This window comes from Anopheles coluzzii, chromosome 2 (assembly GCF_943734685.1).
Source record: "Anopheles coluzzii chromosome 2, AcolN3, whole genome shotgun sequence".
Lineage (NCBI taxonomy): Eukaryota > Metazoa > Arthropoda > Insecta > Diptera > Culicidae > Anopheles > Anopheles coluzzii.
The window spans coordinates 125,788,655-125,928,124 of NC_064670.1; the positions used below are offsets into that span (position 1 = coordinate 125,788,655).

General features: G+C 42.8%; 14 protein-coding genes across 65 annotated transcripts; 9 read left to right on the forward strand and 5 right to left on the reverse strand.

The window, feature by feature from the left end:
- The first annotated feature begins 5,584 nt into the window (after positions 1-5,584).
- Positions 5,585-8,833, forward strand: LOC120950641 (uncharacterized). The gene is made up of 4 exons (XM_040368857.2): positions 5,585-7,910; positions 7,980-8,055; positions 8,125-8,492; positions 8,699-8,833. Exons 1-4 carry the CDS (start codon positions 7,719-7,721, stop codon positions 8,831-8,833), a joined length of 771 nt encoding a protein of 256 aa, XP_040224791.2. The 5' UTR covers positions 5,585-7,718.
- A 3,086-nt stretch (positions 8,834-11,919) lies between these two features.
- LOC120950640 (beta-1,4-galactosyltransferase galt-1) lies at positions 11,920-14,207 on the forward strand. 3 transcript variants are annotated; one of them, XM_040368854.2, is made up of 7 exons: positions 11,920-12,158; positions 12,233-12,431; positions 12,505-12,607; positions 12,751-12,957; positions 13,030-13,271; positions 13,352-13,753; positions 13,832-14,207. In XM_040368854.2, the coding sequence occupies exons 1-7, from the start codon at positions 11,988-11,990 to the stop codon at positions 14,053-14,055; spliced, it is 1,548 nt and encodes a 515-aa protein (XP_040224788.2). In that variant the 5' UTR covers positions 11,920-11,987; the 3' UTR covers positions 14,056-14,207. The 3 variants fall into 3 exon arrangements, with proteins under 3 accessions (XP_040224788.2, XP_040224790.2, XP_040224789.2); XM_040368856.2 differs by having other exon boundaries at positions 12,523-12,607; XM_040368855.2 differs by having other exon boundaries at positions 11,921-12,158; positions 12,251-12,431.
- Positions 14,076-20,155, reverse strand: LOC120950639 (hornerin). Of its 5 annotated transcripts, none has more exons than XM_040368850.2 (6): positions 19,780-20,155; positions 18,154-18,524; positions 17,666-17,874; positions 17,471-17,567; positions 15,700-16,371; positions 14,076-14,653 (listed from the first exon to the last, which is right to left on the reverse strand). In XM_040368850.2, exons 1-6 carry the CDS (start codon positions 19,786-19,788, stop codon positions 14,407-14,409), a joined length of 1,605 nt encoding a protein of 534 aa, XP_040224784.2. In that variant the 5' UTR covers positions 19,789-20,155; the 3' UTR covers positions 14,076-14,406. The 5 variants fall into 5 exon arrangements, with proteins under 5 accessions (XP_040224784.2, XP_040224785.2, XP_040224783.2 ...); XM_040368851.2 differs by having other exon boundaries at positions 15,700-16,323; positions 17,639-17,874; XM_040368849.2 differs by having other exon boundaries at positions 17,639-17,874.
- A 4,073-nt stretch (positions 20,156-24,228) lies between these two features.
- Positions 24,229-32,886, reverse strand: LOC120953354 (chondroitin sulfate N-acetylgalactosaminyltransferase 1). Of its 3 annotated transcripts, XM_040373210.2 has the most exons (5): positions 31,938-32,886; positions 31,210-31,487; positions 26,197-27,476; positions 25,959-26,107; positions 24,229-25,881 (listed from the first exon to the last, which is right to left on the reverse strand). In XM_040373210.2, exons 3-5 carry the CDS (start codon positions 27,401-27,403, stop codon positions 25,252-25,254), a joined length of 1,986 nt encoding a protein of 661 aa, XP_040229144.2. In that variant the 5' UTR covers positions 27,404-27,476; positions 31,210-31,487; positions 31,938-32,886; the 3' UTR covers positions 24,229-25,251. The 3 variants fall into 3 exon arrangements, with proteins under 3 accessions (XP_040229144.2, XP_049463462.1, XP_040229146.2); XM_049607505.1 differs by having other exon boundaries at positions 31,210-32,886; XM_040373212.2 differs by lacking the exons at positions 31,210-31,487; positions 31,938-32,886 and adding an exon at positions 27,861-27,950.
- Positions 27,861-31,017, forward strand: LOC120953357 (synaptobrevin-1). 7 transcript variants are annotated; one of them, XR_007452171.1, is made up of 5 exons: positions 27,861-27,959; positions 28,487-28,551; positions 28,722-29,044; positions 29,828-30,593; positions 30,677-30,892. XR_007452171.1 is itself a non-coding variant. In XM_040373216.2 (4 exons), the coding sequence occupies exons 2-4, from the start codon at positions 28,520-28,522 to the stop codon at positions 30,763-30,765; spliced, it is 444 nt and encodes a 147-aa protein (XP_040229150.2). In that variant the 5' UTR covers positions 27,861-27,959; positions 28,487-28,519; the 3' UTR covers positions 30,766-31,017. The 7 variants fall into 7 exon arrangements, 6 of the variants coding, with proteins under 6 accessions (XP_040229150.2, XP_040229155.2, XP_040229152.2 ...); XM_040373216.2 differs by lacking the exon at positions 29,828-30,593 and having other exon boundaries at positions 30,677-31,017; XM_040373221.2 differs by lacking the exon at positions 29,828-30,593 and having other exon boundaries at positions 28,755-29,044; positions 30,677-31,017.
- Positions 32,887-33,171: 285 nt separating the features above from the next.
- Positions 33,172-34,985, forward strand: LOC120953356 (adenylate kinase). The gene is made up of 3 exons (XM_040373214.2): positions 33,172-33,303; positions 33,387-33,511; positions 34,072-34,985. Exons 2-3 carry the CDS (start codon positions 33,410-33,412, stop codon positions 34,690-34,692), a joined length of 723 nt encoding a protein of 240 aa, XP_040229148.1. The 5' UTR covers positions 33,172-33,303; positions 33,387-33,409; the 3' UTR covers positions 34,693-34,985.
- Positions 34,986-36,822: 1,837 nt separating this feature from the next.
- LOC120953352 (guanine nucleotide exchange factor DBS) lies at positions 36,823-64,530 on the reverse strand. 12 transcript variants are annotated; one of them, XM_040373209.2, is made up of 19 exons: positions 64,345-64,494; positions 63,530-63,862; positions 61,640-61,684; positions 61,274-61,555; positions 60,599-61,185; positions 60,417-60,532; positions 58,849-59,005; positions 58,453-58,770; positions 58,186-58,395; positions 57,719-57,898; positions 46,927-47,046; positions 46,760-46,855; positions 39,010-39,195; positions 38,743-38,945; positions 38,557-38,671; positions 38,286-38,483; positions 38,007-38,212; positions 37,480-37,907; positions 36,823-37,390 (listed from the first exon to the last, which is right to left on the reverse strand). In XM_040373209.2, the coding sequence occupies exons 2-19, from the start codon at positions 63,714-63,716 to the stop codon at positions 37,284-37,286; spliced, it is 3,741 nt and encodes a 1,246-aa protein (XP_040229143.2). In that variant the 5' UTR covers positions 63,717-63,862; positions 64,345-64,494; the 3' UTR covers positions 36,823-37,283. The 12 variants fall into 12 exon arrangements, with proteins under 12 accessions (XP_040229143.2, XP_040229137.2, XP_040229138.2 ...); XM_040373203.2 differs by having other exon boundaries at positions 61,274-61,684; positions 64,445-64,530; XM_040373204.2 differs by having other exon boundaries at positions 61,274-61,684; positions 64,459-64,512.
- A 300-nt stretch (positions 64,531-64,830) lies between these two features.
- LOC120953575 (uncharacterized) lies at positions 64,831-77,230 on the forward strand. Of its 12 annotated transcripts, none has more exons than XM_040373646.2 (9): positions 64,832-64,999; positions 65,102-65,268; positions 67,057-67,192; positions 67,265-67,729; positions 67,796-67,976; positions 69,910-70,740; positions 71,531-71,882; positions 73,878-74,462; positions 76,828-77,230. In XM_040373646.2, exons 2-9 carry the CDS (start codon positions 65,262-65,264, stop codon positions 76,860-76,862), a joined length of 2,592 nt encoding a protein of 863 aa, XP_040229580.2. In that variant the 5' UTR covers positions 64,832-64,999; positions 65,102-65,261; the 3' UTR covers positions 76,863-77,230. The 12 variants fall into 12 exon arrangements, 11 of the variants coding, with proteins under 11 accessions (XP_040229574.2, XP_049462974.1, XP_040229573.2 ...); XM_040373644.2 differs by lacking the exon at positions 76,828-77,230 and adding an exon at positions 76,375-76,722; XM_040373640.2 differs by lacking the exon at positions 76,828-77,230 and having other exon boundaries at positions 64,831-65,019; positions 73,878-76,220.
- Positions 77,231-78,441: 1,211 nt separating this feature from the next.
- Positions 78,442-82,772, reverse strand: LOC120953577 (E3 ubiquitin-protein ligase ZNF598). The gene is made up of 6 exons (XM_040373650.2): positions 82,171-82,772; positions 81,941-82,086; positions 81,393-81,704; positions 79,606-81,319; positions 79,329-79,526; positions 78,442-79,240 (listed from the first exon to the last, which is right to left on the reverse strand). Exons 1-6 carry the CDS (start codon positions 82,378-82,380, stop codon positions 79,016-79,018), a joined length of 2,805 nt encoding a protein of 934 aa, XP_040229584.2. The 5' UTR covers positions 82,381-82,772; the 3' UTR covers positions 78,442-79,015.
- Positions 82,773-83,341: 569 nt separating this feature from the next.
- LOC120949080 (arfGAP with SH3 domain, ANK repeat and PH domain-containing protein) lies at positions 83,342-91,936 on the forward strand. 6 transcript variants are annotated; one of them, XM_040366071.2, is made up of 16 exons: positions 83,342-83,359; positions 84,686-85,209; positions 85,784-85,856; positions 85,915-86,060; positions 86,153-86,407; positions 86,493-86,578; positions 86,819-87,258; positions 87,329-87,764; positions 87,839-88,019; positions 88,209-88,508; positions 88,595-89,117; positions 89,186-89,632; positions 89,704-89,820; positions 89,887-89,960; positions 90,038-90,274; positions 90,341-91,936. In XM_040366071.2, exons 2-16 carry the CDS (start codon positions 85,084-85,086, stop codon positions 90,539-90,541), a joined length of 3,642 nt encoding a protein of 1,213 aa, XP_040222005.2. In that variant the 5' UTR covers positions 83,342-83,359; positions 84,686-85,083; the 3' UTR covers positions 90,542-91,936. The 6 variants fall into 6 exon arrangements, with proteins under 6 accessions (XP_040222005.2, XP_040222003.2, XP_049462973.1 ...); XM_040366069.2 differs by lacking the exon at positions 83,342-83,359 and adding an exon at positions 83,497-83,617; XM_049607016.1 differs by lacking the exon at positions 83,342-83,359 and adding an exon at positions 83,517-83,753.
- A 691-nt stretch (positions 91,937-92,627) lies between these two features.
- LOC120947578 (cullin-4A) lies at positions 92,628-97,072 on the forward strand. The gene is made up of 7 exons (XM_040363019.2): positions 92,628-93,425; positions 93,556-94,937; positions 95,016-95,243; positions 95,863-95,970; positions 96,035-96,205; positions 96,264-96,416; positions 96,605-97,072. The coding sequence occupies exons 1-7, from the start codon at positions 93,293-93,295 to the stop codon at positions 96,698-96,700; spliced, it is 2,271 nt and encodes a 756-aa protein (XP_040218953.1). The 5' UTR covers positions 92,628-93,292; the 3' UTR covers positions 96,701-97,072.
- Positions 97,073-97,285: 213 nt separating this feature from the next.
- Positions 97,286-100,001, reverse strand: LOC120947579 (mitochondrial intermediate peptidase). Its single transcript, XM_040363021.2, has 3 exons — positions 99,467-100,001; positions 98,874-99,403; positions 97,286-98,809 (listed from the first exon to the last, which is right to left on the reverse strand). The coding sequence occupies exons 1-3, from the start codon at positions 99,593-99,595 to the stop codon at positions 97,378-97,380; spliced, it is 2,091 nt and encodes a 696-aa protein (XP_040218955.2). The 5' UTR covers positions 99,596-100,001; the 3' UTR covers positions 97,286-97,377.
- Positions 100,002-100,506: 505 nt separating this feature from the next.
- Positions 100,507-104,243, forward strand: LOC120947580 (activin receptor type-1). Of its 2 annotated transcripts, XM_040363023.2 has the most exons (10): positions 100,507-100,633; positions 101,159-101,273; positions 101,443-101,478; positions 101,681-101,991; positions 102,059-102,282; positions 102,353-102,567; positions 102,623-102,845; positions 102,916-103,103; positions 103,176-103,401; positions 103,478-104,243. In XM_040363023.2, the coding sequence occupies exons 1-10, from the start codon at positions 100,579-100,581 to the stop codon at positions 103,628-103,630; spliced, it is 1,746 nt and encodes a 581-aa protein (XP_040218957.2). In that variant the 5' UTR covers positions 100,507-100,578; the 3' UTR covers positions 103,631-104,243. The 2 variants fall into 2 exon arrangements, with proteins under 2 accessions (XP_040218957.2, XP_040218959.2); XM_040363025.2 differs by lacking the exon at positions 101,443-101,478.
- Positions 104,244-106,591: 2,348 nt separating this feature from the next.
- On the forward strand, positions 106,592-112,548 carry LOC120951051 (trifunctional nucleotide phosphoesterase protein YfkN). Of its 10 annotated transcripts, none has more exons than XM_040369551.2 (8): positions 106,592-106,808; positions 108,788-108,983; positions 109,426-109,816; positions 109,895-110,160; positions 110,437-110,559; positions 110,631-111,563; positions 111,643-111,738; positions 111,806-112,548. In XM_040369551.2, the coding sequence occupies exons 2-8, from the start codon at positions 108,852-108,854 to the stop codon at positions 111,884-111,886; spliced, it is 2,022 nt and encodes a 673-aa protein (XP_040225485.2). In that variant the 5' UTR covers positions 106,592-106,808; positions 108,788-108,851; the 3' UTR covers positions 111,887-112,548. The 10 variants fall into 10 exon arrangements, with proteins under 10 accessions (XP_040225485.2, XP_040225486.2, XP_040225491.2 ...); XM_040369552.2 differs by having other exon boundaries at positions 108,834-108,983; XM_049605877.1 differs by lacking the exon at positions 106,592-106,808 and adding an exon at positions 106,815-107,735 and having other exon boundaries at positions 108,834-108,983.
- Positions 112,549-139,470: the final 26,922 nt, after the last annotated feature.

Sequence of the window (139,470 nt, forward strand, 5' to 3'; positions counted from 1 at the left end):
CGCTGTGTAACTCAGAAGTTGAGCCTAGGGCCACTGAGAAAGCACGTAGATCGCCGCTGTTGTTTCTGGCATCACTTTCAAGGGTGGTGATGGTGTCATCTGTCGAAGTAGCCATCAATGGCGGTGAGAGGTTTGTAACAACTCGGTACAACGAAGGTGGCATGTAACGGTCCTCATCAAAAGCACGATAAACCTGATGGTCTGTGGTGTTTGAAGTTTTCGAGTTAGCTCCTGTGCTGAGATGGAGCAGCATATTGTTGCCAATTCGCTTCAAAAATGCGACCGATCTATTCCTGGTTTGTTTCTTGCACGTATCACATTTAACATTTTCAAATGCACTATCTTTCGTGGCACTATAACTTTCACTATATTTCTTCTTCCCAATGCTCATGCAGTTGCAAGCTTCCAAGCGTTTTCGAAATGCATTATCTGACTCCGAAGTTATACACAACGGCGAAGGACATTTTAACTTCATATTTAGTGTTATGATTCAAATATTAGTAAAATAAATAACTAAAATCAATTCCGTTCGACATTAACAGAGATACCGAAACAAAACAACACATGTAACGAATAAAAGTGTTACATCCAAGACAGCAAATGACGTACCGTACTGCTCGAAGGCCACACTTTCAATGAAATTGTGGCACAGTTTCTCTGTTTCGTGACACACTGTTGGCGACACTAATTCTTAAACCTAGGATCGTCTCTTCCATGATTGTTGTCTTCAGAGAGTAACGAAGGAGAAGCCCTGGGAAGCAGATTGTTTCCGTTTGTTCATAAGCATAAAACAATGCAGAACACCTAATTGTACACAAGAACGACAAAACTTACTTTCTTTGTTTCTTTTTATCTCCCTCATTTTAATTTCATGTATTTCTGTATATTTCTTCTCTCTCTATCTATCTATCTCTCTCTGTCTCTCTATCTCTCTCTCTCTGTCTCTCTATCTCTCTCTCTTTCTCTCTCTCTTACTGTATTTCACTCTCCTTTTTTGTGATGGATTTTATTCTCTCCGTTTTCTTAGTATTATTGCGCACAGACACCATAACAAAGCTGCTTGATCTGTCCTTCATTTCATAAGATGATACGCATGATCGATCGAGCTTTGGTTTTGAACGAAAGCCGTATTATCAAAAGGCATGTATAAGTAGAAGAAACTGTGATTAAAGAGGAAATGTGTGTACTTCTGATATATAATTCAATGGTACAATTGTTTTAAAATCAAATAACTTCTTATAAAGTAGCGTGGTTTATATTTAAGGAACACGCAAAGGTAATTATTTACCTGACATCACAGTATGTTGAACATGTGAGGCACTGTGAACGACAACAGAGAACTTAAAAACATGTTTAAAAACCAATGAGCTTTCTTTTCAATTGTTTACCTCGAGGTTGATGAAAGATTTTGAAAACGTGAAGATTTTACACCATTATTAGCCCTAGAACCCCTTCTAAACCGCGTTGAATATTGTCGCACAAATGATAAAAGGGTTTCTTGCACACTTTCACTTTCACCAAGGTCACTTCGTTTCGAGGAAGACGTTTTAAACTTATGTAGTTTACAAAATTTCAACATGGTGTTGTTGGTACAAAATGGTTCTGAATGAACGATCTCTTTCCAATCAGTAGCACTGCAATAATGAGACAACTAATAGAAATGGGCGTTAAGTTTCTCGAGCGGTCTTGTTTTCTATCTATTTTTTGTTCGTAGTTGTACGCAACCCATACAAACGTGTTCACGAGTGACCGAACACATCATGTAGAGTATGGGATAACAGGCAAGCATCATATTTAAATGCAAAAATATAGCTTCATCATTACATTGTGAGAAAAATACAGTTACAAATAACATATTCTTCTGATGTTTAATTTTGAATTAAATATAAAATTATACAGATTATTGAATTATATGAGTTACCTCCATAAAAAGGTTGTTGAACTGTTAGATGTAAATCGCGGTGTTCATTATATAATGTAGTTTTTAATTTGGGGTTTTCCAAGTTGAAAAATTCATCTGCACTCATTTTAGTGCTTTAAAAAATAACTGTATTTTTAAGCGTTATGGAATAGCATACGCATAGCATTTGAAACGCCAAAATGTATGCAATACGTAAAACGCGGCGCAATGCCTGTGTCGATCTGTGTTTTGCCATCAGCTGCAAGCTGTTTCGCCTTTGGTATATAGTAATTGTTACGAATCTTTATATGGCCTACGATGCAACACTACAATCAGAGACATTTCTCACACAATATGTTGGCTTAAAAGTTAACACAAGTTAAAAATATGACCAGACGGATGATAAAATACTGACTCGGGTCCGCGTAACACTTTATTTTAGGTTGATTTGTAAATATGTCCCAGCTCCCTGCGATATTTTGTAGTTTGTTACTTACATTGTGGTGATAGTTGGTATCAACTCGATCACATCATTTTAGACTTTAGTTGCTTGAATCATTCTGATGTCATCTTATGCTATGTTTATTTTCTTTACATAGAGACTCGGCAAATAATGGTTTATTTTCTCTGTCATTGTCAGCTGTTGATACTCTGGTAAGTGAATAAAAAAAAATTAACACCGTACAAACTCACATGCACATACGCACACAAAATAATTCAGAGAATCATTTAGCATCACAAACACTTTCTCATTCCAGCAGCTCTAATTTAGTTCAGTTTGCTATATTGGCACTAAGGTTTAGATGAATTAAATTAGTGATAATACGGCTACATAAAAAGATGTTCCAATGCTAGTTTCTCTTTGCATTGTTTGTAATTTGCTATAGGCTGGCGGAACTGCCAAACCGATAGAGCTTAATGTCAGTTCTAGCGTTTGCGCATTACGGTGTTTTCATTTCTTTCATTTACTTTGGCGTCATTATACACATAGACACAGGTTATTTTAACCGATAAAACGTTACGCCGGTTTGTGTGTGTTTATTTAAACATAAAATTGAGCATGCTTATTATTACGTTAGAAACAGTATGATTAATAATTTGAACTGATTGGTCATACTATCTAACCAAAGACACATAATTTAATACACAACATAAACATTGGAATGTGTCGTGAATACATGATTTGAGTGTTTTCAATGTTTTAAATTTAAACTGTTAATGTTTCTCGATTATGACGTTCAAATCAAATTATAGCTTCGAAGAAGAAAAGTGCCTAAAGCTATGCTGTGTATTAATTTATTTAGATTACTACTTTCACCTGGGTTTTAAAGATCAATAAATTTTGTTTTTCTGGGTTTTTTTTATTATTATCTTGCATCCATGTTCCGGTGTTACGGTATATGGCACAGCAAGAATCTTCTTGTTTTGTTCACACTATTTTCTTAAAACTAGTTAACAGATGATAAAATTTTTTATGTCACAACAATTTGTTTGCGCTATACTATATTTTTACGTATGCAGGAAACTGATAATATTATATGATTGTGCCAGGAGAAAGAAATTAACGCTTTGTTGTATTTTGTGATGCTATGGAATGCTATGTTGAACGTATTGGAAATTGATAAACGTAATGATTGCTTGGGCTATTTCGAACGCATGGATGTATAATTTATCACAATTATCGCACAATAAAAGATAAGGAAATATGTATGCCTAAGTAAGTAAACTGAAAAGGTAATGTAATTTAGATCAACTTGAAAGCATAGTACTGAGGCAAGTTTTATTGACCAACATTAGTCCATGAGAATTAGTAACAAGAACCAAAATGAAAACATTTTAAACATTGAAACACTTTCCGTAATTCAGAACTGCAAAATCCAACATTGATAAACATTGTGAAAAGTAACAAAAACAAACGATAAGCACAAATGAAAAAGAAAACAAAAGCAGGTACATCAACACCATCAAAAACAGGCCTTAAACAATGCTGTATGAAGGATAACAAGCAGTGTTGGCTTTGCAATATACTGTATTCAGCAAAACACTACAGCTTTAATAGAGCTAACGGTAACTGAAAGATGTGTAATATTAACATTGAAGAATGTAACAATAATAGAAAACAATAATAAATAACAAAAAATAACAACAAAACAATCTGCGTATCAGATTGTTGCTCAACGATCATAATGTGTCAAATTCACCTTAACATTTTTGTAGAAACCTTTTCTTCAATTATTCTGACTGTATTATAACAAGTGTTATGAAAAACTGTTTTCGAACTGACAGGAACAATAATTGGTTTTTCATTTTTAATGTACTAAAAATGAAAAAGCAAAATGTTCGCTGTAGGTTGATGACACTATCACGCGTAACTCATTGTAATAACACGAAACTTAACAAATTGTTCAGGCACCAAACTTAACGATGCAACAATTAGAAAAAACCAACGAGGAACAAAACAATCTCAAAATAAAATTTAAGTTCAAAAATGGACATGAAGGTCAAAAACACCCTACTCAACTATGCCGCTATACTTTTGTATGAAAATCAAAAGGCACACATTAGCAAACGAAACGTAACAGCAGAACAGACTATTGTTTGTAGTGCGATATAAAAACGGTGAAATGATGCATTTGGGAACTGAAATACCAGTAATGGTTATGTTAATGCTGAATATGAACAGTTTATAATGTACGGAGAGTGTAAATAGCCAACAGCGTGCTTTATATATCCATTGTTCAGCTTCCATGGTTCAGGCTTGAAGATTGTCGTCCTAAGCAGAATCTCTTCATGTTATGATTTCTCTAACATCTTAATCATGGCAGATTCTGTTGTACAGCAGTTGAGCTCAACAATTAGGGTTTTTTTTTTGTTGGAGCTAGCAGTTTACAGTTGATGATGTTGACGTCATAATTACGATTTATCAAAGTCTCTCCAGTCCAATCATAGAAATGTATTCTTCAGAAAAATAGCACTCCATCGATGCAATCAGTGTTATCTTTACTCTCCTTTCAGTGTGATGATCTCCAATTGTAATAGCAGAATGCATCTTCATTTGTGAGTGAATAGCGTAAACGATTCTAAAATTGAAAAAAGGTTCCGTATCGTTATGATTAATTTCAACATATTTTCATTTTAGTAATGTTTATAATAGCAATTTAAAGTTCAATTATGTCTGTGATTTCATGCAATATTGTTTCATGTTACAATCATCCGTGGTTTATGAAAATAAAAAAATAGATATCTAAATTAATTTTTCCAAAGTAAATGCAACGGAAACATGTTTTATAGAAAGCGCGGTTTTAATATCAGGCAACATGGTATGCATTAAAAGTGAACTTGTTTTAGCGATTTTGGTAAGAGCTAAAAACAGATCCGTAATTAGCTCAAATCACGTTTTGGATCGCCTCCTTGACCTAGGAGGCTGGATCAACCGATCGAGAGGCGAGATAGCACTTGAATAAATCGGTCATTTATATCCAAAAGGAGGTTTGATAATATTTCTACTCTGGTTTCTAGACTGGATTTCGTTTTGGAATGGAAAATGCGTCATCTAATAGTCTAATAGACTGCCGAATCACTGACTGACTGATACACTGACTCACGAATCACAGACGCATTTTACAACATCTACATTATCAAACCACAAGTTATAATATAGATAAATAATCCACGCTTACCTCTTCCTTTGTTGTAGCCACAGGTGTTACAAGTTTAGTTGAACAGTTTTTATCACACATTACTGAATGAACAGCAATATTCTAGCAATTGATTTTCAACAACAATGTTTTAGCCAACAACACAGTAATTGAAGCTTTCATTTACAACTTGGAATTACATCACTGCTGTATCACACATTTCGCTTTCTGTTCGAATCCTGGCTCGACCAGGTTTTGCGCCCTGAGTCGAGCCAGTGAAGACTGCGTTGCAAAGTTTGGCACTTTATACGAAAGCAGATCTGCCCGGTTCGATGATACAAACGGTTATGGGTGATGTTTTCTAGGTGTACGGGGTTTATATACGTTTAACTCTACGCAACGCACACCCCTCCACTATCAAATGTGCAGTTATTTCTCCTTGCGATGGTACCGGCATGGGAAAAATGATTTCACACCACCATTATCTTACTACCACCATGGTGCATACGCTCCTTGAAGCCCAGATTTAAGACCCCTGTAAAACTTTTTTCTTTTTTTGTTTTGTGCATCACAACATTGAGAGCATATCACAACGTACCGAAACGTTTTTCTGCATCAAAAGAAAACCAGGTGAGTATTCTATTCATGCGTTCCGTTGCCCTTACCCAATGCCGGGATAAAGAATATGGTAAGGTAAATGTCCTTTTAAGGGAGCTAAGAATCCACGGTGTAGGGCCGAATGATGCGTTACGCAGTTGATTTAGAAGGGGAATAGTCCCGAAGGGTCTTTTTATTTTTGAAAAAATATCATACAAAATCCTGGGAAAACTTTCCCCTACCTTAATTGACACTGTGTCTTCAACTACGACGAATGATAGTACGTACTAGCATATCCTATGTATTAAAGTCATACCCCATATGCTCGATTATAGTACATGGTAGTCAAATTATACCGAATAACAAATATAGAAGAATAAATAATTTATTTTACTTATGTTATTTTACACAGTACTTGCACATTGGTACGTGATTTAGAAACATGAATGTGCTAAAATGGGCTTTGATAGTTACGGGTGTTGCTCTATATTACTTGATATGTAGTGCTAGCAACCCCTCTTATGTGACAGAACGGTACAATCCCGGACTAGTTGAAGCAGTTGGAAGACAATTGAACCATCCGCATTGTCCTTGCTTTCTTCCCTAGTTTTGTGAATATAATGCATAAGGGAACGAAAACCAGTCACGGTAGATGTGTTGGTTTGTGGTGTTATGGGAAAAGGTAAATTTTAAGAAATAGGGGTTGCATACGGACCTCGGCTTGGCCAACTTTTCGGCAATAGTAGGAAGGTAAAAAAACAACGGATTATGCACCCTATAAGAAATCAAAAATGCGCCAAGGGTTTCAGCCATTTCCTAGCTATGCATCTTCTGCACGCCGTTGGAGCGAAAATTGCGTCGCAGCTGAAGTTGAGAAGACACAGAAAGGTAGCAGCCAGCTGTTATAATACTTAAGAAAATCGAAAGCATCTTGTAGCGAAAACAGTACACAAATAGGACGAAAAGGATGTCCTTTTGTGCTGTTCTAGCAGACAATAGAACAAATTGCATTTAAAACCCGTTACAACGGCGCCCAAGATACCGTTTCATCCTCTGTTCTGGCATTGTGATAAGCGCCAGGTGATACCGGTTACACGCAAAATTATCTATTTGCGTGCCATACTGTAAGCGTTGATTGCTATCGATGTGTCCTACCTGTACAACCGACTAATAGCAATAACAAAACTATCACATTATTTCTATACATTGCAGTATTATATAAATGGTTGTGCTTTTATTATTATACACATATAATTAAAATGTGTAAAATCTTGATTTAATTAGAAAGTTTATGTTGCTGTTGACCGATGTGTATGAGTAAACAGAGCATATAAAAAACAAAACCATCGAAATCGATTTCTGCTGCCATTGAAAGGTTTCATTCCAGGCATGACTTGAGCGATACGTCACTTCAGTTGTAAGTTTGACGAACTGTAGGCTAGTTTGGAAGCGAGTGCGCTACGTACATTGTTCTTTAATTATAATACGATAGTTAACTGGAAATTTAATTGCTGTGTGATTGTAACAACGTAAAAAAGTAAAACAGAGTTAAACCATTTGTTTGAACCTAGACGATCGTGAAAATGGCAAAACATACAATTACGTCTTTAGCATTTAAAATAATTATTGGAGTAGCTAGTGTTATGCTTATGCTGCATTATGCACCCATTTCTGAAATACCTAGCATGTATGCAGTAGAGTGCTATCAAAGCTATCATGTATCGCACCACTCCAAATTGTACGATTTTGTGATGATGACAGAAACTGCAAATAAGGTAATTTCAATTTAGTCCAGCCATTGGGCAATTACATTCAATTTTGTATCTTATTTTTGCATGCTGAAGTGGATGAAATTCGTAACTTTCGTCGCTACAGACCACAAACCCATTGGAATCGGCAAAATATATAAGACTGTAATAGGTTTGTAATTTATCTGCTTAAATGTTTATGCTGGTATGCGTTTAAACTTTTTTCCTTCTTATTCTTCAGACACAAATATATTTCTGCTTGCTGTTGTTGAGCACCAGCAAGGTCAATATGCTGCTTTGGAAACGATGAGTAAAGATAGCACACCGCAGTTTCGCATTGAAATACGCTTTACCAGTGATCTTTATGCACCATGTCAAAAACGGCAACAAAGTGATTTCGATTCACGACGTTTAGATCTATTTTCATTGCTGCGCGTCAAACGGTCTGAACCGTATGAAGTTTTAAAGGAAAGTAATTTAAACAACATAACGGCGATGGCAGAACACTGCGTTTCTTTCCAACAGCAAGCTGCTAGCTCTTCAAATAGAATCAATACAAATGGGTTAACATTAAAAATATTGTTGTTACACGACTCATTGCTATTTCAGGTAATTACTGTTTTTTGTTTGAAAATTGCTAATGCTAGTGCGATAGTTTTCCAATCAAAACTATATATTGTGGTAGTTTTTAAAATGACAAGTAGATATCAAAGCAGACATTTGAACGATTTGCAGACTAATAAATTTTATTCATCTTCAAAATCAAGCAGTAAATACCGATTGTCAAAATTATGATTTGGCTTTTTCTTTTTCAGAACACCATCGGAGCGTTGTATCGATACTCTTTGAGACGGCATCTCAGACGGTCCTTGGCTAACCTGGCGTACGTATTACCACACTTAGAGGAGCATGGACGTACCTTATCACCATCTGCATGCTTAAACCACTGACCTTACAAAAAATACACACGTTTTGTGATTTAAATCCATTCTGCAAGTGGATTTTCGGTCGGTCGTTCATATCTTCGAATCATCGGTAGCATGGTTGTGTTGAAAAAACGTTGAAAATAATCAGTAAGTTGCTAAATCAGAAGCAGTAAAAACAATCGAATTAGAACTACCGTCGGATAGAGTAAACCAAATATTCATACCTTCATCATATCAGATAGGTCGAAGCCTCGAACATCTTTTAAAAGCGTGAGTATCATCAAAAGGGAAAGCGGCAACATGATGATCCACCGGTTGTGATCGCTCATTCTCAACTGTGAATTATCGATGTGTAAGCACTACAAACAGGTCACATTTTGCAAAATATCATGGTGTTTTGAAGCTTACGAAAACATCACGCTCTATCGAGTAGTTACATCAATACAAGACACATACAAAACAGATTTAATATCTAATGACTGCAATAATACCGATTTGGTCTAGCTGTTCCATCTGTAGTAGAATTAAAAAAATCGTTCTAAAAACAGGACTAAAGCGTCATCCATTAATTACGTAACATTGCTTCTAGACGACCAACTTACTGCGACAAATTTTCTGCGAGCGCTTTGTGCTAATAACACTTCACAGTGTTAGAACAAAATCAAGGGCAACCGTGATTGTCGCGGGGTTTGTGAAATGTTCACAGAAATGCAGCGCTCGCGTTTCGCGACAAAACAATCGAAGTTAGCCATACTATTGTGCTTAAACGTAGACGGTTTGACAGATGGAAAGTGTCGCCAAAAATTGTCACGGACGATTTTTTGGGTCGTCTATAAGCAGTGTAACATAACAGTTGACAACTATCAAACGCTTAAGAAAACGCTAGGGGAAGGAGGTAAAGTGTTTCAAGCGTACAGCAGTAGGCTTGGCGTTAGAAGTTTTTCAACACGCAATGAGCAACCTACTAAGTATATTCAACATGATACTGGCAATAAATCGTTTTCTATCAAGCGTTTGGTAGCTGTCAGTTGTTATGTTACGCTCCGTGTTATGCTGTGTGGATCCTTGCGGTTACATTTAAAGTTTTACTGTTCAAATAGATATAGAGCGACAACGTCTCGGGCGACAAAAAGTAGCTCAATTAGCTCAAGTAGCTGTTATTCGATGAATTGCGATGCAAAATTTCACTCTGCATGCCGGCTTATACAGGCTTTCAAGACTTTATTCAATACCACGTAGCCGGATAGTCAGTCCTTACTACAGGGGGATGATCTATTCTGGGCTTGAACCCAGGGCGTGTGATTGAGTCGTTCGAGTTGACGACTGTACCACGGGACCCCCCGTACGTAGATCAAAGTAGATCATTTCACGTAGTCAACCTACTTGTTTTTTTGTTTAAAAACAGAAAAAATAAGTTAAAATATGTTCAAATGTAATTTTTTGGGTTTGGCATTAAGCTGGTTCGTAAAAAAAACTGGGTAATTTGATTGATTCGAATGAAGCAGAAATGTCGCGTGAGACAAGTTGCTCTGTTTGTAAAACTTATTGTTGTTGCTCTATGTCTATTTGAACGATTAGGTAGCGGTAATCACTACTGCGGGCGTGCGGGCGTGCGTGCGGAAAAATCAAAACTGTTTGATTCTGACGCATGCGGTTTCAAACTGTCATCCGCTGCGGGTGTCAAATTCCATACATTTTCAGAAAACGCACGCACGCCCGCATCAGCTCATCATGATAGAAGGATCTCAACTGTTGAAGTAGGCATGTATTTTGCATGCTGCATCAAAGAGGCATCACGATATATAGTAGACTATGAGTAAAGTTACGTTAATGTTGTGGATACTTTGGGCCCTGAGCGCAGAGCCTTGCTACTCAGCCCTGTCGCTAAGTGACGGGTGCTGACGTACGCGTTCGGCTCCCTCCGGCTCTACCCGGAAGCGAAGGGCTCGTGCCGTCGATCGCTCTCTTGCACCTGGCCCTTCGACCCGATCGAACATGAGCGCGCTCCCACGTCGTTTTCGTTCAGTGTGTGAAATTAATTTGTGAAATAAAGTAATTTTTAAGTGTATGAGCCGTTATACGTTTCTACTTATATTGACGACACAAAAGATAATGAGTTAGGAAGAAATATAAATTAGATACTGCTATACCTCAGAACGAGAAGGCTTATTTCAATAACTCCAAGACCAACGACCAGTTCACGTTCGAACATTCGCATTAGGAATTTGTTAGAGAGAAAAATAGATCGATAAAAAGGGAGAAAAAGTTATGTTAAAACGATAAAACGATCTCGAAATGCAAGTTCGACATTTACTACGAAGCGGTGGAATAAAAAGACTAATTGTTTGGCTATTTTTTTGGAATTTGTTACAGAGAAAAATAGATCGATAAAAAGGGAGAAAAACCTATGTTAAAACGATGAAACGATCTCGAAATGCAAGTCAGACTAATTTGTTTGGTAACATCTAAAGTAACACAAAAAACCTTTAACGTGTTCGGCACTTATTTTACTGCTTCGATTTCTAACATCGGTACTGTTTGCAGGAGTTTTGGCTGCATTTTCGATCCATAAAATTATAAACAATGATCAACTCTGACGAAAGAATAGCTAATTGCATTAACTCCATTTCCATTCTGGTCGAAACTAATTGGAAAGAAATTTGGATTGCTATTACTTGTTTCCAGCGTTACAGTCAAATCTAGTGCAATTCGAATCGATTGTCGTCGCCTGCGAATCGCATGTGTGCCACTACGATCAAATGTGTGCCTTTGCAATGGAATACATGTGACTGCGATCGTAGCAGTAATGGAATGCAACTTTATTGCGACGATCCTATGGTAAGTTATAAGTCCATCAGTGGTAATCAAATTAATTACATAAAAAATGTTAAACGTCTTCCCCATGTAACAAATCGTAACGTTTGACGACGCCCGCCCCTCTCCTCCCTCCATTAAGCGTTACGTAATTGATGGACGACGCCTAATGCGTTTTGATGTATGCATACCACTCTAACATATTTTGTCGCTCTCTCTCATTATTGTTTGCTTATCAGTAAAAGATAAGGCCATCATACCAATACACAGGTGTCACTCAGGGCGTGGATAGATTGCGACCTTTTGTTGCTCAGTAAGATAATGCGTTCGGATCGTGAATGTTAGTTGCGATACACAGTATTAAATGCGACCCAAAATGGTTCGAGAAATATCGTACGTTTCCATCAAATCTCGTTCTAAACCAGTGATTTTTGTGCAATCGTTAGTATCAAATCGATTTACGCGAAAATATGGCGTATTGTCCCTAATTCTGTTGACAGCCCTCGGGCTGCTTTATTACCGACGAGTTTTGTTTGTAAGTATGCTTAACCACGCTCATCCCGACGAGTGTGTAAGCGATAGATAAAAAAAAAACAAATCAAAACACAGTTCTGTGATGATTTGCAGCAAAAGTACATCCATCAAACACTACCACTGTATCAGCGTTCCGTATCCTTAACGTTTGGAAATGAAAGCTGGTTACAAGGTGAAGATACAGGAGAACGTGATCACTGGCTACCGATTGGTGAACCGAAAAAAAGGTTTAAAATATATTCAGCTTATTTTGATCCCCGGCTTGAGGTGGTTGGTGAGTATCGGTGTGTGGATTGCTCAGCAACCGAACATGACGTTGCTAACAGCGTTTTCTAACCTGCTTTAAGAGTCCTTCCCTACGCCAGATGGATTTCTACCGTTCGGCAGTGTTCGCATCTTTGCAATATTGCCATTTCACGTACGAAAAGGAGACATATTTTGCAATTTCAGGTAGGCTGCATGGTTCATTTACGTGACATGTGCTATCAGTAACAAAATTTCGAAAAAAGGGTTACCTGTGACTAACACGAGTGTATCTAATTTCTTTTTTTTTTTTTTTGATAATAAACGTGATAACACACACACATCAACAGATCAGATAACACCTATGTAGCGCAACATCAAGCAGACCGGGTTGAAGCGGTTCATGAGCATTGGAATATGGAATTTGCCGCCAGTTATGTGATATGCAAACTTGCCGGAAATATTACTAAACGCGAAGCCCGCCTACCGGACGAGGTAGCTTTAAGCTATCTTTCTGAGCCCAGCATGCGGGAAGCAACCAGCTTTGTTCGTATAAAGTAGGGTAATCAATAGCATGGTAAAGTATAACAGCAGGAAAATTGCATTATCAAACCGCTTCGATGTTGCAGATACCCTACCACGGACCGACTTCTCCGATCTGCTCCCACCCGATCATTGGCTGTTTGCGTTGGTCCATTGCATCACGACTTTGCACATGCTCTTCGAGTGGTGGAATTTTTTGAATATTACCAAATGAATGGAGCAGAACGGTTCTACGTGTATAACAAATCGGCTACACCAGAAGTAGACACCGTGTTGCGACACTATCAAGCCGCCGGACTGGTACAGGTTTTGGACTGGCATTTCGAAGGTTGTAGCAAATATGACTACCTATTTAACGAGGAATTTCTCTATAAATGGAAAGTTAACTCCAAGATTTTACGTTCATAGGATACAAGTTCGAGAGCGAGCTGCGCTACGAGGGCATATTTGTGGCCCTAAATGATTGCTTTTATCGTGCTACAATTGCCGGAGGGTTTAAATACACAGCGATAGTCGATTTTGACGAGCTGCTATTTCCGACCAGTGATAATGAAACGCTTCTGGAGTATTTGCAAACAAAAGACCGATACGATGTGCATTCGTTCAACTTCCAAGGTGTGTTTTTCTACGACATCTATTCGCCTGATTTCTCAAAGGTTCCACCGTGGGCAAACAATACTTACCTCTACACACAGGTGCGTAATGTGCGCACGAAAAACCCTCTTTTACATCACAACCGCAGCAAATATGTGCTGAAGGGTCGCAACGTCTTAGAAGCTGGTAATCATTTTGTCTGGAAGGCGGTAAGAGGTAAGAACCATTATGGTTTAAAGAACCCGTTCACAAAATGATTTGAATTAAGCGCGTTTTCATTAAAAATTATTACAGATACTCACGAATATGCCGTACCGGAAAATGAAGGACTTTTGATGCATTATCGCGATGGCAGCCTGGGCTACGACTTTGAAAACGTTGTACTAGATAACCGAGTCCGGGAGCGGTTTGGAGATGCAATATGGCGAAGGGTGAATGCGCAGTGTGCACTTATCTTTCCTGAGACGACTATGTGTCCCCTAGGAGAACACTATACCCGAACTGCATCAGTTCGATAAAACAGCAAATGCATCACAAGTGATTTTTGAGAGCTTTATTTGACTTATAAATTACCTTATGCCTAAAATGCTACGTACTGGAGGACATAGGTGGGCTTAGAAGATCGTTGGTAGTTGGAAATGAAGAAAAACACACCATCCCTGGACAGAGAGACTGTGTCATTGTTCATTTTCTTGCCCTGTGTTTTAGTTTTACCGTGTTATTCCCTCAGCATCCAGCGTAGATAGAAGGATCTGAGAATTCCGAAGATACTACCGTTGGCTTCTGTTGTGCCAAGCAAGCCGTCTTTGCGCGAGGCTGTTGAATTTATTCCGTATCCTGAGTCATTCTATTGCCACCGTTACCAAGCGTTATGCGTTTGGAGTTTTGTTTTCTGACTCGGTACTTTCGACACTTTCAACAATTCCGTCTTTATCCTTTGGTACATCAGATGCAGAGGATCTATTGTCTGATTTGGCACGCGTATCGCTATCGTCGTCAATAGTTCGTTCGGATTCCTGACCCAAGGAAACTCTATTGCTCTGATTGTTATCACGATCCATCAGGTAGCTGGTGTCCCCTAGTGACGCTGGCCGCGGACGTCCACCATAGGCAACGCTAGTAAAGGAGAAAGTAATATTGCTCTGCTTTTAATGGTTAGGAAATAGGGACATCTTTAATTTAGGGGGTGGGGAACTACTAAAGCATCAAGCGATACCATCGCACAGACTCGTATTCTCCATGACCTAATGGCAATGAAAGTGGATACATTACATAGCGTTTCATTTGTATGGAAGCAATCTACGTCGGTTTGATAATTTGGTTTGTCCTGGTACGCAGTTTAAAAGTTTGTTTATCAATTACAATACGCATACGAACTGATTGAAAAATTCAATATATTCATAAAAAAGCATTCGCATGCTCTGCACAATCACTTAAGTGTAATTTACGCTACCAGAGGAAAAGTAGCGTTATCACAAGGAAAGGTGTCTTTCATAGCGTTACCATTTTCTTCCGATATTTCCTTTCTGTTATGCTGCGTTGCTAAATGACAAGCTTATCAGGTGTGGTGGTGCAAGTGTTTAGCCGCTGCCGCAAAAATCTATCATATAGGACTATGTGATTGTGAAACGATGTGCGTGGGTTGTGAAATGCTGTATATACGCTGATTGATAAGATTATGATTTGAAATAGTTTTATAGAAGAGGTAGTGTTATTGCTACAGAACAAACAATATAAATTACTGCTCGTATTTGTTATTGGAAGTAATGGTGTTTGATACCATCAGCTTATACTTGTTATTTATATTTCGATTGTTTGTTGTGTAATTTGTATTGTTTGTGCTAAAATAATAACATAAATTATTGGTTCTTCGAAGTAAATGTGATGATTTAAAGTGCACTGCTTGTTGTTTAATCTTACCTTTTATACTTAAAACATGTTTCAGTTTGCAATTTTACTAACGAAAGTGCATTGAATCAAGAAAATACGAATTGAAGGTGTAATTTTTCCAGCAATACAATAAAACAGTATATGTTATGAGTTTTGCTATTCTGATATTGTATGTTATGGTTAGTTGCATGTAGTTGCTCCAACTGATTCACATCGATCCTGCATTAGTTCCATGCCAAGCGTTTTAACGACCTAAGACAGATACTACATACCTTTGTTGTCGGTGATCTGTTTCTCGACGACTATCGCTACCACGATTGGTCCCGTACTCATGGGCAGTAGCACTACCTCCTCCTCCTCCTCCTCCTGAATATTGTCCTGGAGCGCTATGAGCCTCACCGTAAGATCCATGAGTGTTAATATTTACCCCAACATGGCCACTGCTCACACCATGGCTACCACTGCCGGAGCCCGTAGTTCCGCTACTAGCGTAATGCCAGCTACCAGCAGAATTGGAGGGTCTTTGAGCACCTGCCCCACTACCATAACTTCCTGCACTGGGCCCCGGGGAGTTGTGTCCAGCGTAAGAACTGCCTTGATTTGTGTGGCCGTGAGAAACTGTTTCTGGGTAGCGATTTTTACAACAGTTTTGCGTATAGTCCGATGGCTCATAATCGGGGCGATCCGATCCAGTGTATTGATGTTGATGATGTGCAGGTGCTACTGGACGATAGTTGGCAGAATTCGCATGATCTGCAGGACGTTGATCGTGACCGTTGTGTTGATCTCCGTAGCCTGATTCCGACGCTTGATGTGAGTGGGCATGGTGTGATGCATGTGCAGACAAGGGGGATGAAGGTGATGATAGTGGTGGTTGTGATGGAGAAGATGGACGACTTGCAAAATAATAACCACGTCCAGAATTATCAAAACCAGAAATTCCTCTGAGGGTTGAAGGAGGATGGGTGTCGATAAAAGTATATATTTATACATGTATATTCAATTCAACATCTGCAACCAATGGATGTTAGTGCATCAAATGTTAAGGTGCTATGTTTTTTTATTCTAGAATTTTTCTACACGTTTTTCTAAATATACACAACATATAAATGATTCTATGATTTTATGATTCTATGTATACAACACATATATGTCAACTATAATATTGCTTCTAACGGACCTATCTGTGCAGAAAATTAGTTGCCTCAATATTGAACAACATAATACTAACTTGTTAGCATTCAACCAACTATTCTCATTGCATTTGCTCATAGTTTAACGCTATAGCCTATATACAACGAACACAAATTAACAAGCAGCATAGATTTAGGAATGATGAATGCAAAGAATAGTATTGTGTATTGTACAAATTTAAATGATGCATGATTAAATAAGAACATATTTGTTAGGTGTCCTCGAAAACGTTACATTGATAAATGGGTTGAAACACAGTCTCAATCGTTGACAGTTAATAAAACACGCAATATTAAATGTCTGATTATGTTTCTCAATTTTTCTTGATGTATTCATTGAATTTGCAAACAGAAGGGATAATTTTTAACGGCTCATTTCATCGGAATGGATGAGATTTCGTTACTGTGATTTACATAAAGTTGTCCTAACAATGCTATTGGCTTTTTTTATTGTTTGTAATATGAAAAACTAGTTAGTTAATAAAATTACGCACTGTATTGTAATATTTGTGGTGACATGCCTAAAAAGCAGTGTTGTTTATGCTTAAAACACGTTTAAGCAAAGAACAGGATTTAATGTTGTTAATCGATCTACACGAGAATAAATGTACAGTTTTGAAAATGCGTAACAGAAAAATGCATATATTTACACAAACCACATTCATAAACAAAGAAAATCATAAAGCCAAGTTGACGTTAATGCACTAATAAATAAAGTTCATTGAATTTGGAATTAAGCATGCTGGTTTACAAAGCACAAGTTATTGTAATACCTCGAGTGAAGGTATAAAGCGACTAATAATAATTATAATAATTATAATAAGGATTGTAGCTGTATGTGGGGTAGTACCTGTATGTTTGATCCCAAGGTCGGAAATTCTTCTGGTCGTACTGTCCACCGTAGCTCATACGATCGTCATAGATACCTTGATTGCCATACATTCGATCTGAATGGGAGTGCAAGCACAGAAAATACAATTACTTTTGCATTTCTATTGGATTTCTAAAATGGTATTACCCCTGTTGTTCATTCCAATAGGACTACCTCCACCACGTTGTGTCATGTAGTACTCGTAATGTGGATCAAGATTATCGTATCCGTTGCCACGATAACCATAGCCGCGCATCATTTCCGGATAGTACGGCATTCGACTGACGCCTCCATCATAGTAGCCGGCTCGCATTGCCATGGCTGGGTAACCATACCCATATCCTCGATCATCTGGACGATTCATATAGCGATCATATTCGTATCTGGAAGAAAAATATCACATTCTTGGTTGGTGGTGAACTGGTTAAAATATAAATTGTTGGTTGTGGTCATTCAAAATGGGTCAATACGATTTTATCATCGTTTCAATTGTAAACTTCAGTTATCTTTGTTTAACCATCAGTAAATCAGAAATCTTTACGCACACTAATTCTGTCACTTCACGTCTACAGGTTTGAGGAAAAACTTTTCCGAACATACAAGGTAAAGATGGATGAATGTATCCCAATTAGAACTGCTCACCATTAATCCCTTTAACTTACCCCATATACGGAGACTGTCGATATGATCCCGAGTACGATGCGTGCATTCCTGCACCCCGGTAACGATCATCAAAGCTTTCCGGACGATAGTACCAGTTTCGGTCATCTTCTATTGGACCCATACCACTGTAGTATCCTGTAATACCAGTAGGGCGTCCATAGCTGCGCATATCGCGTTCATATCCTGGTCCACAATTTGAACAGTGTCTTCTTGAGTTGTAGTCATCTCTGGCACTTCGATAAAGGCTACCGAGAGATGTAGTGGGCAATGGTGGCGGAACGTTGATGAGCTTTGCTGACGTTACAGTACTTTCGGCGGCCAGGTTAGCACGTGCTAGGTGCACCACCAGTAGAAATAGTGCTCCAGTAAGCTACCGTTTATGATGGAAAAATGGTGATGAATACATAAGAAAGATCTATTCAAAATTCTACAGCAAATAATTTGGCACTAAAATTATCAATTTAATTCGTATGACCTTCTCGTCATTACAAACCGATCTGTTTTTTGTTGTTTTTTTTTTGTTTTTTTAAATTATACTTAGAGGCAATGAGATATGTCGATGATAAAATAGTCAAATTGGGCAATTGAAAATTAAACTACACCCACATGCAAGCACCCTCGCAGCCATGGGCAAAGTAATATAACGTTTCACTCATTAATGATGTCCAGTCACAATTGACGTATCACCCCACATATGCCCCTAGTGCCCCTGCTAGGTCCACATCCGACCATATGAATCTATGCATGGTTAATAAAGCGTATCATGCGTACACGAGCACGTTTACGTAAGTTTGACAAAAAAACAACGAGCATGTCTCCTCACAGCCTATTTCTACTACATTCTAAACGATCAACGACATGAATGGTCTCGCAGAACATTTGAATGTTAAAGTTGGAATGACAAAGGAAAATGAATTCGTTCCGTTGTTCTGGCGTAAGAGTAGCAGATTTTGTTTGATGTAATATGTAGTGAATAAAATTACGCTATTAAGAGTCCAAAACCTTACAACAAGTGGGTCATTTTTTGTTTTGGTGGGTGAAGGTGAAAAAAATACTGAAAAGGTGAAGTGGATGAGAAGATTCACCATATATGTATGCTATCATATATATAGTTTTGTGTCGACTGTATTACTTTATTGCCATGCAGTTCACTTACGGCTGTTCCGAACTTGCCACGAAAGGAGTCGCAATTTCTCTCTAGTCGTTGTATTGTATGGTATCCCAACATACAGTAGCTTATTTTGAACAATCGGACACTGTCACAAAACGATCCCATGTAAGCTTACAGCAATAATCGTGGAAATTGTATTGAAAATAATAGATTTCACGCTCCATTTACTCTATTACACACCATTCGCGAAATCACAATTGACAAATACGGAAATAATGTCTGTCCTAGTGTAGTGTGGGCTGAATGAAGCACATAAAATCATGGAGACATACTTAAGTACAACTTTGACGTACACTTTAAAACTCTACTCTAATGACAGCGAAACAACGATTTCACATCTCTTATAGTGAGCACGAACAATATATTTACGTTTATATATACATATTCATGTATTACACGTCTCTAGATTAACCTTATTCGTTTTTCAGTTTCGAGAAATACTTCACAAACTTACCTTGAACATGTTGTTGATTTTAGTTGAAAATATTTAAAGTAACGTAGTTTTTGTATCAGTTGGTATCAAATCTTCGCTTGATATTTTTTCAATTTCCACGCGATTCAGTATCATTTGGGAACTATAATTTTCACAAGACCCGTTCACGGACACGCGACTGAATGAATTGCGATGAAACCTAGATGGTGTGGGAATTTTTTGCGAAATACTTCGTCACACAAAACTTGGCTCTTCAAGTACACTAACCGTTCCCAGGTAACATAACGCACAAAACTCAAACACTTCACGCTGACACAGGCACATAACAAAAGTCTGGCTCCACCAAATGTCCGCCACAGCCGACGATCGACAGTGGAATCGAGCAAGAACTTTCCTGGACAAACCATTTTATATAATACCCTCTTAATTTGAGTCCATCATCATCACCCCGCACACTAGTCTGGTGGAAAACCGACGGAAGGGTGGGGGGGTGGGGGATTTTGAAGCAAAAAGCAAACCTTTTTCTCGCGATACACTTTTTAACCCTGTTCCCTATCTACCTTTTGTCACGTTCTCTACCCGACAGTAACACCAGAAGAGAGAAGTGTTTATGTTTTGTTTCATCTCACTGAACAATGCCATTTGTGCCTGAAATGTGTGGTATGTTAGAGACAGAGAGAGAGACACAGAGAGAGAGAGATATGGATAGAGAGGGAGAGATATGTCCACCTTATTTAGCTGGTTTGTGTTATTCCTTATAATTACATTCCAACATACATCACATAAATAGTTGTGGCCATAAGCTAGTAGACCGTAGTCAAAAAATAGTTCTACCCTCTCTGTGTAGCGTGTGTATGAAAATGGTAGAAAAAGAGGAAGAGAAGAAGGATCATTGTGCCAAGTTCACAGACCGCAACTACTAACCCTTGCCGGAATGAGCCGCATATTGCCCTCGAGCATGTAAAATCCAGTCAATGATTATCATTCTCCGATGATCGCAACGCCGTCGTCCAGTCGTACAGTCAAATGCAACGGTGACGACCTCTCCGCGTTCTATCCGGTTGCGCATAGACGCGTGAAAATCAACACGCCACCGCATGGGTTGCGGGTGGAACTGCCGCAGTGTGTTTAGCTTATTGCGGTCATTAGCATTTTCACTTCGTCATATTCGTTTTCCATCGTATTTTGTGGGTGTACTACCGCCACGTCAGGTAATCATCAGGTACGCTGCCTCTGAGAGGGAGCCTCGAAAGCACTGTACAATGTCATCCCCCCGAACCTGTACGAGCAATGTCCGACAGAGGATGTGAAGCCTACCGTGTCACAAACCGTAGTAAACTGCGGTTGTTGAACTACAGTTCAGAAAATCATCTTTTCTTTATCACCATTTACTTAACCAATTCTTGCTTTGTCACATAATAAGAGTCACGCAAAATGTTCGAATATATTTCATGGCATTTTTTTAGCACACAAAATGCAGAGTCTTCCTCATTGCGTAGCATACTAAACATTGATGCGTTCTTTGAACTTAAATAAATTATTTTTACACCGTGATATCGGATGTTGGGTAAATCTGATCCAGATTCATGAATCTGAATGAATATTTGGAATGATTCAATGAATCTGAATCTCGATTGGAAAGATTAATGAATCTCAAACATTCATGAATCTCAAAAGATCTCAAAAGATTTATGAATCTCCAAAGATTCTTGTATGTCGAAAGATTAGTGACTCTGAAGGGATTCATAAGTCTCTAATAATTCATAGAGCTTTAGCTTTTAACTATTCTGCTTCATGGCGTAACTATCTATGTGGTCATGCCAGCCTATACAAGCTTTCGAGACTTCTTGGCAAGTACCACGCAGCCGGATAGTTTGTTTTGCAATGGGGAGACGGTCCATGCTATGGGGAGGCTTGAACCCATGACGGGGATGTTATAGGTAGGATTGGGAAAACTCAATATTTTGAAAATCGTATACTTCTAAAGAATCAAATATCCCTAGAGATATATGAATTTTAATGGATTTGTGAATTTTGTAGATTCATGAATCATTCGAAATTCATGAATCTTCAAAGATTCATGATTCCTTGGAGACTCATAGTTAGAATATTAGAGATACATATTTATTTAGAATATTTATATTCATGAATCTTTTAAAAATTCATGTATCGTTGAAGATTCGACTCGAGAAATCAACGAAAGATTCATGAAACCCAACACTAATGCGCTATGATGTTACTGAAACCACTGGTTTCTAAACACTATATTGTGGAACCCTTTTTATCGATCAGTTGTGCACCATTACACAGCATAATAGTATTTTCAATTGAACTGTTTCACTGTTTAATCCAATTTGATGATTGTAACATTTAATATTTCCAAACATCATGTTGTTGATATTGGACCGGAAGCGTTTGGCTGAAAGCTCATACTGCATCTTCTTCTTCATTGGCACAACAACCGCTGTCGGTCAAGGCCTGCCTCTGTACCCACTTGTGAAGTGAGCTTGGCTTTCAGTGACTTATTGTTACCATAGCAGGATAGTCAGTCCTACGTATGGGGGCACGGTCAATTCGAGGGTTGAACCCATGACGGGCATATTGTTAAGTCGTACGAGTTGACGACTGCACTACCAGACCAGCTCACACTGCATATGTTTCGATTATCCTCTCAAGCAACAAAATCAACATGCTCTCTCGCTCTGTCTGGTTTGATCGTCTGTTGGGTAGAACAAGAGAGCATGTTGATTTTGTTCGTTGGGCTGTTAAATTTTTACGCTCATCGTTACATGAATCCGGATTATTCTATTGAAAAAAATGGTTTAACCTTCTTCCGTAACCATGCGCCTCTCAGGGGTCCATCGAAGCGTTGCGCAAGTCCGTTGACATTTTAACTGCTGGCGGACAAGGAGTCCATGGAGAAAGAGTGCAGGGATGGAGGAGGCGTAGAGAAATTTTGAAATCAGGTTGGTTCTGCTAACGTATCTAAACACATATGTACATACATACATACAGCGAGACGAGCAACGAATATTGTGAAAATAGGTTTTCCACTCTCAACCGGAACTAAATGGATCAATCATCATTGATAACCGCTACGGACGAATCATGCGAGATCATCATCAAAGATGTAACATACATGTGTGTGAGTACCTATGTGGATGTTTGTTAGCATTATGTGCGGCTGCGACAAATTTAGTTCATGATGATGCTCTCTACCATGTTGTGAGGCGAAACAAATCAAAAATGTTAATCTATTTCACTACTCCAATGTACTCATGCCCCAGATTTAAAAAAAAAAACCCAACTGAAATGTTTTAAACATGAAAAAATGAAGGTGTGAAAAGTTACTGCAATTACTACACAAGCACGACAAAAAAAACGTTTTATTTAATTCTCCCTTATCGTGCTTTCTGCATCACTGCCTGTGTGTAATAATCATTCGTCTTGAAATCCCACAATGCTGTTTTCAAGTTCATCCCATTTTCTCCTATCATTCGAAATGATGTTGCGTTTACCTCCCTTCATTCGGTGGCTGTTTGTCTTCGCTCTGAAAACGCTTGTCTCATTTGTCTGATGCTGTCGACGCAGAAACTAAACTCGTCACTTTCAGTACTTCCACTATGCACCATATTTCCCAGAACCTTGAAATCAGGTGACCCCTGCCAGGTGCCTTTAACCTTCGAATCGTGTGTACTTTTGTTGTGAAGGAACAGCCGACCACCCAAATTCTGGCAGCTATGAATTTAATTTGCTTACGGTAGCAGAACGGAAACAAAGCAATTTCAACGTTCCGAATGCTTCCGAAATTTGAATGCCGCTAACTCAACAACGAATAAAAAACGAATTATCAAATGGGTGTTATAAAACTCATCCCTACCTTTAAGCATGTGGGTGTTCACCACATGTCTCATCACTTGTTGTATTGAGTAAGTTAATAGGAATAAAGACTTCCAGATAAAATCCATTCTAGATTAACAAAATTGACTTGTCTCATAGTATTGTAATATTGTGTCAACTAAGTACCCACGAAATGTTTTGTGATATTTGTAAACGAAATTGTAGCGACAGTGAATTATTAATTTTAACCATTTTACCTATGTAGCTAATGTGAAAATGCAAATAATGTGTTTAATAATGGTGTGAAAGCAAAATAGTTCCTTATGTCTGTTTATTTATATCTGGTTATTTATCTTTGGCTTTGTTTTGTGCAGTTATAATTATAAACTGTTTTAGCACTGATAGTTCGCTTACTGTTTTCTTTCATCGCGCAATAAATTACAATCGATTGCATTTTTCTTTTTTGTTGGGAAATTGTTAAACATATCAGAAGGAAAACTAAAGAAGTATGCCGTACTTATGTGGCGGTCTACGCTATTATCGTAAAAATTTGTGGATCGTTGATGTTATGTTTCATAAAGTTTTACGCAACAATTGAATGGTATATACAGTTCGACAGCGGATGTACTATTCTTGTTTATTTCATTTCAATTTTATTTCATCTTTGAACAATTTCCATACCCTATGATATGATTATCGTCACTATCAAAATAAAAGAAAATAGTAAATTAGTAATGTTTATGTGCCCATACTGCCTAACAAACCTCAGGTTTCAAAGGCCTTCATTTGAAATTCAATTTGGAATGAATGCACTGTGGCATGTTTGTTTCTTTACGATTCTATGCTCCTACGGATAATTGTATAACTGTTGTAACGTTAGAACATTTCTTTTGCGCACTATTCAAATTTTCTCACTCACACACAGCATACATCATGTATTCTGGAAAGTCATGAAAAATAAACATAATAGTTAATGCAAATTGTGAGCAGCTACTAGTCTTACTACTTAAAACTAGGTAAAAACTGTTTGGATTTGAACAAGTTATAAGCTATTATTTAATAAGTAATGTGAAATAGCCGTTAGTACTGAATAATCAATTGCGGTTGATACAGCTAAGTAAGTTAACAAAGCAAATATATTTAATCAAGTGTAAATTCTTTTTCATTCTTAACTATCGCACTATTATCTTTCCAGTTATATTTTATGTATGAGTATTTAAATTAACTCATGCATTGCCAAAAATCAATCCAACGACTCATATCAATGTAAACTTCAAAAAAGATTTCGCCTATGACATTTTTATAATTAAAAAAAAACGTTCATTATTAAACAATCCTATCCTCAGCATCCTACTGAATAAAAAACGTCCTTACTGTGTGTGTTATTTATATGCAGCGCTATGTACATAGAACTCAACTGATAATATCCTTTATCGATCGGCATTGTCAGGATTGTACATTTGGCGTGAAATGAATAATCATAATAGATGACACATGTATTGTTCTTTCCGTCCTTTACCATCAGGGATTATACGCAAAATTAATTAAAGTTGTCAAATTCAGAAGAGGATACAAAGGATCATTATCGATGTCATTGCCCCAATGCTAAAATTCCATCCTCCATATGCTCTCCTGATGCTTTGTCATGAACGATCATGTAGCCTTCTTACTGTCGATGCCTTTATTTGGTGTCCAGCTCGAACCGTTCGGAACCATTACACTATCTCTAATGGAATTCGTGGGACTATGAACGAAAGGATTATCCGGATGAGTAAGGTTAGTTTTGGTCGTAGATGACTCTTGGTTTAGTTTGGCACCCTGTGCTAATATGTATTCATTGGCCGCGATATCATCCCGGAAGGCTAGAAATCCTAGTTGTGCGTGTGATGCTTCATTGAGTGCTCGTGACCGAATGCAGGCCCGGTATTGGTCGAGAGTAAGCCGTTGATTTGAGGTGACGGACATCACTGGACCGGTACACACCTTCGGATGCCAAATATGAAAGACTCCAGGATCGGTAGCTCTTATCACTTTTATATGTGATCTCACGTACTTTCGATAAAGCATCACATCCTCTCCACCCCAACCAATGATCTCCTCGTCAAAGCCTCGAACTCGTAAAAAGTCAGAGCGATATTGACAAGTCATACCGTAACCAAAATCCCGCCAAAATCCGGAATCCTTCGAAATGACTAGCTGGTCAGTCTCGGGAGGCACATCTTTGCCCTGTAGTGTGTACACGACATGAGGATTATAGAGACTGAAGACAACTGGATAATAGACCTGAGACGTTTGGAAACACTATAATTAGTTGCCACTCTAAGGACTGACGAATGTTGATGCTAATATGTAATAGTTACCTTTTTATTTGGCTTGGTGTTCCATCTACATCTATCTAGAAACTTGGCGCTAAAAACGATATCTACATCACACATGAATAATAATATGTCGTTGTTTTTATCTGCCTGTGAACTCCACACATTTTCTGCACCCACTCGCAACGCCTTGGCTGTGAAGTAAAAAGTGCACACCAAGCATGATTGGTTTGTCATGAATTGTTATAAATATTCGACTGTTTTCGGCCAGTGTCTAGCTTACCTCTGGAGAACGTTTCATTTAATGCGAGCAGCTTCAAATTAGAGTTCGTAGCTCCGCTGTTTTTCATTCCGATTACTCTACTCATAATTGTACGTGCCTCAGCTAAGCCTTCCTCGCCGAAATACACGACAGTAAGGTGTACACGTTTATCGTGTTTGAGCGCGATCTTTACGTATTTCTCCATAAAGCTTTGAAACGTGCTGGTGCGTCCGGACAAGGGCAGGATAATGTAAATTATTTCCTTTTCTTGGTGTTTTGAATACGCTTCCAGTTGGACTGTCTGCAGTGAGGCAAAGGGTCGCATGACTATAAGCTTCGTAGTACCATGTGATTCGTGATGCTGTGCAATCTGTTGCTGTTGCTGACTGCGATTAGCGGATTCCTTCGTGCGAAAGTACAGCTCGTACTGTGTACCAGTAGTTGGCTCGTTTCGATAAATACCTTCGATAAAGTCGTCCAAAGTGTAACGCTGCGCTGACGAACTTGCATTACGATTGAGCGTCTCCAGCGCCTTATTCAGTGCACTTAGAATATCTTTTCTTTTGTAGCCGATTGGTTTTTCTACCACTCGCTTTCCTAACCCAAGCTCGATTGGATAAACACGGCTAAATGTGAAGTGGTTGAACGGGATTAGTTCGTACTCATTGTTTAGAGGTAAGCCGTGCAGTATTTCGGCTGAACCAACTTGACGTCGTATGAACGCCGTGCAGTCGTGTAACATTTGCGATGTTTGAGGAGCATTAGCAACTATTGCGCTACTATCGTTTGACAAAGAGACTGCTGCCTCAACAACGTTTGGTTGAACCATGCCCATTCCGGCGTTGGTTAGCCCGTTTTTCAACTGCAAGATCTGAAGCTTCAACGCTTTTATTTCAGCGGTCAGTTTCGCTACCTCCTTAAGGTTTTCTTCTTCACGTTGTTGCAGCATTTGCATGTAACCGTTCTGCTGTTGTTCAGCATCTGCTTGGTAATGGTTCTGTTGTAGGGAGAATTCGACAGCCATTGGTGGTAGTTTTCGATCAGAAAGATAGTAGTTTTCAGCATCAGCTTCAGCATCGCTAGCAGACGCGCTAACGATTGATCCATTTTCTTTTACAATTAGTCCTCCCAAGCCGCAGCGAGTTAGTACCATCAGCGAAATTAGCGTGATGGACGATATGAGCAGCAACAGTCTGGCGAACAGCTTGGAACCCAATATGCGCACCATTCTTACAACTCACGTGAAAAATCCGCTATTCATTGGGAAATAGTGTACTACACTTTCACTAACATATTTGAACCTGTTAAAGAAAACAAAATTGGTATACGATTATAGCTGGCTTTACATTTGCCATTGAAGCTATGCTATGCTATGATTTAAACTGCATTTTTTAATTTGAAATGTTCACATTGAAACATATACATGTTGAAATGTTTCAAATTTAGTACATTTGGTACGAACAAAATCGCGCTTCTGATGAGACGTTCGTGTATATTTCAATAAATGACGTTTCATTTAATTAAATGTGAATAAATCAGAGGCACCGAAACAATACAGTTTGAATCATAAAAACAGCACAATAAAACATTATTCAAAATGGTCGAAAAGCTTAAAAATAAACATTCCATCACACCTTTGTGACCACGGTAATCACATGACAAACTGCGCGAAGCTATGATCCTACCTCTCGTACATACACTTCGATTGGGTGTGCGCGTGTGTGAGCTCATCAACTTGTTTTTCAGCGATCCGTGAATTTGTGGATTAACGTTCCTTGTACAAGGTAAAAGCAATAATAACTTATAGGTTAAACGTAATTTTCACTGTTTTTATACAACAAACGTTATGATTCGAGAGTATTCTAAAGAAGCTGTCTAGAAACTGGAAGCTCGTTAAGAGAAAAAAACACCTAGGCCTCGTCATTGTATGACATCGCACAGAAAGACAGGAATGGGTGTGAGTGTGTGTGTGTGCGTGCGTGAGGCAATTTTCATTGGTTGGTAGACAGTACAGCGTTTGTAACATTCATTCCTTCCAGCTATGAATCATTAGCTTTAATAATGATCCGAATGTCTACATACGTTATCGCTGTTAAACATCACAACTGTTGCTCCGATAATAAGAAGTAAAACATTTTTCCCACTTTCTGAGTGTGGTACTAAACTGCAAGTAAATTAAAGTTTATCGGATGTGAAAACATTTTAACGAATTTACTTCAGCTAGTACAAATGATATCTATTATAGCACCATTGCAGACGGCCGAGGACCTTACGTGGCGGATCAGTAACAGATTGTTTGATTATTTTCCAGTTTCCTACTTAACTGCGATACGAAACGTTAACGATGTCGACACCTGAAGCTGGAAACTCAAATGGGTAAGAATGAACATTAACTTTTCGGGTAGTTGTGTTGGGATGTAGGTTTTTCTAAAAACATCTAACGCAGACCGTAACAATAACCGTAGTTTGCAATGCATGGGGTAAAATGTTAGCTAAACTAATCGTTATTCCATTTCGCTGGCTTTCGACCACCTTTGATTAATCAGTTTTCCTAAATTACCGCCTCCGCCTACGGACAGTACGCAGCCGGCTGGAGCCAACGCATCCAACAATGCTACCACCAATCGATTGAAGCAAACGCAGGCCCAGGTCGATGAAGTAGTTGGAATTATGCGTGTTAACGTGGAAAAGGTGTTAGAACGCGACCAAAAACTTTCGGAATTGGATCAGCGGGCCGATGCCCTGCAGCATGGAGCATCGCAATTCGAGCAACAGGCCGGCAAACTCAAGAGAAAACAATGGTGGGCCAACATGAAGATGATGATCATCATGGGTGTGATTGGCGTGGTTCTGCTAATAATTATCATTCGTAAGTTATTTTATCTTCTATGTAAGACTTGTTTCTGGAAATAGGGTGGTTGTATTGTTGATTTCATGTAACAGACCATGGAGGTTGGCGTTGTTGTCTTCTGTATCTTGTGTGCATAGCGGTTCCGAAAAGCTCCAATCATTTTGTACTATTTTCTTATATTTAATGCTTAATTCATAGTCTCGTATTGGCAACGCCTTGCGAATTAGGGTTAAATAATTCGTTTTGGGCTTCTTGAGCACTACTCATATTTTGTGCTGCTTTCTTTTTTTTGACACTTTGTCGCATACAGTTGAAATCGAACTATGGTACAAGATTAAACTAATACGTGCCCTTTTCAACGTATTAAAAAATGCAGCAATACTTAGTGTTGACTGCGGTGTTTATGCGGAGTGCTGTATGCGGTGTTGATCTCGATTGTTGGTAAATGTATTTGCAATAAGATTAAGCAGTACTTTGATTCAGTGGTTAATTCAATAATGTATGAGTTTTGTGTACTTGTTTTTTTCGTTTATCGCTTCCAATCAATGTGACTGACGAATTGTTTTATTGATTTGATCTATAGACTGTAAAAAAAAGTCTAATATATACAACGGGCCTACGCTAAAGATTCGTTATGTTTCTTGATATATAATTACAATATCAACTTCAATGGTTAAACCACTATCTATAACAAAATGCTCAACAGACCCATTATCAATATTCACACTCATCCAATTATAGTTCGTTTTTGTGTTGTTGCCTTTCATCGTCACATCATTTTTTTTTATCTTTTCGTTTCAGTGTCCATCATTTATTAAGAAACATTTTATTTTGCATTATTATATATACTCAGATATTTGTTCTTAAATCGATACATACATCTTTGTTGCAACGGCGAGGTTTGAAAAACATATTTGTGATATATCTTTGTCACACCGTTTAATACTACGCGAGGGTATACTTGAATAGACGTTCCAACAAAGGACTAATACCAGCTTGTTCTACAATTATTTTCTCTTCGTTAACTATCATAGATGAATCCAATGTTGTTTTTAATTTTAACACTAGAGTTATCCAGTAATAGCGTATGTGCAACAAGGACATTTTCACTTTTCAAATGTATATTTAACGTTACATGTTATCTGCTGGAAATTCACGAATGTTTATGATGCAATATATCATAGGTAAATAGACGTATAAAATCCACAAATGTCTATGTTTCATTACAAGTTACAGGCTTATATTTGAAGTATAGAAATGTATATGTATAAAGAAAAACATTGACTGCGATTCGTAAAGATATCACGTGGTTTGGAATATATCTACGCTTTGATGCATTGTTACATTTAAATCGCTATCAGAGATATGTTGTTCATATGAAGCTTCGGAGTTGTGTGTAAGGGAAACGTTCCAATTTGAGTACCAACCATCTTTTTTCGTGTTTTGTTTAAGATTAATTGAATTAAATTCATTTTTTACGTCTATTTGTTGGGATTGAATGTTATTGGAAAAAGGTGATGGTATAAAATATATGCATCATGGATTACATTTCAAAATGAACAGCGAGGTATGCATACAACTGTGTATTAGGTATAGAAAATAAACCTTTTGAATGAACGTATATCTAATACGTTTGATATTCTTCCACAGTTTGGATTGTTCCCAGTGGAGGCTCTTCCAGCTCACCATCAGTTGAAACGACTACAACGGTCAAGGAACAGGTAACGGAGCCGGCATGAATCCAAAGAAAACATACATTTTAGGGGGGGGAATGGTATTCCTATAAATTATCAAGAATTATGAAATTGTGTTGATGCATTTTCTATGAATGAATGGATAACTGTGCCGACTTATTGTTTAATTTTATTCCTTTGTCAACTGTTTAGCTTATTTTTACATTCTACACTAATCTTTTATTGGCATAGTGATTTTAAATGTTTTAATTCACGACAATAAAGACTTATAAAACGGGAATATTGAATATTAACAAAGCAATAAGAAGTATAACAGACATTTCTAATGTTCGATATCACACATAAGGCATTTTATTTCCTACCACTTTGGTGTTATTTATATTGTCAGCTGGTTGGGAAGATTTATTAAGTAGATAATGTAGATCTAACTAACTGAAAATTGATTTAAATAGTTGAAAAAAAAAACTCTGTTTTTTTTTTAACACTCACCTATTAGATTCCCGCCAGCCAGTGTTACAAAGCATGCTTCTAATGAAAACGCTCCACGGTGTAGATTGATTCTCCGCCTCAAAGCGGCAGCTAGCTGTACATAGTTAGAATTGAAAACGTGCTGTTGACTCTTTTACACCACCATCACTCGTACTCTCGTACCCAATGTTGTTAGGAAGCTTGTAAAAATCACTTTACTCTGCATCATTCAATTCATCTCTCTTCCTTTCTCTTGTTTCTCATGCGATACCGCGCATGGAAATTCGGTCCTCTGGATCCTGGCAGTAAAATCCCCAAAATAGTAGCAAAGTTATTCATTCAATCAATATTGTGCTTCGATTTCTCTTAGTTCTCCGAACAAAAAAAAAAACATTCTTTAGCATTGATAATGAGGGAAATGGAAGGTTAAACAAAGCCGTAAACATTTAACTTAGATTAAACATTCGAACTGACATTAGTGTGTCACGAACTATTACACACGGCAAACTTTTCGACAGGATGTCAATTAATTATTCATACTCCAACCACAGTAAAGGTGTCGCTTGCAGTAAGTCACATTTTACACTAACCACTTTATAGAATGAATGAAAACCACAACATTTATGGCTGGTTTTTACGGTTTTGTTGAATACACCATTCATTACTCTACTAGCACGCTAATGTTTTGTTGCATACTTTGTATGCAAACAGTGAAGAAGCATAGGTAACGCATAGGTTAAGTTAACTACCCTAGCAAACAAACAATCCGTTCGTACGGAAGTAAAAACACACAGTTAGATCGAAACGATATTGATGCACAAAACAAGAACCACACTTTGTGAAAAATTGCCAGTAACTAGCGCAAGCAAATGGTGTACCACTTTCTAGTCAGGTTGTTCGTGCTTGGGCCGTTCTCTCGTCCTGTCACAATCACGCAATGCTGGTAATATTTTCATTCAAAAATCGCTTGCGCTTAAGAGAAGGAAGCAATACTCGAGAGAGTTTTAACAGCCATAAGGCTTCCAAAACCAAAAGCAGAGAGAATTTTTGTTAATACTGTAGCATCTATACTCTACGTTGAGAGTTTTTAGACGTTTTACTGCAGGATTTTGACACAGCTAAAGAGCAAATGCAGCAGTTCTGTTGAGAAATATCAGAGTGGTTCATTAATATAACGTACTGCTGCAGCAATCTGAAATAAATATGTGTTGGTAAAACGAATATCAGCTGATACTTGCCTGCAGGAGCATGTAAACAACAGCTGTCGCCTATTTATGCTGAACGCAGGGGAGGGTAATGTTGTGTACCTCCATCAATATGCTATGTTACGTTCAATGTGCGCTTTTACTGCGTATGTGCCTATGCTCCTGATTTATGTATTTTATTGCTATTCCATTTTATTGTGTACCTGAATGTTGCTAAAAGGTATAAGGCACACAAGATTATTTTATTCTTGGGATGTGTAAAGTCGGTATCTTCTCCATTTTATTGTCTTAACGACCTACGCGGTCTACCGGTCTATACAAGCGTTCGAGACTTATTGAGTACCAAGCAGCTGGATAGTCAGCCCTTTCTACGAGCGGACTGTCCATATGAGGCTTGAACCCACGAAAGTCGTTATAAAGTTATTTTTTCGAATGATTGAAAGCAGTACTTACTGTAGTACATGATTACAATCGCATGGTATTCATTTTTAATTCATCATTTCATCCGATAGATAGTGTGTATTTTATGCCTGTATACCTGCAGCAATATTTACACACGTGCCGAGGTTACTAAATCAGCCCTTTCTAGGTATCTTGGCTCAGATGTGTAGAGCACAACTATATAATGTAAACGGAACGACGATGACATGCCTTGTGTAAACCTTGTGACATGCCAACCAAAATACAGAAACAGCAACGAAAGAGATGACCGTGAAAATCAGCTATAGAAGACAGAGATAGTATGTTTCATATGAGCTAACGTGTGCACATGGAGAAAGAAGAAGAAACACTGCCTGCCAAATTGTGCGTGTGGTCCAATGCGAGCAAGACGTGTGGTCAAATCATAAACGTCTCGGCTGTGCAACTTCATTCGGAAGGCGAAACATTGAGCTAGAGAGTAGCTATTCAGGTATAATTTCGCTAAACTTTCTATTGGCGCTAATAATGATTCTTTCCGTATACGACTCATTTACCTACTCGCTTTTTTATTAGACTGGGAACGCTGAGTTGTTAAGATGGCACCGAATGCAGCAGAGCTGAAAGTGAAACCCGCATCGGATTCGACCGGCATTAATGCCATACTGCTGGGACCTCCCGGTTCCGGAAAAGGAACACAGGTATGAAAAATGCATTGAAAACGCGGTCGCACATGTGTCACATTCCGTTTGTATTTTTTCTGTATAAAGTCCTGCTTCCGTTATAATCTGCTCCCACCATCCACAGCAGACGGGGGGAGCGCCCTTCAGGAGTAGCAACAACGCTTCTGTTACATAATCCAAATCATGCCGAACCATGCTGGAGATTATCAGTGATAAGCCAAAGGGACAGTATCAGCAGGAGTTGTTTATCGCGGATACGAAACGAATGTTCGTAAGTCTCGTTCGTTCTGAGCGATACATGAACCTTGCACTTACCGCGCGGTTAATACTCGCGGCTTTAACCAACGAAATGATCAGACAAAGTAGACAAATCCAGCTTCACTCATAATCACCGGTATGGATTTGCACAGATTATTGGTGTGTGATCAAATGTGTGTATGCAACAATACCGCCGTCGTGTTCAATCGGCTTATCCATAATCTTAGCGCTAACACAAATCGCTCAGGGTTGTGACCTTCTATTTTTGTACTAATTGTAACTGATTGATGGTATATGTGTATTGTTCCTATTATTTGCAGGCGCCACTATTAAAGGAAAAATATTGCGTATGTCACCTTTCGACCGGGGATATGCTTCGAGCAGAAATAGCGTCCGGTTCGAAGCTGGGCGCGCAGCTCAAAAAGGTGATGGATGAGGGCAAGTTGGTATCCGATGAGCTAGTGGTGGATATGATCGATTCCAACCTGGACAAGCCGGAATGTCGCAATGGTTTTCTGTTGGACGGTTTCCCACGTACGGTAGTACAGGCGGAGAAATTGGATAATCTGCTTGAAAAACGCAACACCGGCCTGGACGCAGTAATTGAGTTCGGCATCGATGATAGTCTGCTGGTGCGTCGTATTACCGGACGCCTGATCCATCAGGCAAGCGGACGGTCTTACCATGAGGAATTTGCGCCACCCAAGGTGCCTATGCGCGACGACGAAACGGGAGAGCCTTTGATGCGCCGCAGTGATGACAACGCGCAGGCACTGGTGAAACGTCTTGAATCGTATCACCGACAAACCAAGCCTCTGGCCGATTACTATGCGTTGCGAGGATTGCATTTCCGCGTGGATGCCGCAAAAAGTGCATCTGACGTGTTTGCTAATATCGACAGCATCTTTACCAAACAGCGTGCTCATCGATTAGGATTCTAATGATTCCCAGACCGGTATCTCCTTCATACCACATTCGACTGGAAACACACGACAACGGATAATGACACCCGGATAACGCAACCAGCTAACTACCTGTGACTTCTTTTTACGTTACTTTTAAATTAACCACACGTGCGTCACTGATCGACGTGCGCTCGGCATTTCCCACCATTGTGTCCCAATCCTATATCTGCAACACTGGTAGTAAGAATTTAAAGTTGTTCAAAAATAAGCAAATAAAAAGTGGATCATTTTGGAATCTTGTTGCTGATGGTTGTACAGTAATGCGAAAATATGCTTATTTTTTACTGCTGCCGAAATATGGGATAAGCAAATTAACGAATTACTTTTGTGGATTTTGTTTCCTTCCAGTGTGATTGTGGGGTGTTACTCGTTGAACTAAACGCCTGCGGTAGGCCAGCGTCATAATTTGATTTGACTGTCAGAAACGGCTGCCAGCAATTTGATGATGATCATGAGTCCCACCTCTTACTCCAATACAGCTTTGAGAAGGACGGAAGTATGTTTGGAAGAAGCTCGATGAGAGCCCTTTCGGACCGTTTGTAATACTTAAGCCTTATCGTTCGATGGTTGGGGTTGAAGAGAAATCATATCGTTCATTTTCGAACCGAGGTATCGTGGGCGAGCAAACTTAAACAAGCAAATTATGGTACCACACTTACTGTGCGGTTGCACAGCTTATATTGTATTTGGTTACTTCACGGCAGTGTGTGTACCACTACACTTTTACTGCGGTTCCGCGCTGATTCTATGTTAGGTACTCCTTTAGCTATTGATTAATTTAGCAAGGGAACTGTATTTTAAGGCTCGTATTTTTTCCCATTACGCCTTGCATTTTGCAGAATTGGTTGGTCCTGACAAACTTATAATATTTCATCCGGAATGGCGACCCGTTCTCGACCACTCTATCTATCCGTTCTATCCGTCGGGGTCAACCCGCACCTACCGGGTTGGAGCCATCCGTAAGCGACTCAGAGTCGTTCGGTACAAGTAGGTTCAGTAGGAGCAACGATTCCGGTAAGTGCAAAAAGAATAAGCGGCTCCAACCCGTTGGTTCATCGGGACAGACCAAGGAAGGTCCAATGCGAATCGTGGGTGCAGCGAGTTCGAGTCAACCCGAATGAATGAAAGTATAAGCGATTCCGATTCGTTGGAGCTGCGAGTTCGGGTCGGGTATTGTACCTATTTTGACCTGATCCGTTGTCAGATATCAACATTGAGTCTCTAATTGAGAATTAATATACCCACCAAAATTTACACGTTAAACACACAAAGCTAAACATTAACACAACTGCCCTTGTCATCAATCACATGTCAGATATCAAAATTGAGTCATTAATCGAGAATTCAAAAGAGCAACATTTCAAAACTTTACAGAAACAATTGAGCGCATCGGTAACATTTACAAACAAATATTTCCTGAAAGATTATTTTATTTTATTTCAATATCACGATCAATTAATGTCACCATCGGCGGTTTCTTTCATTGACTTAAAGATTATTTGATTTGTTAAATTGCGTGCGCAATCATATTTCACTGTCTTACATGAGCGATTTAATCACCTTTTTCAAAGATTATTAAACGTTATACCTTACATTGTTCAATTGCTATGATTAAATAGATTTTCTTCGATCATTTTTCAGCTATACACAATGAAGCGAAACATTCACGCGACTATTGGAAAAATTATAACAAAACTTACGGATATAGAAATATATGACATATTACGTTGAATAATCAAGCAGAACTCAAACGATTATAGAAACATAACCGAGAAAACGAAAAATGACTATTGCTTTAAATTACGATCATGAGATTTACAACTTTTCCCAGGACATACCCAGCAGACATTCGACTTATATTATTACACGTAGGTGAGTTTTGCAAATGTGGTTGATCAATTGAGTGTTAAAAAAGCACCATAATTTCTTAATTCGGTTATACATTAGCGAAAAAAATGTAGTACATGTATCTATAAACAGCGCTATTTTTTATCGCAATTGTACGGGTCCGTTAATTCGATAACCACGAGTATATGCTGATTGATGTACCAATTTCCCATATCCATGCAATTGTCATTCAATCTTTTCAAGCATTTTTTTCAGGATATCCGATGTGTTTTACGTTGATTGCTTTTCGTAAATACGCAAGATACAAAGGAATCGAACTGACTATCGAGCGATATTGGATAACGTTCGGATTACTTTATACGGTTACTGGCAATGTCGTATTACCATCTTGAATGTTAAACAGCGTGTCATTCGCTAAGACGAAATAGTAAAGCATTAATCGAAAACATTTCGAGGATTAGATTTTGCTAACATAGTAAAGAATTGACGTAGCAATTCGAGGTACATAATTCAGACTTTGTCATGTCTGTTGTCGGGTCCGTAAAGTGACAACATGATCATAGATATTGACTATCTAAATAAGTGAGATTATTACGTTTTTCATAGACTCCAGAACGTTCCTTTTCATAAACTTTGGCTCAATTCATCCATCCTTTTAGATGGTAGTACGATCGATAGGTTAATAGCTCCTATTAGTTATTAAACTTATTTTTGGTTTTTTAGTGGTCGTTCAGTCGGTCTTGGCTGCGCGCGCTTCTAAGGCGAGAATTTTTGCGTGCCACTGGCTCTAAGTATGCTGCTGGAGCCCATCCTTCAAGGCCGGTAGCTAAATAAAGAACACAGTTTGGATTGAATGAGTTTTGATTTTGTTATTGTAGCACCTTTTGCCGTGTGATGGGGTCCATGGATACTTACCGATCACTTTCACAAACCACCATCCTGCACAGCCGACTTTCAGCAGCTCCACTACTTCAGCCTCTTTCATAGAAACTTCTGAATTTCCCATTGCACAGTAATCAGCCAATGACACAAACTTGTGCCCCGGCACGACACTATCCTCTACAGTAGTGAACTCATCTTCGCTATTCGAGTAGTCGGAGCTCCATGCATTGCTTTCCTGGTTATCGTGTTCGGACGAGGAGCATGAGATTCCGGTAGCGTTTAGAAGACTATCATCGTTCATATGAGCTATCCGTGTGACCACGTCCTGTGCCAGGCCGACCATTCCACCTATGCCTATACCGTTAGCCTGCAACGTCGGCTGTTGGTCGCTGCTTAATATTCGGTTCGGTGTTCCTTGCACAGCTTGTGGAACGTCCCATGAAGTCATGTGCCGCAAAGGTCTGGATGGAGGAAATAAGTAGGAAAATCACCAAATCATTGCCAGATTCTACGTGTTTTACATAATTGGCGAAATCTTAATTAAATGAAATGAATCTTACTTGTGGTTCAAGCCGTATTGCTTGATTTTTTCACCCTTTAGCTCTTCCAGTTGGTTCAGCAAAACACGCTTGATTTCAGCGACCCATTTGTTTTTTATTTCGATAGTGGTAGCTTGTATAGTATGCACTTCTTGGCGTCCTTGCAGCCAGACCTCGAATCGTCTAGAGTCGCCGCGAACGGATTCCGTTAAACCGATTTGTGACATCTGTTTGTTTGGCCAGATAATATAAGCAATATTACTATTATATCGAATGCAGCTACCTGACGCATGTCCATACCTGTAGCCAGTGTTTAAATTGATAAGTACTCTTGTTGTGCCCCGTTTTCGACCCTTGTTTACAAAATAGCATTGCTTTTTGATACAAGAAAATGTGCCTATTTTGTGTTTTCAGCCGTAGCCGCAAGTCCTTTTTACTTTCCGTCCAAACTTGGAACGAATCTTGCATCAGTAGTTCGCCTTGCTGGGATAGGTCAGCCTGCATTTGCAACGATACGAAGGTACATCGTAAGGAAATGCCCGCACAGTTGTAGATGTATTTTCGAACTTACCGGGAATCCCGTTATTGCAATTTGGTGCATTGAATCATTGACACACTTTAATACAACCAACATACAATCCAATGCTTTCTGCAACTCTCGCGAGCATGTACCAGTATCGCTGAACCTAAGGAAGGGAGAAGATGGAAATCTATTATCGAAAGGACCGATGAAGTAAATCAAGATAGTAGACCTTACTTTAGCAAATCTTTAAGCAAAAGTTGATACTTTGTAATTCTTTGTACCGGCTTTAGCAGATAAGCGGCCAACGGCAGTTTATGACCGAGCTTCTTTTGGCATTCTTGCAGGAACAGATGCGTATCAACGAGCGTCTCCCGAAGACGTTCAGACCGGGGTATGTTTTGGCAATAGTACGAGTAGAGGCGGAAAAACGTATCTCGCTGAAATGAAACATTGTAAAACATTTGTAATCCTACCGGAATCTATAGGACCCGGGCGCCTTACCCGTTGTACGAAGCAAAGGGCAACAAGTTCTGTGGTGGAAATACAATTTTCCAAATCCTTCAAGAAAATGTCATTGTGAAAGGTGTACAGCTCATGCAAGTTGCCAAACAGTATGTCCGACTTTCCTTGCAAACCCGGCGGCACCAATGAGCTCATTTCCTCCGAGAGCATTTCATCCTTATAGCCCTAAAGAAGTAGTAAGAAAAAGGAAATAATCAGTATATTAGCAACATTTTGAAGAATATAATGTTGAACACTCGAACGACTTAACAACATGACCGTCATGGGTTCAAGCCCTGTATGAATGGACCGTGTCCCCATACGTAGGACTGACTGTCCTGCTATGGTAATCAATAAGTAACTGAAAGCCAAGCCCCCCAAGTTCACTAGTGGTGCAGGAGGCCTTGACCGACAACGGTCGTGGTGCCAAAAGAAGAAGAAGATGAATAATGTTGATTAAATGATGCGGTAGGGTCGGATGAGGACTAATCTGCAGTGAGTTAATATTTCGTATAGGAGGATCATCCTGCTATGAAAAAACTATTGCTAAAATAAACTTGATATACATTTTGTTAAATATGATGTTTTACAGAAAATAAAAATGCTAGTTTGTCACGGGTAAATGAAAGATATATTATTTGCTAAAATTTGTGTAAATCACGTTTGAAACTTTCAACGTATTACAAGGATTTTTAAGAAGTAATTTAACAATTATCATGTAAAATAAAAGTAGATAATATGTATCGGGCCCTGTTTCATAATTTATTTCGATTCTTCCATTACAAGTTCTGCGGAATCCAAGGAACCAGTGCACGTTGCCCCGTGTAACCCAAAACTCAAAAACCACTCACATTCACGTCTTTTATATGGCATATGGTCATATTCGACAGACATCAATTTGAACCCCCAAAAGCGGTCAACTTTCTCTTGCTGCAGCATACGATTCGGCACATAATTATAGTCAAACACGTAGCTGAATACAAAGCAGTACCCGGCGGCAACCCAAAAATGCGCTCCGTTGCTGGTCATTTGTTTAATGGAGGCAGTTAACCATCGAATTTTTATGAATTGTGTTAAAGAGAGAGGGAGATAAAGAGAGAGAGAGAGAGAGAGAGAGAGAGAGAGAGAGAGAGAGAGAAAGAGAGAAAGCAACCACTATAAAACGAAAAAAATTAAAGCATCTTGCCTTAGTGGTCATATTGTAATATGTAAGATGTAGGCAGTTGTACGAAATTGCTAATAAACAAACATTGTCTTTAAATGCCGATGGCAAGCTGCAAAGATAGTAGGACACATAGTGGGCAAACATCAAACTTACAACATGTTGCTATAGTTATTAAACAGAACTTACTATGTGTTTATGTTCATCATAGTTTTGGTATTCAACATCCATCTTGGAATTTCGGAATGTTGGTTGTCGTTGTTGGCTTAGACCAGCATATTTTTCTCCCGCTGCATTTATGAAAGATTCCTTGCGCGATCGCATTTCGGCTCGCAAAAGTTCCTTCTTGTTTCGGGACCGTATTGTTTCATAGACGCCTATGTCGTCAAAAATATACGGCAGATTTGTTTGGTCACTTCTTGCAATCACTTCCCCCAGCTGCAGCTCTTCGTCGGGCGGCATAAAAGAACTGGCCGGTCGATGAAGCAATTCTTCTTCTCCGTCACTGTTTACTGGCAAAAAAATTTGTCTCCGATCATTTAATCGAAAGCCTGCGGATGTTGTCGACTCGGCGCCACGGCGACAACGCTGTAAAGTCATGGCTTGGTTGACGTAGTCGAAATTTTTGAACCTGTCCGAGCAGATAAGATCGCACACGTTGGGCAACGAAGTGCAGGCCAGCGATGGCTTTTCTGGCTCGAATTCGAAAAGTAAATTGGTTGGTAAATTGCGGGCCGTTGGTGTTGTGGCCTTTGACTCCCGAGATACCGGTGTGAGAGGCGCATGATGATAGTCTCCGCTGGAATACGGAGGCGGTGGTAAAGAGTTGTACAGAAGCTGCTGATGAGCGTTGTACTGTTCTTTCTCCGCCTTTTCCTCTTTTGATGATCGCTTTTTTGACCGACGATTACCCGTTCGAACTAGTTTGTGGCGTAGAAAATTGCCATAATGGTATCGCGTGTATTCATCGGCACTCGAGAATCCTCGTTGACGCACAAAATCGTTTATTACACGACGGTATTGCTTTTCTGAATAACCCCGTGCTGGTTTGCATTTCTTAAGCGTCATAGCACTACCATTCAATGAACGATTTAAAGAGTATTTCATCAGGGACTTTTCACAAAACGCTCGAATTTGACGGTACGTTCTTTGGCATCGCGATGGTGCCTTGGTTTTTGTGATCCTCAGCAATGTCGCGTAAGGGGGAACATCCCGTTGGTCGCGGTTCTTTTCCAACCTACGCGATGAAACAAAGCTATGGTTTCCTGGCGTACGGTGGTAGTTCAACGTTCCATAGTGCTGGTTTTGATTGTGATAATACTGTTCGAAGCTGCTGTTCCGACGACAAAACACCTGCGAGTTACTATTCGAAGAATAGTACCGTCGTATTGGAGGCTGAGGCGGTAGCGTAGGTGATGGAACAGATTCAGCCCTAAGCTTCTCTTTTTTTACCGAATCGCAATCGTTGTTCGAGGCGGATATGGACGGCGGGGCCATCGTAGAGGGTGCACGAGAAAATTGACCATTGTCCGATGCTCCGCTACTGTTGTAAATGTACTCCATGATATCAAGGTATCGTTTCTTCATTAAATAGTTCCGAAAGTCGCGGTCTTTAACAATTTCTGTATAGGACATGGTGTCGAAGTATTCCTGTAGGATGGCCATCTCAACGGTTTCATCATTCTCTTCGGATTCATTACGCTCTAAAAGCTGCACTATCTTACTCTTTCGAAATCGATTGCTGCCATTTCCGTTGCTTACGTTAGAAGAGCGTTGGGATTTGTAGCTCTTCCGGGATTGCATTGTGTCGGACGCTGCATGTATTTCGGGACAGCTTCCACCAAAGTTTTGAGCAGATCTTCGAAGGGTGGACCCACTCTTCAGCGAATGATAAGAGTACGGCAACAGCTGTGCTCCTTCAACGTTTGAGAATGGCAGGATGCCATGCTTTCCGGTGATCGATTTGTTCTTGTGGAACAATTGCGCTCGACTACCGAACGGCTGAAAGGCAGAATCATCTTGCTGGCTGCCTAACATTCCATTGCACAACTTCCTCTGCAAATCGAACAGTGTGCTGTCCAGACCAGTGTTCTTTCCTATCCAGCTAGTTGGAAAATCTTTCGGAGAGAAACGTGGTATGGTAATTTCTCGCTCCCGATGCCCTTTTGCTACCATATCGTCCTGTTCCCCGAACAGAGATGCTCGATAAGACAATGTGGACGAAGATTCTGATCCATTAGATACAAAGGACTTCATGAAACAAGCAGCGGAAAGCTGCTCATTTTGAGCTATGTTTTCGTGTTCAACGTTGACGACGTCATTCAAACACCTGGAGCCTGCTACTACGGATGATGACATCCTAGTGCTTACAATGCTGCCGAGACGACGGTGAACCTTCCCAACGATGTAATTTGCAGTGCTCTTTACCTTTCCGGGCCGAAAAAGAGAGAGATGCCGTCGTTTGTTATCACATGGTTCCGTTGCGGTTGATGTAAGATTATAGTTGCCAAATTTCATCCTCGTTTTCTTGCGTTATATCCTAATGAAATGCAGCTATACTGAACTTTCGAGTAAATATTCACTTCACTTTTATCACTGTTCTTCGCTGCTGTTATTCGCTTCTTTTCGCAAACTAACTGAAACTACACACCAAAATATTAAACTCACACACATATTAAACGACTATCAAACAATGATCACTTTAAAATGAGCATTTTTCCATTGCCGCATTCATTTGGCCATATGAACAATATCCATAGACACCAACTTTTACAAATCATCTGTTAGTTTGCGCGTACACGGTTTTTTTTTTTATTTTCTTCACTTCACATTGTGTTGTGTTACTTTTTCTGTTATCAACCAGCGTCCCTAATACACCGAACGTAAGACCAAATTAAAAACTAAAATGTTGTACACCATTGAAACGCCTAATAAACCACCCACTTTGCCATGTTGGCGAAATTTAAACGTTTTATACTTCGCGTTTAACGGTTATTTGAGGTGCAAATAATAAAAAGGTACCACAGAAAACTTTCTTCTTCACGAGCGCAGTGTGTATTAGTGTGGAACCGGAGGGGGAACGAGTGCACCCATCTTAAACATGGACGTTGCTAGAGATTTGGCGAAACTTGGCCAACAGACTAAATGCGCTTTAATGATGTTGGACGGTTTGCTGATATGATCGGAAACACTTATGTTTGAACGTGTTTGAACATTATTTTTTTAAACAAGTTACAATAAACAGTTGCTTATTGAACTCAACATTTATTCTTGTTACTTCATATACTAACGAGATTTCAATTGTGCTAACAATGGTTATCGTACCACTCGTTGTGTATCTAGTTCAACTGTTCATTGATGTTTGATTCGCAGTTCCTGTTGGACTGAGCTTTTTGTTTCACTGAACTATATTAACATATCTGTACGAAACTCGATGCTTCTTTAATTTCGAATCGCTTCATAAATAACCAGAGATTGGCCTCACAGCTCTAGATTAGTGGCACACATAAAGCGCGCAGCCGCCTGATGACTACACACGAGATAATGTTTTTCACCTCAAAACACAATTGTTGGCCACCAAAAGCTAAAAACGTCATCGTTTTCAAATCGTTTAGTAGTCGAAACTTTCCACATTTTTTACACTATGTCTCGCGAACATTACAATACAAACTTGTACGCTTTTTAACTCCGAAGGAGAGCATTATACATATTTCATTACTTGACTTTCTATACTCTGAAACGCTTCACGCACTGCTATATAACGGTAACATGATCTCACAGGGCGGTCTTTACGTTTAAAAATAAAACGGAATACATTTCAAACTTGTGTATATATATAAATATATATATATATATATATATATATATATATATATATATATATATATATATATATATATATATATATATAAATATATATATATATATATATATATATATATATATATATATATATATATATATATCATATATGATCATAGATCACCGGGGACCAATCAAATGTTTTTATAGAAAAATTAAAAAAAAATATAGAAAAATAAGCAAAACACAAACTAGTCACTATAAAGCAATAAAAACCACAAAACTTGCACTCCTTTTTTGCGTAGAGCTATTCGCATAATTTATAAATTTAACATAATTTTGAATCGTTTCGGCACTTTTTTTATAACACAACACAATAAACTTTACAACAATTGAACAAATTTACACACACATCCATATAAAAGCTGTTACAATCCTTTGGTGCTGTAAGATTTATACAGACCCCCAATCACGGTGAGCTATCGATACGAACTGAAAACAATAGATGTAGCGAATGATATTTGAGCCTGGATGAAAGGCACTACTACTGCGCGCCTGCTGCATGGAGTGCACACTAGTTGTGCGCTCTTTTTCGGAGACGATGCAGGTAAACTGGTCAAACACACGCAAGTCTTGTAGTAGTCTACCATGGATGCGCATCCCATTTATGATTATGCCAATATGTGATGATAGCATGTGCGCATTTGCAACGGAGAAACCAAGACGCTCTGGATAGCGCGCTTTTCTTTTTTCTAATTGTCTGATAAGACCCGAGAGCGGCTGTACTGCATATCGTTTCACGAGCTCGAGTAAATACTCACCTCATTGCATCGATACAAAAGAATCGGCTCGTTTTTTATATGGTTTCTTTCGCTTACGGTATAAGCGTTATCTCAAACAACTATCGTATTCTTCTTCGCGCTCAGCTGCCTTCACTTCACGAACCAAAGCAACACATAGGTTTTCAGGCAAAGTTTATGCGCATCAAACTACTGCACGTAACCACATGTGTTTAGTTAGATGCACATAATGCAACGGGAGAAACAACATAATCTTCCGGTGTAATAGAAAATGATCGCTACATTTTTTTCCTAATTGTTCCATTGTTTATATCATTGTTTGCATTTTTTGCGCAAACAATCTTAGAAATAAGTCGCAAAACGATTTGTGCTTTTTGATCAGTTCATGCGATGTTTAATTGATTTTATGGATTGTACTAAACATGGCGATGCGTGCGAAGAGAGCGACATACACCAGAGGTCAATTGATAAATGTGCCTGTCCATTTGGATCGTCATCCTGTAGCAAGAACCCGCTACGAATAAGTTTAATGAATATGTGTTAAAGACATGGCACTGGCAAATGTTTTCTCCGTACAAAAAAGTATGGAGAGGCTTGCTCAATCAAACGGTCAGTAAGAAAGAGTAGCATCTCTATGGTTCTTTGCTATGGATTCGAGTACAATAAAGGTTTTTCCTGTGTAACGGCAACTCGTTACCCACTGCTTAATACATAGGATGGTCCGTTGAGCGAAACGAAAAACCGTTGACTAGAACAACTGACCAGCTTTCAGCAAACCACATCAAGCGCGCATCGCGATTCATTGTTAGGTATTATTTTGGCGCTACTCACTAGACCACGCGTAGATCTGCCCAATCCGTCTTTTGAATTGCTCTGTAAACCTCTTTGCTGTTAACCAGGAATACTAATTTAAATTAACTTCCGTTGTTGATATCCGAATCGCAAAGTCATTAACACAAGTAAGGATTTTCATGGTTTCCGCATTTCATTGTACAAATCCTGCTAACAAACGCGCGAGAATATCGATCTAGCGATCTTTACCCCATGATGGATGAACTTAGGTTGAATCAAACCTTTATGACTACATTATGTGAACATTTTCAATATTACAGATTTCCATTAATAATGTTACAGTACTTTGAAAGTTGTATAAATTTTCACGGACCATACTTCCAGTCTTGGAAAGCCATGCCATACAAATACAAACGCGTTGGGCTCATGTATTTATGCCAGGTTAAAAAAATGCAGCAGCTCCAAAATAAATGTGTAAAGGAAAGGTAGAAAGCTGTAAAACGGGACCGTTGATTACTTCGGACAAAGCAACAGAGCCTTTTGGTCTGCTGCATGCACGTTACCAACACAACGAATATAAGATCCAACAGATATTTTGAATAAAATCCAAAGTCTAGCAACGCCAAAAATCTGAAGAGACGGCGAAGAAAACCGAGAGAGAAAAGGAATAAAAGCATGAAGATGCTCTGGTTTGTTCCACCCATCCAAAGTTGAAAAGCCAATTTCTCTTGCACCGAACTCGTTTCTACACATTCAACAGCATACATCTATTTCTTGCTGCCGTGCTACGTTGCTACACTGACACCGTTTAACTGTTAATTGCTTCTCATTTCCGCAGATCGCTTCGAGCCAATCTCATATTGATCGGCCAATGTATGTTATATTCCCACATGATTAACCATTTGCTCAAATGTAACACGTTAATGCAAACGTGCTACATGTTTAGACAAATTAAAAGCATCGTTTACTTGCTAGCTTTACTTGAACCGATGCTTAGGAAGTATTTATTATTTACCATAACACGAACTATTAACTGTGTTCGTCAATTGCGTATGCCAGGACATTGCCAGGACAGTCAATACAAAGTTTAATGCAGTAGCAAATTGAACTAAGAACGCGTTTTTAAGCGTTTCAACGGTTGAATATTTTAAATTACGTGTAATCAAACATGAAATAAGAAAAAAACACCACTTACCTTTAAAATAGATCCCATTTCCGCGACATATATACGCTCCGTTTCCAAAAGTTCAGCTAGCACGTGTCCTCTCTTCAGCTTTCTTTCGTCAGCGTCCTAACATAAGAGAAACGGCGTTGAAGCATATCTATTCTTTGCAACTGTACACAGGGTTTCGAGTAATTTACCGTTTGACTTTGCGAATTCAGATCACTGTCCGAGCTGGTTATGGCCGTATCGCTGCTAATCGAAATACCCGAGTCCAGGGGTCCTTCAATCGAACGTGGTCGTGATGAATAATTTTCAATCTGTAAATCGGTTGCAAGAAGAGGTTAATTGTTATTTTGACGTAAAGTCTATCAAATGTATTGTCCCCTGTTTATATCTGTGTATAATCAAACAGTATGTATAGGACACTCTTTTAAACTTTATTGAAAACAACAAGTGAATGACAATAGATTAAACCCTTTTAGTTATATTCAAAAGATCAAAAAAATCGATCTAAAAACGGTTGTCGGCATAATTTCTATGCGTATCTTGTGAAACGTTTTCAAATGCAGCAATGCGTTGAGAGAATTTGAATTTGAATTAAAAAAATTATTCGAAGCACGTTATATCAGAAGGAAAACGTACCTCATATTGAGGTATAATGTCTGAATTATTATTTCATTTTCATTCATTATTAATCATGATTCTTACCTTGTTTTGAGAATTTCTGTGCTTTTTGACACATGCACAGGTTTCATTCTTGTTATGTAACGCATTATCACTCTGCAAAGCATTGTTGTCTGTTGCTGCCGAAGCTGTAAACAGGTTGCATGCTAAAGCCGATTTTCCCGTGCTGCTAGCATTTGTCATATCTATCGAACTGACAAGACGCGATGAACGGTGGGCAAATGTTTGCGGTTTTTTTGGGGCACAACAACAAACATTGACAGTGTTAAAACATTCTCGAAAATCACTAGATGCATTTTCGTTATCATCACCATCCAAATCGCTCGTTACCGGGCTTGAAGGTCCCTCAACTTCTTCGAGATAGTTCCGGTTTAAGAACAGCGAGCCATCACATCCTAAACGGATACTTGTTTTAGAAGTGTATCGATTTCCGCCACTGTTTGTAATCGTGGTCGCTGAACCGTTACCGCCCGGTAAACTGTTTGCACAGGTAACATTTGAAACATGTGTGGACTCGCTGCAAACTGTGCTGCTGCCGTTACTGCAGCTACTATTGCTACTGATGGTACTGCTGCTTGTCGATACAATCGAAGATGGTTGCTGCTTGTCGGGAATAGTTGAACATTCACTCTGGTCGCAGTAACCATCGTCCTTATCGGATTCACTCCCGGTAGAGCCACAAGAAGAGGTGGATGCGTAGGAACAGGAAGAAGATCTATCGCCAACGTCCGTAGTAGAGATCAGCGATACAGGTTCTAGTAAAACGTTACAACTGTTTCCATTGGCGCCGGTACTGCTGCTGATGAAGATTTTGATGCTGTTATTCTCTTCGTTTTTTATCTTGTTGTTAATGTCTATCTTGTCGTCGTAAGCCTTTGTTTGCGGATTGTTTTTCAGTTTAATGTTGCGCTGATTTTGATGATTCCAAAACTTATGGCGAGACGATGAAATTCGGCAGTTCTGGGGAGATTGAGCCAAGGATTTTTCAATGATCATGCTATTGCTCTCCAAATCTATTTGCTTTATCTTCGAAGTAATAATAACACGTGAATCATCATTAATATGCTTTATATCGGTGGTAGTAGCATTATTCATTTTTTCATTGAACGTGCTGCTGTTAAGGAGGTTATTAATTACCAACTGATCCTTTATACACGCGGACGATTCCTTCTTGCTCGCCTTCGCCATATCGCCATCATCTGTACTCACAACCGAAGTTCGTTTGCCATTCGAAATTATTTCTAATTTATCTGGTGGGGGTGGTCTGTTATTGATGGCAGTTGACGGAACCTTCTCGCTACCGCCCTCCATCCTAGCTCTAGTCTTGCAAGAGACAGATGATGAGGTCGAAGAGGCTGAGGATGAAGAAGATGACGAAGACATTGGACAGTTTGAAAATTTACAGTTCTTGTAACCACAAGTACTGCTTGTCTTACTGTTTTTCTCCTTTCCTTCTGCTGCATCCCCGATCTGGTTTCTATCCATGATAAGCTTTTCAGTGGATTTCGACTTTGACAAACGTTGAAATTTCTTGGAACACACTTGTACCTGTTGCTGTTCCTCGTTTTTCCCTTTGCCGATTCCATGTTTCTGAGCCTCGTTCATGCTTTTCTCTGCCAGTTGATCAACACCCTCTGTCGAGCCAATATGGTCTTGTCCTTTAATTATTTGTCGAATGCGCTTGCTGATTGTGTCGTCACCGGATAAACCATACGAGTTGCCATTATCCGGTGAAACGGGAGGTAACGTTACTTCTGTTGTATTTGTATTTGTTAAATTACTTTCTGTTTTATACCTGGCACTTAATCGTTTATGCACTAGATATTTGTTCGGCTCCGATTTCCTATGCTTCTCAAACCGATGCCCTGTAGTAGTTTCTCGGTCTGCTGTCATATTGTTTGAGCGGATAGGATCGCAGCTTTCGTTAGTGGTGGAATTACAATTTTGACGATTCGATAGTGAAATATTTGAAGCAGGGTTAGAATCCCCCTTGCAATCCAGGAACAGTTGATTGATGCGATGGATATCGTTCATCGACTTATGGCGCGTAAGTAAGTTTGTGCTCGTATGGCTTTTCTGAAGTTTGAACATGCGACAGTTTTCCTGCTTCAAACCTCCACTTTCAAGCAGCTCTGGGGCCTCTGCACTCAGTGGTTTTGTCAATATTTGATGGTTCATCATGATTACGTTGGCACATTTTTTGGCCGCCGGCGATTGATTGATCACACGCATCATACTGGGTCTGTTGTGCTGCCTAACATCCCAACTGAGTCTTTTATGTTGAACATCGCTAGTCTTTGTCAGAACTGCAGAACTAGATTGCGCAGTGTGCGCATCCAAGTTCTTTTTCTCGTTGATCACTCCGTATAACTTGTTGTCTACATACCGCTCGTAGCCGCGGCTGTCGAAATAATATTGCACCGTTTCTAGTTTGCTTTTCTTCTTATTTTCAAACAGTAATCCGTATTTTTTTTTCGCCAATGCCTTGATTTTGATGTCCGAGTCGTTGATGTACTGCAATTTACCACCTGCCGAACTACTTTCCGTTGTGTGCGATGAGTTAGTACCAAAACCATTATGTTTTTTATACACCAAATATTTAGATTTGCCGGTTTCTCCATCATTATGATCCTGGTCTTTGCTGGTTATTGACGTTCTTTTATCTTTATTTTCACCTTTGCTTATCAATGGGGTGGATGGTTGCAACTGATCAATTGTCATGTTCTTCACTACCTTTCCATTATTAGGACTCTTTGTTTTACACTCCACGACAATAGCTGTGGAGGATGTACTTTTTGTATCGATATCTTGCTTTAAAACCATTGCATGATTATCCAGATTCGAAGATTGTGCAGCTAGATCGATCGTATCCACCTCTGACGCTTGCTTATTTTCGACTTCTTCTTTCTTTAAATTCACATAGTTTACTTTCAACAGCTTCATTTTGGGGATCCTAGCGGTAGCGAAGGATTCATCCTCAACTCCGCTGCTGCCTTTGTTCGGTAATCTTGGTTGGATTTTCCGTCGGCAGTCCACCTTGGGTTCTATCTTGATTTCACTTCTGTGTCCACCTAACACTCGGCTGCTGCTCGCGCTACGATTGTTTCGGAACTTAGCGTAATGCTGGGACCCTTTCCCAGGGTTACTATTTGACGCCTCATTTGTCGCAGGCACTGCCGACCCCGGGCGATGTGCGTTTTGTTGTGAAATCGATCTAAGGGGTGCCGTAGATTGATGTACAACACGGGATGATTGATGCATCATCATTTTCTTCACATTGCGTACTTATGTAACACTTTTATTCACTTCACGTTTTTATTCAAAATATCACACGATTGTATAATACAACGTTCACTTTCGATCAATCATTGGAAACCCTGCTAGGAATAATATACACGTTGTTGTATATATATGTATAAACACGTAACATCTAATAAGCTTAGTTAAAAGATTAAATTCTAGATTTTGTTTTGTTGAACCAGAAACGACAAATGAGACAGTTTATCGGAAAATCTATAAAAATACCTCATCTTGTTTTCTCTAGTATTATCTTTGTGGATACCCATGCACTAGACCATCTTTGTATGTAATCGATTGTAATGTCTCAGGAGTAATCGAAAGGGTGCACTATCTGTGTATAATAACCCCCTTAATCTGATTTTGGTCATTTTTGACCTAACAAATCCATGCTAAAATACGGTCTATTATCATACTTTTTTTTCGAAAAATTTTGAAATTTAACAATAAATACTCTGCCTATTTTGCCGAAGTCATCGTGGTAATATGTGTAAGAGTTCCCACCGTTTACATTTATATAAAATATACTGTACATGTGCGATGAATGCATTAAAATATGTTAATAAAAATCAAGCTACTCTAATTCGACCTGACCACTCGAAAAAGAGCAGCAAACAAAAAACATCAAAGTACTCATGTTCATTACCATCTTCTTTTTCAATGGTGAAACCAAAATAAAAATCAAAAAAGAAGCTTAGAAACTGTAACTGCATGATTTGTTCAACCAGGAAAACCCAAGCATTTTCGAAAGTCGATTTCCTACAACTGGAGATGAGCTCAATTTTCCGTGCGCTTCTTCATCTATCCATCAATTGATTATCCGATCCAAGAAGCAGGCTTACGAAGGAACGAGAGAAGAGGTTCAGCATAACAAATTGCAGGACCAGGAAAACCACAATTAACCACTCTTCTCTTGATGCTGCGATTCTCCACCATTTCAATACAGAAAGTGGCTGCGCAAATTGCATGGAGAAAAGATGAACCAATGTAATTCCAATGGTACAGCAAATTGCTATGTGGGATAAAGTGCGGATGGATTATGCATAGCTATGTACAAATTTCGTGAAACTTTGTCTAGTTTTGGCTGTGAACGGTCGCTTTGCATTCCTTACGTAAGCAAAAACAATCTTCTTTCCATTAACAAAACAACACGCAAATTTTTATCCATCGATTTCAGGTAGCTATTGCCACAGTGCCACAGCTATTGAAGTGTTTGCTCGTTTCAATCGACGACAATTTACTTTTTTGGGGCGGTGATTTAACTTTTCTTTTAATTTGCATGCATCTACTATTGACGTAACATGTATTCGAACTTCAGTAAACACGCCTCCAACTCCCGTAAACTCGCGATCAACTAACGTGGCTTTTGTGATACACTGCACTGAATCAGCACGGAAATAAAATCCTCATATTTCAATGCTTTTAGTTGGGCGAGAACCACATGTTTACAAAACACATCCTGCTTATTTGGTGCAACAACCGTAGCCGATCAAGGCTTTACTGTGGGGCTTGGCTATTAGTGACTTATAGATTACCCATATAGTATGCTTGTCAATCCTGCACTATTGGAGATTGGTGCATTCGGAGCTTGAACCAATGACGGGCATGTCGTTAAGTCAATCGAATTGACGACTGTACCACGGAATCGACTGACATTACATTATGTTACATTATACGCATTTGAAATAGCTTACGCGTTATATGACTTCAGCAACGAACAAAAACATAAATCGAACCCTTTCATTCGTCAATACTACTTTTAAGGATTGCTTATGATGGTACATATTTATGTTGTTCATCTGAATTGTCACTTAGTTTATTTATAGACAATAATAAGGGAGAAAATGTTACGTTGCTGAAAAGTGAAAACCTGCGATTGTGAAAGTAGCTTCCACATCCAAATTGTATACAACAATGAACCCTGGCGAAGAGTAAACGAAAAGCTCTGTAGATGCTATAGCACGACCAACGTAACAATATAGTAAACGTCATCTTAAAAACTCCCACGCTGTAATGCTTTACTCTTTCAATAGCATTCCTGCAGCGTAATTCTGGGAGAAAAAAGAAAACAAACACTTGAACGCACCTTACCATTGCATAGGATCGAAAGTGAAAATACCGCCGCTCTTCTTACAACGTTTCTTACTATTGAAATGCTTTCTATTGTAGCTTTCGTCAAATGGTTTATATCTGGGTACCAATATATTTATAATTGTTGCAGAACTGTTGTCTTCTATAATTATGCTCTCTAGTTCAATGCTTACTAGTTCAACAAAACAATCTCTACGAAATCACAACGATGCAGCTATATTATAATCATCATTTACACATCAAACACACAACAGCTGGGAAATCCAAAGTTGTTATAATCACTGTTTCTATTTTTCTTTTATGACATGAATGTAAAGGTTTTGCAATTATTTTAAAACAGTATCACTTAGTATCGTGTTTACCAAACAAACTACGGTTTACACTAAACATCACTCACACACCAGAAAGCTGTGAACAAACATTTAATGTTGAGATGAATATATCCATAACATCATCTCATGTTCACACCTGTTTAACTACTCCATCAAATTTCGCATTAATTCTAAACTTGAATGCTATAAAAAACACAAACTCCACCAAATGTATAACGAACAATTCGCCGTCAAATGTACTAATGATACATATTTCTTTTCTTGTTGGTTCAACCAGCAAGCTTTATGCTTATCAACGTACACACACGTTCGCCACAACACTGCGGAAATGCACGACTCAAAACAAGATTTGTCACATATTCTCACATATTAATCTTCAGATAACAATAAAATATTGTTTGCACATTCCACGACACATACCACTAGGTACTAGGACACACCACTACCTCTACAAAACCCTTCACACATAACCCCATGCACATTTGGTATCACACAAAAATCCCAACGGTTTGACAGTTACAAACAGGTTACAAAACTGTGTAAAACTTGTTAATAAGACAATAAAGTCTAACATAGTAAATCCGAATAGCAGCACGACACCACGACGTCCAACCGCTACGAAGCGCCTCGGTAGACGAATGAACTGTGACTGAAGAAAGCAACACACTCGGGAATGCGCGCTCGGTAGCGTGCGATCACAGAGAGAAAACCTCACGAAAAAAACATATTTCCGTTAGCTCACTTGCTCATGATGATCATGGCGGCATACTCTCTTGCCTCGCGCATTAACGGAAGCATTATCGATCTCTCATTCCAGCATTATGGCAGAGAGTGAAGCATTAAAGAGCAATTCATAACGTTCAGATCATGGAATGGGTGGATAGCAAATAGAAATGTTCGTTCATTTCAATATTTCAAAAATATTATCACCTACTATTGAATCCACTATAGTATTCTAGTTCACTTGAATCAATCACTGTACAATAATCGAACATAATATGAGTTGCTCACGATTACATATAATGGATGTACGTTTAATTACGAACACGAATACGAATAATACGTATTTACAATACATCAATGTAAATCAACATTTGTTCAGATGTACTCCAATTCTTATTTTCCAGCCAACACATTGTCCAAATCAAGCACAAATGACTACCGTTGAAATGTACTCTTGACCTACACTGTCCAGCAAAGTACCGCTACTGCTGCAACACCATCTAGTCTACAGTACCCAAGGCAAAACATGCTTCCCCAATTAACCCGCATTTCTCTGCACGCCTTGTAGGTTTTTTTGTTGTTGTTTTGGCTAGCCACAGCTTCAAGTATTGCTGTAGCTTACGTGAGACAAAAATGCTTCGTCTCGGCACCATTACAAAATTGCGTTAAGACACGTTTTTAAGAGCATTTTAATTGAAAAAAAGAAACTTAATCTGCAAATCGATTCATCTTATACGATACTAATTGATTCTTTTTGTGACGTACACTTTATAGTGCGTCAATTTTTGAGTTACCATTTCCTATGGGACAAGATAAAATATAACCAAAAATAAAACGTTCAAGTCAATCTAGAACTAACTAGATAGTCATTAAATTCACCATTTATTTTAACATTCTAGTGGGAATGTTAGCTTTAGCGTAGCATGTATCATTTGCATCTATTTCGACTGCACGATTAAAACATACAAGCGTTCTTGACGTTCAGGAAAAGGACGGTTCTATGCTCCATAAATCATTTCATCATCCCCCCTCCATTAACAATTAAATCGCATATCTCGTAGTAAAACACATTTCTATTCGTCCGACACTATATGTTTATGTACAATATATAATCATAAGATAAAACTCTTACCCTAAGCCATCTCCTCAATTCATTTTCACTTCATTTGTTACACCTCTTGTTGGTGGTTTGTTTCGACCGATGACATTGTTTCCCAACATGCCATAACGAAAGGTCGATGTGCTTTTCTTTGTTTACCCCTCTGCAGACAGCGAACAATTCATCGCAACAGACGAAACATTTTACTTCATTCCTGTATCTCATATATATCTTCTATCCTCTCAGTCTATTGTTACATAGTTAACGAACAATAAATCGTGTCATTCGATCGCGATATTTATAATGAAAGTTTATATGGCAACCATTGATACTAACTAACTTTTTAATCTAATCTAATCAAATCTAACTGACTAAGAAATATTACGTTGATAAGCATAAGAACTGTCCGCAATGCAAAATGTAGACTTCTGCAATGCAAACGGATAAATTCCAAGACAACACGAGTGAAAAAATAATAATCCAACTGTGAGTAATCAATTTCCAACATTAATTTATGTTCAGTTTACTCACACCATCGCTGGTTGATAAAAGTAAATTCAAAAGTGTGAGTATTCTGAAATAGTATTGTATGCGTTTCACGCCAAAAAACGAACTTTACTTTTGCTCTATATATGTATTGCCAAGCCCATGCGAATCGACACATACCAACAATAACAAATATGGATTCACATAGATTCGCTGAGAAGCATAGCTCGATGCATTATAACGTTGTTATGAAAACTGTATTTACAAATCCCAAACAATTCACATAAATGGTAACAGCGCTAGGTGTTTGATCTCGTTTTTCATTGTTGCATATACATTGGTTGATCAATCTTGCGTTTGAGAAACAATGTGTTGATTTTTCGTACACAAACATTAGTATCAAACGTTACTAAGAAAACAATCTTACAGAGCAGCGATATTGCAGAACCGTTCGATTTGAATTTTAAACAAAAAAAACTACAACTCTTTTTTACTCAAAACGAATTGTTCTTTTTCTTGAAGAGCTTAATTCAATTGATCATAAAGAAGTACAAACATGTGAACAGATTAATTGCTATTTCAATAATAGATTTATTTTAGGTTCATGATGATTCATGAGAGTTTTTTTTATTACTAATTTTTCATACCAAAATAAGTTCCACACAGTTCATCGTCCTTCTCGTAATTTCATTTAACATGCACATTTCCTGAAACATGAGTGTAACTGATGTACACTTTCAGCCGATAACAGAAAATGTCGATTACGGGCATAAATTTGCGTGTAACGATGATTGCATGATTGGGTTTGCTGTACGAACGGATAATCGTACACAATCGAAGAAAATGTATACTGAAGTCTTCTGATGTATGGCAGGAGGATTGTGATATTGTATAGAAAATGTTTGTTTCGAAAAAGGCAAATCAGTAAATATTAACTAATTTCAACTCAATAATCACTAAATAGACTATTCTTCCACAGATAGCACCGTAGAAAGTAATAGGTATACGTTACGAGACAATGTAAGTAGACACTATTATTGTGTTAGCGCTTACAGCATTTGTTCGACAAAATATGATCACTAAAAAAGGAAAAGTTTAATTTCCACAAAACGGGTCGTCCGCAGGAAAGGAATTACGTGCATCAATTATATAGAACATAACAAGATGTTCGCTTTCCCTCATGTGATATTTTTAGGTCATGAGTTCTGGAAACAACTTGTCCTTCCTTGCCTCTTAACCAAAAGAATGAGGCGAATGCAGTCAAAGATTCCGGTTGAGAACCACTTTTCACGCCTCACCTTCCTCGTGCTAACTTGTCTGCATTTAGGCCAACCACAAAACTAAAGGCCTACATCCGACGATAGCCTGTTTAGTTATTACACTAGCTTTCTGGTCAGCTAAGAGAACCAAGGTAATTCCTGTTTTCCGTATAATCTGCAACAGGAGTACCGTAATCTTTATTGCCTAACGTCCCGCTGCAGCCTTGACAGGTTGCATTAGACCTCTCCCAAGCATCCGATTTTTAGTTTTTCTTATTACTGCTCTTGCATCAGTACAGCGTTTTGCACACTTCCTCTTTGCTTTATCTCTCATCCTTGCTGAGTGAAGAAGCTGCCTAGTCAGAGAAGGAAAATGGGCCACAATAAATGACGCAATGAGAAAGTCCAACCATATCGTAACGTAAGGGCCTCGACCTACATAGCATGCAATGTAGGTAATTCATTCTTGCAAGGTAGAACAAGTTTTGAAAACAAACTGTTCGGTAACCGTCTCGCAGACATCACAAAATTACCTCGATTGAAATGTTGTGATGCAATTTCTCGTTATTCAAGGTTACAGCATAACTTCTAGTTTGTAAACTGGAATTATTAATCGTGTCATGAGATCAAACGAAATTAGAACAAATCTTTTGCGGCCCACAGTCTAACTGACCCATAACCCATAACTGACCATTGATCATAGTTGAAGTTTGTATAAATGTCTCGAGCGGCTGGATGGTATGCTCTGAATAATGTATGATGACTACGGTAATAAGTAAAAATAAATAAAATGAGTACAGAATACTGCACAAAAATCATCTTTATATTAACGAGAGACGAATGAAATGAAGCAGAGATGAGATACTCAATTCTCTATGATGCAAAAAACCAACCAAACCATCCTTTTTATCGATGAATGTATTATATAATTATTATTTATTGTCTAGATTGTCCAGATAGTTATTGAAAAATGCAAATTAGTATGATCCCTTTGTGACGAGAAGTACAACATACTCACCTTACTATACGAGCGTCGCGTACGAAACATAGGATGAGGAGCACCACCTGGAGGCTGCAGCGGTACCGCAGGTTCCGGGGTAACGGTTTGTACTGGACGTGGCGGTTTTAAGGTCAGCTTCTTTAATGTAGTCATGCGCTTATCACACATCAGTTGTACGTCATCGATACGTTGCAGCACCTATTTAAAAATGTATGTAACATAACATACATTTTTATAACATAAAACCATTACATTATAACTTAAATATTAAAAAAAACATTCGCACATGTATGATTAACACAGAATTTCAAAAACAAATAATTACGTACAATATTTTTACGATTTGCAAATGACTGAAATGATTTTTACAAGTTTTTTTATTCAAATGTATCTGGTTGGCTATACCAAGAGTTTGTATAATGGTTTCAATGTTAAATTTACCTCATGCTGAAACAATCCATGCAATTATATTTATGAAGACTTACCTGGGAAACTAACGCCTTTGTTTCAAGAGTTGTATTTTCTTGAATTTCATTCTTTATTTCGTTTGGACTAGATAATTTAAATTCCGCAGCTGATGCTAGATAATCCTGAATCTCCTGCAAGCTCTGTTCTGCTATTTCTGCTGAAACAGAACATTTTTCGATTCGCTGAGTTGCCAACAGTTCAATACCTCGTGTACACCATTTATTTGCCTAAAAGTAAGGAAAATAATAACCTTGCCTACATTTGCCCTATTATTTGACCCTTACCTTCTCAACCCGTTCCATCAACTCGCGAGCTTTGGCAAGTGTGTCTATTCGTTTCGATAAACGATTGTGTATCAATTCGCACACACGATTCAACTCATCACATTTTGGTTGAACCACCTCCTTTGGACAAGAACTAATACAGCCTCTTGAGCCTATTAGACGTTGACCAACATTGATCACTCGTTCTGCTCGCTCAACATCTACACTACAGATCACCTGAAATTCTTTGGTTTCTTGCAGCAATTGGTCCATTCTGGTCACAGTTTCGCCAATTTCAGTCATATCCGATACGACTTTTAAGTGTCGGTCAAAGTTATTCTGATGTAATGAAGAAAGATCGTATATAAAATTATTTCACAACCTACAACCTTAAACAACATAACGTTAAAATCTTACCTGTAGCTCGCGAAACTCTTGCTCAAAGCGACGAAGTTCAAGACATTTCTTCAGTCTCGACAAGTGCATAGTCCAAAAGTCTTCAAACTGACGCTCGGTTTCCTCCAGTTGTACCAAAAGTCTGTGACAATCGCGACTGTCATCAAAATGATGCGTACTAATATTTAAATAATTTCTTGCACTGGATGTTTTATCGGCATGCGCTCAAAGGTTTTTGTTTGACAACATAGCCATGACGTATGTTTCATTTAACAAAATAATGGTTTCGTTTTTTTACTTAACATCAGTTATTAAAATTGAAAATCATATGAGTAATTGACATTAAAATATTGTCACAATTTCAATAGCACTATGCCTCAGAATATCAATTCATGAGAACATTTTTTTATTATTAACCAAATTTTTGACCTTTACCAATGATTTCTTTGAAATTTGTTTGTCGTATATTTAAAAAAAATATAAATATGTATGTTCATAGTGCGCAGATCAGTTAATGCAAGGTAAACAATAACATGGTCGTAAATGTATGTATCAATGGAATATTGTCATTTTCTTTTTCTTAATCTTTAGTGTATCAACATATGTAGGTTGTTATAAATGCTTCATAGACAAATAAGTAGCATACTACTCATATATACTAACTCATATACGCATATACTCTATATATACTATACGCATATATTCGAATAATTAGTACTATGATATGGTGTGACGACTAAGAGATAAGAGCCATGCCGTTTATTACAGAGCCGTTTATAGAAAATACCAATGGCGAATACTCTATAACATTTCTTCATAATATTATATATAAATAAATATAATATAATATACAAATATATTAGAATATTTCAAAGATTCTTTCTCTGCTTTGGCTCAAACCAATCGTAGTCGGTCAAAGCCTGGGCTTTCAGACACTTACTAATTACACATAATAGCAGGATAGTCAGTCCTATGTATGGGGGGCACGGTCCATTCTGGGCTTGAAACCAAGACGGGCATGTCTGTAAGTCGTACGTGTTGACGACTGTACCACCAGACCGGCCCTATTTGAATGTATAATAAATCAAAATACATGAAATCAATCAAATTGTAGAAATAGCTATATGTCCAAAACTGATACTGTAGTTTTCTAATGGTTTTGTTTGCATTTCAATTACACATTGTTAAACACGCAGTTGAAAAATTGCCTCATGCTATAAAAATTCATTGATATTGTATTCATAAAATAACCAGTGCAAGGTAAAGTGTTATCTTATATTTATCTTAAATTCTAAATCCTAAAGGACTGCTAACATGAACAGAACAACCATGGACAGTCAAAAAGATAAAAATTAACCAACAATTGTATCTATGTTACGATCAATAGGATAATATTTTCTTGATCCAAGTTGATCATCATTATCTGTAAAGTGCCTTTCAAAAGTAATAATAGCGACAAAGTAACAGTAAATTATATCAAGGCTCATTGGCAGCAATACCTCTCCCTAACAGAACATTTTATAAAATACTGTTTGCTTATTCTTCTATTTCTATTAAACAAATTTGTTAGCATTTAACGCATCACTTACCTTTCAATTGAGCTTATATTTCCAAAACGCTCAACAGTTTCCCGATCGCATTCCTTTTTGCTTTTCATTTCCTCTAGCAAGACCTCTCCGTGCTGTCCAGCAGAAAGTATATCCTCCTGAAATAACCGTATATTTCGTTTGATGCTTAATTCATCACAGCTTAATCGACCATTATCACATACCTTCAATTTTTCATATTGTTCTCCTTGATCGTGGATCAATTTTTCCGTTGCTTCTACTGAATTCGGAAATTCCATATCATGAATTGATTTCATGAAGGCGTCCAAATTTGAAGAGATGATATTAGTCAAACCAGAAAATTTTTCTAATGAAATGCGTTGCTGTATCCAATCATGATGAGAATAGGCAAGCTCACCGCCTAATTCTATGGTTAGCTGACTGCGACAAACATAGTCATACAATTCCTCTAGCGTTGCACAAACTATAACGCGGAAGCGAAACTCATCCTTGAAGAATTTATTGCTCACTTCTGAAATAGCTTTCTGTAAAAAGCCTGCCGGACGGATCACAAAAACGAAGTGTACTATCGCCGGGAAATAGATGGAAATTTTCAACAATACTGCTTTCACTGCCGCCCATCTATCTTTGCGCCGATCGATGATTAGGTTAAACCCTAGATCCGCCTCGGATAGCGAAGGTACAGACGTAAGGTAAAGCATTAGCTTCTGATATTCGAGATCAGTAAGATTTTGAAAGTTGTTATAATCCGGAAACGTTATCAACGGGCAACCGTCCTTGGATCGACCGCCTTAAATGAGACCAATCAAAATGTATCACTACACCAGTCGGATATAAGCAATGGCAATGAGACCATCCTACGAAGCGATCGATCTTACCCGTGATGATGGCATACTGCGGATGTAGTAGGTCTGCCACATCTCCTACGCTAAGTGGTTCCTCGGCAGAGCTGACACTCACGCCCGAATTCATATTGTCTCTTATGGTTGACCCATTCGAAGATACGTGTCCGTTAGTAGTAATCAAAGAACTACAACTGCCAAACGTATTCAAATTGAAGTTGTTACCATTTTGGCACACATTTTCAATGAGCCTATTGATGTTGGTAGAATTCTGCAAACTTTGATTTAGCACAGTCTGCACAGATGAGACGGATGTCACTGATGATTGATGTTGAAAAGCATTATGATAATTATTAAACTGATGATTCTGCTGGTGGTTTTGGTGGGCTGAGTGATACGAACTTGCGTTGCTACTTGTACTTCCGTTGGTTGCAATATTACAATTTTCTAAAATAAAAAAAAAGAAACCGAAAGGACATGGTAATCTTTTTATCGAGATTTGATGTGGCTCGTTAGGTGAGTTCTTACTAATTTAAACAGTTCTTGATAATGCCTTTAAAAACGTATCATCTTGTAGAAGAAAACAAGATATTATAAACTTTACTACATACCGAAATTGTGGATATCCTGGTCATACCTGATCTTTCTTCTTCTTTTGGTACAACGACCGTTGTCGGTCAAGGCCGCCTGTACCACTAGTGGGCTTGAGGGGCTTGGCTTTCAGTGACTTATTGATTACCATAGCAGGAGAGTCAGTCCTACGTATGGGGGCACGGTCCATTCATACGGGGCTTGAACCCATGACGGTCATGTTGTTAAGTCGTACGAGTTTACGACTGTACCACCAGACCGGCGGGCTTTACCTGATCCTGCCATGCCTAAAATCTAGCACAGTTGCACACTTTTTAAAGATTCCCCTTACTCTGAGGTATACGCCGAAATTGTCAGCTTCGAAACCCAATTCAAATCAGGAACTGATAACAGCCCATTAAGATACCTAAAACCATAACCAAACCCATACCGGTCCTGAGACCGATAAAGTAATCATACCGTGTATTTACATTTACATTTTTTACCTCTCGAACCTTTCGAAACAGAGCCACTGGATTTCCGCAAGTGATGGAAACCCCATCCATCGAACCCATCGCACCCTCAACTCCATATAATTTTGGCAGGATTTCGATTAGTTCGCTACTGGCTATTGGCATAGAGACAGGGGGATACAGGGCTTGGAACAGATCATGAGCCCATACCGGTCCTGGAGTTGATACTGATTCCATATTTGTCCTGGAACCGGTCATGAGCTCATACCGATCCTGGAACCGATACTGAATCCACACCGGTTCTGAAACTAATTCAGAACCTTTACCCATCCTAAAACAGATTTTCAACAATCCTGGAACTGTTCCTGGCCTTTATCGGATCCGTAAACGTAACCCTGTTTCGGTCCTGGAACATATACAGTTCCTGTTCTGATCGAGTAAATGATTCTGCAGATCTCCAAACCATAGGAGGCAGTACATGTGCAGATTAGGAATACCGTATGAATTAGCATAGGATTTGAATTAGCGAATGAATGAATCAATGAATTAGCGTAGGAAATAGCTTAGGAACTTTAGCTCAATTTGTGTATAGAATATTTTCGTTGCGAAACTAGAAAAAAAATGTAGGAACATGTAGTTGGACTGTTGCATTACGTTTTGACTATTTGTACCGTCGTTCTAACGCACGTTTGACAACCTGCCATAAAACCTAGTGGCAACTTTTGAACAATCCATCAATTGAAAGCAGACGCAGGCTGTTTTACAGATATGTCTTTTGTAGCTCCAACATTCTCCCGTAAAAATTCTTACACATTTGAATAATTGATCTTAACATTAGGACTTTTCATAGTTCATTCATTGAAAGCTTATTGTTAATTGATAACTGATGAAACTGACTCACATGGTGTTTTAGGAGTTTTCATAGATGTGGGACACTTACTTGACGCTTTGTTACGAAAAATGAACCTTATGTGAAGGAAATTTAAATCTCGAGCGCCCATGTTGGACTAATTCCAATTCCCTTTATATACAATTCACTTCCCATACGAAGAATCAAGAAGTTCCTATAAGAAAAGTCCCACAACAACGACAACCCCTGAACACATGTAAACAGACCTTTTTTTGCTCAAAGTTGCCGAACCAAAGGTACAGACCAAATATAATATATTCCTTCGACGATGTAGGTAGTATCGAGTTCGAGCAATGAAAAATAAAAAATAATAGTGTTTTACATAGCATACATACTCACCCTCCAGCACCAGCTGGTCGGTGAAAATGTTTTTTATTTTTGATCCGGAAGAACAGGCCGATTGGGGCGTTGTGACTGCGGAAGAAGATGACCAGTCTCCATCCATAGCCTTCGAGGCGCTGCGTTTGAACTGTTCTAAAAAATTATCGATTTGTACTTCGATTGAACTGGGCGTTCCGGCCGCCATAACAAAGCTTCGTTTTTTTCTTTATCAAGATAACAGCAACTTTGACACTCTGGTACTTAATATATCGTTGAACTTGAAATCACTCACGCTTCACAGTTTTAAACACGCACCACCAACGCAAACCTTCTAAACGCCCATCTGCACATCTGAAGTATGAGAATAACATAAATTTAATCGGATAAAGATAGCATGCCACCATTCCTACAACAAAAATAAGTCGTAAAAATTAGACTTTTCCAACAAACATTTCGAGGAAAACACTTTACCAATAACAATTGCACTGCTTCTGTTAGCAAAAGCTTCGGAAAAAGGTTCCGGAAAAAGTTAAATATAAAAACCATTTTTTTCATTTGCATAACAGAAGTGACATTCATTTGCGTTCTGTGTGGACTAAACACTGCACTCTTTTTCTACATCTGTGCATTTTCCAAACCAAAATATATAATGTTGTACGTTCAATACACAATCGTTTATCAATCGTTTATCTTTCTTCCAAGACGTGTTAAAGGTAGCTAATAAATGCACTCGTGGTATAATAGATTTGTTCTATGTCACGCAATCTCACGCCGCATCAGAACCAGCTTCCGAAGAACACCTGTCTAACATATAATATTCGTCGAATAATTACATTTTCTCGCTATCCCAACTGTGCAATGATATTTCTGCACTTTAAATTTCAATGTTTTGATTCGTTTTATTGAAACCCAACTCGATTAAAAACCACGCACATAATTTTATGCACCTGTCGAAATAAACAATACTTTTTTCAGTGTTGTTTTTTTTTCTAACTGCTACATATCTCTTTTGTGAGAGCAGGAAAGCGATAGAGAGATAAGGATATAAAATGCATAGAAGATGATACATCACTGTGGTAGATTCCGATGAACAAACAATTGACATTTTTGCTCCACTTATTTATGCAAAAATTAAAATGTTGAGTGCGAGAGAGTGCTGTGCATATATAGTGTATTTACTCGATGCTCTCAAAATTACCAATAATATTGAATATGATAGAAAACATTTCTATTTTATTTTGATCGTTCGGTTTGAATGGCCTTACCTTACTTCTATTGACTTTGGCTTATTATTGCCAACGGCACGAGCGCGATTAACCGTGGTGTCGTCAACGCCGGCCTTTCCTTGAGTTGATTGTATTTATAGAACTATGTGAAACAACTTCTCACAAAATACCGGTTGCGTTTCCGCGGCTCTTATCATCGTCATTTCGAACAAAACCTGCCACCACGGAGTTTCGTGCGATGCTGTAGTGTTTTTAGGTTTAGGTAACTTCATTAACGAAACGGTGCGAGGGGGATATTTCTATGAGAAAAGTGCTTGCGTCTAGAGCGTATCTTCGTTTAGCATTAATACTGTTGTATTTTTAGTCTTTCCTCAATTTTCTATCAATAACCGTCGTCCTTCCCTGCGCCGCTAAACTTGTTTTATTCAATAGCCTGCAGCATTTCTTTGGTTGATCTTCTCAGTGTGGAGACATCAAGTGCATCTCAGTTTACACCAGCAAAGAATTGTCAACAAGTCAACAAAATGAGCAGTAAGTATAAACTATTGTTTTAAATCCAGCTTTCCCAACCAACCGTACACAAAGTTTCGAAATAATATTAAGTTGTGGTCGATTGATACCAAAACATTAAGCAGCGACAATAACATCATTCCGACCACGAGACAGGGATTTAGATGTCAAAGTAGGTGACCTAGAATGACCTTGACAATAGATTTGAATAATAATTAAATGCATGTTGCAATTAAATATAATCTATAGCATTCTCAAAAATTTAGACACTTCGAAAAAGTTATTGTAATCGGATATGTATATGGAGTTGTTAAGCACTTTTCGTATGCATACACGTTCAATCAATTGTTGGCTCTATATTGTTAAATGTGGGCTTTTCTGTCGTATACATTATTTTGTCTAAAATGCTACTTATGAGCATTTAGCTTATTCAATCAATTCGAGATTTTACATACAAACATTGTATGAATGAAAATATCGCTTATTTTTCTCCCGCATGCGAACAAAAATTCTAAATTTAATCGTGCGTAGGACGGCGTGATTGGCAACTACGTTAGGAGGAATCGTGTTTGCCTTGCCGAAAATATCTGGCGCCGTTTTCTTTTTTTTTCGTCATTGTTGGTTACTGGTTTGATTTTTTCAGTAAAATATCCATAACTGATGTTGACTATCTAACAGCAAATGATGATAAACTGTGAACGACTAAATAATAAGACAAAATATTAGAACATAATAGTTGTCTATACATAAAAAAACACACACACACACACTAACATTTTCTAGCGTAAAACAGTAAATAAAAGCGTCAATCCTTAGCGGCTGCAACAGATAGGAATGACCGGCGTCAGTAAATGTCATCTATGGCAACATAACATCCTCATCGGTCGTTTCTTATCGATGTTGTCATTATGGTTGTTTAACTTTAACCGTAATGAGTCGGCGCCAGCCTGATTTAAGGCATAAGATAATTTATTCTGTCATTATTAAGTAGTGATTAGTTATCTACATTTTTTAAATGATTACTTTGTTTAATCTTACAAAAATATTTGTGTGTAAGATTTGCCATAGTTTAAATTTAAAATCACAAAATCACGTGCAGTAAGCATGCGTTGGCGAGAAAATACACGAGAAAGGTCTTTAAAATAATTTCGTGTACGACTATTTTTGTTTATGTGTAAGAAGAACGTACGCAGACTAATTATATTATTTTTGACACGTTTGAAACACACGTTCCTAATTGCTTGTTCGAGTATTTCTTATTTAAAATGCTATTATCAGAGTAACCAAGAAAAAGTTTATGCATCGGTTACAAATAGAAAATTTAAAATGATTTTGATTTGCAAACATAAATTTAAAATGACTCTTCTTCTAAATAAAGATCCGTCTAATCGTTTTCGCATTGGTTGTATTGTTTGTATTATTATTATTATCGAAAAATCTGGCGACTGTCCTCTAGCAACAGACATCCAAATAAGTGCTCTGATTATAGCACAAAAATAAATTCACACCAAAGCGCATTGGTAGCATTATCAATTGTTTCTAGCTTCCTAGCTTCTTTAGATTGTTTCGCCCTGTATTCGAATATGATTACATCATGCACAACGCTGGGAAAAGCAGTTGGTAGGAAAAATTAAAAAAGGTGTTGCGTTCAAGGTCAGCTACAGAAAATTGGAGATAGCACGGAGATTTAGTTGGCAGTTATCAAGCATCTTCCGTTATTTATTACGCCACGTTCATTTTGCAAATGTAGGAACATGGTGATTTCTTCTTTATTATTTCATTCGATATTTTTCTTCTTGCCATTTTCAGAATACGCCTGGGTGACTTTAGCGACCAATGATTCCTACTCCCTTGGAGCTCTTGTTGTAGCTCACTCGCTAAAGCGAGTTCATACTGAGCATCAAACAGCTGTGCTCATTACGCCAGGTGTATCGGAATCAATGAAGTAAGACGTGACTACCCTCTACTCGGCTTCAAGCCATCGTTACTCAATTTATGTGATTTGATACTATTACAGAACAAAGCTACGCGCTGTATTTAATGTTGTAGAAGAGGTTAATCTACTGGATTCAAAAGATGAAGCAAATCTTGCGCTTCTTAAGCGACCAGAGCTGGGTGTTACTTTCACCAAATTACACTGTTGGCGCCTTACACAATTCGAGAAATGTGTTTTCCTCGATGCTGATACGCTGGTTTTGCGCAACTGTGATGAGCTTTTCGAACGAGAAGAGCTATCGGCTGCACCTGACATTGGCTGGCCGGATTGTTTCAACTCAGGGGTGTATGTGTACACCCCAAATATGGAAACATTCTCTAGCTTGGTTCAGTACGCTGTCACTCACGGTAGTTTCGATGGCGGGGATCAAGGATTGCTGAATTCATACTTCTCTGATTGGGCTCACAAGGACATCCAGAAGCACTTGCCCTTCATTTACAACACGTCTTCGGTGGCGACGTACTCTTACTTGCCTGCATTTAAACAGTTCGTACCGTAGATTCCGTTAAACCTAGCAACATCAATCAACTATATTCTCTGTCTGTTTTGCAGGTTTGGACAAAACACAAAAATTCTTCATTTCATCGGTGTTGCTAAGCCATGGCTGCAGAACTTTAACTCTGAAACACGAAAAGTTTATGTTCCTTCCGAATGTCAGCATCTAGCCAACTTTCTTCAGTACTGGTGGGACATTTTTGCTGAAGATGTTCATTCACGGCTAAGTCCGGATATGGTAAGTTATCAGCATAGCAGCCGTAATTCCCGAAACAGAATATCGATGCACACATTTTTGCGATACGGGTTTTATGAACAGTTGTTTCTACTGCTTTTCTTTTGCGTACATAATTTGATAAACGTTAGCCTAATGGCTAACTTGTTTCTGTCTTTTATGAATATGTTCACCTACCTCATGATTCATAAGTTACGATTCAGTGAGGCTGGTTTGGCAAATACACAATCCTGCTGACCAAGAAATTAATTTGAAAAATAATCCATTTAAATTTCAAGTCTGAACATTTCAAATTTTGGGATTATAGTATAGAATATAAGGCGGAGGTAAGATTACTATTATGCTGTTGTATTCCTTTTGTATAATGATTATTTATTGTGCTATGCTTTTCATCAGCTTTTGCAAACGCTTTTTATTAACTACTAATTCATATTTCAATTTCGGAGTTTCTTGATGCAATTAAACTATCAATGCACGGTATTGCACTTTTTTTGTAGTGTTTATTTTTGCGCATAGTTGTTGTAGGAAGAATTAAACTTACTTGCATAGTGTTATCATAATGAGAGCAAACCGACATGGAGAAGACATGTATTCTATTGACACAAAGTTTTATTAGTATTCTATTTCATTTTGTACCGGTGCTGTTGTGATTTATAAAGTTTTGTGTTATATGGATCTTTGCACAAAAATTAAGTGACTACGACATGCCACTACTACTTTTTAATGGATGTGTGTTGCATCATTCTTTTGTATGGGATACATCACGGCACATTATTGTAATCATCACAATAAGTCACAAATATGACAACATACAGCGCGCACTGGTCACGGTACAGGTAAAAATGTTGGTTACGCTAAATATCATTTAAACATCATACAAAAGGGAAATGAAACAACAAAAAGGCATTTGCACAGCTGATAAAAGCTGATTCACAAATGACAAATAATGCGAAAAATACTTAACTTAATGATACTTTTTGTACCCTCATTGCTGCCTTTTCGATCAAATCAAAACATTTTCGGCTTATCGTAATAATATGATTTGGCTAATTTATTCATTTCTTTGCCACACATTTCGCCATTTTCTCTCCCCTTTTCCTTTCCAAATCTTCCTAAATGTCATACCAATGTACATATCCAATCATGCGCTAATTCATAGAGTGGCCTCGCTGGGGCGTTAGCAAATGTTACGCTTGGAGAACCGCGCACTTCGGAGCAGGACCGCATTGAAGAGAAACTTCGCCGACAATACTGGGAAGCGGGCAATGCAGAGTATGTTGGACGAGACGCTTTTAAGCATATCTGGGCAAAAATTCAACAAACTATGGATAAATGATGCTGTATGAAAAGTTAAAATAACCTTCATACATTTGACAAATATCGTATAATGTGTCCTATTTGGAAAAAAATAAGCGCAATATCAAATCGCATGATTATTATTTTTTCGTAAGCTTCCTATTGTTTGATGTGTAGCAATTTTCTGTTATATTGATCTTGTTATAATAACCAATATAAAAAAAACAATGCTTATCTAGTTCTTAGAAATTCGGTACAATTTTTCTTTAGGTCTAGGTGTATGCATTATTCATTATGCACTAAGCACTCATCAAATAAATGATTGATAAATGTAAAGAAAACAAAACGTTATGTGATTTTCATTATGAAATCGGTGGGGGGAATCCCTTACGCGTGACCTTAAACGTGCTTCAGGCGTAGTTTTTGTGCTGCTGTATGTATGTTGTCATCCGACTATCATGTGCATATAATCTCTTTTCATTACGATGCTGTCTTGCGATCTCCAAGTGCAAGATGTAGATCGTCTGTTGGAAAAGAGAACTTGATTTAAGATGTATTATGTATATGTTGTGTGTGCTTGCGTGTTTGTGTGTGTGTGTGTGTTTTGTTCTAAGAACATTTGAGTTTTATTTCCTAACAGCAACAAGCTTTAAAACACTGGATGAAGCCTTTAAGCAAGGTTAGTGCTAATCAATATCGTTCCACCAGTTCGGGAACGATCTATGTAACTAATGAGACCGACATCGATAATCAGATGTTATGTTGGCAAAATGAACAAAACCATCAATCGCAGCAACAGCAAAGAGACGGTTACGTTCCTTCATATGATCCACAAATGGTATATACAGATCCCTGGGAGGATTATCTGCAAAGACAAGAGCATGCAAAAAATATGAGAAAACAAGAAGAAGAGCGGCTATACTTCCTATATTTAGATCAACTACGTGTTCAAGAACATGAAAGCCGCCAAGAGTATGAATCATCTCTTGTAAACACAAAGAGTCACCATGAACAGTCATATCATGTACATCATGATCAACATGTTTCCCAACATCAGAATCTTCACCAAGGTACTGATGAGGGTCATGATGAACATCGCCATGAAGTTCATTATGATACAAATGCCTTCCAGCGTACAGATCAATGGGTCGATAAAATGATACAACAACACGAAGCAAATATAGGTCACTGGGAAAAAGCTCCTAGCAAAGTATATGAGGTTCAGGAACGAGAGCCATTCAGCTTCAATACTGTGGACCCGACCGGTTATCAATTGAACAACAAATTAAATCCACAAGACTCAGCTGGTGATAGAAGCACTTCCGTTAAGGATAGTACTGAAACTATCACAGTAGAAGAAATCAAAACGGTTGCTTTAACCTCCCAACAACAAACATCATGTCCCGACCTGTACGAACCAGCCGAATGCCAAGCAAATGTTGATGGTGGTAAAAATGGGGAAGGGGATGGGGTAGGTACCTTTGAACAGTGTACGTGACCATTATCATCGTTGAAAGACATCGTATGTCATCGCCTAAAAGTGTATAACGCCTTCGCATTTGATCATTTTTTTCGGTCTTATCTAATGTATCGAGTAAATGCATGCATAACCCGCATTTATCACAATATTTTGCAGTTGTTATAGTAAAATCGTCATACTTAGAACTATCCAGTCTTATTAACGTTATTAACCATCATCAAAGTTGTTATTTCATGCTGTCTAGAACCAAGTCGATAATTTCAATAATACTAACTCATGTGATTTATTTACATTTTTTTAGTTTAAAAAATATAATGTTTCTATATTAGTATGATAAATAATGCTTTTGTTACACCCTGAAAACTAATCCATTGTATATTGTGGGAGTATCGCGCTATTATTGACATAAAATTTTATTAAACCGGTATAAAATTCCACAGTGCAAGCTTTGGGGCAGACCAATTTGCCTTAGTTAAATGATGAAAATAAATAAAATAAAAAACTGTTGTAGATGGCTTTCATGTCGCCATTTTTTGATTCCACAACGTATTTTCCATCTGTGTTTATGTGCTACAATTTGTTGTGTGTATGACGTCCAATTTTGCATATTCATATCATACATAAGTGATGTTCTGTATTTCAAATAAATTGGAAATAAAATAGTATGTTCCATAGGATTGTCTGTATGATACATTCAACATTCGTTTTGTGTCCATCAAATGTGTTTTGGTTGCCGACGAAGTATTTAAATGGTCGCTGTTTTGCATTTATTCAATTACAGAGTGGTATTGCTGGGGCATTGGCTCAGTTGCATCTTGGCGAAGCGAAATCTAAGGAACAAGAAGCCTACGAAGAGCATATGAGACGTCAATGCTGGGAAACAGGCAACATCGATTATATGGGTCGGGACTCTTTTGACAACATTTGGAAACGCATTCAACAAACCATAAACACCGGCTCATGCATGGAAGAATCATCCGAGGCTTCCGTTGCGCAAACTACTGCACCTGGTACAACACAACGCGCAAGCCGCCGCCCATCACGTTCGCGATCTGCAACTCCGAAAAGAGATCCGAAAGACCGCTCTCCAACGCCACAACCAGAAGAGAAAATATCTGTTGATAAAAAGGAAGGTAATTGACCCAGCACCATCATTGCCTGTGTTCAACGGCGGCACCAGTCAGGCAATTGCTTCCAACTAACCAACATCGTTCATCGTTTATATTTGTTTTCCTGCTGTGTGTTATCTCCATTATCATGCGTAAGTCCTGTCTCTAATAATGTCACTATTACCAGTATCAATGATTCATCTAATTGGTCAACATATGTGTCTTCGTTCCGACTCGTGCAACCAACATTAGTGTAACCAATAGGCTATAATCATGGAACTATTTCAGTTGTTAAAGTCTGGAAAATAGGATTCCTTTTTACAAGTATCGGTAATTATGGCATTGAATAATTTTTCAGTTCTGTTTGTCAGATCTTATCTTAATGGAACATATGATTCGAAACCTTTACGTGCCATTCGCTAGGAGATGGTATAAAATTTCCTACGTGATAGAAATGTCGTACTGCACAAAGTAACAGAAAGATCAAAATGTAGACAGAACATAGAATACTAACAGTTTCCGTTTAAAATTATGCATGATGAAGTAATGAACCCCAATAAGTTTTTAGGACAAATGTAACAAACATCGATATTATTTCCCATTTGTTCATCCTTCAAACCCGTGATGATACATAAAGCTATATCAGTCGTGGAATGATACATGAATAATTAGCAAATGTGTATATGTGTCCCAAACGAGTTCATACAAGATTAGCTAAATATATTTACTCAATACTACTCCTAATTGTGTTGCATTTTGTGATGTCTACGGCATTTCTTCAGCATACATTTCACTTTTGGACGGATAAAGTGAACTATATAACAGATACACAAATTGCAGATTTACCTTGCAAAAATATTCATGATAGACAGTACTTCAATCATTCAGCATTCTTGTTAACATTCAACATTCAATTAATTTCCTCTAACAGACACCTTTTCAATAAAGATGATAAAAAAACTCGTATTCGTCTACATGGAAAGTAATCGATAAGATTCATGAATAATAAAACTAATACTTATTATGCATTTTAACATCTTTCACCGGTCATACATGATTTTTGGAAAATGCATAAAAGTAAAAATATGCACGATTGAGTACCAAATTTCCACTTCTTGTCGCTGGTTTTAGCGAAAAGTGTGTTGGAACATAACTGTACACACGAAGAACGTTGATCACTCAGCAAGTTACAAGGCTGCGCATTCGTATACAGTTAGAATGTCGTTCAAATCACAGTACATATGATGTGTGTGTTACTATTACCACAGATGAAACTACTAATTCACAACCATACATCTAGTTATAGTTAAGGTGCATGCAGTAATCCACACTGCGTCATGCAATTAGCATGATTCCATGATTCTCAGAGCTGCTCTGCTCAATACCAATGGTAACACAAGCAAATGTTCGCGATTTTCTCAACATTTGCGATTTATGTTGCATATGCATACAAATGGGCACCGCAAAGTATCAAAGTTTAAGAACACTGAAACGGAATTGAATAAGCTGTTGTTCTTGATTTTTAAGGCGTTGATTTTTATAATTAATATATAATTAATATATTTTTTATAATTATATTTTACATTTGAGACACAACAACAATGATAAATCGTATACAAATAATGCCATTTCTGTTTCAATAACTAAAACTTGTGCAACGGAATTAATTGATGGGTGGTGTTCTACTTACAGTGTTGCGATTTTAAACATATCTCGGTGCCGCTTATAAAACCGATCAGAAACTAACTAGGATTTCCTTTTCTTCTTAAATTTTCTTTTCTCTCCCCGTATTCTACTGTGCAATAATGACTACATTCTTTATCGATATTGACCATTTCAACTTTCTTTTTGGGGTTGTGTTGCGTTATGCACGCATTACTTCTTTGGTGGTTTTATAATTTGCATTGCTTGCTTACTTCCGTGGGAAATAACCCCGTATGCATGCTTATACCACATTCATACGGTTTATTCGGGTACGTCGGGACTACGCTCATCATCAAACATTGCAACATTCTACAGCCCAAGTCGTTCCTCCACCGGTCATTGCGGAGGAGGACGATGTTGCTGTCAGTTTATCTACGATGGACTGTAGTAGTTTTGCAATACGACTCCAAACCTCCAGGCTGCCACCACCAATTCAGTATGATCCAACTACCAATACGACAACATTGACGAAGAAAGTTTTTGCAGGTTACCAACAAATTATAACGACCAAGAGTCCAGAAGGAAAAACTCGAACGCACACGAAGCTGGTCTACGATCCCTCGGTCGAAGATGATGAAACTAAAGAGGAGGCGAATGTGCCACTTACTACACCCACAGTAGCCTCGAACCAGGACGTAGTAGATGGTACTGTGATGCAGAAGGCGACCGTAAATACTCCTCCAGTATCGTCGAAGCAAAAGATAACGACGGCAGCTGCTGAAGGTGGCATGAAGGAAATGTCTTCAACAAAAACTGCAATGCAGGCATCGAATATCACTCCTGGAATTAAAAAAGATGCCAATGTTTCTCAGTCGCCGATGCCAAAATCTGCATCAAACCCCACGGCTCCATCCTCAGCCCAACAGCCTCAACAGCAGGTGGCACAGGAATCGCTTGCAGGTAAAACGAACGCATTCTTCGAAACACAGCAACCGGTCAAAGCATTGCGTAAAAAAAGACACATTTCTCCACCACCGCAACCACTGCCTACTACAAACGCGACGTCCAACAATCAAGCCTCAGGAAAAGCATCAACTTCATCTTCGCCATTATCATCATCATCGTCATCTGCAACGAACGCTTTGCACCGTGGGCTGCCGGCTAATCCAAAGGCTTCCGTAACTACAGCTATTTTGCCATCTGTCGTATCGCATCCATCAATAGCATCCTCTAGCAAGGCAGAAGCGAGCAACACACAGAACACTCTCAACACACGCACTTTTTTAAATAATCAAAAAGATGAATCGGCTCTAACACTGCCATTACTTGAGAAGACTTCAACACCCGCGTCACAGTCATCACCGTCAACCAAGAGTTCCACTGAAACGAAACCAAACCACACCGCCGTCGAAGGTTCTAAAGTTGGTTCGCCTCCAGTGCCTCCACGTCGTAAGCGTGAATCAAGAACTGCAAAAATAGGTAAAATTTAATAGCCACGTCTTTCTATGAACGTGTTCGTTTCTTCATCAAATCCTAGTTCATCGAGCGGAAACACACAAGCGGTAAACAAAAATTGAACAATTGCAACTTGGGCTTCGTAACAAATAATAATCCCTTATTGGGAATAGAACATCGATACACAATACAACGATTCCGTCAATAATCGGTTTCGATGCTATGATGATTATCCAGATTTAAGTCAACTTTCCTTCTAACCCGCTTTAATAGCTTCGGTGATTGCATCTTTTATCTTTAAAAAGCATTCAAATTCAATTTGTTTGAAAGGGATCGTTTTTTTTTCATTTCCATCGCCACTACAATAATTGGCAATCTACTAATCCTGACCAAACCTGAGCCTTACCGAGACTTTGACCCATAGTGGGATAGTCCACGTCCACGGCATCTCCTTATTGTTATTGGTGGGTCGGTCCTATCCGTATATGGAACTAGGATGGACGTTTTGTTGAGTCATACGTTTAACGACTACACTTCTCAAGGACTGTGCCGAAATTTGTCAATTCAGTATTTCACAAAGTCACTCACCTCGACAACCACACTAGACGGACAAAAAGCAATACAGCAACTGTCTGTGTTTAGCTATTGAACTTTGGTTTGAATGCAAAACGTCTAATGATTCATTTTCAAGATACAAGACAATTTTCATTTGAAGTTTAAAAATTCACAATTCACATGCTATTGCTTTCGTCGCACAAAGCTACACTTGAGACATTTGATCAAACTGTTTACTTAAAACAAATCTACATCTACATTGCAAATCGCAATTGTTTGCATTACCGTACGCGTTTATTGTATAACCGCACAAACCCCTTGTTTTTTTTTTTTTTTCAAAATTGTACGTCACAGCTAACACGTAAACGGACTCAATTGCAAACATCCTTTGGACACTTTCATCAATGTTCTAAGATTGTTCTAATAAAGCTCAATTTGTGTATTATATAGTCAAAGTTATTATTCATTACATTGAATAACCCGATCCGTTTCATGTTGCGTACCTGTAGGTCGATGCCATGTTTTCTCTATCAGAATGTTGTTCGTTGGTTTCGTTCTCAAAAACCTAGCACTAGCCTAGAACGTGATTACACAAAATTATGTTTTGTTCGTCTATCAATCGCCTGCTTGCCATACCAGCATTTTATGATTTTTATAATGGAATTTGAGTTATAATCTATCTTATTCTCTTGTTCTCTTCTCTTTTCTTTCTTTTGTGTAATTGTTTGACCTTAAACGTCCTTATGTGTAACACTTCTGTTAACGTGACGTACAAACCTTTCATGTCTGTTCATATTATCATATTATTGTGGTTTCAAAATGTGGTTTGTCACACAATAAATGGCTCTAACGGCTCTAACAGCAAAAGCGAAAAAATCGAAAATATATCAATTGTTACTATCTTGTATTTCTTGCACGAAGAAAAAGCGTTGATAGAATTTCATTTGAAAATAACGTATGATGCTATCGTTATTAATATGTCAATTATCAAAATGGACTCAAATATCGAAAAATATATTATTTACATTTTGAAAAACTACAACAAAACGAATGTTTCGTACAGTTTCGTATAAGCGAATCAAAAAAAAAAAAAAAAATACATATCTTGTAAAGTCGTCAACTCTTATTCCTGTAACAACAAACAATATCCATATGTTAGGTATCATTTCCTTCCACCATGAATATTACATACAGGTAGCTGAAACATAAATTTGACCAGATCACATTGTCTTTTGTTACAACCCATCTCAATATCACTGGATAATCCTGATTTCGATAACTCTCCTTTTTCCTTTCCCATTTTTATTCCCACCAGCACGGCTCATTCGAACGTTCTGCACTATCTTGTGAGGCCACAAGGCTTGGTATAAAATTATTCACCCACCAACCCGTGCCCGTAGCCTGTTGTAATTCTTCAATGATTCTAAAAGTTTACTATAGATGGATGGTAACAGCTTACAGTGCATTGTTCAAATGAACGAACGTTTGTCTTTGCACGGGCATACGTATGATGTGGCCTATTAAAATTGTTCTATCCATCCTTATTGCACTGGCCGTTTTTCGATGCATTTTTGTTGCTACTGAACTATATGCAACTATTTTAATGAATGAATGTTTTATTTCCAACTAACATGCCGAACTTGCAAAACTATTTGGTAGTTCATGAATGTGCTTCTTCTGTTCTATTTTTTTGAAATAAACTGTTGTGTACACTTACAGCGCTACTTTTTTAAACACTCCACTTTGATAATACTTTGATAAAAGTTTGGGTAAGTATTTCAAACAACTGTGTTGGTTTTATTATAACTAGATAATTTGACCAGGTTACAGTGCTGCGCAATGAAATTACTAAGATCCCCTTTACCCTGAAAAGTACGCAGAAATTATTGGAAATACTAAGCCCATACCAGTGCAGGAGTCGGTATTGTGTTCATACCGGTTCTGGAACTAATCATATCCTACCTATATGTGCTGGAACCGATCATGAACCCATTCTGGTCCTCGAACTGATCATGAACCGTAGGAGTTAGCGCAGAAAGTAGTCCGGGTCTGGAACCGATACAGTTACAGTTTTGATTGAGTAACTAATGCTGCTGGTGCTACAACCCATACCTGGCAGTACATGTGCAGCGTAGGAATCGTGTAGAAATTGATTTCGGAAAGATTTCGGTAGGAAATAGCGGGGAAATTTTAGTAGATTCTGTATAGTGATGATCAAATGCATCCAAATGGTAATATCTCAACAATTACTAATCTTGCTGCTATTAATCACTTTTACGGCTTAACAACATGCCCGCCATGAGTTCGAGGCCCCGCGCCTCTGTTTTGACGTCAATAATATCCGAGAAGTGCCCCCCGTCAATCATAGCGTGATTGATTTGGGAATATGTCTGGCTTGAAGCGAGGTGAAGTTGCTACGAATGTGCATGTGCTTGGAGGAGGTAAAGTTAATAAACCTGAAGCCGTTGTCGTTTGTCAGCTGGTGCTGCACCCAGCACCATGAACCCAGTAATGATGGGTAAATTCAACAAAAATCCGGAATCGCAAATGACTTCGCCAAAATTGGAAGTTAGGAGTGGTTCCGGAAGTTAGGAGCAACACTTCAGACTCGGAACCATCCGGAGCCGTCCGGAGCAGAAGAAGCCGTCGAAGCCGACCGTAACCCGTTGTAACTGTCGAAAGTATATTTAAGCGCTTCGCCGGTATCTGCGATATAAGCTAATAAAAAATTAGGAGTTGATGAGTAAAAAATGTCTTTTTCATTTACTATACTGAAGTAAATGTTTGTTACATTTACAACCAACATTTCAGATCTTCACACTTTTTCTCAAGACTGAGGGACTCTTTCCGAATGTTCCGGATCCGACCTCACTGTCATGTAACTGATACTAGCACGAGTAATTAATTAAATAAACGAAACACGACAACATCCATTTAAAAATATATTATTATTTTCACATTTCAATAGATATTGCAGCTTTTATTATTATGTACATGATATTTTCAGCAACATTTGTACAAATTCGATATTTTGGTTCGTCCGTCCTACAAAACAAAGCCAACACTTTTCAGTACTTTTTTTATCCTGCAATGCTATCTCTGTATTACAAATCGACATTTTAAGTGTGTTTTGTACGAACCATTCGACCGTAGCAAGTAATCGTAATTGGAGTTTATTTGTGTAACTCTTTCTAGCACAAGCTAAGCAATTTCACTGTGTCTCGTAAATATGTGTTAACCAATAACTGTTTACTTGTAGTACCCAGATCGGTATTTAAAAAAATAACAAAAAGCATTTCATTCTGGAAATTTATAGCATAAGCACCTTTTGTATGGTTTGAAGCTAGTTCATATTGAACAAAGCGATGCTGAATATACATTTTTGTATTTCCATGCCTTATAACAAATATCCGTTTGCGCATTTATCTTTTCTATGCACAGCTTAATCTACGGGCGGTATTACAAGTTGGCCAACATACGCCAATGTAGAACTTTGACATAGATTATTTCTTCCATGCAGATGAACCGACTTTTCCGTCATCTACTTTTCCGAGCTTTGGAAAATTGTTTTCCATATAATGTGTCTGATAGTGTTCGGTCAAATCGTCTTGGATGAGCACTTGCTTACAAACTTGACAAACCTCTAGTTTCGAGGAATTAGAAGCTTTCCCTTTGCCGAAAGATTTCGGTCTATTGTTTTCGTCTTGGCAGTATACCAAATAAAGTTCCTATAAAGAAATAATACAATACATTTAACGAAAATCGTATCTTTTCATCCATCCTTTTCAACCCAATAATACACGAAGTATAGTTTACCTGTTGTTTGCTGATGGTTGGCAGTAACGCGATCAGTTCAGGAAAAATTTCATGGAAACGATCACCTAGTGCTACTCTGCAGTGCTCATAATAAGCTGATGCTTCGTATTGCCCATCACGGAACATCTGTGAAATGGTTCGGAACTCCATTAACGCGTCTTGACTTTTCAACGCTCTTTGAAAATGTGTTACAAGCACCTGAGAAAGAAAAGAAATAAATACGTTTTTTATTTAGAATGAGTACATCTTAACGGAATGCGTATGTTGTGTTCCTCACTTGATTTCTTTTACTGGCGTTTGAAGGAGAGACATAACTGTAAGTGGGCAAGATATTGTACGATTCCCCTGTTGAGTTCGTAAAAGTCATGTTGTTCGCATTCCTTGCAACGGAATTTAATGTGACATTCCCAAAGCCAGGTGGAGGACCGGGCATTCGTTTTAAATTTACGTTTTCAAATCCAGGTGGCGTACGTTTGGGACCGGCTGCTAGTGCAAAATGAACACTGTTAGAACTGCCTAACACAGGGAAAGAACTATTTAACGACGAAGGGATGTTATTGTTGTTTGTGGGAGAAGATTGTGTAGCGGCTGAGCTTTGTCCATTGGATTTACTGTGTTGCTGTTGCTTCTGCTGTTGCTCTTTGTTACGATCCTTCGCTCCGCCGCCACCCCCTTTGGAAACAGATTCACTATTATTATTCCGCGTGTCTGCTGAATTAACGGTGGATAAATCTTTTTGTTTCATTTTTTCACCCGATTTTTTTCCGGTCAGGGCGTTTAGATTAACAAAGCCAGTATCATCTTTTAGCTGTGGGGCCGGCATGGGTTTCTTCTTGCTTGAAGAGCTACCGGCAGTGGTTTGTGAACCTCCTCCAGCTCCAGACACCCAAGGGATAGGTTTTGCTGTTCCTGGTTTATTCCCTTCTCCGAGTGATGGAAATGCTTTGGTTGAATGCACACTTGGCACGGTTCCCTGAACAGTAGCAGATGCGTTTTTCTTCAAATCCTTGGCAGATATTGTGGTTACCTTTGAGGCGACGCTTGACACTGACACGTAATCATCCACTAATGCCCGATGCTTTGCCGATATTGCGTTCAAGTTCACCATCGATGAGTTCCCACTTCGATCGTTCATATCCGAAAAAACATCTCCAGTAAGCTTCTTATTTGAACCAGTCAGCGCTTTACTACTAGAACCCGGCAAAGCCGGAAAGTCAGAAGCATTTTTCTTCCCAATCATAGAACCAACAGAAGCTCCGTTAGATTTACCAGTGCTCGATCCTGAGGGTCGATTTGAAACGTGAATCATCATGCTCGTACCAGCTGAGGAAGTAGGTTGGCTTGGCTTGAGAAGCGAACTCGCAGTAATTTTGCTACTAAAACCTTCATTTAGGCTGGTTGGGCCAGTCGTTTCGCCTCCACCCGATCCAAGAGCGGGAAAGTTTTCTTTCGTGCGCGCAAGTCCTGCTGTTCCATACACACGCTGTCGTATCGTAACATTATTTGGACGAAATACTGGATTTGGTGCGGAGCCACCAAGCGTAGGAAAGTCCTGTTCACTGGTGGCATCAATCACCTTTTTAGGGTGTTGCTTACTTGTTTGATCATTTGTCAATTCAAGATTATCAAGCTCGTGTTGCAGTGTCTCGCCTGATGTGCCGCTACCGGCACTGCGACCTGTGGCACTGCCTCCTCGTCCCACACGAGATCGACTCGATGAAGGCCCACTGCCGGAAGAGCCTGCAGCAGCTGATGGTCCCGCACTTCCGGGCGCAGCAGCTCCATGACGCGGAGCATAAGTAAATTCAAGTTCTAAGGTACGAGTCTGTTTGTTCGCTAATCGGTTCATTGATTTGCCGTGCACTGATGCACGATGCGCTCGCAAATCGATTTCCGTTCGAAATACAGATGTAAATTGTTCTTGCTCACATTCACCTTCCTCACAAAGAAAATGATCTGCCCGGAAGTGATCACGTAACGATGCATAATCCCTATAAAGAGGATAATGAATCATAAGTAAGTTACAGATTCATATTAAATTAACTGTCTTCGCTTTTTACATACCCATAGAAGTAGTTTCTGCCATCTGCATCGCAATAGTGGCAGAAGAAATGGTCTTTACGTAGGTGACGGAACAGTTCATCCTTATCGAGAAACCGTGTATCGCAATATTCACATAGCGGATGCCCGCGATGACCAACCTTGTCTGGATCACCTTTACGACGATGCAGAGCCAGCTCCTGTCTGTTATAGCATCGTCGTTCGGAAGAAAACACCTTCAGATGCTCTGTGCATATGTCACAATAGAACAGCTCGTGTTTTTTCCGTACATGCTCACGTAGAAGTTCGAATTTTGGGAAATTTTTTTGATCACACCTGAAAGATAGTTGGCATAAGATCATTAGTTATTGTACGGAATGAATCCTGTAATTATACTGCGCAACATATCGGTGAATTCTTTGTTGGTAGGGTGTATTGACACGAAAGAGATGCATTTACATGCATCACACATTTTTTCGTGCCAATGGTCAATATGCGCGCGCAACTAATGGTTAAATTAATACGTAAGATGAGCACTAGTTGTGATTATGTATGCTTACTGTTATGCTTACCGAGGGCATTTGTAATCTAGAAGATCGAAATAAGCGTGTTGTACCTCTGCGTCCGTAAAGCAGATCCGGTATTTTTTATCATACAGTCCTGATCGATTTTTTACGTCCAATTGCTGGTAAGGTGTAAGCGTTTTCGAAAATATTACCTGCAACAAAACGGGAAAGCAAAATACATCCTTCTGCCAGCAAAGCGGTAATCCACTCACGGTCCAAAATCTTCCAAAACATACCTTGGCCAAATCACGACGGCAAATAGGGCAATCATTCTGCTGACATAGTACTCTAATACGGGTAGAGCACTCGTAGCAGCAAAGATGATCGCACTCACCGATGGCAAAATATACAATTGGCTTGAAGCATACGACACATAGAGTTTCCGTTGTCTCTACGTCGGAGACATTCTTCTCCTGAGTGGTGGTTTGTTGTCGTTTAGAGGCCATGTTGTCGCACGCAAAATGCAATGTTAATATAGCTCCTGTTGCAAACCGTTGCTCAATTCGCGAAATAGCGTTTGCCTCAATAAAGTGGACTTTCCGAAAGCAATGTGCACAGAATTGACAGCCGGAGGCAAAAATCGCTAACCTTAGAAGAGGTTACGAAAGGTAATAAACCTCGACACGTACACGCTGGTTTTCTAGCTCGACGGGTTGCTATTGATGATTTGTTCAAGTATTCTTTCGTTCACATAAGATGCAATCGAAAATGAAATTGCAATCGTGAAAAGGGATATGCGGCTGAAGCTGCAGAATCGTTTTGCTAATTTAGATTTTTTACCAACGAAACCATATCAACACTTGGACCTCCAACGCGAAAAGGAATTTTTGACAATAAGCAGATTTGTCGTGCATCAAGGTTGGTACAGTATTTGTCAACTTGTCTGCAGATTTAAATTCGCCCGTCTTAATTAAAAAAAAAAAGAAACAAGTAAAAAGCAGAAAATCGTGGAAACCCGCGTAAATTTACTTCTCAAACTATATTTTCTTTTTGTGTAGCAAAATAAATGAAACAAATGAATAACGACATATCCGTGTATTCAAACACATTCAAACACCTTGGCCATTCCTTTCCAAACCACAATGATTCATCGCTGGAGTCGTTAGTAGTTTGAGCTTTTCCTTGCATGTAACCTAATGATGAATGGAAAACTGCAAACTCTGCGACTGATATGTCTTCCTGTTGCTCATTTATTGAACAAAATATGAATATCGTAACCATCGAGCACAGTCATGTTTGTTTGGTTGATTCCTCTCAACATTTGCAAGAGCGCTGGATTATCATGATTCTGCAACACCTCATACTGCTCCCATCTTGGTTATTATCTGTCAACGTAGAAACAGTCTGCTACCGTGGTGCCAGATAAATAGGCGATTTTTATGTGTTAATTGTGAAACCAAGACATTTTTATTAGAATTATCAAATGTAAAGTACATGTAACGGTTTTTAATTTAATTAACTAATTTCATGACACTTCTATCATTTTCTATATTTGTGTTCTATGCAATTTTTAAACGTCGTGTACAAAAAGGCAAATCTTGAACATGTAGTTTCACGCAACACTGCTATGAAGCAAAGAGACGCAAGAAGCAGACATAAAAGAAACATAATTGCAAAACGAACAGCTTTTCGGGGCGATGGCAAAACAGCCAAGTGCGGGACTGTAATCGCGGTGATCGAAATGTAATCAACTCGGTGCGAAATTCCAAAAGAGATCTGAACATAGTGTGCAACAAAGTAAAAATATTTAGTCCAAGATTGCTTTCACGTAAAATCTTCAGAGCAAACGACTGATGATTCCGATGCAATTGCAACAAAAGTGCGCTCTGTCTGTGATATGATATTACATTCTGTATATATCGAGGGCGTGTTTATACGGAAACAACTTTGGTTATATTGCGGCCACCAAAAACTTATATACAGTGCTCTAACAAAAGTGTTGACCAGTTATGAATTGAATACAATGCATTTTTTACCCTAAATAATGAAGTAATGAGTCATACAACGCAGTTCGTAATATCAATTCCTCAACCTTCAAATTGAGAAGCGAATTCTGCTCTCTGCTCCATGCAAATGAAGTACACGTATTTCCATTTTAGTTTTTAGTAATGTTAGTTTAGTCAAATTTTCTGAATAGGTAGAAACTGTTCTAAACATACCCGCGCAATGCCATGATGTTTCGAGCCATTTAAAAGATACGTGGTGATGTTCATTGCCCGCTTCTCTATTTCCTTCAAACTCCTGTGTAATATGCAAAACTGATATTGCATTATATTTTGTTTATATTATAATCATTACTGGAATAATATGTACCAGATAAATTTAAGGAAATATTGAAATCGTGCTAATATCCATTATATTTTCTACATGTTTCATCAATTAAATTATATTCATAAATCACTTTTTTCTGAGCCTTGGCGTTTAAAGGGCTTTTTGGTTGAAAATAAAAAGGCCCTTTTTAATCATTTGATGGATATTATAAAAAAATGTTAGTGGACTATTTGCATATTTTGATTATTTGTTCATAAAAGAAGAGATTAGTGTTTGCCAAGATAGGGTGCTACATTGGAGCGCCAGAACAACTGGTGTCCGTTATCCTACTATCGTATAAATAACACAGAATGCGAAAAACGTATTTTTAGACATTATGGAACTCAACGATACTGGTCGTCAAGATGTATGGGGAATATTTTAGGCACACCTAAAATGTAAAATATTTAGCCAAATCACATCTTACTATTTCCACTTCAGATAGAAATTATGATTTAAAGCGACAAGTGACGGAGAACAGTAAAAGCAAACAAATCTGTTGTTCGAACCAATCGTGATCAAACTTGATATCAAAAACCATTATAAAATATGCAATGGTGCAGTCAGTGATTTTGTTGTGGCGGAAAAACATCGATACATTGCTCCAATATTACATTACTGTGTCGATCATAATGCATGTGAAAGCAGTGAGTACAAAGAGTAAATGTTCGGTCTTTGAAAGAAATCGGCATCTTACATTCGCTCTAGTCAGAGTTTAAAGTGCTATGCACGATAAAACATTCAACAATCGTGTCCGATAAAACTATTTGTCTGATTGTTACCCAAGTGAATACTGTAAAATTTTAAATAAACAACTAAACACATAAATTAAAAAAAAGATGCCGGAGCTAATTGGTGTGGGGGAGTTCCTTGAGGAAACTCGAGAGGACTATAATTCTCCTACTACATCCACCTTTGTGTCACGGATGGCCCAGTGCCGACAAACAATAGCAACACTAGAAGAGGTGAGCTTATAAAGACTACAATTAAAATATATATTATGTTGAAGTTCTCGTGAAGTACTCTTTACTGTTAATTTGTGTTCCTGGGCATATACTCTATCATATTATATATGCAAATTAAATGGTGTTAGGTATGCAATATTTAATAAAAGAGTAAGAAGGCTACATGGGTGTATAAAACTGAAATACTGCGAGACGTCATTTTGCGATGGTGAATTGAATTTTAATTAATGGCCCTCTGCACTCCAAAAACGATAGCTGGCTGCACTTGTATATACATGTCATATAAGGACATCGAGTTAAGACGTGCATCTTATGGATGATTGTTTATTGTTTGACTGCCGTTTCTACTGAACTATGTTGGCGGTACCTTTTTCTAGGAAAATTCATTTTGATTAGTTTTGTGTAATTTTTAGTTTAGAATTTCACATCAATTAATGCCACTGTATGAAAGCTATCAAAAGTAATTGCAATTCTGATTCATATGATAGATGCCAGAGGATTGAAAATCACGAGTATTTATTTTTAACACCAATTTGGCTCTCCAATAAATTTGTATTTATGTTCTCTTAATCAGACATTGGATTTCGATCGTGAAGGATTAACAAAACTAAAAAAGGCAGTTAAGGCCATACATAATTCAGGAAACAGTAAGTATAATTTTTGAAACATGAAATTAAGGATTGACTAACATTATTTCAATTTCAGCCCATGTGGATAATGAGATGTGTTTGGTCCGAGCATTGGAACGTCTTGGTTCGGTAGCTTTGTCGAAAGAAGAACCGGATATTGGGGCTGCATTCCTAAAATTTTCCGTTGTAACCAAAGAGCTGAGTGCACTAATGAAAACATTGGTTGGTTTAAAGCAACAGATAGACCACATGCATTGCTGTGTTAGTTTTATATCATTCTTACAGATATATTTTTCAATATCTCATTCCTACAGATGCAAAACATCAACAATATTGTAATGTTTCCGGTGGATTCTTTGCTTAAGTCGGAACTGCGCGGAATGAAAGGTGAAATGAAACGACCATTTGATAAAGCGGCCAAAGACTATGATTCAAAATTGATGAAAATTGAAAAGGAGAAAAAAGCTCTGGCAAAAGAAGTAGGAATGATGAGAACGGAAGTGACACCCGCAGAAATTGCGGAAGAGATCGAAAAAGAAAGACGTGTTTTTCAGTTACAAATGTGCGAGGTAATAATTAATGTGTTAATATTATTGCATTTTTTATTCCCCCAAATGGCCACCGATAAATAGCTTTGTTGTTATGTGATTTCAGTACCTTATAAAATTCAACGAAATCAAAACCAAAAAGGGAATCGAGTTGCTACAGCACTTGGTGGAATATTACCACGCTCAAAATAAGTAAGTATGCCAACAAGAGAGAGCAAGAGAGCGACTTCCTTGGAAATTCACCGATCATAGGGTGTACCTCGACAAACAATCATAAAATAATTTAAAAAAAAAACAAAACACACACACACACACACACACACACAAATACACGCATTGAAGTATACATATGAAGGTTTCGCGGAACCAAGTCCAACTCATTTCTTATATTTGTCACGTTATTTGTATATTTTTTTTTTTTTGCTTTTTCAGTTACTTTAAGGATGGTCTCAAAACAATAGCTCATTTTGGCACATACATAGAAGAACTAAGTATCAAGCTGCAAACAATCCGGCACAAACAGGACGAGGAACGTCGAAAGCTACTCGAATTGCGCACCCTATTGCGTTCAACGCCAGATTTTGATCGCGTAGAGAATGTTCCATCCGGTGATAAGAGTGGAGCCATTGGATACTCACTACATCAATTGCAAGGCGATAAAAATCATGGTATTACTCGAAGTGGACATCTCCTAAAAAAGAGTGAAGGCAAAGTGCGCCGTGTGTGGCAGAAGCGACGATGCCGTGTGACAGCCGATGGATTCCTAGACATTTGCCATGCAGATGAAACAAAAGCACCGACACGAGTCAATCTACTAACCTGTCAAATAAAACCTCTTGCAGACGACAGGAAAGGCTTTGACTTAATTAGTTGTAAATATGCATCTTTGTTCATCTTGCACTTTTATTTTTTATCATGAAATAACACTTTTTCTTTTTGCAGACAATCGATCCTATCACTTTCAAGCAGAGGATGAGGCGGATCAAAAAGCTTGGATGTCAGTATTGATAAATTGCAAAGAAAAAGCACTGGCTAAAGCGTTCCAACATGCCAATCCACAGATGAGCCCAAGTTTAATAGAACTGCAAAAAACTGTTATTAAACATATACAAAATTTACCTGGGAATGACCAGTGTTGCGATTGTGGTTCCCGTAATGATGTCACTTGGATAAGTTTGAATTTCGGAATTTTGGTGTGCATCCAATGCTCCGGGGTACATCGAGACCTTGGTGTGCATCATTCGCGTATACAAAGTCTAACTTTGGATAATCTAACAACAGCACAGCTCCTAGTTGCCCGTGCAATGGGTAATAACGCTTTAAATGAAGTAATGGAAGCCACCCTTGCACAGGGCAAATTAACCCCGGAAAGCACTATGTAAGTATTTGTCTATTTTGGATTTTTTGAATGCATTTAATATTCCGCTGAATGTTTTTTTTTTTTTGTTTCAGGGAGGAACGATACGATTTTATTCGTGCAAAATATGTGGCTAAACGATACGTAATGCGAACGTGCGCCGATGATCGAGATCTTAGAAATGATCTAGAACAAGCGGTCATCAACGCTGATCTCGGCCAACTTTTGCAAGTATGGGCAGAAGGCGCAGATCTTACCTGTGTTTTACCATCCTCGGTAAGTTGAAAAATATCCAACGCAAAGCTAGTACAGTACAGAAAGTATAAAGCACTTGATATAAACGTCATGTCTACTAATTCAAAGCCTTATTGAACATTCAACATTTTATTATTTCATATCTTGAATGTTTAAGACAAACATTATTTTCGAATTTTTTAACTAAAAGAGAGTGATGGTTCTTTATAGGATTTTGGAGAAACCGCTCTACATTTAGCAGTGTTGCGCGAAATGGGTTCAACGCTACACATTGTAGATTTTCTCATTCAAAACATGACTGCACAAGGATTGAATAAGCAAACCAACCCGCCCGGCCCAATGGAAATGAGCGGTAAAAACACTGCACTACATCTATGCGCTTTACACGATCGTCGAGAATGCATGAAGTTGTTGCTTCGTTCTGGCTGTGACTGCGATATACGTAATTCCCAAAATAAGCTAGCGTTGGATATAGCCAAAGAAATGGGAAACGAAGCATGCAAAGAATTGGTAACGAATTTAACTATTATGATTAAAATTTTTTCGTTATTTACGTTCCGCCAAAAATGACTGATGGTTTATTTTGCTGTTTATAGATTGAACATGCGATGAAGCGCGAGAAAAGTGCATTTGATCACATTAATACTGATTGGAATATACATGACGATGGCTCAACAGACTTTTCTGACGATGATACGGCTTTGATGGATGAACGAAAATCGCGTTCCAGACCGCCTAGTTTTGTTGGAGGAGATTCCCCAGTAGCATTGCGATCGCGATCCTCTACGTGTGACTCAATTCAAAGTGGTTCAAGTCCAAGTTCAAGTTGTAATCCTAATATTGCGCGAGACCAGCGTCAAATACCACCAATCCCTTCATCTGGTACTAGTCCAAAACAGTTCAACACATCGACAGTTTTCTCCTCGCATTATGCTAGCGGCACCAGTAGTTCTGTACAAAATTCCATTGGCATGATTGGAGTATCTGCTCCAACATCAGGATCTAGTCCAATAGGTAACAGCTCCAGTAGCAGCGTTAGGCAGGGAGTTTCAACGTCACAACTAACGTCTACAAGCGTAGCAACCTTTAACACGTCCACAAACAAAAAACCATCTTCTGGTGTGTAATAATCAACCCTCCCCCCTTTCCTGGTTTAGTACAGGTATGATTGTTCCATATCTTTACAGTAAATGTAGGATCTTTGAAGAAACGGACTGCTCCAGCGCCTCCACCTACAACATACGGCACGCTACCACATGCTCCTCGACATTCACAAAACTTAGACAATGAATTGTTTGGAGTTTCGTCGCAGCATGTTCTACACGGACTTCATCATCATCATCCAGATATGTATAGTACATTGCCACATTTGCGAGGATCCGACCCGATATCTAACAACAGTGCATCGTCAGTGCCAGCCGCGCTTTTATCAAGCGAAATGCGAGGAGGTTCGACTAAATCAATGCAAGCACAACTGCTCTTTGATAACAAAATATTTGATCGGTACGAGCCGTATACATCTTCAGGAGCTGCGGTCAGTGTAGGTAGTGGAAACCGTGACCCAAATTTCTTAAGTACCTTCACTGGAGGCCACAAGCGATCTCCAAGTGGAGAATCTCTTGGACGAAACTTAGGCATGTTATATTCTCGCCGACCAAAGCATAGCATAACAAATTGCCAACACATCTACCTTTACTTTTTGCAGCTGGCGCTAAGCTGGTCCTGCCGCCTGCCGGAGAAATCCCTCAACTGAAACCTGTTTCCAACCGTCCCAAGCAGCCAATACCTTCACAAATTGCTGTAACGCAAATATCTAATACAGGTATTGCCGCAGTTCCTCGACAAAAAGAAAACAATATAATCACGTGTTTTTTTTAACTTTTCACAGAAAAATCTTTTGCTAATGGACAATCCAATGAAAGCTTGACATCTGTTGATGATGCTATTATTATGAGACGTAAGGTAATTATGTTTAACAAACTTGAATTTAGCTGCTACAACAAATTAATTGCATATTGCTTTACTATTCAAAATTAAAGATAAAAGGACCAGCTTCAAGCGCCGGTTATGACTCAAACTTAGATGGGGATACAAAGGAAACAAGTTATTCCAACTATGACACATCCGGTATACGTTCTAACGCTTTAGATAACTCGGTGGCATCTTCGTCCGGTGGCCATATGGATTCTTTGAATAGTAGCTATAGTCGCAATGATAATAGTGGGGATGCATCTTGTGTTGATTTGGATTCATTTAATTTATCCAGTAGAAGTTTTGTAAGTATGATTGTGCTACATAAAGCGACGGTTTTAATTACAATTATTTTGGTAATTTACCTACAGGGAGGTGCAATGCGTCGGTGCCGTGCGTTATACGATTGTAATGCTGATAACGATGATGAACTTGAGTTCAAAGAGGGTGAAATATTAATAGTACTGAACGAAAGAACTGACGATGAAAACTGGATGGAAGGCCAAATAGAAGGAGACAGTATGAGACGTGGAATGTTTCCGGTTAGTTTTGTACAAATGATGGATGACTAAACGGCTCAATATTCTAATGACTGCGACAAAGTGAAGCCCAATGAAACAAATAACTGATCAAATTGTACAACCCAATACTGTTCCTAGTCTCATACTGACCAAATGCTTGGAGGAAGCTTATATGTGACCAGTACCGGTGCAGTTTTCCTTATTGTTTTACTTATATACTAGCATTCACTGTTCAGGTCCATTTTTATATTCTATTAGTATCCAATAATATATGACGTACCATGATCGTTGCATAATGATGGGATTTCAGGATATGCTATCTATTTTTGTGTTCATGTAATCGGTTTAAACTGCAACTGTATATGGTTAAACGAGGTTTAGCTTACACCAATGTCGAGCATAATTAATCGTTTGGTTAAGCGAACATAAGACCTGACGTTCTTATGTTTCCTTCTGGCTGTTACATTTTAAACAGATTAGTCTAAATAGCATTTTACTCCTTCCGTTACACATGTCATTAATTCAACACACAGCAAGACAGTCGTTATAACGTAAGAATATATTAACGTTGTAGTTTTAATTTCGGCAATAACCAATTCATCATAAATATTGCAAAAAAGTGCATGCATTTGTTAATACAGCTGCTGGGTACGATAAGCAAGAAACACAGTTCAACCAAAATAGAGGGGCAGTTATTGTAATATATATATATTTAAAAACACGGTAAATGTCGGTAGCGTGGAACCATTATCATACATATGTATACAGCATATAAAAAATCGCAAAGTAAATGGGATATATTGATTGAAACTAACAATGAAATATGCAGAATTATTATATGTTACAATACATAAAATGAATGTACGAAAATTGCACGTGCCAGTATGTATAGAATTTTGCTAAGCATCTATTCAATCAAATTTACTTTAGGAAATATTTATATACATCTTCTTTAGTTTCATATTAAGTTACCTTCAACATATGTGTTTTAAAATATATTCTCGGTGAATTGTTCAATGTAGCATCGTAGCTTCTATGGGATCACCTTTTATGTCAGTTTCATACCTGTATTTTGGCATTTGATATTGGTTCTGTAGTATAATATTCAAGAAATCTTTTTCGTCAACAATAGAAATAATACAAGTAAGTGATAACTGCCAAATGATGGAAAATATGCAATCGAATGGAAATTGTTTGAATACTTCTGTCACACTCTTACACAGCAAAGCGTAATAATAGTAATTTTAACAGAAATTCCTCATAAAAAATGTTAGTCGTGACATAGACTATCACCAGCAAAAATTAATAAAATCCATTAATCAAACCAAAATGAACAAAATCACAGAAACAGCTTATAGTTACTGAAATCATTGTAGTATTTATCGAATGAAATGTTGAACTGCTAAATAGATTAAATGTACAGATTTCATTGTTAGACCTCAATAACTGTATGGAACTTATTTTTTTCCGAAACTATTAATTCATTGTTTAACTTTGCATATTGTTGTTGTTTTAAGACCTCTTAGAGTCTCCTTCGCCTCTAAACTTTGCATATTGTTATATGCACACGCATTAAACAGCGCCTCTGTTTCTTCTGTTATGTGCTACAACCGTATTCTCACATTTGCGATATTCTTCGTGAAAATTATGCGCATTTTGACACTGCAGCGCACAAACTGCTATGAGTAGCAACATATATCCAACTGAGTTGAGTGGATTAAAAGTAAATTTTCACGTTTAAATATGGTTTATGTACTATGTATATCCGCAATTGTGGTCCATTATTGCTAGCTGCTCAATATTTTGTGCAAAATTTCCGCTAGATCACACCAAACATTTGCAACACTCGGAAGCTACGTATTTTATCGACTACTTATGGCCGATAAAAACACTTAGTTGTGATATCAATTATAAAACAATACAGAGAACCAACATAACATGCCCAAACATTACTGCTAAAAGAGAACGAGCTTTAGTCTATAAACAAAACATAACCGTAACCGCTGTTTTGCAATGTAGTGCAATAAATTCTTAGCACTAGACAACCGTTCCGCAGAGTTCGTGTCTCAAATGTACAACATAAACTGGCAATGACGCGAAATTGACGTTTGATTGACGTTTTCAGGAGCGACAGCAAAATTGTTAACCAATAAAATACATAGCTTCCGAGTGTTGCAAATGTTTGGTGTGATCTTCTAGCGGAAATTTTGCACAAATTATTGAGCAGCTAGTTGTCCGCATTGTGTAAAGTATAGTCTGAAAAAGGATCTGCTTTATGCTTGTACGCATTTCTGCTGTAGTTTCGTTGTAGAGCCACCTGTGGTGTTTGCGCTGCAGCCGCGGACATTCGGGCATTTTTGTTTTTTTTTCCTTCGTTTGAGCGTTCTAACCACAGTGGAAGTGTTCTTTTCTGCTAGATGATAAAAATTCGCAGCTAAAGGCTGGAGCGTCTGATTCTGGCACTACTAGTAGAATACAACAGTGATTCTTTATACAAATACGTTCTCAATCACTTTGTGTAATTGAAATAATAAAAAGAGAAGTAAAACGCTGGAAAATTTAAAGCGACGATAGGAGAAGAGTTCATCACAACAAGGGCTATATATCGTACGCTAAGTGGCGTTATACCACAGTAAAATTTTTTTGGTGCACAAAACGTCACTATTTCGAAAGTTATGTTATTTCGCAAAGTGCCTAACTGAAAAGAATAAGCCTTATAGGAAAACTTAGCAGCTAGTTTCATTTATTAGAAATTACCACAAACACCCCTCACCAGTGAAAGTGAATAGTAAAACTAAGAAAATGCACCATACCGAAAACGATAAAAAACGGGCCAATTTTTCGGCCCTGAGCCCTATCAACGGAGCAATTATTAAAACAACTGCAACTGGAAAGCCCGGAGATGTTAAAAAAATAATAATTAAAAATATGAAATGTAAGTATTATGTGCTGCTCCTTTCGCTTGTATGACCTTGCGTAAATCGACATTACAGACGTCGAGCTGCTGCGCAAGAGCCTCTTATATTTTTGGTCAGGATCTCAATGTCGTTCCGGTTTGATTTCAGCTTACCCATCAATTCCGGAAAATTTTGAAGAAACTACATGGAATCAGCTACGCAAAGCAGTAATTGCTATTCAGACGTCTACACCTATTGAATACTCGCTAGAATGTCTCTGCCAGGCCGTATCGCATATGTGTGAAGACAAGATGGATTCGCAATTATACGTCAACCTGACGGCCCTAGTGGAGCAGCATGTGAAGGCAAACATTGTACCTTTTTTATCTGAATCGGGCGACAAATTGGTGTATCTAAAGAAAATGAACGATTATTGGCAATCGCACTGCCAACAGATGATCATGATTCGTAGCATTTTCCTGTATCTCGATCGCATATACGTCTTGAATAATCCAACAGTGCATTCGATTTGGGAAATGGGGCTAGAACTTTTCCGTGATCATATTGCTATGAACAACTTAGTACAAGCACGTACCGTCGAAGGAATTCTTATATTGATCGAAAAAGAGCGGCATGGTGACACGGTAGATCGGTCTCTACTAAAGAGCCTTTTAAGAATGCTATCTGATTTGCAAATCTATAGAGACGCGTTCGAGCAAAAGTTCCTCATGGCCACGAAACATTTGTATCAAGCGGAAGGCCAAGCCAAGATGGAAGAGCTTGATGTTCCGGATTATTTGCAGCACGTGGACAAGCGTTTGAACGAAGAAGAAGAACGCTTAGAACACTATCTCGATGGCTGTACAAGGCATCAACTGATCGTAACCGTTGAGAGACAGCTTATCAATGAACATGTAACTGGAATTTTGCAAAAAGGTTTAGACCAACTATTAGAGGAAAACAGGCTGAGTGATCTTACCCGACTTTACAAGTTGTTCAGTCGTGTCAAAAATGGTACGACGGAACTCTGTGCACATTTTAATGCTTACATAAAAAAGAAGGGACGAACCATCGTCATAGATCCAGAGAAGGACAAATCGATGGTGCAGGATCTACTGGACTATAAAGACAAAATGGATAACATTGTTAATACATGCTTCGAAAGGAATGAAAAATTCGGAAACTCGCTACGCGAAGCTTTTGAGTACTTCATAAACCAACGATCTAATAAACCGGCAGAATTGATTGCGAAATATGTCGATATGAAATTGCGCGCAGGAAACAAGGAGGCAACCGAAGAAGAGTTAGAACAGATTCTTGATAAGATAATGGTGCAATTTAGGTTCATTCACGGCAAGGACGTGTTTGAAGCATTTTACAAAAAAGATTTGGCCAAACGCCTGCTAGTTGGCAAGTCTGCTTCAGTTGATGCGGAAAAAAGCATGTTATCCAAACTCAAACAAGAATGCGGCGGAGGATTCACATCAAAGCTAGAAGGAATGTTCAAGGATATGGAACTGAGTCGTGACATAAATTTTGCTTTTAAACAGGTAAGTTAACACGTGGCTTTTACTTTTATGTCACAAATTCTCATGGGCTCTGATGGTGTTTTCTTATTCTGTCTTCAGAGCATGCAGAACTCGGAACACAAGGAACTTCAGAACATCGATCTAACTGTTAACATCTTGACAATGGGATTTTGGCCAACGTATCCTGTCATGGAGGTTACACTTCCTCAGGAATTATTACAGTATCAATCGATTTTCAACAAATTCTACCTAGCAAAACACAGTGGCCGAAAACTGCAATGGCAGCCAACGCTTGGACATTGCGTACTTAAAGCCCAATTTGATGCGGTAAGGTTAATTATCTACATACAAATTGAGCTAAAATTTCTGCACGATTTCCTCCGTTAATTCATACGCCATTCGTAGTCTGTACATATACTGCCTTATATGGTTTGTAGCCATGCAGAATTAGTTACTGGGCCAGAACAGGAACTGTATTGGTTCCAGAACCCAAACAGGTTCATGTTGCGATCCGGCTCTTACACAGGTCCAGGAACAGTTCCTGGATCGTAATAAGATCGGGAGCTGTTTCAGGATTGGTAAAGGTTTAGTATCAGTTTCAGGACCAATATGAGTTCAGCATCGGCCTCAGGATCGGTGTAGGTGCATGATAGGTAGTAAGACCGGCATAAGTTCCTGATTGGATCCATGACCGGTATGGGTTCATTATGTGTACTGTATCGGTTTCGGGATCAGTAGGGGTTTGGTTTTGGTTAAAGTACTCTTAATGGGTCGTTTCTGATTTGAATTGGGTTTCGGAGCCAATTATTACAGCGTAATCCTCATAGTAAAGAGTATCCTTAAATTTTTGTTGCGCAGCCCTGTATCCGGGCCAAATGTACCAGTTACCACAAAAGGTATATAGATAGTTGATATAACACAACGTCTTCTTTTTTATTGTTTACAGGGACCAAAAGATTTGCAAGTGTCTCTGTTTCAGGCACTAGTGTTGCTGTTGTTCAACTATAATGCTGCTATTACATTCGAAGAAATTCGTGCAGCAGTTAATATAGAGGTAGCTTTATACATCTGGTTTTCAAAAGTTCACTATAATCTGCATACTTACCAATTGTTTACAGAATGGAGAATTGAAACGCACCTTACAATCGCTCGCTTGTGGAAAGGCACGTGTTTTGACGAAAATACCCAAAGGTCGTGAAGTGGAAAACACTGACAAATTTCAGTTCAACAATGAATTCACCAATAAGTTGTTTAGGATTAAAATAAATCAAATCCAAATGAAGGAAACGGTAACATTTAAAATATTAGTGAGAAAAAACCAAAATATAACAAATCTTTTTTTTTCAGACGGAAGAACAAAAAGCCACAGAAGAACGTGTATATCAAGACCGACAATATCAAATTGACGCAGCAATTGTCCGCATTATGAAGATGAGAAAAACACTTAGTCACAACTTGTTAATCACGGAATTATATAAACAGCTCACTTTTCCAGTTAAGGTGAGCTCTTTTGTTGTTATGGTTTTTATATTTCAATCTATGTTTTATTATAAAAGAATCTAACCTAGTATGTAGCTATAACAGCAGCAAAAAGAGAAAAAAAATCGTTTCTTAGTAAAATTTAAGAACACTTACAAATTCATGTTTTATCAAATCATGTAACCTTTTCAAATTCCTTTTTTTTTCAGCCGGCCGATTTAAAGAAACGAATCGAATCATTGATAGATCGAGATTATATGGAACGTGATAAGGATAACCAAAACCAGTATAATTACGTTGCCTAATTCCTTTCGTTTACTCAAAAAAATACGTTTTACTTTATAAATTGTAAAATTGAGCAGGTGTTTGTGAAAATATCTTTTTTTTGTTAAAAACAACTGCGAACTATAGGGATATCCAAGGATTCGTCACAAAAATGAAGAAACAACATACACATTGAGAAGCATTCTTTTGTAGTAGACTTTTTTTATCACTAATGAAATGAATTTAAAGAATTTTCGAGTTTCTGTTTAAATTCATTCGATTAAAAGATAAGCAAAAAGTAATGTTCATCGCAACCTACTGAAAAAGGCATTAGACTTGAACTGCTCTTTGATTTTAAACATCCGCATGTACATTTTGTAATAAATCTGCGAAGATCGTATATGTAATAATAATTGGACAACATTTCAAAGTATGTTGTTATGAACCAACGCAAGATGATTCAAATGAGAAAATAACCCACAGTAATTTAACAATAAGGTAATTATAAGCATTTGGGGTTTACCATTTTCAGTTGAAGGCATACGTTTACGCTTCTCTCGCTCATAATGAATAACGTTTATGGCCGTTTAATGTTCAGATGTGTTAAAAAAAGATTTTTTACTAAATAGTTTTAACTCGCGATTTTATGTTTGCTCTCATTCCCTTGGTTTGCTATTCGCACATTACTAATTTAAACACCAGTTTCAAACAAATTAGACTATCTGAAGTAGTCGTCTACGTGCTTCAGACGCTCGTTAAATGTATCTATCTCACTAATCAGACTCGAGGTTAAATTCGTGGGAGTGATTTCACGTCCTAAGAAATTGGATACTAACAAACGACTAGGAATGCCGCCACCGTATGCCAGACAACCTCGACGATATTTCTCTCCTTCGGTTCGACTGAATGGATCCCGTTCAAAGTATGTTTGCCATATCCAGGAAGCAATTGCACGTGAAATAAGGTAAGAATAATACTTCGCACCGTATCCAACCAGGTGTGAAAAGCGCAGCTGCCATGCTGTATTTTCGACATAGGGAAGGCCGTAATACTTTTCTTGCACTCTTTGTAACGTCTGAGTTGTGTTTTCGGCATGCATATCATGATTTCCATGGTAAACTTGATCCAAAGCGGAATAAAAAACTTGCAACTGCATCTCACTTGAAGCGAACAAATGTTTGGATGTGCATAGACGTTCTAACATGCTTTCTGGCATGGGTTCTTGCGTTTGAAAATGTTTAGCGAACGACCGTAACACGCGTGGATCATTGGCAAAATATTCCATTAACACTGAGGGAACTTCTGCAAAGTCTGTGCTGCACCTTGTACCTGTCACATGTTGAAATTCCGTCCGTGCAAGCATCGAATGCATGGCATGCCCCATCTCATGAAATAGGTTGTCCACCATGGAGGGAGTCAACAGCGTCGGCCCTGACCAGCGGGGTTGCGAAAGATTCAACATAACGACAACAATTGGATTTTGAAAACTTCCGTCCGGCATTACTTTGCCTCCTTGAATTGTGAAATGACAATCTTGGTTCGGTTTTCCTTGTCGTTCAAAGAAATCACAATAAATGTGACCGAGCAAACCCTCCGTTTCATGTTCAACAGCAAGTTTGTATATATCATGAAACCACGATTCACCCGGCTCCATTTCAGTATTTCTTAGAGAAATCCCAAACAGACTATTCATCAAAAGATTTAATCCTTCCATACATGCCCCTAGACTGAAATATGGTGAAAACTCTGACGCACTGGCCTGCAGATGTTTGCGTTTTAGTGAGGATGTGAAGTACGGAGTGTCCCAAGCCGCTAGCGGAACATTAGCACCACATTCTAAAGATTTCATTTTCTGCATAATTGCAAAATCATTTGCCGCACGAGGCTGCAATTGTTCGTTCAGCGAATCCAAAAACATATCGACCATTTCTGGTGTTTCTACAGTGCTTGCTTTAAGCGCTCGATGAGCATAGGTTGGAAATCCGCAAACGGTTGCCAGCTCGTTGCGGCATTTAAGCATCTCCGCCAAAAGTCGCTCCTGCTGTTCGTCTGGGTAAAGGAATAGGCGATATGCCGATTCACGAGCCACACTGTTAGCAGAATCGGCATAAAGTCCGGATACGAGGATATTTTCACCATCCGATGCAAAGCTGTGAACAATAATAAAATGAATTATTTGTATCTTTCTGCCAAAGCAATGCAAGAAACACTCACAAAGGCAAAACAGCTGCCGGGAGGATATTTTTTGAAATGCTTCTGGGATGAACCGCTCCGGCCATGAAACGTTGACCAAGCTGAAGGATACAATCATTTAGAAACACCACCCGCTGACGAGCCTCTTCTTCTAAGTGAATACCACTTTGTTCAAAATCAAACAGGAAAAGCCTGGCCACATGTTTATCGACATCGCTTGTCTCAAACTGGTCTCCGTTGTCAACAACACTTTTCAAAGCGTTGAATAGCTTCTTATGTGTGTTCAGCTTTTCTACAATGCCGCTTATCGTGATGCACGCGTCTTCAGCAGCCGAGCAATAATTTGATGCTGGGTGAGCTAGTCTTATGAATTCTGACAGGTCAGCCACTTTGCACAAGGTGTCGGAGAGCTCGTCGAAGATAACAACCATTTTGCGTGAACGATTGGATGAAGTAGCTTCCTCAATAAGATCGTCCGTTTTAAAGATAGCCTTTTCCTTGAGTACATAAAACCCTTCATGCGAAGTAAGTTCCGGTTTTCCAAAAAGACCCTACAAGATACAACAAAGTTATATATTAGCTGTCCCAGAACCGGACCGCAAACGCATACAAACCACTTCATTTTTGGTAAAATTAATCCTTTTCTCCGGACGAGTGTTAAATGCAGTGGTCAAGGGAGACCATGTACTGACCCTTCGTTTCAGTAAAACGTTTTTTGAAAAGTGCTGCATCCGACGTAACATTTCCGCTGCTTGGATTATTATTAAACTTTGCCGTAGGTTCTATGAGGCATGGGATGGCACTGTCGTTCGTGAACAATACAGCTGTCCAATGGTTGTTTCAGTTAATCTTCTAAAAAGGTTGGGATTTATTTTTTGATACTAGTTTTGCTACTGCTAGAGCTCCATTGCTTGATGCCAGCCGCTGTACTGATAGTGTGGAAACAATATATGTTTTTTTTAAACAATTTTTTTCAGGCTCTCCGCGATATTAGCCGTGATGTATATAAGTATTGAACTAGAAGCTGTAAATTGAATGACCGCAGACCAAAAACCGGGTTTTGCGAGCTCGCCAACGCTCCAAATCGTTGCGATTTTTCTTCGCTGGCGAGCGTTTTTGAAAGTCGTTGTGAGGGTTTTTGAGGGTTCAAGATGGCCGCCGAAAAGCTCGTGCTTTTATGCGATTGTGTTGGTGGACAAAATTAAATGGCAAAAAAATAAATACACTCCACTTCCCACCTCCCACCCTCCCTACAGGGCTCCATCATTCCATGTGTGCGCCATATTAGCAGTAGATGAGGGGGTGACCATTTATGTACAGTTTTCAATATAAAAAGGACATGAAAAAGGGCAAAAAGCAAGACAAATTGTTCACTCCTCATTCACAGCAACCACAGAGTTTGTTTATCTTTTTTCAAGCGTCCACATGCGCGGAAAAGACGGCACGACAAATCGAGCGAGAACATACACACCTCGGTATATGATGCGCGTAAATTGTAACACAACGAAAGGCATATGGACAAAGGAGTACGAGTTCTTTAAACCGAAGTGGGAGAGGGGGGCACAAAAGCTCACTTCGAAACGAGCACTGTAGACAAGAAAAGGAAGGGTAGAAAAAATGAGCGAGATGCAGCGATATTCGAACGTCAAAAACCCTCGCCATGTTGTACGGGTATTTGATTGAATACAAGCAAAACTCCATAGCTGTGAAGAAAACATAAGCAAAAATGGTGTTGGCTCGTGGGCTTGTATTTTTCGTGTTAACTTTAAATATATGCAAAGGTGAGTATAAACACTTATGGAAAAGTATGAAATATGTGTCAGGTGTAGAACAAATATGTGGACTACAGTGTTGTACAGTGTGTCGAAAAGTATTATGGCGTTTTACAAAATCTATCTGCTTGAACACTTAATGGACATGGACAATGGCAGAAAAGCAAGGGGTTCACTTTAACGAAGGGCAAATTGGTACCAATGTTAGATTTTGCGAAGAGATCCGGCGGGGATGCTGTTTACTGTTTAGAAAATTACTAACAGAATTGTATGTGCGCAAGAAGTAGCTTGCCCGGATAAACGATAACGAAAGGGTGACGAATATAGCAGAGCCTTTAAAGTGCGTAAGATGAGTACGGAACGAATAGAAGAACAACTTTGTTGCTGGTGTCTCATTAAATGGTTCAGTGACGAGGCCATTCTTGTTTCCATAATTATTTAATGTTAACAATTACCTCCTCAGGTACTCGTCGCACTAAATCTGCTCTGCATATAGATAATTTATTTTATTTATTATTTTATACGCTACTTCAGGTGATTTGGATGGCAAACTGTTGGACGAGATGGATGATAACGACATGGAAATTGAATCTGTTCAGGAAAATCGTAACTTACCTATTCATGCCAATGGTATATTAGCACATCCTAGGTAAGTAAATAACATAAATATAGTGGTTAGCGTGTGAAAAGCTCAATGATGTATTTTCTATAATGTCCATGACTAAAACATGATGTATGTTATTAACTAATCCTTTAAATAATTACTATATGGTATATGTGTGTGTGTTCTGGACTATTGCTACATTGGTCCTTCATAGGAGACATTCAAAGTCAAAAAACCGGATAAAAAGAAGGTAACCGAAGCTGCAAAGTAAAAATACATGCTTTATTTTGTATTATGAACATTGTGTTAAGTTTGCTGTGACTTTTGTTTTAATATCCATTATAAGAAGAGACATGTGTTCATTCGTGCGATAAAATAATGCTTTAGTTTGTTTTACTATATTCTCCTAACCTTAAATAGTTAAAAATTGAAACATTTTGTTTTTATTTCAGATACAAATGTTATTCTTGCGAACCTCCAGACTGCGCAGATACGGCGATTCATGCACACTATTGTCAAAATGCTATTCAGTGCTGGAAATCACGAACCCGCGACCCAGAAGGAAATGAAAATGTACAACGAGGATGCACTACTGAACATGAGCAGCTGCCTTTGTATTGTAGTCAAAATCAAAAATCTAGCACTGGCGATAGTGGAGGACCTAAAAAACGTCATGTTTCTAGCACTGGAATGTATAATATTGAGTGCTGCACGGGAGATTATTGTAATAATGGATCTTTTCCAGAGCTCCCACCGATGAGAGGTAAACATTCCTATTCTACTTGAGTAGGAAAAACTTATAGCAAAAAGTTATCATTTGTCTATTACAGTTTCTAATACAGAACAAGATGCGGATCCCTTCGCGCTGAAGATGGCGGCAGCAATTCTAATACCTTTTGGTACAGTTGTTTTACTCGCTGTTACCGTGATCTATTGGATGCGTCGAGCACACAAGAAACGAATGAGCGCTTGCCGTACGAAATACGATGCTGAAACTTATTATACAAATGATGATGTATTACGCGCCACCAGTGCAGGAGATAGCACGTTGCGAGTATGTTGCACATTGATAATTCCATTCTAGTATCTGTTCGTCGAATTTTTTTTTTTTCATTCATTAATAGGAATATTTACAACACTCTGTTACATCTGGGTCTGGTAGCGGACTCCCTTTACTTATACAACGTACTCTTGCTAAGCAAGTGTCACTTTGTGAATGCATCGGTCGTGGGCGTTATGGAGAAGTCTGGCGTGGCATTTGGCACGGCGAAAGTGTAGCAGTAAAAATATTCTTCAGTCGCGATGAGGATTCATGGAAGCGAGAAACAGAAATTTATGGGTAAGTTGTTATTATAGTACCAAAGATGATAAACTTAACAATTTATGAGTTTTAGCACCGTTTTGTTGAGACATGAAAACATCTTGGGGTACGTTGGTTCAGACATGACTTCTAGAAATTCTTGTACGCAGTTATGGCTTATAACGCACTATTATCCTCAAGGATCTCTTTTTGATTACTTAAATCGTACTGCAATTTCCACACATCAAATGATTACCATTTGCCTCTCTATTGCCAATGGGATGGTACATTTACACACTGAAATTTTTGGAACTGAGGTTTGTGAACACATCTTTAAATTTGATTCCTATTCTTAATTATAATTTACATTTTCTTGGAAAATTTAAGGGTAAACCGGCTATCGCGCATCGTGATTTAAAGACAAAAAATATTCTAATTCGAGCAAATGGTACATGTGTCATTGCGGATTTTGGCCTGGCCGTAATGCACAGTCAAACAACTAATAAAATTGATATAGGTAACACCGCTCGTGTCGGAACAAAGCGCTATATGGCTCCGGAAGTTCTAGACGAAAGGTACGAAAGGTTTAAATAAGAATGATAGATGTTGCATAGATTGTTGTTTTTTAATTTTGCTTTCAATTGTAGTATCAGCATGGAATGTTTCGATGCCTTAAGGAAAGCTGACATTTACGCAATTGGTTTAATATTTTGGGAAGTATGTCGCCGCACTATCTCTTGTGGCATTGCAGAAGAGTATAAAGTTCCATACTTCGACTACGTTTCATCAGATCCTAGTTTTGAAGAAATGCGCAAAGTTGTGTGTGTTGACAATTATAGACCATCCGTACAAAATCGTTGGACATCTGATCCGGTAAGTAATGAAAAAATAGAATGAGTAAATGTAATGTAAAGTCTAGTAAAAACCTAATCTTTATATTTTTCGACAGTTTCTCGCTAGTATGTCAAAGCTGATGCGTGAATGTTGGCATATGAACCCCAATGTTCGATTACCAGCGCTAAGAATTAAAAAAACTTTACTTAAACTGGCTAGCTCTGACGAAACAATAAAAATTACCCCGGATGGCGAAGTAGTAGTATGATGACACTATATTTAATTAGCTATAGATATGTCACGTATGACAAGACGAATAGGATAATCTAACTGTTATTTTTAATCTTAAGAGTGCTTTTTAATTTGCATGTACAAATAGCATGATACATCAACTTTTTTTCTATACTCAAACATAGGCACATTCAGAGTCAATTAGAATATGAAAATTAAATAATAGAATATGAAAAAATTGTTTAAAATATAATCAACTATATATACATATATGTGAGTTATTAACCCAACATTAAATATTTGATCACAAATACTGATACAGGAGTTCATTTTTGATTGGAACTTATTCCTGTTTAAAAATTTCAATCAGTGGTAAAATAGAAAAGTAAGTTTATGATTTCTTTGTTCATTAAGTGTGCAGTATTAGTGTATTGAATGTTATAATTTAAACAATTTTTTTTTCTGCTTACTTAAAACGTAGCAGAAGAATGATTGGTAGTGACGTTTATTTGTGAAACAACGGATCGTACAGATGTTCACTAGCCATCGTGCCATTGATGTAACTGATAAGGAAGTGTCCTTTATAAATGTTAATATACTTCGTGCCTGTAACCGAGGTAGAATATTGTAAATAAACTTTGTATTAACTAGTTGATTAGATTAATTTTTATAAACGAAAATACAGTAAGTTCCCGAGTTACGCGGATTTCTAAATTTGACAGGTCATGTATGAAAACAGTACCATTTGCTACAAGAATTGTCAAATGGAAAACTTTTTTGCTAAAATGAAAAAAAATGCATTAAAGTGGAAAACAGACAAGCGTTGTACACGAATCTTATTAAATAAATCATTAAGTATATAAAAGTGCCAAAAATCATCCATAATACCCATTTCTCGAATTATTTTGATTGAAAAATGTAATATTCGACTTACGCGGATGCCTCGGGAACGCATAAACTGCGTATCTCGGGAACAAACTGTCGAAGGAATCCTATTATCATATTTTATAGTTTTAATGGATCATCAAATTTCAAAATGATTTAAGAACAGTGCAAAATAGTGATTAGACAAATAACTATGCAAGAATGTTATTATTGAAAGAATTTTTTTTACTGCATTATTGCATTTTGAACTAATTCATGTATTCATTAATTTATTTAAAAAAAACATTTAAGTGTATTATTTGAGGAATACGGCCTTTTTTGGACCGTTTTACCTGAATAAAAAAGGGTATTATTTCGAACAAACCTGCCGAAACCGCCGAAGGATGGCATGGAGACGTCTGCCGTTAAGGCCGGGATAACGGATTGGCAGACAAAGGCCAAGACCGCAAAGCGGTTGTAGCGTCGGATAGCACAAATAATTGTATTATTTGGAACATCGGTTGCTTCATCTTTACTTATAATTATTAAGTTACTATTTTAATGATGTTTTGCCAATCACAAGAACTTTAAGGCATACGCCGGAATAATTGACCTCGAAACCCATTTATAATCAGAAACTGATGACAACCTCTTAAGACAGTGGTCTCCAACCTTTGGATTTTCCACATTCAAGATTAAATTTTCATTCCAGTTTTATTAAAAACTTTAAACTACGTGTATAAAATTTATCCCCTCAATAGATTTGGGCCGCTTCATATGTTTTTTCAAAGCCAAGTGGTCCGCAATCCTAAAAAGGTTAGAGAGCACTGCCTTAAGAAACCTAAAACCAAAATGAAACCCATACCGATCCTGAAACCGATACAGTACCCATACTGGTCCAGGGACTGATCTTGACATCATGCCGGTTCTAGACCTGATAATGAACCTATGCCGGTCCAGGAACCGCTACTGAGCTCACACCAGGAACTACCGTACCAATGAAAGATGAATCCAACAAAACAGACGCAGACGCATAAGAAGTAGCATCTGCCTAACCAGAATTGGAAATGAAAGATACTAAAACGAAATATCAATGCAATAAGTTACATTAAAAAATATCCAAAACCACACGGATGACATTGGGAGATTGTAGCTTCTTGAACATTTGTTTTTATGTGGATAGTTGCAAGTATGTTCACTACGAGTTAGATACATATGTAGACCAGACACCGAATACGGTGCCAATCAAGTTTGAAACAACAAACGAACACATTGCTGGATCTAAACGTCATATTGTTGATTGGTCTTCAAGCCCTGCAAGACGATGGATTAATTTTCCTGTGGGTTACTGGGTGAGCTATGGAGTTGGGTCATGAATGTTTAAAATTATGGTGCTATGAATGTATTAACGAACTGATATGGGAAAAAATAAACCAATTGCAACGCATCATACGAACAGGACGTAATGGCGATTGGCTAACCCGTTGAAAGGAACATTGTTTGGTCGGTATGAAGGGTAATCCTCCAAATTTGACTCGTGGGTAAGAGTGCGATGTAATTGTTGCTGAAGTACGGGCCACCAGCCATAAATTAAACGAAATTTATGAGATCATCGAACGTCTAAGTCCAGGGACACGTCCTTTCGGCCGCTTAATGTGCAACCAAACTGGTAAAAAAAAAAAAACAAATAAAACTTTTCATCAAACCTGTGATAAACAGGGAACTGATGAATGCTTGTCTTGGTTTTTTTTCAGGATTACTCTTGGCATTAAACTCGGCTGAATTCGTTTAGAAGATGCTGAATTAATGAATTCGTTTCAATAACGTTATCCGGTTATCAGGGAAACTGTATGACACCGGGAAAAATTCCTTAATAATTAATAGTTTGATATACAATGAAATAACTATTTAAACTCCACATATAATTTCCTCGAAAAAGTCAACAGTAAGATGGAGCAATAAACGAAAGTCTACAAAAACGCTTTTAATATCTATCAATGCTGTTGTACATTCAAAAGTTGAATTATTTCAGGCAGCAACATGACACAATACTGAATGTCAGAAGAATCATGTCAGTTAATGTAATAGTTGCTTTTGTTGAGCATGCGCTAAAAGGATCTGAAATTTTGCGTTAGTTGAAAACATTATTTTCGATGTTCAGTTGGTAAAGAAGAGTTCATCGAATTAGTTTGCATTCACTGTACATGCATATTTCATTGACATGAATGCATTCGCTAAAACGTGGACGGTGTTTGTGTGATGGACTGTGTGTTTAGAGAAACGGACAACTTCTAAAGAAAAGTGAAGCGCAAGAAAGTATACGCCAAAAGTTGCTTGGTGGGGAAAACAAGGTCGAACCTTTCTATTCTAATAGGAAATAGGTGGTCAATATAAAGGGTGATTTTAATTTTGTTTAATACATCCATAAGGAGGTGAATTTTCGGATGGGTGCTTTATGCCATTCCATTGGAAATAATGTTGTGCATCCAGTATCTATCGGGTCATTGCAGAAGTAACATTAGATAGGCAGTTGTAGAAGCAAACAAAAAATGTCCTACGTGGTTCATATCAAAGCAAAAGTACAAACCATAAGGAGTCGTAGGCTGGCTATAGGGTTTGTCTTAAAAAAGTGTTTTTGTTTGCGTGACGTCCAACATGGATGTACATTAAGCAATATAGTCCTGAACATTATTTTAATCAATTTACTTAATTTAACTTTATTAAGCTTCAAGCGTATTTTCAATATTGCCTTATCCCGTTAAACTCGGTTGAACGTATATAATAGACCTTTGACATTATTGGTGGCATACATTTCAAGCCATTGTATGTCATTAACTATCTTGGCGTTTCTTACAGTTATTGATGTAAACTGTGTAATGATTGTTGTTCTTCTTTTTTGGCGAGACAACCTTTGACAGGGTCACAAGTGGACAAAATCACTTTTGAGTTTAGTGTGATTGGTGTACACACTTTAGAAGTCCTATAAATACCCTACCAACGTATAAGGTACCTGTTCCATCCGAGGTTTGAACTCCCGACGAGCATGTCGATAAGCTATGGAAAAACTCAAAACAATGCTATGGTATCGACATATGGAATACATAATATATGCTTATTCGAAAAGCTTATTTTAGCTTGGAAGCTAATTGAGTTTGACGAAAAAGATAAGACAATCTCAACACATAGTGACGTGGCTAATGTGTGGGTACTGAGAAAGAGTAAACATGGATAAGATAGGCGATTGCAACTCTACCAAAGAAATCTACGCTAATTTATCGGTAAAAAGTTAAATTAGATACTTATGAAAGTAAAATAAAATTTATGTTTGTATATTTTAAATCGCTTTTCTTAAACGTTTTTTTTTTTTTTGTAAATAGTTATTATAAACAATAAAATTTAATTATGACTTGATAGTATTATAAACTGGAATGGAATGATGAAAGGAAGACACTTGTTTGGCATTGACTGTACGACGCATGGATAATCTGATTCTTGATAAGTATGTTTAGTTACGTCACCAGGTATGGGAGCATGCTGTCATGTAACGTTGTGTGCGTGATAGAGTCAAGCCACAGAGCACAAATTTATGTTGAGCGCATGCGTAAACGTTGTCGTGGTTTACTTGCGAATTCTATTCGGATCCGCTTTGACATGGACAATTGTTTCGCATACTTCCGAATAGTTTAACGTAGATAATGTTTGCGGTTGTCTAGATCGTTATTACCAGTGTGAAATTAAGGTAAATGAGTGCGATGCCTAAAGGAGCGTTTATTTTCATATGTGCTATTTAAGGGTGATAAATTGGTGATACATTGTTATGAAATGTGGATTTATACGAAGATGGTGCTGAAAATATCAATACAGATATCGTGCGTAACAATCAAGAGTGTATTTTGTGTTCAAGTGATTGTTTGAAATAAGTTTATTCCGTTCAGTTCAGTTTATTTCGCAAAATCTGTGTTACAAAACTGTAAGAACAGTAACACTTTTTCGATTGTGAACCATTACCGTGCTGCTCTCACATGGGCGAACGTAGGTCAATTTCAAGGATAAGGCCTTGTACGTGAGATACAATCGTGGTGTATAACGTAAGCCCCAAAACCCACACTTGTTCGTTCGATTGTATGTAACGAGAAAAGCTAAACCAGTGACCATTTGATAAAAATAATTTCCGTCCAACAACTGTCGCTTAATCGTCATAAAGGTCTTCGAACTACATACATGTTTAGACATTTAATTTTTTCATCAAACGTCGACGTAAATTATGCCGATAGTCTCTACAATCACTATGATTTATATTATATTATATTATTCATTCTATGTTGCTCAGGGTGCGTACGTTCGTACATCTACAGCGTTCAACGTTTCGATTTCAGCACTATAAAGGAATAAAAATGGCTGGGTTTTCATCGAAAGCTACATTACGTTCAAAATGGGGCGATCTAGTCGAAAATGGCACCACAAACACTGAAACCACAGCGGAGGTTTCTCAGGGATTAAAACACGTTGTCGGATGGCTTAAACAGGTGTTGTTTAACAAAACACGTGTATATCTTCGTGTATCCGTTGTTCTTAGTCAATCACAGTGTTTTTTCTTCTATTGTATCTTGCTATATACGTATCAAGACAATGATGTTAGTAACTTGAGTGTTGATTAATTTAATAGTTATTCAAGTTAACGAATCATGTATATACTAATCGTGAAATGTTGTGGCTCTTTTTCAACAAATTAATGATTACTTTTGAAATTTCTTATGTGAACCATCGTAAAAATCATAAACCCTAGACCAGCATGGATGGCAACGCACGATATTTACTGTAACATTAATGTAATATATTTGTGTGTGTTCGTCTATATGTTATGATTTAGTAGAGCCCTTGTATGCAAACGAATACATTACCAAAAATACACGTGGAAAGTTGAAATAACTGAATTATAACATTTTTCCTTATCTTATTTATTTTTAGGCTTCCGTAGAAGTAAGAGAAGCTGGGAAGCGGGCCGTCTCGCAAATTCAGAATAATACGCCTAATTTGTTACATCTTCACACAACAACTCTTATTCGGCAAGCAAACGATCGGAATTCTGGCAGCATGACGGGAGCAGTGGATAAATTAACTCTCATTCATTATAACGATGTGTATAATATCGATGCCAACAGCAAATCCGAACCAATTGGTGGAGCTGCACGTTTTTGCACGGCGGTTAGATCCTTTAGTCACCTAAATCCTCTTGTCTTGTTTAGTGGTGATGCGTTTTCACCTAGCATGCTAAGTACCTTTACAAAGGGCGAACAGATGATTCCTGTATTGAATACTGTTGGAACTCATTGTGCGGTGTTTGGAAACCATGACTTTGGTAATAATTGAAACAACAGCCATCCATACTATTCATTCAACATATTGTGCATTATTTTCTCATTATTTTCTTTTACAGATCATGGCTTGGATATTTTAAACGAATGGGTTGAAAAGACAAATTTTCCATGGTTGATGTCCAATGTAGTTGATAATGAAACCGGACGGCCGTTAGGTGGTGGTAAAATTACACACATTATGCATCACAATGAGGTGAAAGTGGGACTGATTGGTTTAGTGGAAAAGGAATGGCTTGATACACTTCCTACGATTGATCCAAACGAAGTAACTTATATTGATTTTATTAAGGCTGGAAATCAACTAGCAGATGAACTGCACAATCAGGTAATTTTTCACTTATTGTTAAACCAACGAATTACAGTGAATCCTGGAAAACTCGGTAATGTACAATACATTCAAAATAATTTTAGAAAGGAGTAACGTTCCACTTTAAATCAAAACAAAGAAAAGAGAGAGTTTGAAAACTGATATCTTTATTTACCATATGTAAATTTTATGATTTCAACGATTTTCCATTTGAATTTCTTTTATCCAGGATTTGCTGTTTTAAGCTAAATACTATGTTACATACAATTTAATAGATATGCTCTATTATTGCAGGGATGCGATATCATTATAGCTTTAACGCATATGCGTACACCTAATGACATCGAGTTGGCCAAACATATTGGACATATAGATCTAATCTTAGGTGGACATGATCATGTATATGAAATATTAAACGTATGTCGGCGCATCATTAAAAACAAAACCTGCACGACAGTCAATGAATTTTATTTGTTTCATCTTTGTAGATTGACGATACTCATGTAATAAAATCTGGTACAGATTTTAGACAATTTTCAAAAATCGGTATAAGCTTAAATCGCAATCAGAATGGCAAAATTAACATAAATGTGGAGAAAGTAGATGTGAACTCCACAAAATATTCGGAAGATTCCGAGCTGAAAAATGAACTGAAAAAATATTCTGAAACTATTGAATCCAAAATGGACGAAGTGCTTGGAACGTTTGCTGTGGAATTGGATGGAAGGTTTTCTGCTATTCGTACATCTGAGACCAATCTTGGAAATTGGATTTGTGATGTGGCTCTGGCAGCCACCGGAGCTGACTGTGTTATCATCAATTCTGGTACGTTCCGTTCCGATCAAATTCATCCGGCTGGACCGTTTACTATGCGTGATTTGATCAACATCATTCCGATGCAAGACCCATTGATCGTGCTGGAAGTTACGGGAAAAATTTTACATCAAGCGCTTGAAAATTCGGTGTCAACGTATCCTAAATTGGAAGGAAGATTTCCTCAGATAGCCGGAATGTCATTCGTCTTTGATCCTACAAAAAAGGCTGGCGAGCGAGTAGAACCGAAATTAATTCGACTTGGCGACGAATGGTTAAATCTAGAACAAACATATACGCTATGCGTTAAAAGCTACATATACGGAGGATGTGATGGGTACAACATGTTCAAAGAATGCCGCGTGCTCATGGATGACGATGCTGCACCAGAACTTGGGTTAGCCATTCAGAATCATTTCAAAGCTATCGATGTACGTTTGGGAAAAACTCATCACACTAAACATCGCCAGTCCCTTGTAACTCTGTCAAGACGTCACAGCATGGTACAAATGCTTGAAAATCTAGAGTTGGATGGCCCCACCCCAATCAGACGGAAATCGTCAGTAACATTGCCGAAAATGGAACATATTTGTAACAATCGAGGAAAGGTATGTAAAGTATGCATACACATTCAATAATTACAACAAAAAAACTATGTTGTGTATTCCCTATGTTTTGAAATTTTAGCTTTTACGTCGTGCTTCGTTGGATGATTTGGAACAAAACAGCTGCCAACTTGCACCAACAATTCAACACAGAATCATTATGATCCAAAATCAAGAAGTATGGTTGTAGTTTAACGGTTGGTGCTTAACTAACAGTAATTATATTTACTTAATTTATTTTCCAGCACATTCAAGAGATGATTTTAAGGCGGGAAACAATTGAAAAGAATTCTGTGATTAAAGAAACAGACGAACTTACTCCATAAGTTATTGTATTGGTTAATTCGTTGTACATCTGTTGCGCAATTGTTAAAGTATAGCTTACTATGATGAATATCAATCAAGAAGATGTGGATATTATGCAATCTGTATTGGTGAAGCCCTGTAAATATATTTTAATATTCATTTTCAAAATGAATTATCCTCAACCAACGATATTCTCAGATTGTTAACAAAAAATGTGTTGTAATTATGGAATAATTTTATACGACAGAATAATTTCTAGTAAAATAGTAAATACTACTAAGCAATAGGTTTTATATCTTAAAGGGTGTTATAAAGTGTGGAATGATATTATGTGCTTTGACTATTGCACATATATGTTCTAGATTCTATGATCATCGTACTCTACTATATATCGCCACACGTTGAAGTTTGTTTAGTCTTAATGGACTACGCTAGGAAGTTTGATATTTGAGCGTTAGGGTTTTTTTCTTGATCCTTATACTTTTTATGCGTTTCATTATCTATAGTCCATGTTTGGCTTATTTATGGATCTTACTTGGTTATTCTTAATATAAAATGGTTAGCCTGCATTTTCGTTGTTCTTTGTTTCATGTTGATTGTGAACTACCGTTAAAATTTGTAAAATCTGCAGGACGTCCAATAAATGAATAAATAAATGGATAGTATATTGTTGCCATGTTGAGATGGTTGTATGAATATAATGTAAGTATTGTTTAAATATGAAGCTCAACACATCTTCCAACACCGTGTTAATCCATATTAACTAAATAAAATACTGATTCACCTTTTTTAAATATGTTCTAATTTGTTAAACGAGTTTGTTTAAAGGCTCCGAAACACAATTTCAACAAAGCGGCTCGAAAACACAGCCGGATAAATTTGCAGGAAAAATTAGCTAACATCCATCACGCGTCCCTTTAAAAAATAATATTGGAAGGTCGTAAGACCAACTGTACTCCAATGCGTTGAGAATTCATTCAAAAAACGATTCCATTGCTATCGATGTGTGCGCTCTTGAATTTGGCTTGAATGAAACATGCCGGTACTTGTTCTCGGGCTCGATCGGCCTTTGTGCACACTCTCTCGGCGCTCGGCACACACTAAGCGTTGCGCGCTTAGTGTGTGCGACAGTGTGCGTGTACACACTGTCGTCCACCTGGACGTTGACCGGTGGCAGCGCAACTGCCACGGCAAGTCCAGGGGTCGGCACGCACGGCTGCCCACAACATCTCCCCCTTTATTTATCCGGAGGGGTCGAACCGACACGGGATATTCCACTGAGGGAATACCGGTGTGGTGACACCCTCCGGCCGATGCTGGTGTATTCGGTGGATGCTGTGGCGCGGACGCTTCTGCTTGCCCTACGGCTACCGGCACCCCTTTTCCGCCCCGCCATCACCCTTAATCGCGCTCGATCCTCATCGGCGACGATTACTTGCGGCGGCGGTGATGCTGCGTGTACCTGGGCCTTTCTCTGCCCCGCTACTGTCCCTTTGCTCCAGGTCGGCGATGACGATCTTGTAGCGGCGGTGTTGAAAATGAACCACGGGCGGCATAGACTCTCGCCCTTCTCACGAACGAAGCTGTAGCCGGGGCGGCATGACCACCTCGCCCCCATTCCAACCTGCGATGCTGCATCCAGGGCGGCCTCGCCCTCCTTAGAAACTGTGACACTGTTGCTGCTGTTAGTGATCCTGGGCGGCATGGACTCTCGCCCTACCTTCACACGTTCCTGTTGCTCGTGGTGCTGAACCCAGGGCGGCATGAAACCTTCGCCCTCTTTGGACACTGTGGCGGCCCCCGGGGCGGCATGACACCCTCGCCCCCATGGTACAGGGCAGCTCCCGGGACGGCATGGGTCCTCGTCCCTTTTCCGCACTGCATCCAGGGCGGCTTAGATCCCTCGCCCTCTTAAGACACAGTGGCTCGACTGCTGTTGTAACTGCAGGGCGGCATTGACCCTCGCCCGCTGAAGCTGTGGCTGCAGTCCGGCGGATGACGCTCTCGCCCATAGCCCGGCAGCAAGGAGGAAAGCTTCCTCGCCGATGACGCTGCCGGCGTTGCTTGGACTGCAGCCTGGCGACCTTCACACGTCGCCGAGAGTGTGCAGCGCTGCCCCTACGGTCCCCTTGATGGGACGGCAGCCGGGGTCCTCGGTCTTGGCGGTGGCGGCGGCCCAATCCTTCCACGGGATTCCCGGACCTTTGCCATCGCGATGGCTGCTGCGATGATGCAGCGAAAGACGTGCCCAATCGCGATGGCGTCCGCGGGTTCGTACTGGGATCCCCCTTACGCAGGAGGATCCCACCCTCGTCGCCACTGTTATGAACTGTGTTCCTTGCACTTTACTTAAACACTTATTACTTTATTCACACATATTAAAACATACATAATAAATACTGATGAAACGTACAACACTTTAAAACGTAGGCCGCGCGCCAGCTGCACCGAGCGCCCCTGCCGAGAGCTCCACACTCTGCCTGTATGGCGCTCGGCACACACTAAGCCTCGCGCGATTAGTGTGTGCGACAGTGTGCGTGTACACACTGTCGTCCCCCTGGACGTTGACCGGTGGCAGCGCAACTGCCACGGCAAGTCCAGGGGTCGGCACGCACGGCTGCCCACAACAATTATATACGTTTTAAGTGTTTGAATAAAGCAAAGTTATCAAACACAACAGTGGCGACGAGAATGGGATCCTCTTGTGTAAGGAGGATCCCTAGAAGAACCCGCGGTCGCCCTCGCGATCGAGCGCGTCGGTTGGAGCCGGCGCCATCGCGATGGCACGGGCCCCCGCGACAGTGGGACGCCGTTCGACAAGGACCGCTGCCGCTGCCGCCGCCGCCGCCGCCGTTAAGACCGTGGCCCCGGCTGTCGTCCCACGATGGGGACGGAAGGGACAGCCGCACACACACACTCGGCGATGTTTGATTCGCCGGGCTGCAGGCCCAGGGAGCGCCGGCAATGGAAAGGTCGAAGCCTGATTGCCGGGCCATCTGCAGAGACGCTAGGTGCCGTCGGGCTGCAGCCCAAGGAGCGCCAGCAGTGTAAGGGGCGAATTGACTTTCTGCCTAGGTGCCGGGCCATCATTGGTGACGCGAGAGGTTACTGAGTTGCTGCCGCTGTGTTCGACGGATAGGGGGCGAGATGCCATGCCCCGCTGCTGCCGTCGTACACCAGAGAGAGGGGGCGAGGTCCCATGCCACCCCGCTGCTGCCGTAGTGTCGACGGAGAGGGGGCGAGGTCCCATGCCGCCCCGCTGCAGCTGTAGTGTCAACGGAGAGGGGGGCGAGGTCCCATGCCACCCCACTGGTGCCGTTGTATTCGTCGGAGAAAGGGGGAGGTCGCATTCCGTCCCAAGTTGCAGCACCGACGTGTTGTTCCCGACGTGAAGGGCGAAATGTGTGCCATCCTTGCTGCAGCAATTGTACCACCGCTACAGGATGCCATAACGGGCTGCTGGGAAATGCTCTTCAGCCGGATGGGGCTTGCGGGACAAACCGGTCGCCGCCGGAGAGATCGCCAGCAGCAGCGTAGCAGCGTGCGGCACGAGTTGCTGGGACATGCTCTCCTGCCGGATGAGGCTAGCGGGACATTACGGTCGCGGCCGGGGAGATTTCCTGCAACGTCGTAGCAGCGTTGCGGTAGCCGGGTAGCGGGGTCGCAGCTTAGGCATTTATTTATTTGCACAAAAATGCCCCAGGACAGCATTTGCGCTGCCACCGGTCAACGTCCAGGGGGACGACAGTGTGTACACGCGCAACGCTTAGTGTGTGCCGAGCGCCGAGAGAGTGTGCACGAAGGCCGATCGAGCAGGAGCACTCGGCAGAGGCGCTCGGTGCGGCTGGCGCGCGGCCGAGTATTTTAGTGTGTATCGTGTCCCATATTTATTATATACGTTTTAAGTGTTTGAATAAAGCAAAGTTATCAAACACAACAGTGGCGACGAGAATGGGATCCTCTTGTGTAAGGAGGATCCCTAGAAGAACCCGCGGTCGCCCTCGCGATCGAGCGCGTCGGTTGGAGCCGGCGCCATCGCGATGGCACGGGCCCCCGCGACAGTGGGACGCCGTTCGACAAGGACCGCTGCCGCTGCCGCCGCCGCCGTTAAAACCGTGGCCCCGGCTGTCGTCCCACGATGGGGACGGAAGGGACAGCCGCACACACACACTCGGCGATGTTTGATTCGCCGGGCTGCAGGCCCAGGGAGCGCCGGCAATGGAAAGGTCGAAGCCTGATTGCCGGGCCATCTGCAGAGACGCTAGGTGCCGTCGGGCTGCAGCCCAAGGAGCGCCAGCAGTGTAAGGGGCGAATTGACTTTCTGCCTAGGTGCCGGGCCATCATTGGTGACGCGAGAGGTTACTGAGTTGCTGCCGCTGTGTTCGACGGATAGGGGGCGAGATGCCATGCCCCGCTGCTGCCGTCGTACACCAGAGAGAGGGGGCGAGGTCCCATGCCACCCCGCTGCTGCCGTAGTGTCGACGGAGAGGGGGCGAGGTCCCATGCCGCCCCGCTGCAGCTGTAGTGTCAACGGAGAGGGGGGCGAGGTCCCATGCCACCCCACTGGTGCCGTTGTATTCGTCGGAGAAAGGGGGAGGTCGCATTCCGTCCCAAGTTGCAGCACCGACGTGTTGTTCCCGACGTGAAGGGCGAAATGTGTGCCATCCTTGCTGCAGCAATTGTACCACCGCTACAGGATGCCATAACGGGCTGCTGGGAAATGCTCTTCAGCCGGATGGGGCTTGCGGGACAAACCGGTCGCCGCCGGAGAGATCGCCAGCAGCAGCGTAGCAACGTGCGGCACGAGTTGCTGGGACATGCTCTCCTGCCGGATGAGGCTAGCGGGACATTACGGTCGCGGCCGGGGAGATTTCCTGCAACGTCGTAGCAGCGTTGCGGTAGCTGCTGGGAAATGCTCTTCAGCCGGATGGGGCTTGCGGGACAAACCGGTCGCCGCCGGAGAGATCGCCAGCAGCAGCGTAGCAACGTGCGGCACGAGTTGCTGGGACATGCTCTCCTGCCGGATGAGGCTAGCGGGACATTACGGTCGCGGCCGGGGAGATTTCCTGCAACGTCGTAGCAGCGTTGCGGTAGCCGGGTAGCGGGGTCGCAGCTTAGGAGCAGCATTTGCGCAAAAATGCCCCAGGACAGCATTTGCGCTGCCACCGGTCAACGTCCAGGGGGACGACAGTGTGTACACGCGCAACGCTTAGTGTGTGCCGAGCGCCGAGAGAGTGTGCACGAAGGCCGATCGAGCAGGAGCACTCGGCAGAGGCGCTCGGTGCGGCTGGCGCGCGGCCGAGTATTTTAGTGTGTATCGTGTCCCATATTTATTATATACGTTTTAAGTGTTTGAATAAAGCAAAGTTATCAAACACAACAGTGGCGACGAGAATGGGATCCTCTTGTGTAAGGAGGATCCCTAGAAGAACCCGCGGTCGCCCTCGCGATCGAGCGCGTCGGTTGGAGCCGGCGCCATCGCGATGGCACGGGCCCCCGCGACAGTGGGACGCCGTTCGACAAGGACCGCTGCCGCTGCCGCCGCCGCCGTTAAAACCGTGGCCCCGGCTGTCGTCCCACGATGGGGACGGAAGGGACAGCCGCACACACACACTCGGCGATGTTTGATTCGCCGGGCTGCAGGCCCAGGGAGCGCCGGCAATGGAAAGGTCGAAGCTTGATTGCCGGGCCATCTGCAGAGACGCTAGGTGCCGTCGGGCTGCAGCCCAAGGAGCGCCAGCAGTGTAAGGGGCGAATTGACTTTCTGCCTAGGTGCCGGGCCATCATTGGTGACGCGAGAGGTTACTGAGTTGCTGCCGCTGTGTTCGACGGATAGGGGGCGAGATGCCATGCCCCGCTGCTGCCGTCGTACACCAGAGAGAGGGGGCGAGGTCCCATGCCACCCCGCTGCTGCCGTAGTGTCGACGGAGAGGGGGCGAGGTCCCATGCCGCCCCGCTGCAGCTGTAGTGTCAACGGAGAGGGGGGCGAGGTCCCATGCCACCCCACTGGTGCCGTTGTATTCGTCGGAGAAAGGGGGAGGTCGCATTCCGTCCCAAGTTGCAGCACCGACGTGTTGTTCCCGACGTGAAGGGCGAAATGTGTGCCATCCTTGCTGCAGCAATTGTACCACCGCTACAGGATGCCATAACGGATAGGGGGCGAGATGCCATGCCCCGCTGCTGCCGTCGTACACCAGAGAGAGGGGGCGAGGTCCCATGCCACCCCGCTGCTGCCGTAGTGTCGACGGAGAGGGGGCGAGGTCCCATGCCGCCCCGCTGCAGCTGTAGTGTCAACGGAGAGGGGGGCGAGGTCCCATGCCACCCCACTGGTGCCGTTGTATTCGTCGGAGAAAGGGGGAGGTCGCATTCCGTCCCAAGTTGCAGCACCGACGTGTTGTTCCCGACGTGAAGGGCGAAATGTGTGCCATCCTTGCTGCAGCAATTGTACCACCGCTACAGGATGCCATAACGGATAGGGGGCGAGATGCCATGCCCCGCTGCTGCCGTCGTACACCAGAGAGAGGGGGCGAGGTCCCATGCCACCCCGCTGCTGCCGTAGTGTCGACGGAGAGGGGGCGAGGTCCCATGCCGCCCCGCTGCAGCTGTAGTGTCATCGGAGAGGGGGGCGAGGTCCCATGCCACCCCACTGGTGCCGTTGTATTCGTCGGAGAAAGGGGGAGGTCGCATTCCGTCCCAAGTTGCAGGACCGACGTGTTGTTCCCGACGTGAAGGGCGAAATGTGTGCCATCCTTGCTGCAGCAATTGTACCACCGCTACAGGATGCCATAACGGGCTGCTGGGAAATGCTCTTCAGCCGGATGGGGCTTGCGGGACAAACCGGTCGCCGCCGGAGAGATCGCCAGCAGCAGCGTAGCAACGTGCGGCACGAGTTGCTGGGACATGCTCTCCTGCCGGATGAGGCTAGCGGGACATTACGGTCGCGGCCGGGGAGATTTCCTGCAACGTCGTAGCAGCGTTGCGGTAGCCGGGTAGCGGGGTCGCAGCTTAGGAGCAGCATTTGCGCAAAAATGCCCCAGGACAGCATTTGCGCTGCCACCGGTCAACGTCCAGGGGGACGACAGTGTGTACACGCGCAACGCTTAGTGTGTGCCGAGCGCCGAGAGAGTGTGCACGAAGGCCGATCGAGCAGGAGCACTCGGCAGAGGCGCTCGGTGCGGCTGGCGCGCGGCCGAGTATTTTAGTGTGTATCGTGTCCCATATTTATTATATACGTTTTAAGTGTTTGAATAAAGCAAAGTTATCAAACACAACAGTGGCGACGAGAATGGGATCCTCTTGTGTAAGGAGGATCCCTAGAAGAACCCGCGGTCGCCCTCGCGATCGAGCGCGTCGGTTGGAGCCGGCGCCATCGCGATGGCACGGGCCCCCGCGACAGTGGGACGCCGTTCGACAAGGACCGCTGCCGCTGCCGCCGCCGCCGTTAAAACCGTGGCCCCGGCTGTCGTCCCACGATGGGGACGGAAGGGACAGCCGCACACACACACTCGGCGATGTTTGATTCGCCGGGCTGCAGGCCCAGGGAGCGCCGGCAATGGAAAGGTCGAAGCCTGATTGCCGGGCCATCTGCAGAGACGCTAGGTGCCGTCGGGCTGCAGCCCAAGGAGCGCCAGCAGTGTAAGGGGCGAATTGACTTTCTGCCTAGGTGCCGGGCCATCATTGGTGACGCGAGAGGTTACTGAGTTGCTGCCGCTGTGTTCGACGGATAGGGGGCGAGATGCCATGCCCCGCTGCTGCCGTCGTACACCAGAGAGAGGGGGCGAGGTCCCATGCCACCCCGCTGCTGCCGTAGTGTCGACGGAGAGGGGGCGAGGTCCCATGCCGCCCCGCTGCAGCTGTAGTGTCAACGGAGAGGGGGGCGAGGTCCCATGCCACCCCACTGGTGCCGTTGTATTCGTCGGAGAAAGGGGGAGGTCGCATTCCGTCCCAAGTTGCAGCACCGACGTGTTGTTCCCGACGTGAAGGGCGAAATGTGTGCCATCCTTGCTGCAGCAATTGTACCACCGCTACAGGATGCCATAACGGATAAGGGGCGAGATGCCATGCCCCGCTGCTGCCGTCGTACACCAGAGAGAGGGGGCGAGGTCCCATGCCACCCCGCTGCTGCCGTAGTGTCGACGGAGAGGGGGCGAGGTCCCATGCCGCCCCGCTGCAGCTGTAGTGTCAACGGAGAGGGGGGCGAGGTCCCATGCCACCCCACTGGTGCCGTTGTATTCGTCGGAGAAAGGGGGAGGTCGCATTCCGTCCCAAGTTGCAGGACCGACGTGTTGTTCCCGACGTGAAGGGCGAAATGTGTGCCATCCTTGCTGCAGCAATTGTACCACCGCTACAGGATGCCATAACGGGCTGCTGGGAAATGCTCTTCAGCCGGATGGGGCTTGCGGGACAAACCGGTCGCCGCCGGAGAGATCGCCAGCAGCAGCGTAGCAACGTGCGGCACGAGTTGCTGGGACATGCTCTCCTGCCGGATGAGGCTAGCGGGACATTACGGTCGCGGCCGGGGAGATTTCCTGCAACGTCGTAGCAGCGTTGCGGTAGCCGGGTAGCGGGGTCGCAGCTTAGGAGCAGCATTTGCGCAAAAATGCCCCAGGACAGCATTTGCGCTGCCACCGGTCAACGTCCAGGGGGACGACAGTGTGTACACGCGCAACGCTTAGTGTGTGCCGAGCGCCGAGAGAGTGTGCACGAAGGCCGATCGAGCAGGAGCACTCGGCAGAGGCGCTCGGTGCGGCTGGCGCGCGGCCGAGTATTTTAGTGTGTATCGTGTCCCATATTTATTATATACGTTTTAAGTGTTTGAATAAAGCAAAGTTATCAAACACAACAGTGGCGACGAGAATGGGATCCTCTTGTGTAAGGAGGATCCCTAGAAGAACCCGCGGTCGCCCTCGCGATCGAGCGCGTCGGTTGGAGCCGGCGCCATCGCGATGGCACGGGCCCCCGCGACAGTGGGACGCCGTTCGACAAGGACCGCTGCCGCTGCCGCCGCCGCCGTTAAAACCGTGGCCCCGGCTGTCGTCCCACGATGGGGACGGAAGGGACAGCCGCACACACACACTCGGCGATGTTTGATTCGCCGGGCTGCAGGCCCAGGGAGCGCCGGCAATGGAAAGGTCGAAGCCTGATTGCCGGGCCATCTGCAGAGACGCTAGGTGCCGTCGGGCTGCAGCCCAAGGAGCGCCAGCAGTGTAAGGGGCGAATTGACTTTCTGCCTAGGTGCCGGGCCATCATTGGTGACGCGAGAGGTTACTGAGTTGCTGCCGCTGTGTTCGACGGATAGGGGGCGAGATGCCATGCCCCGCTGCTGCCGTCGTACACCAGAGAGAGGGGGCGAGGTCCCATGCCACCCCGCTGCTGCCGTAGTGTCGACGGAGAGGGGGCGAGGTCCCATGCCGCCCCGCTGCAGCTCTAGTGTCAACGGAGAGGGGGGCGAGGTCCCATGCCACCCCACTGGTGCCGTTGTATTCGTCGGAGAAAGGGGGAGGTCGCATTCCGTCCCAAGTTGCAGCACCGATGTGTTGTTCCCGACGTGAAGGGCGAAATGTGTGCCATCCTTGCTGCAGCAATTGTACCACCGCTACAGGATGCCATAACGGATAGGGGGCGAGATGCCATGCCCCGCTGCTGCCGTCGTACACCAGAGAGAGGGGGCGAGGTCCCATGCCACCCCGCTGCTGCCGTAGTGTCGACGGAGAGGGGGCGAGGTCCCATGCCGCCCCGCTGCAGCTGTAGTGTCAACGGAGAGGGGGGCGAGGTCCCATGCCACCCCACTGGTGCCGTTGTATTCGTCGGAGAAAGGGGGAGGTCGCATTCCGTCCCAAGTTGCAGCACCGACGTGTTGTTCCCGACGTGAAGGGCGAAATGTGTGCCATCCTTGCTGCAGCAATTGTACCACCGCTACAGGATGCCATAACGGGCTGCTGGGAAATGCTCTTCAGCCGGATGGGGCTTGCGGGACAAACCGGTGGCCGCCGGAGAGATCGCCAGCAGCAGCGTAGCAACGTGCGGCACGAGTTGCTGGGACATGCTCTCCTGCCGGATGAGGCTAGCGGGACATTACGGTCGCGGCCGGGGAGATTTCCTGCAACGTCGTAGCAGCGTTGCGGTAGCCGGGTAGCGGGGTCGCAGCTTAGGAGCAGCATTTGCGCAAAAATGCCCCAGGACAGCATTTGCGCTGCCACCGGTCAACGTCCAGGGGGACGACAGTGTGTACACGCGCAACGCTTAGTGTGTGCCGAGCGCCGAGAGAGTGTGCACGAAGGCCGATCGAGCAGGAGCACTCGGCAGAGGCGCTCGGTGCGGCTGGCGCGCGGCCGAGTATTTTAGTGTGTATCGTGTCCCATATTTATTATATACGTTTTAAGTGTTTGAATAAAGCAAAGTTATCAAACACAACAGTGGCGACGAGAATGGGATCCTCTTGTGTAAGGAGGATCCCTAGAAGAACCCGCGGTCGCCCTCGCGATCGAGCGCGTCGGTTGGAGCCGGCGCCATCGCGATGGCACGGGCCCCCGCGACAGTGGGACGCCGTTCGACAAGGACCGCTGCCGCTGCCGCCGCCGCCGTTAAAACCGTGGCCCCGGCTGTCGTCCCACGATGGGGACGGAAGGGACAGCCGCACACACACACTCGGCGATGTTTGATTCGCCGGGCTGCAGGCCCAGGGAGCGCCGGCAATGGAAAGGTCGAAGCCTGATTGCCGGGCCATCTGCAGAGACGCTAGGTGCCGTCGGGCTGCAGCCCAAGGAGCGCCAGCAGTGTAAGGGGCGAATTGACTTTCTGCCTAGGTGCCGGGCCATCATTGGTGACGCGAGAGGTTACTGAGTTGCTGCCGCTGTGTTCGACGGATAGGGGGCGAGATGCCATGCCCCGCTGCTGCCGTCGTACACCAGAGAGAGGGGGCGAGGTCCCATGCCACCCCGCTGCTGCCGTAGTGTCGACGGAGAGGGGGCGAGGTCCCATGCCGCCCCGCTGCAGCTGTAGTGTCAACGGAGAGGGGGGCGAGGTCCCATGCCACCCCACTGGTGCCGTTGTATTCGTCGGAGAAAGGGGGAGGTCGCATTCCGTCCCAAGTTGCAGCACCGACGTGTTGTTCCCGACGTGAAGGGCGAAATGTGTGCCATCCTTGCTGCAGCAATTGTACCACCGCTACAGGATGCCATAACGGATAGGGGGCGAGATGCCATGCCCCGCTGCTGCCGTCGTACACCAGAGAGAGGGGGCGAGGTCCCATGCCACCCCGCTGCTGCCGTAGTGTCGACGGAGAGGGGGCGAGGTCCCATGCCGCCCCGCTGCAGCTGTAGTGTCAACGGAGAGGGGGGCGAGGTCCCATGCCACCCCACTGGTGCCGTTGTATTCGTCGGAGAAAGGGGGAGGTCGCATTCCGTCCCAAGTTGCAGCACCGACGTGTTGTTCCCGACGTGAAGGGCGAAATGTGTGCCATCCTTGCTGCAGCAATTGTACCACCGCTACAGGATGCCATAACGGGCTGCTGGGAAATGCTCTTCAGCCGGATGGGGCTTGCGGGACAAACCGGTCGCCGCCGGAGAGATCGCCAGCAGCAGCGTAGCAACGTGCGGCACGAGTTGCTGGGACAAGCTCTCCTGCCGGATGAGGCTAGCGGGACATTACGGTCGCGGCCGGGGAGATTTCCTGCAACGTCGTAGCAGCGTTGCGGTAGCCGGGTAGCGGGGTCGCAGCTTAGGAGCAGCATTTGCGCAAAAATGCCCCAGGACAGCATTTGCGCTGCCACCGGTCAACGTCCAGGGGGACGACAGTGTGTACACGCGCAACGCTAAGTGTGTGCCGAGCGCCGAGAGAGTGTGCACGAAGGCCGATCGAGCAGGAGCACTCGGCAGAGGCGCTCGGTGCGGCTGGCGCGCGGCCGAGTATTTTAGTGTGTATCGTGTCCCATATTTATTATATACGTTTTAAGTGTTTGAATAAAGCAAAGTTATCAAACACAACAGTGGCGACGAGAATGGGATCCTCTTGTGTAAGGAGGATCCCTAGAAGAACCCGCGGTCGCCCTCGCGATCGAGCGCGTCGGTTGGAGCCGGCGCCATCGCGATGGCACGGGCCCCCGCGACAGTGGGACGCCGTTCGACAAGGACCGCTGCCGCTGCCGCCGCCGCCGTTAAAACCGTGGCCCCGGCTGTCGTCCCACGATGGGGACGGAAGGGACAGCCGCACACACACACTCGGCGATGTTTGATTCGCCGGGCTGCAGGCCCAGGGAGCGCCGGCAATGGAAAGGTCGAAGCCTGATTGCCGGGCCATCTGCAGAGACGCTAGGTGCCGTCGGGCTGCAGCCCAAGGCGCGCAAGCAGTGTAAGGGGCGAATTGACTTTCTGCCTAGGTGCCGGGCCATAATTGGTGACGCGAGAGGTTACTGAGTTGCTGCCGCTGTGTTCGACGGATAGGGGGCGAGATGCCATGCCCCGCTGCTGCCGTCGTACACCAGAGAGAGGGGGCGAGGTCCCATGCCACCCCGCTGCTGCCGTAGTGTCGACGGAGAGGGGGCGAGGTCCCATGCCACCCCACTGGTGCCGTTGTATTCGTCGGAGAAAGGGGGAGGTCGCATTCCGTCCCAAGTTGCAGCACCGACGTGTTGTTCCCGACGTGAAGGGCGAAATGTGTGCCATCCTTGCTGCAGCAATTGTACCACCGCTACAGGATGCCATAACGCATAAGGGGCGAGATGCCATGCCCCGCTGCTGCCGTCGTACACCAGAGAGAGGGGGCGAGGTCCCATGCCACCCCGCTGCTGCCGTAGTGTCGACGGAGAGGGGGCGAGGTCCCATGCCGCCCCGCTGCAGCTGTAGTGTCAACGGAGAGGGGGGCGAGGTCCCATGCCACCCCACTGGTGCCGTTGTATTCGTCGGAGAAAGGGGGAGGTCGCATTCCGTCCCAAGTTGCAGCACCGACGTGTTGTTCCCGACGTGAAGGGCGAAATGTGTGCCATCCTTGCTGCAGCAATTGTACCACCGCTACAGGATGCCATAACGGATAGGGGGCGAGATGCCATGCCCCGCTGCTGCCGTCGTACACCAGAGAGAGGGGGCGAGGTCCCATGCCACCCCGCTGCTGCCGTAGTGTCGACGGAGAGGGGTCCCATGCCGCCCCGCTGCAGCTGTAGTGTCAACGGAGAGGGTGGCGAGGTCCCATGCCACCCCACTGGTGCCGTTGTATTCGTCGGAGAAAGGGGGAGGTCGCATTCCGTCCCAAGTTGCAGCACCGACGTGTTGTTCCCGACGTGAAGGGCGAAATGTGTGCCATCCTTGCTGCAGCAATTGTACCACCGCTACAGGATGCCATAACGGGCTGCTGGGAAATGCTCTTCAGCCGGATGGGGCTTGCGGGACAAACCGGTCGCCGCCGGAGAGATCGCCAGCAGCAGCGTAGCAACGTGCGGCACGAGTTGCTGGGACATGCTCTCCTGCCGGATGAGGCTAGCGGGACATTACGGTCGCGGCCGGGGAGATTTCCTGCAACGTCGTAGCAGCGTTGCGGTAGCCGGGTAGCGGGGTCGCAGCTTAGGAGCAGCATTTGCGCAAAAATGCCCCAGGACAGCATTTGCGCTGCCACCGGTCAACGTCCAGGGGGACGACAGTGTGTACACGCGCAACGCTTAGTGTGTGCCGAGCGCCGAGAGAGTGTGCACGAAGGCCGATCGAGCAGGAGCACTCGGCAGAGGCGCTCGGTGCGGCTGGCGCGCGGCCGAGTATTTTAGTGTGTATCGTGTCCCATATTTATTATATACGTTTTAAGTGTTTGAATAAAGCAAAGTTATCAAACACAACAGTGGCGACGAGAATGGGATCCTCTTGTGTAAGGAGGATCCCTAGAAGAACCCGCGGTCGCCCTCGCGATCGAGCGCGTCGGTTGGAGCCGGCGCCATCGCGATGGCACGGGCCCCCGCGACAGTGGGACGCCGTTCGACAAGGACCGCTGCCGCTGCCGCCGCCGCCGTTAAAACCGTGGCCCCGGCTGTCGTCCCACGATGGGGACGGAAGGGACAGCCGCACACACACACTCGGCGATGTTTGATTCGCCGGGCTGCAGGCCCAGGGAGCGCCGGCAATGGAAAGGTCGAAGCCTGATTGCCGGGCCATCTGCAGAGACGCTAGGTGTCGTCGGGCTGCAGCCCAAGGCGCGCAAGCAGTGTAAGGGGCGAATTGACTTTCTGCCTAGGTGCCGGGCCATCATTGGTGACGCGAGAGGTTACTGAGTTGCTGCCGCTGTGTTCGACGGATAGGGGGCGAGATGCCATGCCCCGCTGCTGCCGTCGTACACCAGAGAGAGGGGGCGAGGTCCCATGCCACCCCGCTGCTGCCGTAGTGTCGACGGAGAGGGGGCGAGGTCCCATGCCGCCCCGCTGCAGCTGTAGTGTCAACGGAGAGGGGGGCGAGGTCCCATGCCACCCCTCTGGTGCCGTTGTATTCGTCGGAGAAAGGGGGAGGTCGCATTCCGTCCCAAGTTGCAGCACCGACGTGTTGTTCCCGACGTGAAGGGCGAAATGTGTGCCATCCTTGCTGCAGCAATTGTACCACCGCTACAGGATGCCATAACGGATAGGGGGCGAGATGCCATGCCCCGCTGCTGCCGTCGTACACCAGAGAGAGGGGGCGAGGTCCCATGCCACCCCGCTGCTGCCGTAGTGTCGACGGAGAGGGGGCGAGGTCCCATGCCGCCCCGCTGCAGCTGTAGTGTCAACGGAGAGGGGGGCGAGGTCCCATGCCACCCCTCTGGTGCCGTTGTATTCGTCGGAGAAAGGGGGAGGTCGCATTCCGTCCCAAGTTGCAGCACCGACGTGTTGTTCCCGACGTGAAGGGCGAAATGTGTGCCATCCTTGCTGCAGCAATTGTACCACCGCTACAGGATGCCTTAACGGGCTGCTGGGAAATGCTCTTCAGCCGGATGGGGCTTGCGGGACAAACCGGTCGCCGCCGGAGAGATCGCCAGCAGCAGCGTAGCAACGTGCGGCACGAGTTGCTGGGACAAGCTCTCCTGCCGGATGAGGCTAGCGGGACATTACGGTCGCGGCCGGGGAGATTTCCTGCAACGTCGTAGCAGCGTTGCGGTAGCCGGGTAGCGGGGTCGCAGCTTAGGAGCAGCATTTGCGCAAAAATGCCCCAGGACAGCATTTGCGCTGCCACCGGTCAACGTCCAGGGGGACGACAGTGTGTACACGCGCAACGCTTAGTGTGTGCCGAGCGCCGAGAGAGTGTGCACGAAGGCCGATCGAGCAGGAGCACTCGGCAGAGGCGCTCGGTGCGGCTGGCGCGCGGCCGAGTATTTTAGTGTGTATCGTGTCCCATATTTATTATATACGTTTTAAGTGTTTGAATAAAGCAAAGTTATCAAACACAACAGTGGCGACGAGAATGGGATCCTCTTGTGTAAGGAGGATCCCTAGAAGAACCCGCGGTCGCCCTCGCGATCGAGCGCGTCGGTTGGAGCCGGCGCCATCGCGATGGCACGGGCCCCCGCGACAGTGGGACGCCGTTCGACAAGGACCGCTGCCGCTGCCGCCGCCGCCGTTAAAACCGTGGCCCCGGCTGTCGTCCCACGATGGGGACGGAAGGGACAGCCGCACACACACACTCGGCGATGTTTGATTCGCCGGGCTGCAGGCCCAGGGAGCGCCGGCAATGGAAAGGTCGAAGCCTGATTGCCGGGCCATCTGCAGAGACGCTAGGTGCCGTCGGGCTGCAGCCCAAGGAGCGCCAGCAGTGTAAGGGGCGAATTGACTTTCTGCCTAGGTGCCGGGCCATCATTGGTGACGCGAGAGGTTTCTGAGTTGCTGCCGCTGTGTTCGACGGATAGGGGGCGAGATGCCATGCCCCGCTGCTGCCGTCGTACACCAGAGAGAGGGGGCGAGGTCCCATGCCACCCCGCTGCTGCCGTAGTGTCGACGGAGAGGGGGCGAGGTCCCATGCCGCCCCGCTGCAGCGGTAGTGTCAACGGAGAGGGGGGCGAGGTCCCATGCCACCCCACTGGTGCCGTTGTATTCGTCGGAGAAAGGGGGAGGTCGCATTCCGTCCCAAGTTGCAGCACCGACGTGTTGTTCCCGACGTGAAGGGCGAAATGTGTGCCATCCTTGCTGCAGCAATTGTACCACCGCTACAGGATGCCATAACGGATAGGGGCGAGATGCCATGCCCCGCTGCTGCCGTCGTACACCAGAGAGAGGGGGCGAGGTCCCATGCCACCCCGCTGCTGCCGTAGTGTCGACGGAGAGGGGGCGAGGTCCCATGCCGCCCCGCTGCAGCTGTAGTGTCAACGGAGAGGGGGGCGAGGTCCCATGCCACCCCACTGGTGCCGTTGTATTCGTCGGAGAAAGGGGGAGGTCGCATTCCGTCCCAAGTTGCAGCACCGACGTGTTGTTCCCGACGTGAAGGGCGAAATGTGTGCCATCCTTGCTGCAGCAATTGTACCACCGCTACAGGATGCCATAACGGATAGGGGGCGAGATGCCATGCCCCGCTGCTGCCGTCGTACACCAGAGAGAGGGGGCGAGGTCCCATGCCACCCCGCTGCTGCCGTAGTGTCGACGGAGAGGGGGCGAGGTCCCATGCCGCCCCGCTGCAGCTGTAGTGTCAACGGAAAGGGGGGCGAGGTCCCATGCCACCCCACTGGTGCCGTTGTATTCGTCGGAGAAAGGGGGAGGTCGCATTCCGTCCCAAGTTGCAGCACCGACGTGTTGTTCCCGACGTGAAGGGCGAAATGTGTGCCATCCTTGCTGCAGCAATTGTACCACCGCTACAGGATGCCATAACGGGCTGCTGGGAAATGCTCTTCAGCCGGATGGGGCTTGCGGGACAAACCGGTCGCCGTCGGAGAGATCGCCAGCAGCAGCGTAGCAACGTGCGGCACGAGTTGCTGGGACATGCTCTCCTGCCGGATGAGGCTAGCGGGACATTACGGTCGCGGCCGGGGAGATTTCCTGCAACGTCGTAGCAGCGTTGCGGTAGCCGGGTAGCGGGGTCGCAGCTTAGGAGCAGCATTTGCGCAAAAATGCCCCAGGACAGCATTTGCGCTGCCACCGGTCAACGTCCAGGGGGACGACAGTGTGTACACGCGCAACGCTTAGTGTGTGCCGAGCGCCGAGAGAGTGTGCACGAAGGCCGATCGAGCAGGAGCACTCGGCAGAGGCGCTCGGTGCGGCTGGCGCGCGGCCGAGTATTTTAGTGTGTATCGTGTCCCATATTTATTATATACGTTTTAAGTGTTTGAATAAAGCAAAGTTATCAAACACAACAGTGGCGACGAGAATGGGATCCTCTTGTGTAAGGAGGATCCCTAGAAGAACCCGCGGTCGCCCTCGCGATCGAGCGCGTCGGTTGGAGCCGGCGCCATCGCGATGGCACGGGCCCCCGCGACAGTGGGACGCCGTTCGACAAGGACCGCTGCCGCTGCCGCCGCCGCCGTTAAAACCGTGGCCCCGGCTGTCGTCCCACGATGGGGACGGAAGGGACAGCCGCACACACACTCGGCGATGTTTGATTCGCCGGGCTGCAGGCCCAGGGAGCGCCGGCAATGGAAAGGTCGAAGCCTGATTGCCGGGCCATCTGCAGAGACGCTAGGTGCCGTCGGGCTGCAGCCCAAGGAGCGCCAGCAGTGTAAGGGGCGAATTGACTTTCTGCCTAGGTGCCGGGCCATCATTGGTGACGCGAGAGGTTTCTGAGTTGCTGCCGCTGTGTTCGACGGATAGGGGGCGAGATGCCATGCCCCGCTGCTGCCGTCGTACACCAGAGAGAGGGGGCGAGGTCCCATGCCACCCCGCTGCTGCCGTAGTGTCGACGGAGAGGGGGCGAGGTCCCATGCCGCCCCGCTGCAGCTGTAGTGTCAACGGAGAGGGGGGCGAGGTCCCATGCCACCCCACTGGTGCCGTTGTATTCGTCGGAGAAAGGGGGAGGTCGCATTCCGTCCCAAGTTGCAGCACCGACGTGTTGTTCCCGACGTGAAGGGCGAAATGTGTGCCATCCTTGCTGCAGCAATTGTACCACCGCTACAGGATGCCATAACGGATAGGGGGCGAGATGCCATGCCCCGCTGCTGCCGTCGTACACCAGAGAGAGGGGGCGAGGTCCCATGCCACCCCGCTGCTGCCGTAGTGTCGACGGAGAGGGGGCGAGGTCCCATGCCGCCCCGCTGCAGCTGTAGTGTCAACGGAGAGGGGGGCGAGGTCCCATGCCACCCCACTGGTGCCGTTGTATTCGTCGGAGAAAGGGGGAGGTCGCATTCCGTCCCAAGTTGCAGCACCGACGTGTTGTTCCCGACGTGAAGGGCGAAATGTGTGCCATCCTTGCTGCAGCAATTGTACCACCGCTACAGGATGCCATAACGGGCTGCTGGGAAATGCTCTTCAGCCGGATGGGGCTTGCGGGACAAACCGGTCGCCGTCGGAGAGATCGCCAGCAGCAGCGTAGCAACGTGCGGCACGAGTTGCTGGGACATGCTCTCCTGCCGGATGAGGCTAGCGGGACATTACGGTCGCGGCCGGGGAGATTTCCTGCAACGTCGTAGCAGCTACAGTCTAGTCGTCGTACCATCCTTGCTGCAGCAATTGTACCACCGCTACAGGATGCCATAACGGGCTGCTGGGAAATGCTCTTCAGCCGGATGGGGCTTGCGGGACAAACCGGTCGCCGCCGGAGAGATCGCCAGCAGCAGCGTAGCAACGTGCGGCACGAGTTGCTGGGACATGCTCTCCTGCCGGATGAGGCTAGCGGGACATTACGGTCGCGGCCGGGGAGATTTCCTGCAACGTCGTAGCAGCGTTGCGGTAGCCGGGTAGCGGGGTCGCAGCTTAGGAGCAGCATTTGCGCAAAAATGCCCCAGGACAGCATTTGCGCTGCCACCGGTCAACGTCCAGGGGGACGACAGTGTGTACACGCGCAACGCTTAGTGTGTGCCGAGCGCCGAGAGAGTGTGCACGAAGGCCGATCGAGCAGGAGCACTCGGCAGAGGCGCTCGGTGCGGCTGGCGCGCGCCCGAGTATTTTAGTGTGTATCGTGTCCCATATTTATTATATACGTTTTAAGTGTTTGAATAAAGCAAAGTTATCAAACACAACAGTGGCGACGAGAATGGGATCCTCTTGTGTAAGGAGGATCCCTAGAAGAACCCGCGGTCGCCCTCGCGATCGAGCGCGTCGGTTGGAGCCGGCGCCATCGCGATGGCACGGGCCCCCGCGACAGTGGGACGCCGTTCGACAAGGACCGCTGCCGCTGCCGCCGCCGCCGTTAAAACCGTGGCCCCGGCTGTCGTCCCACGATGGGGACGGAAGGGACAGCCGCACACACACACTCGGCGATGTTTGATTCGCCGGGCTGCAGGCCCAGGGAGCGCCGGCAATGGAAAGGTCGAAGCCTGATTGCCGGGCCATCTGCAGAGACGCTAGGTGCCGTCGGGCTGCAGCCCAAGGAGCGCCAGCAGTGTAAGGGGCGAATTGACTTTCTGCCTAGGTGCCGGGCCATCATTGGTGACGCGAGAGGTTTCTGAGTTGCTGCCGCTGTGTTCGACGGATAGGGGGCGAGATGCCATGCCCCGCTGCTGCCGTCGTACACCAGAGAGAGGGGGCGAGGTCCCATGCCACCCCGCTGCTGCCGTAGTGTCGACGGAGAGGGGGCGAGGTCCCATGCCGCCCCGCTGCAGCTGTAGTGTCAACGGAGAGGGGGGCGAGGTCCCATGCCACCCCACTGGTGCCGTTGTATTCGTCGGAGAAAGGGGGAGGTCGCATTCCGTCCCAAGTTGCAGCACCGACGTGTTGTTCCCGACGTGAAGGGCGAAATGTGTGCCATCCTTGCTGCAGCAATTGTACCACCGCTACAGGATGCCATAACGGATAGGGGGCGAGATGCCATGCCCCGCTGCTGCCGTCGTACACCAGAGAGAGGGGGCGAGGTCCCATGCCACCCCGCTGCTGCCGTAGTGTCGACGGAGAGGGGACGAGGTCCCATGCCGCCCCGCTGCAGCTGTAGTGTCAACGGAGAGGGGGGCGAGGTCCCATGCCACCCCACTGGTGCCGTTGTATTCGTCGGAGAAAGGGGGAGGTCGCATTCCGTCCCAAGTTGCAGCACCGACGTGTTGTTCCCGACGTGAAGGGCGAAATGTGTGCCATCCTTGCTGCAGCAATTGTACCACCGCTACAGGATGCCATAACGGGCTGCTGGGAAATGCTCTTCAGCCGGATGGGGCTTGCGGGACAAACCGGTCGCCGTCGGAGAGATCGCCAGCAGCAGCGTAGCAACGTGCGGCACGAGTTGCTGGGACAAGCTCTCCTGCCGGATGAGGCTAGCGGGACATTACGGTCGCGGCCGGGGAGATTTCCTGCAACGTCGTAGCAGCGTTGCGGTAGCCGGGTAGCGGGGTCGCAGCTTAGGAGCAGCATTTGCGCAAAAATGCCCCAGGACAGCATTTGCGCTGCCACCGGTCAACGTCCAGGGGGACGACAGTGTGTACACGCGCAACGCTTAGTGTGTGCCGAGCGCCGAGAGAGTGTGCACGAAGGCCGATCGAGCAGGAGCACTCGGCAGAGGCGCTCGGTGCGGCTGGCGCGCGGCCGAGTATTTTAGTGTGTATCGTGTCCCATATTTATTATATACGTTTTAAGTGTTTGAATAAAGCAAAGTTATCATACACAACAGTGGCGACGAGAATGGGATCCTCTTGTGTAAGGAGGATCCCTAGAAGAACCCGCGGTCGCCCTCGCGATCGAGCGCGTCGGTTGGAGCCGGCGCCATCGCGATGGCACGGGCCCCCGCGACAGTGGGACGCCGTTCGACAAGGACCGCTGCCGCTGCCGCCGCCGCCGTTAAAACCGTGGCCCCGGCTGTCGTCCCACGATGGGGACGGAAGGGACAGCCGCACACACACACTCGGCGATGTTTGATTCGCCGGGCTGCAGGCCCAGGGAGCGCCGGCAATGGAAAGGTCGAAGCCTGATTGCCGGGCCATCTGCAGAGACGCTAGGTGCCGTCGGGCTGCAGCCCAAGGAGCGCCAGCAGTGTAAGGGGCGAATTGACTTTCTGCCTAGGTGCCGGGCCATCATTGGTGACGCGAGAGGTTTCTGAGTTGCTGCCGCTGTGTTCGACGGATAGGGGGCGAGATGCCATGCCCCGCTGCTGCCGTCGTACACCAGAGAGAGGGGGCGAGGTCCCATGCCACCCCGCTGCTGCCGTAGTGTCGACGGAGAGGGGGCGAGGTCCCATGCCGCCCCGCTGCAGCTGTAGTGTCAACGGAGAGGGGGGCGAGGTCCCATGCCACCCCACTGGTGCCGTTGTATTCGTCGGAGAAAGGGGGAGGTCGCATTCCGTCCCAAGTTGCAGCACCGACGTGTTGTTCCCGACGTGAAGGGCGAAATGTGTGCCATCCTTGCTGCAGCAATTGTACCACCGCTACAGGATGCCATAACGGATAGGGGGCGAGATGCCATGCCCCGCTGCTGCCGTCGTACACCAGAGAGAGGGGGCGAGGTCCCATGCCACCCCGCTGCTGCCGTAGTGTCGACGGAGAGGGGGCGAGGTCCCATGCCGCCCCGCTGCAGCTGTAGTGTCAACGGAGAGGGGGGCGAGGTCCCATGCCACCCCACTGGTGCCGTTGTATTCGTCGGAGAAAGGGGGAGGTCGCATTCCGTCCCAAGTTGCAGCACCGACGTGTTGTTCCCGACGTGAAGGGCGAAATGTGTGCCATCCTTGCTGCAGCAATTGTACCACCGCTACAGGATGCCATAACGGATAGGGGGCGAGATGCCATGCCCCGCTGCTGCCGTCGTACACCAGAGAGAGGGGGCGAGGTCCCATGCCACCCCGCTGCTGCCGTAGTGTCGACGGAGAGGGGGCGAGGTCCCATGCCGCCCCGCTGCAGCTGTAGTGTCAACGGAGAGGGGGGCGAGGTCCCATGCCACCCCACTGGTGCCGTTGTATTCGTCGGAGAAAGGGGGAGGTCGCATTCCGTCCCAAGTTGCAGCACCGACGTGTTGTTCCCGACGTGAAGGGCGAAATGTGTGCCATCCTTGCTGCAGCAATTGTACCACCGCTACAGGATGCCATAACGGATAGGGGGCGAGATGCCATGCCCCGCTGCTGCCGTCGTACACCAGAGAGAGGGGGCGAGGTCCCATGCCACCCCGCTGCTGCCGTAGTGTCGACGGAGAGGGGGCGAGGTCCCATGCCGCCCCGCTGCAGCTGTAGTGTCAACGGAGAGGGGGGCGAGGTCCCATGCCACCCCACTGGTGCCGTTGTATTCGTCGGAGAAAGGGGGAGGTCGCATTCCGTCCCAAGTTGCAGCACCGACGTGTTGTTCCCGACGTGAAGGGCGAAATGTGTGCCATCCTTGCTGCAGCAATTGTACCACCGCTACAGGATGCCATAACGGATAGGGGGCGAGATGCCATGCCCCGCTGCTGCCGTCGTACACCAGAGAGAGGGGGCGAGGTCCCATGCCACCCCGCTGCTGCCGTAGTGTCGACGGAGAGGGGGCGAGGTCCCATGCCGCCCCGCTGCAGCTGTAGTGTCAACGGAGAGGGGGGCGAGGTCCCATGCCACCCCACTGGTGCCGTTGTATTCGTCGGAGAAAGGGGGAGGTCGCATTCCGTCCCAAGTTGCAGCACCGACGTGTTGTTCCCGACGTGAAGGGCGAAATGTGTGCCATCCTTGCTGCAGCAATTGTACCACCGCTACAGGATGCCATAACGGATAGGGGGCGAGATGCCATGCCCCGCTGCTGCCGTCGTACACCAGAGAGAGGGGGCGAGGTCCCATGCCACCCCGCTGCTGCCGTAGTGTCGACGGAGAGGGGGCGAGGTCCCATGCCGCCCCGCTGAAGCTGTAGTGTCAACGGAGAGGGGGGCGAGGTCCCATGCCACCCCACTGGTGCCGTTGTATTCGTCGGAGAAAGGGGGAGGTCGCATTCCGTCCCAAGTTGCAGCACCGACGTGTTGTTCCCGACGTGAAGGGCGAAATGTGTGCCATCCTTGCTGCAGCAATTGTACCACCGCTACAGGATGCCATAACGGGCTGCTGGGAAATGCTCTTCAGCCGGATGGGGCTTGCGGGACAAACCGGTCGCCGTCGGAGAGATCGCCAGCAGCAGCGTAGCAACGTGCGGCACGAGTTGCTGGGACATGCTCTCCTGCCGGATGAGGCTAGCGGGACATTACGGTCGCGGCCGGGGAGATTTCCTGCAACGTCGTAGCAGCGTTGCGGTAGCCGGGTAGCGGGGTCGCAGCTTAGGAGCAGCATTTGCGCAAAAATGCCCCAGGACAGCATTTGCGCTGCCACCGGTCAACGTCCAGGGGGACGACAGTGTGTACACGCGCAACGCTTAGTGTGTGCCGAGCGCCGAGAGAGTGTGCACGAAGGCCGATCGAGCAGGAGCACTCGGCAGAGGCGCTCGGTGCGGCTGGCGCGCGCCCGAGTATTTTAGTGTGTATCGTGTCCCATATTTATTATATACGTTTTAAGTGTTTGAATAAAGCAAAGTTATCAAACACAACAGTGGCGACGAGAATGGGATCCTCTTGTGTAAGGAGGATCCCTAGAAGAACCCGCGGTCGCCCTCGCGATCGAGCGCGTCGGTTGGAGCCGGCGCCATCGCGATGGCACGGGCCCCCGCGACAGTGGGACGCCGTTCGACAAGGACCGCTGCCGCTGCCGCCGCCGCCGTTAAAACCGTGGCCCCGGCTGTCGTCCCACGATGGGGACGGAAGGGACAGCCGCACACACACACTCGGCGATGTTTGATTCGCCGGGCTGCAGGCCCAGGGAGCGCCGGCAATGGAAAGGTCGAAGCCTGATTGCCGGGCCATCTGCAGAGACGCTAGGTGCCGTCGGGCTGCAGCCCAAGGAGCGCCAGCAGTGTAAGGGGCGAATTGACTTTCTGCCTAGGTGCCGGGCCATCATTGGTGACGCGAGAGGTTTCTGAGTTGCTGCCGCTGTGTTCGACGGATAGGGGGCGAGATGCCATGCCCCGCTGCTGCCGTCGTACACCAGAGAGAGGGGGCGAGGTCCCATGCCACCCCGCTGCTGCCGTAGTGTCGACGGAGAGGGGGCGAGGTCCCATGCCGCCCCGCTGCAGCTGTAGTGTCAACGGAGAGGGGGGCGAGGTCCCATGCCACCCCACTGGTGCCGTTGTATTCGTCGGAGAAAGGGGGAGGTCGCATTCCGTCCCAAGTTGCAGCACCGACGTGTTGTTCCCGACGTGAAGGGCGAAATGTGTGCCATCCTTGCTGCAGCAATTGTACCACCGCTACAGGATGCCATAACGGATAGGGGGCGAGATGCCATGCCCCGCTGCTGCCGTCGTACACCAGAGAGAGGGGGCGAGGTCCCATGCCACCCCGCTGCTGCCGTAGTGTCGACGGAGAGGGGGCGAGGTCCCATGCCGCCCCGCTGCAGCTGTAGTGTCAACGGAGAGGGGGGCGAGGTCCCATGCCACCCCACTGGTGCCGTTGTATTCGTCGGAGAAAGGGGGAGGTCGCATTCCGTCCCAAGTTGCAGCACCGACGTGTTGTTCCCGACGTGAAGGGCGAAATGTGTGCCATCCTTGCTGCAGCAATTGTACCACCGCTACAGGATGCCATAACGGATAGGGGGCGAGATGCCATGCCCCGCTGCTGCCGTCGTACACCAGAGAGAGGGGGCGAGGTCCCATGCCACCCCGCTGCTGCCGTAGTGTCGACGGAGAGGGGGCGAGGTCCCATGCCGCCCCGCTGCAGCTGTAGTGTCAACGGAAAGGGGGGCGAGGTCCCATGCCACCCCACTGGTGCCGTTGTATTCGTCGGAGAAAGGGGGAGGTCGCATTCCGTCCCAAGTTGCAGCACCGACGTGTTGTTCCCGACGTGAAGGGCGAAATGTGTGCCATCCTTGCTGCAGCAATTGTACCACCGCTACAGGATGCCATAACGGGCTGCTGGGAAATGCTCTTCAGCCGGATGGGGCTTGCGGGACAAACCGGTCGCCGTCGGAGAGATCGCCAGCAGCAGCGTAGCAACGTGCGGCACGAGTTGCTGGGACATGCTCTCCTGCCGGATGAGGCTAGCGGGACATTACGGTCGCGGCCGGGGAGATTTCCTGCAACGTCGTAGCAGCGTTGCGGTAGCCGGGTAGCGGGGTCGCAGCTTAGGAGCAGCATTTGCGCAAAAATGCCCCAGGACAGCATTTGCGCTGCCACCGGTCAACGTCCAGGGGGACGACAGTGTGTACACGCGCAACGCTTAGTGTGTGCCGAGCGCCGAGAGAGTGTGCACGAAGGCCGATCGAGCAGGAGCACTCGGCAGAGGCGCTCGGTGCGGCTGGCGCGCGGCCGAGTATTTTAGTGTGTATCGTGTCCCATATTTATTATATACGTTTTAAGTGTTTGAATAAAGCAAAGTTATCAAACACAACAGTGGCGACGAGAATGGGATCCTCTTGTGTAAGGAGGATCCCTAGAAGAACCCGCGGTCGCCCTCGCGATCGAGCGCGTCGGTTGGAGCCGGCGCCATCGCGATGGCACGGGCCCCCGCGACAGTGGGACGCCGTTCGACAAGGACCGCTGCCGCTGCCGCCGCCGCCGTTAAAACCGTGGCCCCGGCTGTCGTCCCACGATGGGGACGGAAGGGACAGCCGCACACACACTCGGCGATGTTTGATTCGCCGGGCTGCAGGCCCAGGGAGCGCCGGCAATGGAAAGGTCGAAGCCTGATTGCCGGGCCATCTGCAGAGACGCTAGGTGCCGTCGGGCTGCAGCCCAAGGAGCGCCAGCAGTGTAAGGGGCGAATTGACTTTCTGCCTAGGTGCCGGGCCATCATTGGTGACGCGAGAGGTTTCTGAGTTGCTGCCGCTGTGTTCGACGGATAGGGGGCGAGATGCCATGCCCCGCTGCTGCCGTCGTACACCAGAGAGAGGGGGCGAGGTCCCATGCCACCCCGCTGCTGCCGTAGTGTCGACGGAGAGGGGGCGAGGTCCCATGCCGCCCCGCTGCAGCTGTAGTGTCAACGGAGAGGGGGGCGAGGTCCCATGCCACCCCACTGGTGCCGTTGTATTCGTCGGAGAAAGGGGGAGGTCGCATTCCGTCCCAAGTTGCAGCACCGACGTGTTGTTCCCGACGTGAAGGGCGAAATGTGTGCCATCCTTGCTGCAGCAATTGTACCACCGCTACAGGATGCCATAACGGATAGGGGGCGAGATGCCATGCCCCGCTGCTGCCGTCGTACACCAGAGAGAGGGGGCGAGGTCCCATGCCACCCCGCTGCTGCCGTAGTGTCGACGGAGAGGGGGCGAGGTCCCATGCCGCCCCGCTGCAGCTGTAGTGTCAACGGAGAGGGGGGCGAGGTCCCATGCCACCCCACTGGTGCCGTTGTATTCGTCGGAGAAAGGGGGAGGTCGCATTCCGTCCCAAGTTGCAGCACCGACGTGTTGTTCCCGACGTGAAGGGCGAAATGTGTGCCATCCTTGCTGCAGCAATTGTACCACCGCTACAGGATGCCATAACGGGCTGCTGGGAAATGCTCTTCAGCCGGATGGGGCTTGCGGGACAAACCGGTCGCCGTCGGAGAGATCGCCAGCAGCAGCGTAGCAACGTGCGGCACGAGTTGCTGGGACATGCTCTCCTGCCGGATGAGGCTAGCGGGACATTACGGTCGCGGCCGGGGAGATTTCCTGCAACGTCGTAGCAGCTACAGTCTAGTCGTCGTACCATCCTTGCTGCAGCAATTGTACCACCGCTACAGGATGCCATAACGGGCTGCTGGGAAATGCTCTTCAGCCGGATGGGGCTTGCGGGACAAACCGGTCGCCGCCGGAGAGATCGCCAGCAGCAGCGTAGCAACGTGCGGCACGAGTTGCTGGGACATGCTCTCCTGCCGGATGAGGCTAGCGGGACATTACGGTCGCGGCCGGGGAGATTTCCTGCAACGTCGTAGCAGCGTTGCGGTAGCCGGGTAGCGGGGTCGCAGCTTAGGAGCAGCATTTGCGCAAAAATGCCCCAGGACAGCATTTGCGCTGCCACCGGTCAACGTCCAGGGGGACGACAGTGTGTACACGCGCAACGCTTAGTGTGTGCCGAGCGCCGAGAGAGTGTGCACGAAGGCCGATCGAGCAGGAGCACTCGGCAGAGGCGCTCGGTGCGGCTGGCGCGCGCCCGAGTATTTTAGTGTGTATCGTGTCCCATATTTATTATATACGTTTTAAGTGTTTGAATAAAGCAAAGTTATCAAACACAACAGTGGCGACGAGAATGGGATCCTCTTGTGTAAGGAGGATCCCTAGAAGAACCCGCGGTCGCCCTCGCGATCGAGCGCGTCGGTTGGAGCCGGCGCCATCGCGATGGCACGGGCCCCCGCGACAGTGGGACGCCGTTCGACAAGGACCGCTGCCGCTGCCGCCGCCGCCGTTAAAACCGTGGCCCCGGCTGTCGTCCCACGATGGGGACGGAAGGGACAGCCGCACACACACACTCGGCGATGTTTGATTCGCCGGGCTGCAGGCCCAGGGAGCGCCGGCAATGGAAAGGTCGAAGCCTGATTGCCGGGCCATCTGCAGAGACGCTAGGTGCCGTCGGGCTGCAGCCCAAGGAGCGCCAGCAGTGTAAGGGGCGA

Bases quoted from the DNA above. Each gene is read 5' to 3' on its own strand.
- LOC120950641 (XM_040368857.2), top strand. From the start codon at position 7,719: ATGGCAAAACATACAATTACGTCTTTAGCATTTAAAATAATTATTGGA. The intron at 8,056-8,124 runs GTTTGTAATTTA...CTTATTCTTCAG, and splicing joins AATATATAAGACTGTAATAG to ACACAAATATATTTCTGCTT. The intron at 8,493-8,698 runs GTAATTACTGTT...TTTCTTTTTCAG, and splicing joins ACGACTCATTGCTATTTCAG to AACACCATCGGAGCGTTGTA.
- LOC120950640 (XM_040368854.2), top strand. From the start codon at position 11,988: ATGCGACCCAAAATGGTTCGAGAAATATCGTACGTTTCCATCAAATCT. The intron at 12,159-12,232 runs GTAAGTATGCTT...ATCAAAACACAG, and splicing joins ATTACCGACGAGTTTTGTTT to TTCTGTGATGATTTGCAGCA. The intron at 12,958-13,029 runs GTAGGGTAATCA...TCGATGTTGCAG, and splicing joins ACCAGCTTTGTTCGTATAAA to ATACCCTACCACGGACCGAC.
- LOC120950639 (XM_040368849.2), bottom strand. The intron at 17,875-18,153 runs GTAAGTTAAAGG...TTTTTCTTCCAG, and splicing joins CGACAGTCTCCGTATATGGG to ATACGAATATGATCGCTATA. The intron at 17,568-17,638 runs GTAATACCATTT...ACTCCCATTCAG, and splicing joins TATTGGAATGAACAACAGGG to ATCGAATGTATGGCAATCAA.
- LOC120953354 (XM_040373210.2), bottom strand. From the start codon at position 27,403: ATGGTGCGCATATTGGGTTCCAAGCTGTTCGCCAGACTGTTGCTGCTC. The intron at 26,108-26,196 runs GTAAGCTAGACA...TTTACTTCACAG, and splicing joins AAATGAAACGTTCTCCAGAG to CCAAGGCGTTGCGAGTGGGT. The intron at 25,882-25,958 runs GTAACTATTACA...CAAACGTCTCAG, and splicing joins ACACCAAGCCAAATAAAAAG to GTCTATTATCCAGTTGTCTT.
- LOC120953357 (XM_040373216.2), top strand. From the start codon at position 28,520: ATGTCGACACCTGAAGCTGGAAACTCAAATGG. The intron at 28,552-28,721 runs GTAAGAATGAAC...TTGATTAATCAG, and splicing joins GAAGCTGGAAACTCAAATGG to TTTTCCTAAATTACCGCCTC. The intron at 29,045-30,676 runs GTAAGTTATTTT...ATTCTTCCACAG, and splicing joins TCTGCTAATAATTATCATTC to TTTGGATTGTTCCCAGTGGA.
- LOC120953356 (XM_040373214.2), top strand. From the start codon at position 33,410: ATGGCACCGAATGCAGCAGAGCTGAAAGTGAAACCCGCATCGGATTCG. The intron at 33,512-34,071 runs GTATGAAAAATG...TATTATTTGCAG, and splicing joins GTTCCGGAAAAGGAACACAG to GCGCCACTATTAAAGGAAAA.
- LOC120953352 (XM_040373200.2), bottom strand. From the start codon at position 50,680: ATGATGATGCATCAATCATCCCGTGTTGTACATCAATCTACGGCACCC. The intron at 47,047-47,437 runs GTAAGAATCATG...ACCGATTTACAG, and splicing joins ACAGAAATTCTCAAAACAAG to ATTGAAAATTATTCATCACG. The intron at 37,908-38,006 runs GTAAGATTCATT...TCCTCCATCCAG, and splicing joins CAATACGGCTTGAACCACAA to ACCTTTGCGGCACATGACTT.
- LOC120953575 (XM_040373640.2), top strand. The intron at 67,193-67,264 runs GTAAGACGTGAC...ATACTATTACAG, and splicing joins GGTGTATCGGAATCAATGAA to AACAAAGCTACGCGCTGTAT. The intron at 71,883-73,877 runs GTAATTGACCCA...AACATTCTACAG, and splicing joins ATCTGTTGATAAAAAGGAAG to CCCAAGTCGTTCCTCCACCG.
- LOC120953577 (XM_040373650.2), bottom strand. From the start codon at position 82,380: ATGGCCTCTAAACGACAACAAACCACCACTCAGGAGAAGAATGTCTCC. The intron at 81,320-81,392 runs GTATGTAAAAAG...TCCTCTTTATAG, and splicing joins GGCAGAAACTACTTCTATGG to GGATTATGCATCGTTACGTG. The intron at 79,241-79,328 runs GTAAACTATACT...ATTTCTTTATAG, and splicing joins CAACCATCAGCAAACAACAG to GAACTTTATTTGGTATACTG.
- LOC120949080 (XM_040366071.2), top strand. From the start codon at position 85,084: ATGCCGGAGCTAATTGGTGTGGGGGAGTTCCTTGAGGAAACTCGAGAG. The intron at 85,210-85,783 runs GTGAGCTTATAA...TCTCTTAATCAG, and splicing joins CAATAGCAACACTAGAAGAG to ACATTGGATTTCGATCGTGA. The intron at 89,118-89,185 runs GTGTGTAATAAT...ATATCTTTACAG, and splicing joins AAACAAAAAACCATCTTCTG to TAAATGTAGGATCTTTGAAG.
- LOC120947578 (XM_040363019.2), top strand. From the start codon at position 93,293: ATGCACCATACCGAAAACGATAAAAAACGGGCCAATTTTTCGGCCCTG. The intron at 94,938-95,015 runs GTAAGTTAACAC...TTCTGTCTTCAG, and splicing joins TAAATTTTGCTTTTAAACAG to AGCATGCAGAACTCGGAACA. The intron at 95,244-95,862 runs GTAAGGTTAATT...TATTGTTTACAG, and splicing joins TTAAAGCCCAATTTGATGCG to GGACCAAAAGATTTGCAAGT.
- LOC120947579 (XM_040363021.2), bottom strand. From the start codon at position 99,595: ATGTTACGTCGGATGCAGCACTTTTCAAAAAACGTTTTACTGAAACGA. The intron at 99,404-99,466 runs GTTTGTATGCGT...TGTATCTTGTAG, and splicing joins ATTTTACCAAAAATGAAGTG to GGTCTTTTTGGAAAACCGGA. The intron at 98,810-98,873 runs GTGAGTGTTTCT...TATTGTTCACAG, and splicing joins CCGGCAGCTGTTTTGCCTTT to CTTTGCATCGGATGGTGAAA.
- LOC120947580 (XM_040363023.2), top strand. From the start codon at position 100,579: ATGGTGTTGGCTCGTGGGCTTGTATTTTTCGTGTTAACTTTAAATATA. The intron at 102,846-102,915 runs GTTTGTGAACAC...GGAAAATTTAAG, and splicing joins CTGAAATTTTTGGAACTGAG to GGTAAACCGGCTATCGCGCA. The intron at 103,402-103,477 runs GTAAGTAATGAA...ATTTTTCGACAG, and splicing joins ATCGTTGGACATCTGATCCG to TTTCTCGCTAGTATGTCAAA.
- LOC120951051 (XM_049605877.1), top strand. From the start codon at position 107,682: ATGGATAAGATAGGCGATTGCAACTCTACCAAAGAAATCTACGCTAAT. The intron at 108,984-109,425 runs GTGTTGTTTAAC...ATTTATTTTTAG, and splicing joins TTGTCGGATGGCTTAAACAG to GCTTCCGTAGAAGTAAGAGA. The intron at 109,817-109,894 runs GTAATAATTGAA...TTTCTTTTACAG, and splicing joins GTTTGGAAACCATGACTTTG to ATCATGGCTTGGATATTTTA.